The sequence below is a fragment of the Labrus bergylta genome, chromosome 14 (assembly GCF_963930695.1).
Source record: "Labrus bergylta chromosome 14, fLabBer1.1, whole genome shotgun sequence".
Classification (NCBI taxonomy): domain Eukaryota; kingdom Metazoa; phylum Chordata; class Actinopteri; order Labriformes; family Labridae; genus Labrus; species Labrus bergylta.
In genome coordinates, this window is record NC_089208.1 from 17,783,449 (window position 1) to 17,927,627 (window position 144,179).

At 38.4% G+C, this 144,179-nt stretch overlaps 5 protein-coding genes across 18 annotated transcripts in view; 2 read left to right on the forward strand and 3 right to left on the reverse strand.

The window, feature by feature from the left end:
* Nucleotides 1-5,662: 5,662 nt before the first annotated feature.
* On the reverse strand, nucleotides 5,663-10,814 carry LOC109996140 (UDP-glucuronosyltransferase 1A5-like). Its single transcript, XM_020650114.2, has 4 exons — nucleotides 10,682-10,814; nucleotides 9,223-9,522; nucleotides 8,417-9,130; nucleotides 5,663-7,851 (listed from the first exon to the last, which is right to left on the reverse strand). The coding sequence occupies exons 2-4, from the start codon at nucleotides 9,514-9,516 to the stop codon at nucleotides 7,267-7,269; spliced, it is 1,593 nt and encodes a 530-aa protein (XP_020505770.2). The 5' UTR covers nucleotides 9,517-9,522; nucleotides 10,682-10,814; the 3' UTR covers nucleotides 5,663-7,266.
* A 20,732-nt stretch (nucleotides 10,815-31,546) lies between these two features.
* Nucleotides 31,547-34,436, forward strand: ugt5d1 (UDP glucuronosyltransferase 5 family, polypeptide D1). 3 transcript variants are annotated; one of them, XM_020650126.3, is made up of 5 exons: nucleotides 31,547-31,649; nucleotides 31,777-31,871; nucleotides 32,067-32,365; nucleotides 32,448-33,161; nucleotides 33,625-34,436. In XM_020650126.3, exons 2-5 carry the CDS (start codon nucleotides 31,868-31,870, stop codon nucleotides 34,207-34,209), a joined length of 1,602 nt encoding a protein of 533 aa, XP_020505782.2. In that variant the 5' UTR covers nucleotides 31,547-31,649; nucleotides 31,777-31,867; the 3' UTR covers nucleotides 34,210-34,436. The 3 variants fall into 3 exon arrangements, with proteins under 3 accessions (XP_020505782.2, XP_029136287.2, XP_065819310.1); XM_029280454.2 differs by having other exon boundaries at nucleotides 31,554-31,649; nucleotides 31,731-31,871; XM_065963238.1 differs by lacking the exon at nucleotides 31,547-31,649 and having other exon boundaries at nucleotides 31,658-31,871.
* Nucleotides 34,437-44,882: 10,446 nt separating this feature from the next.
* Nucleotides 44,883-69,212, reverse strand: postna (periostin, osteoblast specific factor a). Of its 12 annotated transcripts, XM_020650127.3 has the most exons (32): nucleotides 68,962-69,212; nucleotides 68,116-68,214; nucleotides 63,587-63,651; nucleotides 63,296-63,453; nucleotides 63,034-63,198; nucleotides 62,795-62,941; nucleotides 62,503-62,644; nucleotides 61,606-61,818; nucleotides 61,362-61,496; nucleotides 60,742-60,890; nucleotides 60,199-60,335; nucleotides 58,632-58,762; nucleotides 58,409-58,539; nucleotides 57,240-57,342; nucleotides 57,058-57,125; nucleotides 56,896-56,941; nucleotides 55,328-55,396; nucleotides 54,550-54,585; nucleotides 53,800-53,976; nucleotides 52,998-53,033; nucleotides 52,452-52,628; nucleotides 51,717-51,752; nucleotides 50,967-51,143; nucleotides 50,188-50,223; nucleotides 49,642-49,818; nucleotides 48,915-48,950; nucleotides 48,165-48,341; nucleotides 47,387-47,422; nucleotides 46,217-46,261; nucleotides 45,921-46,007; nucleotides 45,805-45,840; nucleotides 44,883-45,582 (listed from the first exon to the last, which is right to left on the reverse strand). In XM_020650127.3, the coding sequence occupies exons 1-32, from the start codon at nucleotides 69,078-69,080 to the stop codon at nucleotides 45,527-45,529; spliced, it is 3,402 nt and encodes a 1,133-aa protein (XP_020505783.2). In that variant the 5' UTR covers nucleotides 69,081-69,212; the 3' UTR covers nucleotides 44,883-45,526. The 12 variants fall into 12 exon arrangements, with proteins under 12 accessions (XP_020505783.2, XP_065819009.1, XP_020505785.1 ...); XM_065962937.1 differs by lacking the exon at nucleotides 53,800-53,976; XM_020650129.3 differs by lacking the exon at nucleotides 52,452-52,628.
* Nucleotides 69,213-73,330: 4,118 nt separating this feature from the next.
* LOC109996155 (short transient receptor potential channel 4) lies at nucleotides 73,331-96,056 on the reverse strand. The gene is made up of 15 exons (XM_020650158.2): nucleotides 95,436-96,056; nucleotides 92,292-92,519; nucleotides 91,063-91,281; nucleotides 87,046-87,186; nucleotides 86,260-86,436; nucleotides 85,369-85,569; nucleotides 78,017-78,353; nucleotides 76,904-77,043; nucleotides 76,618-76,818; nucleotides 76,402-76,523; nucleotides 76,059-76,254; nucleotides 75,776-75,970; nucleotides 75,211-75,252; nucleotides 75,002-75,091; nucleotides 73,331-74,072 (listed from the first exon to the last, which is right to left on the reverse strand). The coding sequence occupies exons 2-15, from the start codon at nucleotides 92,448-92,450 to the stop codon at nucleotides 73,407-73,409; spliced, it is 2,886 nt and encodes a 961-aa protein (XP_020505814.1). The 5' UTR covers nucleotides 92,451-92,519; nucleotides 95,436-96,056; the 3' UTR covers nucleotides 73,331-73,406.
* A 42,160-nt stretch (nucleotides 96,057-138,216) lies between these two features.
* ufm1 (ubiquitin-fold modifier 1) overlaps nucleotides 138,217-144,179 on the forward strand; it is a 9,830-nt gene continuing 3,867 nt past the window's right edge. Inside the window, exons 1-4 of the mRNA XM_020650100.3 lie at nucleotides 138,217-138,385; nucleotides 138,486-138,542; nucleotides 141,526-141,583; nucleotides 143,639-143,678. Of these exons, the coding sequence (XP_020505756.1) occupies nucleotides 138,384-138,385; nucleotides 138,486-138,542; nucleotides 141,526-141,583; nucleotides 143,639-143,678 (157 nt within the window). The 5' untranslated portion in view covers nucleotides 138,217-138,383. The remainder of the gene's footprint in view (nucleotides 138,386-138,485; nucleotides 138,543-141,525; nucleotides 141,584-143,638; nucleotides 143,679-144,179) is intronic.

Sequence of the window (144,179 nt, forward strand, 5' to 3'; positions counted from 1 at the left end):
TCTTTTTGGACGCACAAATGCCATGAGTCATTCAGCAGACCAAACTGTCCTGTGCAACCACACTGAGCTAATGTGCTTTCTGTATTTCCACGTGAGCAACATGAATGGAACAGTGTATCAACAAAGAGACACCGATGTTTAAAGAGGGTGTGGGAGAATAAAATCTCAAATAAGTCACGTACGTCAAAGATGTGCAAGTAAATTGAAAGTCTTTGAAATTGAAGTGCCCCGACTGCTGTGTTTTGCTAGTTTCGAAAAAAAAATATACTATGGCCTCCTGTGCCCTGCTGTAGTATAAACTGTGAGGGTGCAGATTATTGTTAAGAGAAATACATTGTAAGTGGACATTTATTGCATCGTGTGTAGGTGTGAAAGACTGTTATGCACACGCGTCATTTAGTAGACCCAGCCATGCTGAGCTGATATGATTATGTTTCTTTTTTTTTTTCAGAGAAGGAATAAAAGTTATTATAGAACTCAGTCTCACCAAGAAACATTGACATACTTCTTCTCTGTACCCCAAATCATTGACTGCAAGATAGACGTCAAATCTCAATCACCCCCCCCCCCCCCCCGGGGTACAAAATTGAGTCCAAAATATTCCCCTGATCGACACTGGCATAGTGGGCTGATGACGTCATTTGGAGACAGAGTCTGTTCATTTGTCAACTGAACTGTCAATCATGGCGTCCTTCTCCTTTAGCGTCAAATAACGCAAATGTGAAAGTGAAAAGTAAACACTCGAAACAACTTCCAAAGGACACACAAAAGGGTGATCTTTTACTTTTGCTTTAGTCAAACAGAGGGTGTGACAAAGCATAGGGATTTGACTAAGTGAGGTTTGAAGGATTTGAAATGAGCTTGTGCGAGCTTGTTGGCTTAACTGAAGTTTCTTATGACACTGTGTCCCCATGTCTTATTTAACTTTGGGGACTATATGGCGTTTTAGAAACCCAGACACTTCAAAAGTAAGCTTCAAGTTGTGATAAACCTGCTTGTCCTTTAACAAAGTTATGTTAATGTTGTTTTTTGCCTGTGTTTTAAGGAGGGGCTCTCAGTCCTGTACAGCAGGAGCTTAAGGCTTCCAACCAGATTTTTGGGAATGATAGGAGCACTGGGAAATGAAAAGCAGAACAAGAAGAAAACTTGAATTAAATGTAAGCTCTGCCTGCTGCCTCTGTTTCCTTATAATCGCTTGCTAGCAGACTGTGTCTACATTTCAATAATGTGACCTTTTGTGCACTCGTTGGCCCTACTGTAATCTATGTCAACCTCATAGATCGGGTTCCAGAAGGTCCTTGGCCAAGATGTGTTAACTCCCTCTCAGAGAATAGAAAAAAAAACGGTTGCTGGAGGGATGAGAGTGAACGTCAATGTTGGACCTAATCCTGAAACAGCAGGAAGGATAAGGAGGGTGAAGGGATGGGGGAATGCGGGGTTAGCAATGCATAGCGCTGTCCAAACCAACAAGCACTGTTTCGTTTCATCCGGTTTATTGTGATTATTAATCTTGGATGTCGCTCCCCTGTGGAAATGAAATAAACAACAGACTTAATTGATTTACTGCCTAATGAGCTCTTTATTGTCTGAATGAACAGCCATTTGTTTTATCCATGTTTATTTTACGGTCTGTGTTTTCTTGTAGTGGAAATAAATGGTCTTTTGTTTTTACTGCACCATACATCATCTCAATGGATTTCAAAAGAGTTTAAAGACTTCTTTATCTGTTACTGAGAGAAATACAAATACTGACTGTTTAAAAACATGGTTTAATATGAAGCAAGAGAGAAGGAACAGGAAAAAATGTTGCTGAAAATTTCTAACCTGGCACCTCTGACGGCACTTTTACCCACGTCTTCTCTTCATGCCAATTATCACATCAACAAGTTTGAATGGCTCTGTGCAAAGTATGCCACGCCACTCCCGCGGTCTAAATGTGAGCCTGCTGGAAGTAAGAAATCCTCCACAGGGAACAAACTGCCCCCAAAGAAATTTTCAAAATGATTCAAATCATTTTTCTTCTCTTGTTTCTGCTATCACAAAACGTAGGCCTTCACTATCTATGCCAAAACCTGACACTTGCATGAACTAAATTGAACAGCTGCAAGCCTGCTCCTCACATGAGCTCCTGTTCATTGATTTATGAATGCACATACAACTGCATATATTTATTCCAGCAATTCACAATTAACTGTCTTTTTTTTTTGGCTCCTGCTTCTGCTGTCTGTTAAAGCTCCTGCAAGGTATTTTATAACTGGTTATGATAAGAAATAAATTAATATTGATGATTATATGAGCTATAAAAGCAAACTAGAATGTCGGCATAAAGGTTGACTTCTTCTATGTTGTTAATTTAAATGGCTGTAATTGCTGCTGCAGGGTAGGTGTCAAATTAATTGTTTAAGAGCACACTGTGGGAATAGCCTTTGTCTACATTTTCAACAGCAAATATTCTCAATTAATCAAAAATGTGTCTTTTAAAAGTCAGCAGAATAAGTTTGGTAAAAAGCAAAAATCACTATTTACAGGATCACATCAGCAAAGCAATAACAGACACTGTTTGTCCACAGGGGATTGTTTAATCTACAGTTCTCAACAATCATTTATTTAAATCTCCATTATTAGAATACTGTGACAGTCAATGACAAAATCATGATCTTGTGAATATGAGCATGCAGTGGCGATTCTAGAGTCTGGTGGGGCCCTATAGGCAAAAACATTCATCACCATTTTGTCTGCCAGTGTCCTGACGTTTGCTCCTCTTCCTCTCTTTCCTGCTTCTTTTTTCTCTCCTATAGACGGATAATTTCTCTTCATTTTGTCAGATGAGCCCCCCTTAAGGAAGATTTCCTATACTGTAATTGAATAATTTGCACATTTTGAGCCACTGCTTTGGTTTAAAGTTTGTGAGCACTCAGGGGGCCCCCTACTGGTCTGGGGCCCCAAGCAGTTGCCAGCCTTGCCTGTCGACAAGCAACACCTCAGTGATCATGCAAGCGAACAAGCAGCAAACTGCTTTGAAACCTTCTGTTGACTAAGAAATAAGAATTTAAGCAATATGCTCATGTTTTATTTTCACAACCTTCCATGCAGGGAACTATTTGCATCGGTGTCATGGACACAAAAATAACACAGCCAGTTCAAGTAATTAATTGAATTAAAGTGTTGAGCCTGCCAGAGAGGAGCAATAACAATAATAACTCATCACATTTTTCATGAAGGGCTTAAGGATGTTCTCATTGAAACACATGGGAAAAAAAGTGTCTGAAGAGCCAGTCAGTGGGGATTTCCTCTGGTTTAATGAGATTAGTAAGTGTGGGATTAAAGAGTATTACAAATTATTTTAATTTGACGACCATGGGAAACAATTTAAGTAAATTATTAATCATTGTTATTAAAGCTTTTGACCTTATCACGTGTCAAGGTCCAACACTGACTTTAAAAAAGAGATTAAAGACAAAGTAAAGTTCTCCCAATAAATAAAACCTGGAGTATTTCGTAAAAAAAATGACACCTAATTGACTAAGAAAGATAAAAGCTATAAATACAAGTCCTGGCAAACTATGCTGTCCTTCGTATTAAGGGAGGCGAATTAATAAGATCTTCGATAAAAGTCTGAGCTTCAAAACCTATGAAAGAACAAAGTGTTTGAAACGGGCCTTCAAGGTTTCAGGCAGTGATCAGTCGAATCATTATCATGGATTGCAGTTAAAAAGGTGTGCAAGGCTAAATCCTTGAGGATACATCTGGGAATGTCAGACTTGGCAAGCTATCTGTGAGTCAAAGATGACTCAGGTTTGTTTCCCTCGGGTTGATGTTTTGCAAAGTTTTTCATCTCTTTAATTTAAACTTTATGTATGTCTATAATGTGGTGGTTTTAATTAATATTTCACCATAACTGATTATATCTATGTGTGGGCAAACCTGTGACTTTGTGTCAACACATTGCAACATTTCATAAGCTGGAAACAGAGCCAGTGTTGTATGTTCGTTTGTGTGGTGTGTGTGTGTACGTGTGTGTGTGTGTGTGTGTGTGTGTGTGTGTGTGTGTGTGTGAGAGAGAGAGAGATATGTATATATAGGGAGAGACAGGGAGAGACAGGGAGAGAAAGCCAGAATTAATTTCAGACAGCAATGGCCTGATGGGACAACACAGCATGAGGTCCAAGCCAAGGGAAACACGCAACGAGCCAGCGAGTGAGCACATGTCCTCTGTTTTCCAACATGGTGACAAGTTTACTCCATTACCGCTCTGCCTGCTTCCCTGCTACGATTGTCTGAACCGATTAACTTCAGGAAACAACCGGCTGGATTTCACGTGTGGAAAGTGCTGCCATGTAACTAAAAAGGAAAATTAGTTGCTGGACTTTTAAACTCACATAAGGTCCTGTAAGAAGAAAGCTCAGATCACCATAAGTAATGTAAAAGGCCAGTGGAAGTAATCAGTTCCATAACTGTCAATGGAAGCTCTGATGTCATATGTTCGATTTTGACAGTATTAAATAGAGGAAGGACACAGCATAGCTCCTTCTGCAAAACAAGGGCTTTCATTTCTTTGAGACGCCATCTTGGCACACATTTTTGGAGTGTGTTTTTCTCAAAGTCATCCCTAACTAAATCCCCACTGCCAAATATATTACAGGGTTGGCTTACACACAGAGACAATGGCTCCATGGAGACTTGGGTTAGCTTCCTGACTTCAGAGACATGTTTAAGTTAATGATTCAACATTTAGCAAGATAAATTTGTTGAGATTATTTCATTTAGATGCTTTAAGGTGAAGGGTTGATGATTTAAATAGCCATAATTTAAAGCTAATGCAGATGAATTTGAATTGTTACATGATTCAAGCTTAGGAAACATTAGGAAAATACACTAGGTGAACCCTTTGTTCAAGTTTTCTTTTTGGAAAGAAAAAAAGTTGAATGTGTTAATTAAAATACCTAAAACATTGGCAAAGTCATTCTTTATTCATCTTTTATCCATGAGAAGCAATTACTCACCTTAAAGCTTTGTCAAAGACGTTATCTCCTTTTTGTTTTAAGTCACTGTGCTCATTGAGGGCTTCCAAATTTGTTTGAACAATTTTGGATTTGATCCTTAAAGACCTGCCCTTTTTCCATGAACAAAATATCCAGTGAATTTGACACAGTCTTACAGTAAGAGGCTCACACCCACTGTCGGACAGAACTCCTGAAAATTTCGAGAGAATTTATGAAGAACCTTTCCCTGAAATCCCAAAATCTCCCTGCTGCAATATCTGGAATGATGCAGGGTAAGATATGGGCTGAGTCAGATGGACATGTACAGACGTGTTTGGATGTCATGACCAGGTCATGACACAAACAGCACCGCCTGCTTGATAAGCGCAGGAAGTACAAATATGAACCTATTCTTTTGGGAGTGTCTTTTTGAGTGCAAAAAGTACAATTATAAAGACTTTCAGGAGTTTTGTTTAAGTGTGAAAGCAGTAATTGATACTTCAGCATGCTGGATACCAATTGAAACTCAAATTTCACTCTCTATTTGCTGGATGTGTAAATTAGCAAATGTTCGCTAATGAGTGTATGATTATGTATCAATGTATCAACAGAGTGAAAGGTGATGGATTCTCAGTGTTGTGTCCAAAGCTTGTTTTGCTGTCCCTAAAAATCACCCCAAATAAAAACATAAAATTAAATCAGTTTAACTTGTCATTGTTCATTTTTATTTTAAGTATTCGTCTTGGTAGGTATCACAAGCATGTGTCAGAAGACTAAGTTACTAGTTTTATTTGCACCATGCTGTAGAACTGCCTTTGGAAAAGTTACAAGTAAAAGCATTTTCACCACATCAGCCTTTCATAATAGTCATGGAGTCATACACTCATCAACACATTGGGACTGTATAGCTGGTTTAATGGAATGCAACAGTCCACTCATTTATGGGCAAAACCAAAGAAAAACAATCGATTAGCACAACATTTAAATGCATAAAGTAATGTAAATCCTGCTTAATTCCCAAAATGATATACTCAAACCTCAGGAGGGAAAAAGTCAATGATTGAGAAACTCTGACGCATGAAACCTACAGTGGACCATTTCAATGTCTTATGGCTTAATGTTTGTGAACCAGTTAAAGCTTGAAGATTACCTGAGGACAACCCCTCAATCATAAAGCTTGAACTTTGACACCTTATATCCAGTCTTAGTGTTTCCTCCTCTGTCTGTCAGTCTGCCTCTGACATCTCAGTCGTATCTGGTTTTAAGGCTGATCTACAGCTGCCTGCGAGCGCTGGAGGCTGACTTCCCCCCCACCCAAACTACATAACTCTCTCTTTTTGTTAAATCACTGCTTTGACCCCAAAGACATACAACTGTTGCTTCCATGTACTGTCAAAGACATCGATTGCTCTGTTATGGAGTGTTTTCAATTACAGTAATTAAGCTATCTTGTTACCAAATATCACAAAACTATTTAGAGGGAAAAACTTGCTTAAAGCTATTAGGATCATGCCAAATGTAATCAGTCTTCATTTGAGAGAAGATTTTCTTTTTCAAAACCAAAGTGAATCCTAATTTTCTGTTTTGTATATGCCTTTGGCTTTGGCTATTTTATACAAACATTTACCCTAATACCCCTAATCAATTCTAGGCCAAAATCACACTATAAATACCCTGTGACTTTTATGAGCAGCCAATCATGAAACCACAATGTCAAAACCAGACTTAGCCAAGTCTTTAGTTTCCACAAGTCAATGATACTTTCTATTTGTTTCATGGTTTGATATTGTTTTTCTTCTTTTGACAGCCTTGGCTGTGTGTTGCCCTCCTGTAGGTGATGGCAGTGATGAAGCCAAACCACTGGTGTGGAATTTAAATGCCCTTGGCATTAGAATCAGATTTCTCTCTACTTTCATGACATACGAGTAACCCCTCAGAGAAAAGTGCGTACATGATTGGATGACACTCATGCATGAACAAATGCCCCAATTAAACACACTGACAAAGTTATTGATTGTCTGCCACCCTGTATGGAAAGAGTGTTCTATTATTTGGATACTGTAGGACTTAACTGAAATAGACTATGAATAATTTTTTACCCGAAAACAGTTGAACACTGACTTAAGTGGGACTTTTTAGCTCATTATCGTGATCAGCAGCTGAGCAATGATTCAAAAGCAAGAAAAAGCAAAATCACTTTTACTGATTTAACAACATTGCTTAATCACTTGAATGTCAATTAACTTCATGAACAATACTTTATATGCATAATTGCTGACGTGAATCAGTGTTGTTTGGTTTTGGACTTTCTTCTTTGTCTGCAGCATAGGAACCTGAAAACTGCAAAAGTAGAGAGCAGCAGCACAGTTGCTGCCGTCATCAATACCAGCAGTACATCTAAAGAGTAGTATGAGTACCAGGGCATCTTATAGGCCTCTGTACGAAGGTGAGGAGCCCCTTTATGGCGTATCACATACTCCACCCAGAACACGGCCTGATCCATGGGTGCTATCGGCTGATCTCTGTGCAGACGCGACATCCTTTGAATGTTCTGTCTGTAGCTGTCCTGATGGAGCACTTCATTGATGGCTTGCTCAAAACTGCGTCTGTTGGCATGAGCTAGCTCAAGGATCTTTCCAGCTCCTCTCTCCTGCAGGCGTAGCAGATTGTCAAACTGGTCAAAGAACAGCGGTATGCCGAGCACAGGGACCCCGTGGTAAATGGCCTCCTGGACTCCGTTGGTACCTCCGTGAGCTACAAAGGCTTTGGTCTGTGGGTGTCCCAGGAGGTCCTTCTGGGGCATCCAGTCCACTATTAGGGTGTTGTTCCCCAAAGTAGAGGGTCGTTTCCCTTTGTGCTTCCATATCACCTGACCAGAAAAGAATTATACATTTATTTTCCATCTTTACGCGACAAAATTAATTATAATGTTGCTGCAGCTCTTTCGACTGTATTGAATAAAGGAAATAACCCATGACACCAGTTAGAAAACTAAACAAACGTTTTCAAATAATTAGAAAAATTCAAAATGAACACCTTTGATGATGCTCAAAGATTTGAACAATATATAAAAGAAGCAAGAAAAATAACAAAAGACAGAGTATGAGGTTAGGTTTCAGGAAGTTATTGAGTCCTTGATTCACAGCATCCATTTTTTTGGTAAAATTGAAGTTGAATTCTGACTCTTAGCAACTCACTAGACTTTTGCCAGTCTATCATTAGGCTATTAATCTCTTTTTGTGTTTGAAGAATTTATTTTGGGACTGATTTGTTCAGTTTTAGACATAACTTATTTCTGAATTTGAAAATAAGCATTGCTTTTACTTTTGCTTCTTGTTTACTTTTACTACGGGTCAAACTATTTTGGATTACATACTGAAGTAATTTATTTTTTTATCTCTTGACTTTGTAGTGAATCACTGTTCATGTCTTACCTTCTGGGACATCTTGGCAAAGACGCTAGCGATTTCATCAGCAAGGTCTTCAGGCAAAGCATTAACCAAAGTTCCCAAAGTCATGATGATCACTCCGTGCTCCCCGGCACTCTGAACAAACTCCTCCAGGTCTGCTGGCAGAGGCTGAGCTGGTTTTCCCTGGAACCCTCCTATGTAGACCACGTTTGGCATCGTGGGTCGAGGAAAGTCAAACACAAAATCTGACCTGAACAGCCAAATGTCTGCTTCCTGGAGAAGTGACATGATATTGCATTCCCCCTCAATGTATTTATCACAGAGGGTATTATATGCTGGCCCCAACACAAATCTTTGCTGGTATTCAATAACACTCTGGAACAGTATGTTCTTGACCCTCTGGATGAAGTTCATTTTGTCTGTTAAGCCTGATCCTGGCGCTGGGATGTAGGAGAGGGGTGAGGGGGCAATCGCAAAGTGGCCCTCCCCTGAAGTGATCCAGCGAACATTGAGCACCAAGGGCAGTTTCAGATACTTGGCTAAAAAGACTCCCGTCCCCACACCTGGGTCAGTTAGAACAAGATCATATTTGGCATCATGTAAGCTTTTGACCAATTTTTCATCATCAAAGAGTTTAGCAGTCATATTAACCCACAATTTATGCACTTCCAGAACCATGGAATTGAAATTCTTGATGAGTTTGAAGACAGTAAGTGACGATGCCCCCTCTCTCTGCACCTGAAAGAAACAGTCAGAAATGAGAAAGAGAAACAGTGAAAAACTAAATTCAAGTGGATACACAAATAACTAAATGATTCATCATGATTTACCTTTATATTCTCCTTTACAAAATCATCAAAATAATTCTCCATGCTCTCTTCCATTGTGAGGCTAATGGATGTATAGAGGGGAGACTTTTCTTCAATGTACCAGCTGTTTGAGGCTCTGATCACTGTCAGGTTGTGTCCCCAGGCATGGAGCTCTACCAGCAGGACCTTCATGTTGATCCAGTGGCTCCCATCTAAAGGAAACACAAGAATGTTTCCTCCATCACAGGGTGGCGTGAATGACATCAGACATGCGCTGAGGATTACCAATACTCCACAGACACGCTGAAATGGCATGGTCACCTAATGTAAGAGTGAGGAATCAAAGCATAAGAAATGGCTTCACATTAGCATTTCAAGCAGCAGAAAAGTGCTGTACTAGTTTATATTTAGGTACAATCTTTATAAAGTCACAGTTTCTGTGGTAAAAGAAACATGCATGAATAAGTATTTTGTCAAACTGATAAGAAAATCAGTTGAGACACTTTATAAACAGACCTTAAAAACGTTGGATAAAAAGTCAAACTCATATCATCATTGTAAAATCCTAACTAAATATAATTTATTAAACTGGGAAAACATGATTAAATTAGCCGACATTTTACTTGTATATAACATTTTTCATCGTATGGCTCCCCCTCCACTCAATGAATTCATTAAACAAAATCTAAACACATCTACCAGAGCATCTGCAAGAGGGGATTGTAAAATTCCATGTATAAAAAGCATTTTTGTGCATTCAGTCTTTTCTTATCGAGCAGCACATACTTGGAATACTATACCCACAGAACTAAGGAACATCACATCTCTGAAATCCTTTTCTAAATCTATGAAACAATGGCTATTCAAAAATCAGACATGCTGCCATAATCTGGATTAATGTACTTTGTCTTTACTTGTAGTCTGTGCTTATATATGCTCCTTGTCTGTGCTTATATATGCTCCTTGTCTGTGCTTATACTGTATATGCTCCTTGTCTGTGCTTATATATGCTCCTTGTCTGTGCTTATATATGCTCCTTGTCTGTGCTTATACTGTATATGCTCCTTGTCTGTGCATGGTGCTTTTGTCTGTGTTTAAATGCTCATGTATTTAAATGTGCTATATGTTACACATTTTTATTTTATGTCTGTGTGCTGCTTTATCAATCGCTTCCATGTGTATGTGTTATGTTTTAACTAACACTTGTGTTGTTTTATTTGTTATGCTTATGTGTTCTTGTGTCTATGTTTTTGTGCTGCGTTTTCCTGTATGCTTTTTCATGTTTCCTTAAATGTCAACCTGCTAGGGACTGCAGATGAAAATTAGCCTGCATGGCTAAATCTGGCACACTTACATGTGTGACTTTGTTGCTTTTGTTAATTCATGTGCATTATCCCTTTTAAATAAAGAAATAATAATAATAATAAAAAAAAGATACAGCATGAAACCACAAAAAAAAGCATAATAATGTTCCACTTACCGTTTATCCAGAGATGTAGATTAGCAGTATAGCCTTCTCACCCGGAGTCTGACGGTTCAGTCAGTCTAAAGATTCGCTATTCATATTTGAGGACAAACTCCAATCCAAAGAGCATCAGTCCATTCAGGTAAATGAGTAACAAAAGGGACATTTTAAATTTAGCATTTACTGTACATTGAACATTCTAGAAATCACTAACAAATTGATAAGTTTTTCTCTGTCATCGTAGTTTTGTTTCTATAATTAGTGCAGTTGCCAATCTGCTGGTAGTAATTTGTAGTCTGATTTGATGGATGTGTTTCTTCCTGGAAAAGAACAATGTTGCCCTCAGAAGAACCTGTGACCCATACATAAGATTTAAAGAGGGCGTAATTTAATGATAACCTACACACTGTTAAACCTGGAGATAATATGACTGGTTTTGACTACAGCCCACGTAGGTATTTGCTATGTCATGCAGTTCTCTTATTCCAGGTATTTGACCAGGAGGTTTTTGCTTTTGCAGATATGCAAATTTTTACCAATGTTGAGTGGTTACAGATCTCTCAGTTGCTTTAAGGGCCAAATGTGCCTGCATGAAGGTTGCTATTTATCTGGGCATCTCAGCCATTTTTTTTTTTTTTGAGAAAGTCTCGGCTTTGTCCATTCAGGTAACTTATCTACTTCCAGTTTGCTTTGGGAACACACTGACGGCTATATGAAACATGTTTAAACTTTGATATTTTATCAGCCAAAGCAGTATCAGGCACAATCATTACCTTTCCCAAAATAAAAGAGATGTACTTTTCTATAGACACTGAACAGACTGCATTAACATCTTTGGGAATGTGGCACTGGTAGTTATGTTTGATGATTAAAATTAGGTGTGTCTTTGTTGTTTGTTAGCGTGTAGCTGCGTTTGCTCCTACATACGTTGTGTGAATTCCTACTACAAAAAAATCCTTCATTTTAGAATATAGACAATATAGTTTTTGTTGGTCTAAACCTGTTGGTGGACTCATTCAATTTCTGTGTCTCAAAAATAGCAACTCACCAGCAGTGCACCTCAGTTTGCGTCTCAGTATAATTCCAACACGCCTCCTGTGCGCTAACTTGGGCACAAGTTCAACTGCTTTTTACACAGCATGGGCGGGAAAACGGCTACTACAACTGTGTAAAATATCAATGACATTTGCTCTGTGCGTTTCTGTTCTTTGTGCTTGGTGAACATGGGACCCTTAATTAGTTACATCATTATTGATACCCATTGGGAGAAATACATTGTTGCATGCTTAGTAGAGACCACAGTGCACGAGAGCACTAACTTGAGTGGACTCTGGCCATGCAAACAACAGGAATGACTTATGGTTCCCTTTTCTCTATTTCACTCCAAGGAGTACCATGCCGTCTCAAAGAGTCTCAGATGGCCTCCTCTGCCCTGGCCTGGTTCTCACAGGCTGACATGTTTATATTGCTCTCATGTTTTTCATTATACTATTCAGTGGGATCCAGCAGAACTTCTGCCATAGGGAGGTAACAAATGACAGCAGGGATGTAGAAGCTCATTGTAACCTAGAGGAACAAGAACAAAAACATACAAAGCCTTTTCTTATTTAAATTTTAAAACAGGATGCTTTAGCTAAGTTTGTTGCCAGAGTTCAGTTTTGTGGTGTATTGCTAATCCCCCCAAAGGAGAGATTAATACATTTTTAAGACACAGATTAAGACTGGATATAGACCAGTGCTGGAAAGAACCATGATCTTGGTAAAGGACAGTTTGGCAGTATGGATGATTTCTGTCGCAAGTACTACATGTTAAAGAAAACCACATGCATATAAATTATCCTCATCTGAACAATATGAAAATGACGATAATTTAGCTGGAAAACCATTTCCTGCTTAGATATGGTATGTACTGATGCACTGTGTGTTATTTTCTCCAGATATCTGGGGTTGTAGCTTCACAAGATGAAGTCAGGGCTTTAAATGCTGCTATAATCAGCACCTCAGCTAAATGAAGTTTGACACTTTATTTATTATCATCTGGTATGGTTTACAGAATACACATCATTCTGCACACTGCAAAGTGCAAAACTTGATCTTGTTGCGTGCTAAATTGAATTAAAAGGAGCGATGATGAGTCTTCTTATTTTTATTGCAATTCAAATAATAATACACAGCTTTCATATATTAGAAATTCATTGGAAAACTAGCATATATCTCCATGCTGACACACAACACACGCACACAAAAGATCTGATGGGGAAAGTCCCGACTGTCTCAGAGATGATGGAAACTCTAAGGTTCCCATTACTGTCTTTCACTTGGTCATTTGAACTCTGTGACACTCCATTAGCATTCCAGCACTGTCTCTCACTGTCTTTGCCAAACATAAATCCTCCCAGCTTTGTGATTGAGAGGTGGGCTGGCTCAGACATGAATGTAACCTGCAGGCGTGTGTTTGTGTGTTCAGGTTATACAGCAACAAGCCGATCGTTCTGTTTTAAAGTCATGCTTGGATAGCTTTGGTTGGCCGGTGTGAGGACTCCAGCTTACTTTACAAAGAGAGAATATATGACACATGTGTTATGTAACACGTTTCATAACAGTGGTGCAGAATTGATAAAATGAAATAATTCATGGGCACAGTAAGAAAAGAGAGAGAGAAAAAAAATCAGCTCCAAGCAATTAACAACCAAACAAAAACAAATTAAGGTCCTGAATAAAGCAATAAATGTAAAACAGTGAGCAATAAAGTAAAAACAGAAGTGTGTTTGTGTGTGTGCTTGTGTTCCTTGCACATGTGTTTAGTTGGTTGTGGCACAGTACTACATCAAACAGTGAAAGCATAGTGTAGTAATGAGAACGCTTGTTTGCACTGTAAACAACTCTTGAACCCCTCACTTACACTTCACCTCTGCTGTTCATGACCTCACGGGCCAAACATGTCATGACCGTAGCCACACGACCTGCAACAAAAACTACAACACGACATGGAGGGGGTACGACTCCAGGCGTATTGTCAAGCTGATAAATAGGCTCAGTGTTATGTGAGTAATGGAAACAGGGATAATATCATTTTCTTTTAAACTCGTTAGAGGTTACAAGTTGTTAAAGAAGACAAATATAAAGAATTGTGGTCAACCAATATATGATCAATTATTACCAGGATAGTAGAAAAACTCACCTAATTACCTTAAGTCATTCATTCTCCTTCTCCTCCTAATGATATTCATCTTGCCTGCGTGCTTTGAAAAACAGCTTTGCAAAAATAAACAGGCAAGTGGCTTTCCAAAAACAATGTCATCATTATTTTGGATACTCTCCAGACCTCGTGCTGACAGCGGTTAGCGGTAGAAAGTAAGTCAAACACTAAAATGTCTATATAAGGCCAGGTCCAGACCTCAGTCACAACAGGGATGTTGTTTCTGGTTTTGGTAAGTAATTGAGAAGTATTTTTGTAATGGTATGAGCACCTCAAAGAAACTGCCATTGCTTTACTGAGTTTGCAGCAGAAATCTATAAACCTTTTACCAGACAAACTATTGCTACACATCAGCTGGGTTAAGTGTGAAAATATTCTGTGCTTTTCTATGTTCTCAGAGTGAAATAACTAAAATTTTTAATACCCTTGCTTAATTTGGCAGATTTGCAAATTAGGCGATGCCAGCCAGCTTTAGGTCAGGCAGTCAACTTCAGCTTGTGTACGGATTTCACACTTGACATGCCTCAGTCTCAACAATCACCTGACAACACCTCCTTCCAATTAGCTGGCTTTTTAAGATGCAATATATTTCCGGGCCTCTCCCTCTGCTCTTTCATTGCCAGCTCTGACCGGCACCAGTATACTACACTCTCGCTCAGCCCCACCACTACTCAAGCATCCAGCTGTAGGCTTGGACTGGGGGGGTGAAGATATCATCCAATCCATCTTCAAATTTCTGCATGTCAATTAAATCAGTGAGGAGTGATTAGTCTGGAGCCTAGACACCAAACACAAACTATGTTCTGCTGCAATAAATATTTAAATGATACAAATGTGTGTTGTCTCACTGAACTATTTTATATAACCCAAGCTCTCTAGATGTAGACTTAAGGTTCTCCTTTATGCCTCATCATCCAGAGTCTGAAAAATGATACTGAGTGTTCTCAATAGTTGCAGTCCAGTCTGGGCCAGTCTGTTCAGGCCTTTTTTCTTTGGCTTCCCTGTCTCACATAACTGCCAATGACTGGATCCATAGTGGGCTTAAAAAAAACTAGCAACCACAACTATATAATCAAATTGTTACTGACAAAAAGAAACAGCATGTGAAAGACAGTATGAAATTGCACAACAGACTGAAAAGGAAGCCACCACACAGGAGAGTTTTTCTTTTTAAATAAAACTTGATGCTTGGATGCTGCTCAGTCTGTCAGGAAAACGGGAAAGTGGGACACAGGTGCCGACCCAGGGGTGTCTTAAAGTTATCCAAGGATAACCACAAAAATCGCAAGCGATAGATTGGAGGGGGGTTAGGGAACAATGAAAATAGTGTAGCCAAAACACCCTTCTAACTAATGCACCGAAAATTATTAACTAAACCACTGCTGCCAAGCAGCTGACTCAAAACTAAATTGTCCGGGAGATCCAGCAACAATTCACGAAAGTAAAGGCTGCCAAGGAGGCCTTAACAAGCAACAGAAAAGGCTGGGGTATATCAACTACCCAGAACCCCCCAAAAAAGACACCAATACACAGAAAGTTATATGTTTGTGTTTATGAACACACAGACAACACAGAGAGAACCTCTCACTGCCTCTGAAGGAGAGATAATGAGTCAGCACAGAGCACTGAATTCCAGGAGTATATGTAAGCTCCCCACACCTGGCTTTAATCAAGGCCAATCAGCCACAAACACACCTGACTCTGCACTTAGGTGATTCATTCACCAACCCCAGTGAGAAGCCAGAGAGTGTGTCCTTATACAGTCTTAGAGTTTCTTCAGTGGAGAGACCCTGTCACCCCCTGACCACAATTGAAACCACAAGCTTTGTCAAATGTTGAAATATTACTCATTGTAGCTTTAATTTCATCCTTATTGTGTAATGATTTATTAGCTGAGTTTGATCCCTAAGACTGTTTCAACATTCATCTGCTCAGAGTGGAAAGTGTCGATACTAAATCTCATTTCTAATCTCACACAGAGTTTTCAACTAGCTTCCTCAACTGTCAATGACGTTTGCCGGTATGGAGATTCAGTTTTTCCGCTATAGATAAATAGAGACACAACATATTAATGTTGTTTTAGGGTGACACTAATATGTTACCATTCTAACTCTAACACTGGCTTTGTTTGGGTTATGAGAGTAATTTTTTTGTAACCCAGTTTTACAAAAAAATTAAACGTTGTTTGATTTTGACAACTCAAGCTGTGTATGTAACATAATCCATTATTGACAAGACAACAGCATAAGTCCCTCACAGTAATCATTGGATAGATATTTTTTTCAAAGGAGCATCAATTCACAATGCTGGAGGAGTCAGGCAACTCATCAAGATGGATGATTCAAATGTCTGGAAAACATACCAGCATGATTTATTAACTTTCAAAAAACTAGCTCATCCAATATAAACCTTACACAAGTGTGATATAGAAACTTGAAGCCAGCATGGAACCTTATAATAGACCTTTAAAGGTCCCATAATATACTCCTTTTCAAAAAGTTTAAATGAGTCTCAGAGGTCCCCAAAACATGTATATGACGTTTCTCGTTCTAAATCCACTCTGATCCTGTATTTTGATCATGCCTAAAAAACCCCTCTATTACAGACCTGCTCAGAAGAGGCTTTTTCTGTGTCTGTAGCTTTAAATGCAAATGAGCTGTGTCTGCCCATGCCCCTCTATGGAAGATGATGTTGCTTCTTTCTGGCACTGCTGAAGGTGTGAAGCCCAAAAGTTATCATGTCTTGTTATGTTCCAGGTTTGAATGTTAACCGTGCAGCTCTCCCTGTCTCCAGTTTTTTTTACATTACCCTATAATTCATGCAGTGCATAAAATGTTAGTTTCTTTTCAATGTTTGCACAAGCAATCTGATAATTTGATAAGCTAAATACAGGTAATAAATAACAAGTTTTACCTCAAGCTTAAATAATGCTGCTCTAAATGACTGTGAATATCTAGATTTAATGAATGCCTTTCATATCATATCAGTGATTCTCAAATGTAACTGGAGGTGGCTGAATGCTAATGCTAGCGGTAGCTAACAGGTTGTAAAATGTGTTAATATGGTCTGTTGTCTCTCCGGGTTTTAAGTATCCATTGTCTGTGTACTTTATCATCAATCAGGAAGCTTTGAAATGAAAACAGTTGCTCAGATCTGCAACGTTAACATGACTTCAGTCACTTAGACACAACTACAAGATTTGGGTTTTCCACCCAAAAGTTTTTCTTCCGTCTATAAACAATTATCACTACTCATTTAACTTTTTTTTTTGCTGCACTAGATTCATGTGCACGGATATAAGTGCTCTAATGTCTGCAAAAGGTAAGTCTGAATAACTCAAAACAGAGGTGGAACAGAGGCATCAGCTGAAATACACTGTACCTACAAAGATGTATTTCAAGTGCACTGGTTGTTACGACAGGCACAAGAGATGCAGTGTGAAAACTAAAAAGCATGTAGCCTGTCAGTTGGTCCGATGGAATCTGTGACTCAACCCAAACTTCACAGCACGTTGTGTTTACAGTCTGCAGGAGAGAGAGACGTCATCTGTCAATCAGTCTATCAACACAAACTCTGCAACTCCTTATTAAAACACCTCAAGATACACCTTTTTTTTTAAAGCACTGCTCATGTGTTACCTGAATTCAATTCTACCATGTAGTGTCTTCATTTCTTCACATAAATGTTTGAGTGTGGTACATTCTCAGCATCATAGTCCCTTACTGTATTACGAGGAAGCTGATTGGCTCATTTAATGCAGGTAACCACAGTCCAGGCTAATCCTGTGAGTAGATGGAGTATAATCTTCTGAACCAGTCTCTTTATTTACAGTCAGGAGACATTTACACGCTCTACTGGAGGATCAACTAATAAACTTCCCATAGCATTCAATAACCATCAGCCCCTCAGGCAACTTAAAGGGACAGACTCAGGCCGGTCACACAAGTTGGATTTTTACTTCAGAATAACTTTCTTGAAATTATTGTTAGCACTTCTAATATGAACTACAAATGACCAGACGCTTCAGGGAAACACTTTATTTTCTTTTGCTCTAGTGTCAAAGCTAATGAACAACTCTCCCTTCAAGAAAACCAGCGACAGTTGATGACGGAGGTAGGGCGGCACCAGATTATTATAATAAGGATGCTAATAGCTAATGTAGTGGTGCCCAAATGACCGGTGATGAGTAAAGGGGGCCGGGTTAGCAATGGAGCCCATTAAGCACTGCAGCTTGCTGCATGCATCCGACAGAGCTGCCCTGACAGAGCCGCCACTCAGCTGCCTCCCCCGTTGTGCAAGTCTAGGCCTGACTCACTTTAAATGTCCTAGTTGTAGTCATTTTAAATTTACCCATTTCCATCACACTATGCAGCTTTCCCTTTTAAAGAATACTTTGAGTGCCTTGTCTCTCTCACTCTCCTGTCAATAACAAACTGTTCCACTGAGCGCCCCCTTCAGGCCAGGCAAACTTACATTGAAGACTTATTATTAGGGTTTTTGAAAAGATGATTTCTGGATAAGTTTCTTTTTAATCTTGTATCATTTATGTGTTTGCATTACGTTTAATGTTAATGCAGTTCTTTCCGCTTTTTGCAGCACAACTCTTTCATTTGCAGCGCTTGTCAGTCGTTGAATTTGTTTTGGACTCTTGCATTTGCTTCTGAAAAATGCCTAAGAATGGAAACGACAATTCAAACACATCTGTCATTTGATGCTCTTCGTGTCTGCAACAATATTTTTTGACTCACGCTGCGTCACAGCCATCCATCCACCCTTCACAGGAAAAAAAAAAAAAAAAGGTCTGTCAGGGCTTCTTCAAACATAGTCCTTGATTTGCATGTGTCTGTCAACACAGCAGCAGGATCCGGGGGTTTGTAGTGTGTTGGCTAGTGGCCAGCTGGCACCTGATCAGAATTAGAGTGACAGTTTGAAGATGTAGTGAAGAAAAGATTAAAGATGGTATGTACAGTATGCATGCATAATGCTGCTGTATCCCTACATCTGAGCCAAAGGGTGCCATTGCATTTGGATGAAGCAAAAATACAAACTTGAACTAGCTTATGATTCAGTTGCATTTTAATATAAAGTAAAGGAAAATCACTTATTTTCTCTTGTTGCTTTATGGATTATCACAGAGGATGGCCCTGAGTCTGGGTGTGGTTGATATATTGAAGCTGCTCATCAGATTTTTTGGAGTGGTTTGGAAGTTCAGCATGTGTCAAGACATTTCAAAGCAGCCCCCTGGAGAAACCTCCAGAACTGTCAATTCATCCTTTCTATCACAACCCCAGCAATGATGAGGGAGATTAATGATGAATTCCTTACCTTTATACCACTCAACAAAACTGTCAGCGAGATCAGATGCTGGAAAAACTGAGAAAGAGGATAGGTCACACGGGAGAGAACAAGGGAAAGGTTTGTGTGTGTGCATCTGTTCAATGACATCACTGGCAGAGCCTGTTCGAATGGAGAGTCTCTGTCTGATTGTTCTGTCTGCAGATGGAATTATAATCCAGAAACATCAGGGTGATTTCATGCAATTTGCAGACCGTTGGCTGAAAGTTCAGCCTGATCGACCACATAAACCTGCCTCGGAAATGTTCAGTTCATGTACTGATGGGTGCCATTGTATTAGAACAATGGGTCTGTCTACTGGCTCCCATTCTAAAGAGGATATGAGAATATATTGACATTTCGGTGATGAGACAGAGTCAGACATTCATGCAGCCTCAGGGACATTCTCAGTTTTTTGAGTGTGTGTGTGTTTCCACTTAGAGACGTATTTGTGTTGAGTTAAGGAGCATTAATAGGAAACAAACAGAGAACAGTACTGCTAAAAGAGGAAAATATTTTCTTCCCTATTAGCAACGTTGATGCAAGTTATTTTCAAGTTGAGTAAGAGTTGCTGAACTTGCTGTGGATAAGATAAGCAGACAGTTCCTCTGGTCTCTGTCAAGGCAAAAGTGCATTTCTGAGAAAGCAAGTCCGATCTGAAAACAAGAGTCAACAGACTTTTATGTCTGTTATATTGAGTTAGTAACTCAACCTCAGTGCAGGGTTCTTATACACAACTTTTCTAGAGCTACACCACTTTAATAATGTTTCCTGTGTTTTGAGTCTTCTTAAACAAAACTCGGTAACAAAGAGGACAAAAATAGAAATTAGAGCTTTTTGTTAGAAATATAAAATGAAGTGTGTATGTGTGAACGGAAATCTACAGAGTCTAACCTTATACCTTTTTGTTCTTTCCACTGGCACATCTCTATGCTGCTGACTTGCAGCGAAAATGAGCCATGTGCTTCAGATAAACAGTGGGGTGAATGAATGCACTAGTGCCTACACAGACACACAAAGAATGTCAGGAAGGTGTAGAAAAGTTGTAACAAGCTCTTCTTACATTTAAAGAAAACTGAAACTGGCTGAAAAACGAAGTATGAAGGTCAACCAGAGGAATCTCTTTACTGTTTGATTTAAAGACTGACCAACATGAACTGAGGCTTTGATGTAGTAACCTGTTGAAGAATCACAGAATCACAGAAGAATCACATAGCACTGAAGCTTGCAATTTCAAGGCAGGCTTGAACAATCAGGAGGAAATTACCAGACTTGTCCTGACAACCACATGCTCTAAAATGACCATGCTTTCATTCTTAGACTCTACTTAAGATAACAAAGCTGTGAAAGTCATGACTGACTGATTGGCTGTAAAATACAGAATCCTACCCCTCCACCCACACTCACATACACACACAAAGGATAAAATAAAAAATAAAACCCCCCTCTGGATTCTGTTTTGTGAATATGTAGCGTAGGAGGTTGGTTTAACTGTCTGAAAAGTTATTTGAGAACATCAATAGCTTTGAGCAGAGTCTATGTGACGTATTGAGTCTGTGATTACAGGTGTGAGGAAGGAGTTGAGACTCTTTATGAGTCGGGGGGACACATGTTAGGCCTGTTGCTGTGAAGTTAAAAGGTGTGTTTGACTGATGTCCAGGCTATGATACAATACAGTCCACAATGACGGTGGGAGGCTTAAGTCTGAGTCTAGGGCCTGGGGATGTGATTACAGCTTATAATGATCCTGAGTGGGGTTTTAGGTGGGTGTTTTCAAAGCACAAGTAGTGTCAGATTGTGTTTCTCTGACTGTGTTAAACTACTCAGCAGCTTTTTGGTTTAGGATTTAAAGAGTCTTTGCCGATAGGGGCATACTGTATGAGTGCATTATGAAATGTACCAACATCAGAGTAACAGAGAGCCTATAGGTACAACTTGTACAATACAAAAAAAAGAAATGTGTAATTCAAAAGGACAAATGACATCTGTGAGACTTTGCTTTGAGCTAAATGCTAACATCAGCATGCCTCTATGCCAAAAATGACATGTCTAAAAACGCTGACTGTCTTGCAGTCTTTCAGGGAAACCAAAGTTTTTTGATGTATTAAGTTTAAATATGATGATGGTGGATTGATATTAGTCTTTACACCGAATCTACATTTGACTGAACACCATACATTTCAGACTTCTGTGGTGCTAAAAGAAAATTCAGATGATCACCAAAGTCAGTGGTATTCAAAGTTTATTGAAATTACTTTTTCTACCAAACAGAGCTTTCATAATAAAAGGTGTTAACTTGCTGGTGTTGTATAAAGAAACAACCTCTGTACTTTGATTTAAAGATATTAGTCTGGACCAAAGACCTGTACATATGTTGTACCCCTACAGCCTTGATGCCAGAATGAACAACTTTATTATATCATTAGGTGACATCGGTACTAGAAGGAGTTTCCCTGTGTCACTGATTGAAGGGCATTACATTTACTTTATGTAAATCTAATTTGACAGTTAGGTCCCAGCTTGTTGACTCTGTGAACACATCAGCCTCTCATGGATGGGGATGATTTAAAACATTACTTAGCATGATGGCTATTTTCAACCGAAGGATAGGTGCAAATATGGCAAAAAATGTCAACATATGGCATAACTGATGTGTTACATCAAAGTTAAATTGTAGCATTTAGTTTGCAGCTAAAAATATATTGATGTGTGTGGTGCTGGTTTAAATTACCGGGTTAAAGTTAAGGAAATCTACTGTGGTCATGGTGAAATTCTTTCTCTGATCTTCACTTCTTCACTTCTGTCACTTTTTACATATCGGAATAAATTGTTTGTTTTATTTCACTTTTTGAGTCACCACAATTAATTATATGCCTTTGCTTCCTCGTGTGGAGTGGTGTTGGTGGTTTTGTTGGTGTGTGGTTCTAGTTGAGCCATCATGAGTTCATTTCTCCACTGCTTACATCATGCTGTGGCTTTAACCTTTCCACTGTTTATGGATGTTTACAAAAGGCTCACCGGTATAAACGTTGAGCTTTAGTTACTCCCAGAGGTCTTTGAACATGCTGGGACTTTACTATTCTTTTTTTCTCCACAACGTCCTCATGCCTAAACACAGGTCTGTTTCATTCGGGCTATAACTTTTTTTTTTGTAAACAGACCTGACCTTTTGGTGCCTTAACACACAGTCATTTACAACACACCATTTTTCACACATGCTCAGTTAATGTGTTGGATCGATTCCCATGAGACAAAGTCTTTACTGGGTGCCATGATTGTTTAGTTTGGATCATGACTGTGCGTTTATGAGGCTATAAATCTCTCTGCGATCTTTCAATCTGTAAATAAAAAAACAATCAAACTCTCTTAAAGCTATAAGGACAGTGAAGGATATCAGATAACCCTGCTTAGAGTTCATTCGATAAGAGTGCATGACCTCACACACACTCTCTGTCAAACTCTCAACAGTCCATAGTCCCTCATATAAAAAAACACATCCAGAAAGTTTCCACAGTATATCACATTTGTACATTAATACTGACAGTATATTGTAATTAAAAAAGATTAAACTCAAGATTAACGTCACAAACATATCAAGAAACAGCTGAATGCAAAGAAATAAGGAGAGGTAAAAAAAATACACAGCTTACTTGTGACTCTATTGCATAAGGCAAAATGTATGCTTTGATTAGGTGTGACACCTGGAGCACTGCAGAGTTTCAAATGATGGCTCCAGTTTCCTGCGAACTGATACACTAAAAGTTCTAAATGTTCAGCAGAGTTAAGTTATTCCCTCCTTCCAGCATTTGTTAGCCAGCAAGGGTTGTCCAAAAGGTTCAATGATTTCTGTGAAGATTGTGGTGCAAAATAAAAACCTGCACAGATTGCTTTCATATGTGGGCCTTCTGTCTATTGTCAATGTCTAACTTTCGTCTAATGGTTAGCTTCTTGGCTTTTTAGAATTGTATTTTTCACTCAGAACGTTTTGTTTGGGCATGTTGATTAAGGATGAAGAGACAGCTCTATCACAAATATTTTAAGCTACCTTTAAGGCCACTGCAAATCGAAATCCATAACAGATGTAAACTTTGTTATTAAGGGTCTGGTGTAATGTAAGCATGTAAAAGAATAGAAAAAAAGATATGAAAAACGATATAATGTCATATCACCTCTTAACCTTTCTGATATATGGCTTGGGCGAGGGTAGATTCTGTTTTTGTCATGAAAGGTACAAAATAAATTTCAAGATTTTCACAGGAATAGTCACACAGCACTTATTTGGCTGTTAGCTTAATCTATGAGTGATCATTCATTATTTCAGCTGTGTGAGTTCAGTGTGTGGCATTGACCATTCATTCCCTGAAAAGTATTGGCCGATTAAGTTTAGTCTGAAAACAATATTGTGATAGGGGCATCTTAGCATGTTGCATGTGTATGTCAGCTGCTAAAATATTAATCCTTCTGTAAGTCACCAGTCAATGACCAGTTGAATAAATAATTCTCATAGCTTATGCTTTCTTCGGATTCTGAATAAGAGCTTCAGAGCTGGCAGTTTTTTTCCCCCAGCCGTGTTCTCAAGTTCTTTCTTGGAGATCATAAAATGTTTTTTGGCAACATAGAATATTAAATCCCACAAATTGTGTTCTGGGCCTGTCCTATGATATTTGGACACTTAGTTGAAATGCCAACACTTGTTAAAACAGGACTGTGTTAAGAGCAACAACTTTAATTTGAATCTGCAGAAAAGAAGAACATTCAGATATCAGTAATAGGAAATCATTTAAATAACTTCCAATTCACAAACTGATCACCCTTAATGATGTAGAGTGCATTTTATGGAGTATTCATGCATGTGTGATTTAAATGGACCTCTGCAGAGAGCTGTCAGTGCCACAGTGACGTTTGCCATGTTCAGAATGGAAGACAGATTGAGCCTTGTGGATGAAAAAACTTTGCATTTGTGCACATGTGTAAGGGGTTTATATAAGGGGTGATGGAGATCCATGATCTCTGCTTTCATCCAGTTTATTGTACTGATTTATCCAAAATGTAAAGCAAAGGTAAGGTAAGACCTTTGTTGATATGAAGTGCTATATAGCTATACTGTTGCAGATTTCCTGTTGAAGATTGTTTTTTTTTTGTGGTTATTTGTGAAATAGATTTAACTATCAGTCAGCCAGAAAGCCAAACAACAACACAGAATTCACTTTGTAATTGATGAAGCTGTCTCCAGCACTGTGTGCGGTCTCCGTATAAACAGCCCAAACTGTTGCTTATGTAAAATACTTTTTGGTGGATCGCTGGATGGTGGATTCAGCTGTTTACTGTGAAAGAAGGTTTTCCACATGTTCTATATATCTGCTAATGAGAGAGAAAGGGAATCTGAATTCTGCTGGAATCAATTAACTGTTTCTTTGGTAAATACGTCATGCGGTGTGGATCACTTTTTGGAATCCACAACTTAAGCACATTTTCTGTTGAAGATAGGAAAAAAAGGTTAAGCATAATGTCAACGTTCTCTTGCAAGATCTGGAATGGAGACTGGAAGAAACATTGTTTACCTTTATGACATTAATGTTAAGATAAGATACTTGCCTGGCATAAGAAATCAGATCAAGGTAGATTCTTGTATATAATATTTTGAAACTTATTTTCATGCAAAAAAAATGACAAAGTGCTTCTAAATGGCTGACTGAGGTGTAATCATTTATCCAATTCAATGTATTTTCTTTTCTAATTTTTTAATTTTCACCAGCCATAACTTTGCAAAAAATAGAAATGTATTTCATCATTAGCTTTCATTTTTTTGTATGATAGCTCTAACAGTCTGCAGAATGTATTTGAAAAAGCAAATAAACTAAAAAGAGATGGAGCCTGTAATCAGCATTTGTCTTTGAGAATATATCTGTCCTTTAATTTTGCTGTGTGTGTGTGTGTGTGTGTGTGTGTGTGTGTGTGTGTGTGTGTGTCACATAAGATAAACTTAGCCCTCTTTTATAAGTAACCAAACAAAAGTCCACGACCGTTAGTGTTTACTCCTAAAGAGAGTTTTTGTTCACAAAGGACAGAGAATTTGACTTTTTTCCTGACATACTATCCATCACTGAAACACGGAGAATGCCTTTCTTCTTTTCTTAGAGCAGGTTGGCACATGAGAGGAACTCCATCATGGTGTATCTTGGAGTTGTGTTTGTTTTTTAAAGTTTTCATCTGTCAGCTGCAGGATCCTGCTCTAAGACACTGAGATCATCATCATCTGTAGTCCAAGGAAACTTGAACAGCCTGACACAAATGCAGAGTCATTTGGCAAGTGTATACCTGCTCTCACTCTCTCTCTCTCTCTCTGCATCAGAAAATGGAAAAAAAGTAAAGAGGAATGTGTGAGAGCTTGTTCAGAGGTGACATTGATTGAGGTTTTGCTTGTCTGCACACATTGATGTGTCAATATCGGGCATTTTAAAGACACTTAGTCATTTTTTGACAAATGATGTCAGTGATGAATTATAGGCTCATGCACTTCCTTTTAAACGCATAATAAATAACTTACAACCATGAACTTTGCCCGTCTTTAAAGCCTTACATATACTGCAGCTAGTGACCTCTATTTGACCTTTAAGGGACCCATTGGCTATTTATTCACAACAGTATGTGCCTTTATTCGCCTGAACGATAGCCAACTTCTTGGTAATTCTGGTGTAGCCAGTTGCTTTTAATAAAGACTTCAGCCAAGACTTCATTTCTGTATGCGGCCTCATTTAAAGTCCAGTTAGTAACTTCAGAAGCAACCGTGCGCTCCAATGAAAAGCAAAATGAAATCCATCCCTCCCCAAAATAAAGTCTGCAAAAAACCAAACCGCTATTATTTGTTTGCTCCCCGGAGGTGCCCTTGTTCATCTCACCCCCAAGTCACACATAGTCCGTGCACGCCGTGCACTTCGTTGTACTTAGCTGCCACTCTAGTCAATCACTGTGTTCACACAGGGCACGCTGCGGTCCGTCTCTGGCGCGTGCCACCGACGGCACTGCGCTCTGCTCCGTTTCAAATACGCAGCGAGTCTATTTTCGCCAGAGTATGCTGCAGGCACGCGTCAAGCTGGACAGAATATGACAGCCCGGACAGGAAGTCAGACAAGGAAACGCACAGAGCATCCAGTCAATTTCTAAATAAAACACAATATACGGACTCGCGGTTGTATTTTTCATCACTTTGTCAATATTAAGTCAAAACAGGAACCGAATTAACAACAATGCATCCTCAGAAAGACAAAGCAACATGTTGTTTGCATGTTTTTCTCTTTATTCCTGCGGGATCTTGTAGTTCTCGTGTGATGTGTCATGGGTGCGCTCCATTGTGCTGACGTCCCAGAAACGGATCCAGTGTGAATGGGCGCGAGCCGTCAGATGGAGCAAAACCGCGGCGCTGACGGACCGCAGCGCACACAGAGTTTGTGTGAATTGGGGGTCAGTCTTGCGAGTCTCATTTAAACTGTGTTTAGTAATTTCAATATGAACCTGAAAATGAAACACATTTTCTTGTGATTTACTTGCAATTAACAGGGTCTCAGTTTGCCCAAAGAACATCATGATGCAGTCGTGCAAAATTTAAAAAGCAAGATTTGTCAAGTCTGGTCTCAAGAGAGGAAGAAAAAACGTATAAAATGCTTGTTTGGTCAGATGAGTTGGACAATCTAAGTGCTTATTGGTTTGTCGGCTGCTCTTGCATGCAGATATCTGTTTACAGTGATAACATTTTGCTGAACATTACTGCTGAAGGGAGCCAGGTCGTCATTACAGTGGATTGTGCTCTGTTGCCTTCGCGCTCCATATTTAGACTACAGACATACAACCAAAGGAAAACAAAACACGTCCCATTATGCTGACATTTTTTGGGAGACTTGTGAATACTCTATTTGTGCGTATTAATCTTGTGCCTTTAGCGATGCCATTTATCAAACAGGCAGGTTAAACTGATTGCTTAAAGAGCCCGGCTTAACATTTGCTGAAGTTGCACATCTTTTCCACTTGTCTTTGCCAGAGAGTTTCAACCCTTCCAGGCCTTTGGAATCAGATAAACCTCTTGGCACTTTTATTTTCAGGTGTGGTTTCAGGTAAAAAAACAAAGTTACTTAATTCTTTAAGTTTACCATTCCCTAGTGAAATGTGATTTTGTGCAACTCTGTGTCACAGTTCTGAATATTTAAATATGGAAAAGGACCAAATTACAGAACTCAAGAACGGTTTAATGACCAACAGGGAAAACAAAACTCATTTGATCAAGATTCCAGGAAAATCGATATAGAGTCCAACAAAACTCTAATGTAAAACCAAGAAAAACCCCGAAGAGAAGCCACAGGAACAACAGCACAAATAACTAGAACCAAAGACTTCAAAACAGGAATGTATGACACATGACAAACTGACAAGGAAGAGCAAGCACACTGACACTAAACAGACTTTTAGTGATTGGACACAGGTGTGACAAACCAGACACAGGTGAAACAGGTGAAGGCAATCAAAAAGGGAGGGAAACACACAAAGGGAGGAAGTAACACTAGACATGATGCACAGGGGGAAGAACTACAACACCCAACAGGAATCACGGAAAACTTGATGAACAGAAAAATACACACAGGGATAAAGCAACACGAGGGAGGGACATGAGAAAATAAAACAGGAAAATATAAAAAAAAACTAAACTTGGAAATAATGCAATAATGAATCACACAAGGGAAACAAGCTACAACAGGGTAAATGACCAAATAAGACAGGAAAAGACAACTAAGGAAACAAGAAAGAAACTAACCAAACAATGGTAAACCATGACACTTTGTTGTTATGACAATACTACAACCAAATGTATTTTTGTATTTTTAGATTCAGTTGACTTCAAATTTCATGAGATTTTACTAAAAATATAAAGTTCAGTATAGCTGTCAATTTGGCATTTCTGAATACATTTTTCACAGTATTTCTTTATTTATCAGTCCCAGTGCAGACTGATTCATTGGTGCAGAGTAAACAAGGTAGATGTATCCATATAGTGTATTTTACTCAAAAGTCTCTGGGGATTAAGATTTTAGAAGTGAATTTAAATGTTATGTATTCACAACAATGGTTTGCCAATGCTATCTAAAATTACAAAGCAAAACTAGAGTAAAACAGGAGAATTAATGGATGTAGATAACACTGTCACAGGACAAACAAACTACAGGTTACAGACTCACTCTTATTCTCTTGTCCATCTGCTCTTACAATCTGTGCTCTCCGTGCTTCCAGCCATTGTCTCATTCTTCACGTGTGGGGATGCAGAGACCCCTCTGTGATGCATGAGTCAGACATCCCGGGGTTTCCACATGGCCATTATCCTGTCCAGAGCCCTGCTGACAAATGAGAATGGCTTGTGCACACTGTAACTAAAAAAATAACTCTTGATACTGTAGTGGCAACTTTTATTTATTCAGAGTTGAGCTGCTGCAGAAGATATATGACACATCAGACTTCTGCACGGCTGAGCAGGTTTGAGCTTTAATGCCTTTTCTGATCGTGTACATTTGGCTGTTGATCCTTTATTTGAAGTTTTTTCTAATGTATTGTATGACAGCTGATGATGAACAGAGTCTTTTACACCTACTGTGTGACAGATTATTGTCTGCTGTAGTGGGTGTGTTTTCCTTCCTTGATATAGTTTGGGGGAGAAGACTACCAAAATAAAGGAAACAGCTGGAAAAACAAAGAACACGCATATAAAAGCTGATGGGGAGCAGTTTCCTGTAATGTTTGAACAATGCTGCAGGGGACTAGTTAAACACCAGTGTGCACTAAGTGATTATGAGTTATCATTTAAATCCTGTAAAGCATGTCTTTAGTAATGGCAAGGGTGTTTATGGTATCATTTTGAATAGCCCCTTCACGCCTGAAACCCTGACATTTTCTCAATAATGTGCAGGTCACGGAGACCCTGATATTTTCTGGAACTTCAATTTCACACATACGCCTTAGAGTGGGAGATATTCTGCCGGGTGTGCTCTCAATTGGTTAGTTGAAGTGGTGAACACGACGGTGGTGGTGGGGATCAATTAGTATAAGTTAGTGGAAAACAAAATTCTGCTTTAAGTGAACAGTAAATGTTCCAGGATATTACCTACTGCGTTCTCACATCGGAGACGCAGACATGTTATGCAATATTTAACCAAGTACTTGACCCATTGAGATTTAGATCTCTTTCACAAGAGTGACGTGGCCATGAGGGCAGCAGCGACATATATGTAACTGGGGGGCAAGCAAGAAAAAAATCAGCTTAAAGTGTGTGCACCACCTAGACAAATTAGGGCAATTTTCAGGAGTGAATTGCATGTGTGAGAGGGGTATGATGTTTAACTACCCCTAAAGGTAATTATTTATTTCACCCGCTTTTATTTCAGCCCCTACATCCTTACCAACTTTTACTCTTGGTGTCTTGGAGAAGAAGAGGATTTTCTGGCACAAACTTCATCAACTAACAAGGTGCATGAAGAGTGAAAGGCTTAGAAGAGGTCAAAATGCTCCAGCAACACTTTTAGTCAGAAGATCAACTTTATTAACAATTTAGACCTAAATTGTTAATAAAGTGCTTTTCTTGAGACAGTGTTTTACACTCTTTTCACAAACTACTACATTATGGAATATATGATTAAAGAAATGATAGATGTGTCCTTTCATCACTTTTATTAGCTAATAACTTTCTTCACTTGAGGTTGGAAAATTAGTTATGCCATACTCCATGTGTGCCATCTTTATTTCTCTCTCTGGCTATTAGAAACTTAATTGCTATGTTCTTGTCAACTTTGTGTTTTTCACTTGTTGAGTTATGAAGGAGAAAAGTAATATTAAACTATTCCCATTCTTACTCTGGCAGTGAACTGCCCGTTCCCTGCCTAAGTTTGGATATTTAGGTTTGTCAGTTTCCAGACAAAAATAATAATCCCCATATGGACACCTGCTCCACCTCATCTGGTGATTTATTGTTAAAATTTGTTTCCATCATCCAATTTGCCACAGACTAAACACTGGCCTGCTGCTCTGATGTTACATCTTCAGAGTGATGTATTTAAAATCAGGCAGACTGCGAACTTCCTTTCAAAATACAACTCACTATCTAACTAACCTCTTGGTCACTGACGCCCCACAATCTTATAACATATGGCAGCACAACGCAAGACATGATTTAATTTACAGATGCTTTACAACAAATTGAGAGATGGTACAAAAGAACAGCTTTTTGCAGTTCTTCTAAAATAAGATGAAGACTGGACATAATATTGTAAAAATATTGTCAAACAGTTAATCTTTTTCAACCCCCTTGTCTTCTGCAAAAGTTGTAGACTACATACAGCATAGCAGTCTAAATCGACTTCTTAGTCCACATAAATGAAAACAGAACAGCAAAAGCTGCAGGACTCATTTGGCAGTCGAGCAATAGTTATATTAATGCATATTCATTCACAATACATTCATTACATTCATTCATAAAATATTTGTGACGTTCATTCCCAATGTATTCATGCATAATTTCTTCAAAATCTATCTTCATTAAAGGCTTTATATGCGATTTTTCACACTTAAATATAATAGAAATCAAATATATCCTCTGAAAATAACTCTGTGAGTAATGACTGTCTACAATGGGTGTAACACCCGAGTCCCACTGTCTGTGACACTTTCCGAGTTTTCCGAGTCATATTTTTTGTTTGTTGACATAGCCGGGACGGCGGCTGACTCCTCCCCTCGCGAATGAAAGTTGTTTAATTGAGGGACTAGAGAAAAGAAGAATAACATACTGTACTCACTACTTAACTGCGTTTCTAGATCACGGCCATTTCAGGTAAATTTACATGCAGTGTGAAGTTACGAGCATAATAAAGATCGCTAGCATTAGCATGCTAACACAACAATGCACAGCAAGTTGTTTTGGTTTCATGCTGGTGCTCAAGGGCGACATCTGCTGGATCAAAAAATCACATATAAAGCCTTTAAGTAATCACAAGATCATTATATCATTCATCCGTAAAGCAATTATTGTGGCTATTTTTTTTTGCACTGGTTTCATTTACTTAAGGGTCTCAACAATTCCCCCTTCACTGACATAAGAGTACATGCCCTTGAACAGTTGGGTTCATTCCTGATGTGTATAACCAGCTTCAACTGGAAGCTATAAACCTAGTGGTCAGAAACCTGGAGAAACTACATAACTGCATTTAACTGCACTGCTTGTTACATACATTGCAGCTCATACATGTGCTGTGCACAGGAAAACTTTTTTATTCTCCCCAGGTCTAACACGTGAGAGATATCATTACATAACGCTGTCTAATAATCTTATGAAATAGGTCACAGGTTCTTCTGAGGCCAGCATTGTTCTCGCCTGACAGAAAGGAACACATTCAGCAAACCTCACTTTGCAGATTACTACCGGTGAGTTAACACACTACATTTACGAACAAAACTATGATGAGATTGAAACTTCTCTTTGTTATTCGTAAACATTTATTATAGTGCCAAAGCTGCATGTGACACACGGCACATGTTACTCATTTACCAGGCTGATCTCTGAGACTGAAGTTTGACCCCAAAAATGTCAGGAATCCATTGATAGACCCTCTGACTGTGGGGGAGAGGGCTGCTTCTCTATCATGGGTAAGTGAATTGCAGTAACATTATTATTTTTGGTTATGTTTTTACCAGTAATCTAACAAAAAACCTGCTAATACATGTCTGTTCCACACTTTTTTGTAACCTTATGAAATAAACAAATATAGCATATTTCTGCTACATGAAATGTTGAAGTTGGAGCCATCTCTTATGCTATAATAATCTGTCTGTTTTATTTAGGGACCATGCCATTTCAGCGTGTGTGTGGCATATTTGTAATCCTTGGTGCTTGTCTGATGTCCTTCACACCACCTTGTGATGGAGGAAACATTCTAGTGTTTCCTTTAGATGGGAGCCACTGGATCAACATGAAGGTCCTGCTGGTAGAGCTCCATGCCAGGGGACACAACCTGACAGTGATCAGAGCCTCAAACAGCTGGTACATTGAAGAAAAGTCTCCCCTCTATACATCCATTAGCCTCACAATGGAAGTGGGCATGGAGGACTTTTTTGATGTGTTTGTAATGGAGAATATAAGGGTATGTCTTGATGAAACGTTTAGTCATTTATGTATCATAGTGACATTTTTTTTACTGTCTTTTTTCTAATCATTTCTTTTAGGCGCAGAGGGAGGGGGCATCATCACTCACTATCTTCAAACTCATCAATGATTTCTTTTCTATGATAACGGAAGCCCATAGATTGTGGGCTGATGCTCTTGCTCGAATCTTTGATGATGAAAATATGGTAAAACGCTTACATGATGCCAAATATGATCTTGTTCTCACTGATCCAGCCTTTGCAACAGGAGTCTTTTTAGCGAAGTATCTGAAACTGCCCTTGGTGCTCAATGTTCGCTGGATCACTTCAGGGGAGGGCCACTTTGCGATTGCCCCCTCACCCCTCTCCTACATCCCAGCGCCAGGATCAGGCTTAACAGACAAAATGAACTTCATCCAGAGGGTCAAGAACATACTTTTCCAGAGTGTTGTTGAATACCAGCAAAGAGTATTGGTGGGGCCAAAGTATAATACCCTCTGTGATAAATACATTGAGGGGGAATGCAATGTCATGTCACTTCTCCAGGAAGCAGACATTTGGCTGTTCAGGTCAGATTTTGTGTTTGACTTTCCTCGACCCACGATGCCAAACGTGGTCTACATTGGAGGGTTTCAGTGCAAACCAGCTCAGCCTCTGCCAGCAGACCTGGAGGAGTTTGTTCAGAGTGCCGGGGAGCACGGAGTGATCATCATGACTTTGGGAACTTTGGTTAATGCTTTGCCTGAAGACCTTGCTGATGAAATCGCCAGCGTCTTCGCCAAGATGCCCCAGAAGGTAAGACATGAACAGTGATTCACTACAAAGTCAGAAGAGGTCAAAAAGACTACCTGGGATGTCTAATGAGATGGAATGAACGAGATCAAAAAGTATATTGATTGCATAGAAGAGGAGGGAAACTTATTTACTTTGCCGTAATTGTGGATGCTGTAAATCAAGGACTTAACAGTTGCTAAAACCCCACCTTTATCGACCTTTCTTCTGCTGCTGTTACTTTTATGTTTGTTCTTTTAACGGTATATGTCATGTAGAGCATTTTTGATTATTGTCAAAGGTGTTTCAAATAAATGTTTCTAATTGTTTTAAATCCCTTGTTATATTGTGTATACAGGCATCATAATTAATTCTTAATGCCAGAATCTACAGATGGATGCAGGCCACAGCAGTGTCAACGCCATTAAATTGTGTGGTGTACAGATAGATAGTAAACTCATTATATTCATTTTCATTTTCTGGTCAGGTGATATGGAAGCACAAAGGTAAACAACCCTCTACTTTGGGGAACAACACCCTAATAGTGGACTGGATGCCCCAGAAGGACCTCCTGGGCCACCCACAGACCAAAGCCTTTGTAGCTCACGGAGGTACCAACGGAGTCCAGGAGGCCATTTACCACGGGGTCCCTGTGCTCGGCATACCGCTGTTCTTTGACCAGTTTGACAATCTGCTACGCCTGCAGGAGAGAGGAGCTGGAAAGATCCTTGAGCTAGCTCATACCAACAGACGCAGTTTTGAGCAAGCCATCAATGAAGTGCTCCATCAGGACAGCTACAGACAGAACATTCAAAGGATGTCGCGTCTGCACAGAGATCAGCCGATAGCACCCATGGATCAGGCCGTGTTCTGGGTGGAGTATGTGATACGCCATAAAGGGGCTCCTCACCTTCGTACAGAGGCCTATAAGATGCCCTGGTACTCATACTACTCTCTAGATGTACTGCTGGTATTGATGACGGCAGCAACTGTGCTGCTGCTCTCTACTTTTGCAGTTTTCAGGTTCCTATGCTGCAGACAAAGAAGAAAGTCCAAAACCAAACAACACTGATTCACATCAAATCTGTCGAGAAATATAGTATGCTGCTATGAATTTTGTTAAGTTTTGAATCCAAAGCAATTCATTTATTTCTCCTTTTTATTTATGAAGTAAAATGATAGTCAATTGATTTTGCAAATATATGAATTTAGCAACAGTAAAAACATTGTTGGTCTAATTATTAGTAAACATGATTTTGTATTTTCTTGTAATAATAAAGTATTTAGTATTTGACTCTCCAGCGGCTGGTAATTATCCAAATCTACGGTATAAAGTCCCATTCCAGCTGTTTTTCAGTTAACGTCCTTTTAAACAAAGAGAATACAGTCTATTAATCGTCAAACCTTACTGCAACCTTACTGCCAACCAAGTTGCCATTCTCTTTTTTAGGAACATCAAGGTGGTTTTATTACCGGGTTTGTCTCATAGTACACTTTGACCAAACATGCCACCTTATCATCCAAGGAATTAGTCTGATTGTTTCAGTTGCTGAAAATTACCTGGATACTGTATTCTCCTGTACTCACAAGGAGGCTGCTAAATTTGGTTCCATTGTGTGTTTGCCTGGCTCTGGGGCTTTAATCTTTCTTTCCTGATGGTCCAACTCTGTGAGTGTTAACATTAAGATAAGCTAATGATCTTACTTACCAATTACTTAGCTTGTTAGCTTATAAAAATTGAATAACCTGCATATCAGGGAACTTCAAGGTCACAGAAATTTCAGCCAGAGCAGCTGGAGGTAAACAGAATCCATCAAATAGGATATAGATGTAATCAATCGTAAAAATTTGCAAACTCAACATTATGAGGAAATGACTTGAAAATATGTTGAAAGCAGAGGTGGGACAAAGTAATTGTTTTGCAAGTCCCAAGTAGGACTCAAGTCTTTGGTCTCAAGTCCCGAGTCAAGTCCCAAATGGGCAAGTCCAGAGTCAAGTCCAAAGTCCTAAACTTTGACTTTCCAGTCCTGAATAAGTCATTAGCACTTTTCACCAAATTAAATCCAGGACATGTAAAAATGCGCTCACACTAAAGTATATTCTTGACAGCTTCTATTTATGTCCAGACTAGGGCCAATTCTCCACTGGACCAGGGGGCAAACCGTATTGCAGTTTATTGTTCCCTGTTTGTACTTAGCCAAACATCAGATTTTGATTTTAGCTTTGTGAATATTAACAATGTTAATAACTTGTGAACGAAAAAAACGCCGAGAACCAGATGCAGCTGCTTTCAAACAATAGCTTGTTGCTGTGTGTGTTACAAAATAAAATTCAGCATTTTCTTTGAGAGGTATATGCCAGAAGTTAAGACCCAAAACGGAAAAGATAATCTCAATATTAAAAACATATCTAGCCTTTGTATCAGGTCTACAACCTGGCTCTCTGTATTTTGAAATGGATAGATCCACGTTGTTATTATTTGTCCTTTTACCAAGCATTATAACTTAGATCATATTTTGAACCTTATTCAATGCCAATGAGAAGAAGAAAAAATAATTGTGGAAAATCCTATCATATCAGAAAATGGAGCGTTTTCAAACCTTTTGCCTTCCTAAAACAGTCCCAAAACAGATGCCTCATTGGCTGGAAAGGCTTGCTATCTTTGATAAAGCATGAGCTCGCATGGTTTTGATTTATAAATTGAGTGAGGTTGTCTTGGTAAATCCCACTACAAACTGAATTACATTTCACTCACTACCCCTGTGGACACACTGCTTAAAACATCACAGTTTACTGATGTAGGAAGCCAATGTGTGAAAATGTTCCAAGGCAGTGAGTTGATTTATGAGGCCTGGAACCGCATTAAGTTAAACAGAAGAAACAGATGATGAAAGACACAGGGGAGATGAATCGTTAGAGTGTGTGTGCAGGTTTGCAGACATCTAAGTAGCATGTTTCTCCAGTCAACTGCAATTTTAAAGTCTTATCCAAAAAAGGAAATATTAAAACCAAACTTATGTAAATTGCATAAAAAGAGAAAACTGACATTTAACTCGTTATCAACTCACACTTCAAGTGCTTTATAAAACCCATAACTTAATGTTTCCATAAGATATCATATAAGAAATCGTTCTATTTCTGTTACCTGCTGCAAAGAACACATTATAAGGTATTGATGTGATCAGAAAGTTTGCACACATACACCACTGTATTTGGCACAAACTGAGCATAAAGATTAGTAAAGAGAAGGATTAAGTTGGAGTCATGATGTAACAAGTTTCATATTTCTATTCCTCTCTGGGATTATCCTAATCACCATTCTAATTCATTGTAACCAACATGAATTCAGTCTGAACACAGCCTCTATTCTCTGAGGAAAATGTATCTATCGCCCCTTCAACTCCAAAGGGGAGTTTGTGTTTGTTACTCAGAATATTGTGAAACACATTTCTTTAAAGGAAGAATGTATGACTTTTTACACGTAAATACAGCCGAAATCAAGGATATCCTCCGTATATGTCTACAAATCCCGCTGTTGCATCCAACAAAGTGTTCTGTGGATGGAAAGTATAGCTCCAACTTGAGTTACGAGAATATCAAATTGACTGAAGAGAGAGCACAGAATGTGTACAAGTCTGTTAGCAGTGTCTCAGAGCTGTGTTTACATCATGTTAACATGGACGGGACGGCCTCGCATATAAAGCTGTTTAAGTCATCAAGAAAAATATCACAGCCTATTTGGATGTCACATACATTTCTTTAGATCCAGGCCATTCCATGTCAATTTATGTGCAATATGAAGCTATGAGTTAACCAAAGTGCTAACATTAGCCTGCTAACACAACAATGCAGGACACAGGCAAGTGCAGCTCCAGCAAAGCACAATTTTGCCTGACGATTGCGCTTAATGGTGCCTAATCATGGTTTGTCTCATTCATTACTCCTTCGTGCGAACCCGAGTGGAGAGGGGTTGGAGGTGTGCCACTGGAGGAGAGCGGAGGCTTCAGAATAGCGGAGGTGTCGCAAAACAGCAGTTTGTTTTGGTTTAATGCTGGTGCTCAAGGGCGACATCTACTGGATCAATAAAGTTGCACATTCTTTCTTTAAAAGACTATGAAAGTGACAAAAAACAGAGCACTGACTATGTTAAAAGTACAAGTGAATGAGAAAATGAAATGGAAGAACTGATGTGATGGTTTCTTGAATCTTAAGCACATTTTAATGTCATGGTGAAACAATCCAACCCGGTGAATGTAAATCTGTTTTATTTAAACAAATACAAATCTGATTTGAGTTTGTACAACTTAATATTTAAACAGAACTCAGCAGGTTTATTTTGGCTAAATATTAGAATTTATTGACACAACCAAAGTTTAAAGCCAACATTTATTGTTTTATCATCCTTCCATCTGAGGTGACGCTCACTGCCTATTGTTTCAATGGGCTCTACAGAATATTTTTTCTCAAAGGGATGCCACGACAAGTCCAGATGTATAGGGTCAGACACCTCAACATCTGCTTTTTAAAAAGTGCATACAATAAACAGGTGCCGTGCATGTCTTTGGCCTGTCAGTCCTATCAGTAAATGTGACAGTGAGCACTTGGCCTTCCTGCCTTTGTGTCCTCATATCCCTCCCTGGATCTGTTTTCAGATCTGGCTCTTTTCTTCTCCCTCTCCCTCCCCTGCTCTCTTCCCTGATTTTGCAACCCCTGTTTCCTTGGAAAATCCTTTCTGTGATCACGGTTGGTACTGGATGATGTCACTGTGCCTGTTCTGTGTTAGAGACAAGTTAAGGCCAAGCTGTTAGTACAGGCAAAACAGATCCACTCATATGATTTATTGCTACATGTAAGAATGGCTAAACCTTTTGGAATTACAAAATATCAAAATAAAAGCTGGACAGTTGCCAAGAAAATGAAAAAAATGGACAGAAACCAAAGGAATGACAAAAAACCGCAGCAGTGACCGAAACTAAATAAATGCCAGAAAGCAATGGCCAAAATGAAAGTATTACTAAAAAACAATGACCTCATCCAAAGCAATGGCTAAAGCAAAGCAAAGACCAAATTAACGCCAGAACAATGAAATGTAAAATACTTAATTTAAAAAAATAGATTAAACTCATTGACTGCACTGTTACTGCAACACAAACACCATTTAGATCCTGTGCCTGTGGATGTCCTGAAACTAGAGAGAAATAAATACAGTCAAGCTTTACCTTCATTGACCATGTTCAAGAGTGGCTGTGGATTAGTAGAAGATTGAGTCATCTCTCAATCATAAAGTTGGCTTGATCTCCAAAGCGCTTTGAGTGGTCAGATGACTATAAAAGCAGTCCATGACAGTGAAATCCATCTACCATTACATTTACTCTAAAACCTGCAATTTTTCTTAGCTCAATTGACACATTTATTTATTGAGCCTGCTATAATGAGCTGCTCTACAAAATACATTCTGACTTGGATGTTAAGAGGCCACATTAGACAGCCTGCTTTCTATAAAGTTAGAGATTGATTGCACATTAAATTCTCTGTGGCAAATGAGTTGAAAAAGAGACATAAGATAACAAACAAACTCAAAATAAAATACCACAAAATCAAGGAAGTGTTTAATCTCAAGATCTAACATTTTATTGTGTGTGTACTATTGTTAGAACAAAGCCATATTGCTCCATAACTCTTAATGCAACAAGTAAGTACTTGCTGTTAAATTACCCATCTCTCATTACACTTACACAAACACACACACACACACATATACACAAACACACAAATTCAACCTATTCGACTCTTGCTCTGAAAGGGCATTTGCAAGGCGTGACATCAGTGTCTCCACAGACACATTTATCACATCATTTAGTCTGTCTAGTTGCTGCTGGCAAGAAGCACACATTTATGCCCTTATCTGCAGAGTTACATTCTGCTCTGCTTTGGGTCGGGTGTTTGCACATGTTGCTGTCTGTTGAGTCTCAAAAATCATAGTACTACTTCAGAAATGTGAAATTCTTCCAGACAGAAGCATCTGTTGGATCAAATGGATAAAAAAAAACAGGTTTAGGTTTTTGTGACTCTGCATGAGTCTTCATCTTTGTACCTCTCACTTTGTTGGCCTCTTGTTGTATAGTTCTGCAGTATCTTTATTTTCAGCAGCTTACTTGTATCAGATACATTTTCAGTCAAAATTTGTGTTATATTATAAGGAAGAAAGAAGAGACATCAGAGAAAAGTGTTTGAAAGCACAACAAGAGAAACTTTTAAATTCTAAGTTATTTTTGAGGTGAGTGGGGCCAAATTAAAGCATGGTGTATTTCCTGTTAGTGGTGTTTCAATAAATGCACAAAAAGGCTAGATTCATTTGATGGAAGCAAATAGCAGAAGTCATAACTTCTGGAAAGTTGTTGAGGTTAAAAATGCATAATTTATTGGATTACTGCAAATGTATTCATAAGAAAAAAAAACAATGTAACTGTCTGAGTAACTCTCTGAAGTACACTTCTTGCAGTTATAAACTCTTTCAACCAGTTAAATGATTGACAAAAAAGCATATAAACAACACCTGTAAACACTATTACACTACAGTTAATCCTTCTGCTTAATCCACAATAACACACATCCTTACACACTCAGACATCAGCAGAAGTGACACATTTGCAGTGGTTTAGAAACCTTCTGTCACAGTCCATCTATCATTAAGCGAATCCTTCATGGCACCACTCTTGTCTCTGCCAATTATACCCGTAAGCTCTCCATGTTTCAGGTCCATAACTATGGTCAGCTGTCGTTGATTTAGAGTTGGAGGACAGACAACAGAGCTGTCTGGCTATGAGCCCGGAGGAGAAGAATGTGGTAAGCCTTTGGGTCAAACCCAGAAAGTGGTTACAGTAAAACACCAGTAAAGTTTCTCCAAATGTCTTTTTATCTGAGGTTTTGTTGGAAGTACAGGAAGTACTTTTACTCCATTATTGTAAAAGTCCATAGGCCTAAGACTAATTGTAGTAAGTGTATTGTTTATTTATCAAACACTTAATAAAAACCTTTATATATATCTATATAGATATATGTATATGTATCAAAAGAAGACCTCTGTGAGTTCTAGGGGGACTTATAACTGATCAGGAATTGTCTCATTATTTGAACAGAACAACACTTCAGTTATTAAGATAGGGAAATCCTTAATTAGGAATCTGAAAATGTTCCAACTACAAACAACTAATTACAAGCACAGCAGTTCTGAGCTTTTATATTCTGCTCACAAGGCATGTCAAATAAAAGTTTAATTAGGTGGTGAACTGTTAAAACAACATAAACAGAGAAGAGAACTGACATTTGCATCACTTTTGTTAAGAATTAAAGCTGTACTGAAGTTTAGCACAACATTTCAGTATGCTGACAGCTACCATAACCAATACGATCTAAAATTAACTGACAGTTTAGTTCTCATTTCATTCTTTTTTTGAGTACTTCTAGTTCTCCTTGATTATTGCGTAAATCTGTGGAGGACTGTGATTTCATACTCGGCGGACTGCAATTCCTGGAATAAGATGATGTTATCTAATTGTCGTAAAGTAAGGCATGCATTTCAACACCTCGCCTCCTGAAGTGAAAATTTGTAGACCTTTCCTGTGATGTTTGTCATACTTGAAATATAATTTGTTGTATTAATTAGTGGATTCTGGGAAAAGAAGGAGCATTATACTGCAAATATTTCTATTTTCACAATTTATAAACTGTTTAATTTAAAAAATGTCTTCGTATTTCATAATCAGAGGTTAAGAGATAAAGACTTAAGGTCAAATACCATAGATTCCATTTAAGACATGTCATCCATGGTAGCTGCAGACGAGACATTAAACGCGTTCAGTTTGACACCTGGTCAGTCCATTGATTTAAGAGGGCTCACGTCCAGGTAGTGCCGAGGTAGTTGTAGGTAGTTTTGTTGTTGTTATAATAATTTATACGACAATATGTATGAATATTAAAAACAGATGAATGGAGTTGCTTGCCTTTTGACATTATATAATAATAAGAGTCCTTGTGAAATATGAACAACAGAAAAAGACAAGTGAGTTTCTAGTTTAATGTTAGACTTATTTTGTTGTTCTGAGTATTTGCTTGGCAACCTGTAATTTCAAAGGGCATTCATCGCATTCAAAATTAAACTTTTACTGCAAACTGAATTCCTGTCGTGCTAGTCCTTTATGTAGTTCTAAAAAAATGTTATAGGAAACTGAAGACTGGACTGAAACAGATTCATATCGAGTTTAGTGACATAGCTGGCTGTTTATGGATTAAATGATCAACACAGAGCAATGTGAATTGCGCCTTTAGCACCTTTTGTGCTTTTCTGTCAGCTTTAATTTGCCATTACCATTCGAGACTCAAAAACAGTTAAAATACCATGTCCAATTTTACTTAAACAATAAAGGTTTGTGTACCCATTCTAAATAACACTGAATAGCATCAATTTATGTTCCAGTATTTCTGTAACTGTGCACATTATAAAATTAACATCTGCCATCACGATATTCTACATTTATATATGTATTTATTCTTTGCACAAGAGTGTTTTCTACCTCGACTCTAGATATTTAAAACTTCTGAAGAATCAAGCTTAAATAGTCACTTTGTAGCTCATGCCAAGAAGTCTGGAATAGATGTGATTATCTTATCATGTTAGGTCATGATCACGATCATATTATATAATAAACCCAAAGTCGGATCCAAGCGTAATTAGACGCAGTAGTAACCCTCACATCTGATGACTGTTGGGCAAAATTGTTGGATGGTTTGCTCTTGCTTTACAACATGCAGCTAGGTCATTGTCAAAACTAATTATCCATATTTGAAACAGTGTTGGCCCTTCACCATCATAGCAGGTGTGTGCAATTGGCATCTGCAACCATCTTTAAACTGCTAGTTGCTTTAAAATGGTGCATAAACTGTGACTGCAGTCAGAAGTCATTGCCCAACGTCCTTATGGGATTTTTTTTAATGATGTTGCAAGATAGAGCTACACTGCAGAAAGAGAACTATTTCATAATCTCCTGCATAGGACCCCATGTTCTTGTCTTTTCAGAAGGAAAATAGGATATACTGTAGGAAAATATGTTTCCAATATATTAGTTGTTGTGTAATGTAGTGGCAGGCCTCTGTGCTACACTGAAAAAAGGGCATAGTGCGACTATTATGCAGTATCACATACTGGCAAGCTTGTTGTGTAATGCTGATGTATATATTATGACCATGGAGACACCTGTTGGTGGGGACAATTTAAATAAAGTAACAAAGCAGAGGATGATAAGATATGACAGATGAGGCAAGTCTGTTATGCAGGTGACAGGTGAAGATGCTATACTCAAGACTTGTGCTGCTTGATACACCTTTGTCTGGAAAATAATATATTGTACTTAATATATTGTGGAGAATCAGGGAGAAAGATAGAATCAGTGATGAAGAAAGGAAGTACACTGGGTACATACAGGTTATTTCAAAATATGCTTTATTAAGTTGCGCTAACAGACTTTTTGTTGTCTTGGAATAACTTTTAGTGTAGATTTGCCAATTTTATTTGACATATCCATTAGTATCTGGTCAGAAAATACACAAAATTACCACAAAGTGTGGCTGGTACGCTCTTCAGTTCAAATTCCCTTTGAAAATGGAGGACAATGATGTTAACCAAGAGACAGAGAATGTCATATAAAATGTGAAAAATGTTTTTCAAAGTTATCAAACAATAATAATTACTTATCTTTATACGGAGCGTAAGGAAATTGCAGGCTTATTGTCTGTATTAAGCTATCAAAACTTTGGTTCCATTAGGGCATAAATCTTTGTTGTTCACAACATGTGGGTAACGGTGGGACTTTGAAGCTTTGATCTTGGCTACTGGATTTTGGTTAGATCTTACAAACACTTGCAGAAACATCCCACACAACCTTGAAAGAAGCAACAATAACAAGATATCATGTTCCAGGGAACTTCTGGAACCTCATCTTATTCTTAAAGCAATTTCAGGCAAAAGTGGGCCATTAAGTTCTGCTTGGCATCGGTACTTGAATAATCATCAAGTAATCATCTCTAAAATGTCCAATTTTTTCACTGACCATGATGATGATGATGGTCAAGTCAGTGGAGGTGGCGTGCAGAGAACCCTTGTCAAAAAGTGGTCATCAATACCCATAAGAGCTTTTGATGACCTGATGCAGACTGTTCCATCTGTCCCTGGCTGTAGGTGGCTCCACCAAGGGTCATCCCCTGGGCAGTTTCTGTCTCAGGCCTCTCTCTTAAAAAAGGGATCGCTGGTTTACCAGGAAGGAACCACCGCCTGTTACAGACAAACTCATTAAGAGCCAAGGTAAGATCTTTGACAGCTTTTTGAAGGACACAGTCACTCTCCAAAAGACCAGGAGCAACTTGACAACCATATTGCCAAGTCAAGATTCAAAAGGATATTTAAATCCTGAGGCACTAGAGCCAGTATGGGCATACCACTGCTGCAACTAACCCTAAGCTGTGTGTCAGATACAATCAAATTCTAACTGGGCCAGGGAGGTGCTGAAATGCTATGATTCCTCAGATGTTGAAGTGTGTTTGGCAGGTAACCTTTGGCTAACCAGAAACAAAGGGGAAGGACGGTGCAGGTTACTGTGGACAGAAAGAAGGTTCATCTGTGACACAGTATCTTGGTGAGTTATGTGGAAGTGGGGCAGGATTAGGCAGTATTCATGATCAACAAAAATATTAAAAGATCGCCCTGACAGTGCTCTGAAGAGTTTAACATATGCACATTAATTTCTTCAACCAACCAGTTTATGATGTCATCCCAAGCCAAGCCAAGCCAACCTGCCCATCAATCACAGTGCAGACATGCAAACTATGGAAGAAAAAGTCCACCCTGGAGCATATCCCCAGCTTCTGTCCTAGTGCCATAGAGGAAAGGTGGTACCATTGGCTTCATTCATTGGCTAGACAAAGTTAGTAAAGCAATCCAAACAGTCCATCAACTTTGTCAGAGCTGGAAAGGAGTAGGTGAGGCCCTCTGCATGGGCTTCTTGCTGCCTGTGACTGGCAGCTACAAATAAACCAAGGAAGGAAGCTCAAGTTCCTTGAAAACATCTCAATCACTCTGGTCTGCTAGAACATGGCGTAAACATCAGAGGCTTCAATGCAAGTGGCAGTGGTGGAACATAAAATGTCCTGGGAAGATTGAAGAGGCCAATTAGAGGAAAGGGTAAAATATGAAAATCTTGTCTCAGAGTACCAGAGAAAAGGCTGTAGAGCATGATGTGTGCCAATGGCAGTTCTGTGCCAGGGAACTCACCAGCAAGCGTTTACATTTTTTGAAATGAAAGGAATGCTGAGAAGCAGACACAATCTGAAGGCTGCAGAAAATATCTCTGTGGCTATGATTTTTGAGGGAGGAATCAAGTATGACTTCGACATAAGTCGGGAGCTGATTATACCGGATTTGGTCGCCTTGGTGATGTGAGGGTGTCTGATGAATACAACTTAAAATCCCCCCAATGGCTCTGGGTCATCACTGAAGACTTTTCCAAGTAACGTAGGCCAATGTACTACGCAAACAAAAGCAGTGATACAGCTTATTTTCAATATGGTCTCTTCACCTCAATGATGAAAAATCAATTAAAGTATAAACATGAAAGGCTGGCATAACCAAACACAGATTAGCCATATTAGGACTTTGAAACCAACTGAAAGGAAATCTGTATGCTTAGATCACCATTGTATTCACACATTTATTTTTGAGGTAAAAAAAATACAAGTCAAGCTCACCTTCAACAGCGTAAAACCTTTTTGTTTAATGGAGTCAGTAAATAAACTTGAAAGAATAACTGAAATTTTATAAAAATGTACTGTATCTTTAATGATCATGAGATAATTTACAGAGGTACAGCACAGTATCTAATGGTTGTAAAACACTGACACTGTATCATTTGTCGTAATCATTAGAATTCATCAATCGCACAGAATGCGAGCACAATAGAAATCATACAAAAATCATCCAAAGTAATCTGTTAACAAAGTAACATTTCTAAAGAAAAAAAAAACTTTACAAAAAAGTTGGTAGAATACATCTCACACCATCTACCCCATGAAAATGTTCATATTTCCCTTGCACACTTAGGTTATGTACTTGAAGTTTTTCTTATATTGCATTGTTATTACACACCATGCCTATCACATACAGAGTATTCCAGATGGAATAATAAACAATCATTCCAATTGTTTGGTTTGGGCAAAGAAATGCAGATGGATCTTGTCTCTCTCTATTGGTCCACAGTTTTTCTATCCTCCTGGGCTCGACCAGGAGCACAGGAGATGCATTCAGTCTTTGCGGTGAGCCCAAAGGTGTTTTCTCTCTGGATTTACTGCTTTGTCTTGTGGTGACGCCTGACCAGCCTTGCTCTCCTTCTCATTCCAGCTGTAAACAGAGAAATGGAGGGGATTATGTGAATGAATGCAAGAGAATATAATTCATGATGTCTAGATTTTTACCATATTAATAATCAAAATGTCTATTATGCCTTTAAGGTTACTTTTGCTTAAAAACATTTCCAGCATTTATTATACTGCAATAAGACAACTTTTATTCCTATCCAACAAAATGTATTAGTTCATGAAGGATCATCCAATTTACTGTTACCTGGACCTTTCCTGGCAGCAGCGAATTTTCCTCCCTCTGGAAAATAAAGAAATGACAAAGTCAGTTGCTGAGTTTGCAGGTCTGTGTCTTTGCAGATCTGCAGGAGGAGAATTCACCTTGAATGATTTTGGTAATCCTCTCTGATTCCTCATCAATCAGATTAGGATTGCCATGGATAGTGGTGATTCTTGTGAGGTCCGGGACTGAAAATTCAAAACAAGACAATTAGATCAGAAAGTCACATCAGTGTGTAAAATCAAGTATGTGAAAATCTGTGTCCACCTTGAAGTTAAATCTCTTCTTGCACCCAAGTGGACATAGATTTTTTTAAATGATTTTTTAGATACAGAAAGGATACATTAATTTGAACAAAATCTGTTTTGACGTGAGAGGTTGTGTGAACAGACCCTACCCTCAATGATATAAGGTTCGCTTCCTGCAGTGAATCTGGCTCCACCTTTGGACGGGCAGCGGAGAAGGGTGTTGAAAGTCATTTAACGACTAAACAACTGTACTGACTGACAGACAGACAGACTGACAGGTGCATTAACCCAGTGAAACACCTCCTCCGCCACCGCCAACATCAACAGCAACAGCAACACAGAGACAAGCACAGATGTGCAGTATTTATGAACATATACACTTATGCACAGTTTGTGAAGTACAGGTGTGCAGGTGCCACTCAAGCTCAGAAAAAGAGACACAATTCTGCCTCTTGGCCCATAAACCAAGCTGCCGACTCAGGTGCAACAGTTGTAGTTTAAAAAAGTTCAAAGCTCAGTAGCTCCTCAACCAAAGTAGCCAAAGTGCAGCGTATGGCATTCTGAAACTCGTTTTAATTTGCACACTGCTCACTCTTACACTTCACAGCAGCATTGGACAGAGAAAAAGAAACCCGACATAGGCATGGTTTAGTGGTGAGGTGGACATATTTCCAAATCATGATGCACCATGGGTTGGAGAGCAATATGTACAAAAACTTGGCTTTCTACGTGTGTTCTTTTTGCCTAACAGGGAGATTGACTGTCAGAATAAATCTCCTTTCTCCATAGCATCATGATTAAACCTATAAAAACCTTATAAACCAGAATGGACTGGTGCTGTTTTGAATGGTGGCTAGCCAAAGCTTATCATAATATGCAGTACAATCCTAATGGACAGGGTGTTAAAAAGAATGTTTGATCATATCTAGCTGTATATTATTGCAATATCTTATTAAATAAAAGATGTATTTTTTACACGACTTCACAGCAGCCAGAAAGCTAAATGACTGATCCAACATTCAGTGGCACTGTTATTTCCTTTGCTAGCCCTTTTATGAGTTTGAATCATGATATTAAATTTAATGGAAGACTTTAGAAAAATAAGATAGAGCAGTAAGTGTTATCTTAATGACCTGTATTAAGTGCCCTGAAAAATAATAATTATATCATTAATAAACATGTCCAAATTAAAGGCATTGTGATAAAACTGTTGTCAACAAAACAGGGGATGCATTTGTTAGAAGAGCTGTTAGAAGATGAAGGAAAATCTCAGCGCAATTGTGCTATATATGGAAATTACAGTGTTAAAAGAAACGTACCTGCTATTCTCTTTCCATCAACATTAAGATCTCCACCTGTGTAAAATCAAATGCATGTCATCAATTCCATCCTCATTTTGCCATCTTTAACCCCTTTTCGACCAAAGGTCCCCAGAACTTTTAGTCGCAGGGACTTCTCTTCAAGAAACTGAATGGTTCTTGTGGCCCATGTTGTCAGCATTTCCACCATGGTCTGAAGTCCTACGAAGATTATGCAAAAAGGCCAATGATGTACAGAGACGCCATAAAAGTAACTGCACTACACCGCCAGTCGAATAGGTGGAGGTAAGAAGAAGATGAAGGCCATAAAATTAAGATGACGACATACTGTATAAGTGACGGACAGGCCAGCATCATCATTTGTGCGACACTACAGTTAGCATGGAGGAGGTTTAGCTTGTGCTGTTTTGCAAATCGATTCACTGATTCAACACTGGAAAGGAGATGAGCGCCAGTCGCAAAGTGAGACACAATCAAAATATGAACAGTGGGCATACATCTGCAGTTTTAAAAATGGCAGGTGACCTTAAATGCTACGAGTGCCGGACCAATCAGGGACGTTCCCAAAATCTTTGGAATGTTCTAGCCCCAGAGCAGGGTCTTTTTTAGGAGTAGATCAATTACCCAGAACTACTATCAGACCCTGGTTCCTGAAGTAGAAATGAACATAGACAGCATCCTTAGTTCCAGGGGAAAGTTCCTGCGGTTGAAAAGGGGCTAAAGTCACCATTTAAAAAAAGAAAAAGATTTCAACCTTATAAAATGTCCAAGAACTGACCTTCAATGACTCTTGTGACTTTGGTAGAAGACTGTCCATCAATCACCCTGGTTACTGTAGGTTGTGAAGGCTTACCCTTGATGACCCTGGTAACCTTTTTAAAGGAAGGGTCACCCTGGATGACCCTGGTTACCTCTGTTTTGGAGGGGTCGCCCTGGACAACCCTGGTAATCTCATCTGGATAGGGTGTTCAAAAGAATGTTTGAACATATCTGGCTGTCTATTATTGCAATATCGTATTACATATAATTTGTTGTTTTTTTCATACCACTTTACAGCAGCCATGCAGGAAGGAAACAGCAAATTACTGTTCCAACATTCAGTGGCACTGTTATTTCTTTTGCTAGACCTTTTATGAGTTTGAATCATAATCTAAAATTTAATGGAAGAGTTTAGAATAACAAGATAGAGCAGTAAGTGTTATATTAATAACCTATATAAAGTGATCTGGAAAATAATGATTATATCATTAATAAACATGTCCAAAATGGCTTTAATTTTTCAACACATTCGATAATCTACCAACAGGAAATGTACCACGAAGACTAATATGGTGTGCACCATGAAAATGACATGTCTGTCCATTTAAATTGGATCACCAAGCAAACAAAGTAAAAGTCATTGTGTTAAATCTGTTCTCAACAAGACGGTGGATGCATGTGTTAGAAGAGCTGTTAGAAGATGAAGGAACACCTTAGATCAAGAGCTATTGTCCTATATAGGGAAGTGACAGTGTTGAAAGAAACTTACCTGCTATTCTCTCTGCATCTATATTAAGATCTCCACCTGTGTAAAATCAAATGTCATGTCATAAATTCAGCCCACATTTTTGCCATCTTTAACCCCTTTTCGACCAAAGGTCCCCAGAACTTTTAGTCGCAGGAACTTCTCTTCAAGAAACTAAACTTCCTGTCGCCCATGTTGTCAGCATTTCCACCATGGTCTGAAGTCCTACGAAGATTTTGCAAAGAGGCCAATGATGTACAGAGAAGCCATAAAAGTAACTGCACTACACCACCAGTCGAATAGGTAGAGGTGACTACAGTTAACCAGTTAGCAAGGAGGAGGTTCAGCTTGTGCTGTTTTTGATCATGCTTTTTGCATTGCAAATTGAATCAACACTGGAAAGGAGATGAATGCCGGTAGCAAACTGAAACACAATCAAAATATGAACAGTGGGTTTACAGCTGCTGTCTTTAAAATGGCAGGTGACCTTAAAAGTGCCCGACCAATCAAGGACGTTCAGCGTTGCAGGCCCTGCCCTAAAACCTTTGGAATGTTCTAGCCCCAGAGCAGGGTCTTTTTTAGGAGTAGATCAAATACCCCGGAACTACTATCAGACCCTGGTTCCTGCGGTAGAAATGCACATCGAAAACGTCCTTAGTTCCAGGGGAAAGTTCCTGCGGTTGAAAAGGGGCTAAAGTCACCATTTAAAAAAAAAAAAGACTTCAACCTTATAAAATGTCCAAGAACTGACCTTCAATGACTCTCGTGAATATGGTTGGAGACTGTCCATCAATCACCCTGGTTACTGTAGATTGTGAAGGATTGCCCTGGATGACCCTGGTAACCTTTTTAAAGGAAGGGTCACCCTGGATGACCCTGGTTACCTCCGTTTTAGAGGGGTCGCCCTGGACAATCCTGGTTATCTCATCTGGATAGGGTGTTCAAAAGAATGTTTGAACATATCTGGCTGTCTATTATTGCAATATCGTATTACATATAATTTGTTGTTTTTTTCATACAACTTTACAGCAGCCATGCAGGAAGGAAACAGCAAATTACTGTTCCAACATTAAGTGGCACTGTTATTTCTTTTGCCAGCCCTTTTATGAGTTTGAATGACATGTCTGTCCACTTAAATTGGATCACCAAGCAAACAAAGTAAAAGTCATTGTGTTAAATCTGTTCTCAACAAGACGGTGGATGCATGTGTTAGAAGAGCTGTTAGAAGATGAAGGAACATCTTAGATCAAGAGCTATTGTCCTATATAGGGAAATGACAGTGTTGAAAGAAACTTACCTGCTATTCTCTCTGCATCTACATTGAGATCTCCACCTGTGTAAAATCAAATGTCATGTCATCAATTCCATCCTCATTTTGCCATCTTTAACCCCTTTTCGACCAAAGGTCCCCAGAACTTTTAGTCGCAGGGACTTCTCTTCAAGAAACTGAATGGTTCTTGTGGCCCATGTTGTCAGCATTTCCACCATGGTCTGAAGTCCTACGAAGATTATGCAAAAAGGCCAATGATGTACAGAGACGCCATAAAAGTAACTGCACTACACCGCCAGTCGAATAGGTGGAGGTAAGAAGAAGATGAAGGCCATAAAATTAAGATGACGACATACTGTATAAGCGACGGACCGGCCAGCATCATCATTTGTGCGACACTACAGTTAGCATGGAGGAGGTTTAGCTTGTGCTGTTTTGCAAATCAATTCACTGATTCAACACTGGAAAGGAGACGAGCGCCAGTCGCAAAGTGAGACACAATCAAAATATAAACATTGGGCTTACATCTGCAGTTTTAAAAATGGCAGGTGACCTTAAATGCTACGAGTGCCGGACCAATCAGGGACGTTCCCAAAATCTTTGGAATGTTCTAGCCCCAGAGCAGGGTCTTTTTTAGGAGTAGATCAATTACCCAGAACTACTATCAGACCCTGGTTCCTGAAGTAGAAATGAACATAGACAGCATCCTTAGTTCCAGGGGAAAGTTCCTGCGGTTGAAAAGGGGCTAAAGTCACCATTTAAAAAAAGAAAAAGATTTCAACCTTATAAAATGTCCAAGAACTGACCTTCAGTGACTCTCATGACTTTGGTAGAAGACTGTCCATCAATCACCCTGGTTACTGTAGGTTGTGAAGGCTTGCCCTTGATGACCCTGGTAACCTTTTTAAAGGAAGGGTCACCCTGGATGACCCTGGTTACCTCTGTTTTGGAGGGGTCGCCCTGGACAACCCTGGTAATCTCATCTGGATAGGGTGTTCAAAAGAATGTTTGAACATATCTGGCTGTCTATTATTGCAATATCGTATTACATATAATTTGTTGTTTTTTTCATACCACTTTACAGCAGCCATGCAGGAAGGAAACAGCAAATTACTGTTCCAACATTCAGTGGCACTGTTATTTCCTTTGCTAGACCTTTCATGAGTTTGAATCATAATCTAAAATTTAATGGAAGAGTTTAGAATAACAAGATAGAGCAGTAAGTGTTATATTAATAACCTATATAAAGTGATCTGGAAAATAATGATTATATCATTAATAAACATGTCCAAAATGGCTTTAATTTTTCAACACATTCGATAATCTACCAACAGGAAATGTACCACGAAGACTAATATGGTGTGCACCATGAAAATGACATGTCTGTCCACTTAATCTGGATCACCAAGCAAAAAAAGTAAAAGTCATTGTGTTAAATCTGTTCTCAACAAGACGGTGGGTGCATGTGTTAGAAGAGCTGTTAGAAGATGAAGGAACATCTTAGATCAAGAGCTATTGTCCTATATAGGGAAATGACAGTGTTGAAAGAAACTTACCCGCGATTCTCTCTGCATCTACATTAAGATCTCCACCTGTGTAAAATCAAATGTCATGTCATAAATTCAGCCCACATTTTTGCCATCTTTAACCCCTTTTCGACCAAAGGTCCCCAGAACTTTTAGTCGCAGGGACTTCTCTTCAAGAAACTAAACTTCCTGTCGCCCATGTTGTCAGCATTTCCACCATGGTCTGAAGTCCTACGAAGATTTTGCAAAGAGGTCAATGATGTACAGAGAAGCCATAAAAGTAACTGCACTACACCACCAGTCGAATAGGTAGAGGTGACTACAGTTGACCAGTTAGCAAGGAGGAGGTTCAGCTTGTGCTGTTTTTGATCATGCTTATTGCATTGCAAATTGATTCACTGAATCAACACTGGAAAGGAGATGAATGCCGTTAGCAAACTGAAACACAATCAAAATATGAACAGTGGGTTTACAGCTGCTGTCTTTAAAATGGCAGGTGACCTTAAAAGTGCCCGACCAATCAAGGACGTTCAGCGTTGCAGGCCCTGCCCTAAAACCTTTGGAATGTTCTAGCCCCAGAGCAGGGTCTTTTTTAGGAGTAGATCAAATACCCCGGAACTACTATCAGACCCTGGTTCCTGCGGTAGAAATGCACATCGAAAACGTCCTTAGTTCCAGGGGAAAGTTCCTGCGGTTGAAAAGGGGCTAAAGTCACCATTTAAAAAAAAAAAAGACTTCAACCTTATAAAATGTCCAAGAACTGACCTTCAATGACTCTCGTGAATATGGTTGGAGACTGTCCATCAATCACCCTGGTTACTGTAGATTGTGAAGGATTGCCCTGGATGACCCTGGTAACCTTTTTAAAGGAAGGGTCACCCTGGATGACCCTGGTTACCTCCGTTTTAGAGGGGTCGCCCTGGACAACCCTGGTTATCTCATCTGGATAGGGTGTTCAAAAGAATGTTTGAACATATCTGGCTGTCTATTATTGCAATATCGTATTACATATAATTTGTTGTTTTTTTCATACAACTTTACAGCAGCCATGCAGGAAGGAAACAGCAAATTACTGTTCCAACATTCAGTGGCACTGTTATTTCTTTTGCCAGCCCTTTTATGAGTTTGAATGACATTGTTTTCCACTTAAATTGGATCACCGAGCAAACAAAGTAAAAGTCATTGTGTTAAATCTGTTCTCAACAAGACGGTGGATGCATGTGTTAGAAGAGCTGTTAGAAGATGAAGGAACATCTTAGATCAAGAGCTATTGTCCTATTTAGGGAAATGACAGTGTTGAAAGAAACTTACCTGCTATTCTCTCTGCATCTACATTGAGATCTCCACCTGTGTAAAATCAAATGTCATGTCATCAATTCCATCCTCATTTTGCCATCTTTAACCCCTTTTCGACCAAAGGTCCCCAGAACTTTTAGTCGCAGGGACTTCTCTTCAAGAAACTGAATGGTTCTTGTGGCCCATGTTGTCAGCATTTCCACCATGGTCTGAAGTCCTACGAAGATTATGCAAAAAGGCCAATGATGTACAGAGAAGCCATAAAAGTAACTGTACTACACCGCCAGTCGAATAGGTGGAGGTAAGAAGAAGATGAAGGCCATACAATAAAGATGACGACATACTGTATAAGCGACGGACAGGCCAAAATCATAATTTGTGCGACACTACAGTAAGCAAATTTGCACAGATGAGGTTCAGCTCGTGCTGTTTTGCAAATGGATTCACTGATTCAACACTGGAAAGGAGATGAATGCCGGTAGTAAACTGAAACACAATCAAAATATAAACAGTGGGCTTACAGCTGCTGTCTTTAAAATGGCAGGTGACCTTAAAAGTGCCCGACCAATCAAGGACGTTTAGCGTTGCAGGCCCTGCCCCCAAAACCTTTGGAATGTTCTAGCCCCAGAGCAGGGTCTTTTTTAGGAGTAGATCAAATACCCTGGAACTACTATCAGACCCTGGTTCCTGCGGTAGAAATGCACATCGAAATCGTCCTTAGTCCCAGGGGAAAGTTCCTGCGGTCGAAAAGGGGCTAAAGTCACCATTTAAAAAAAAAAAAAAAGATTTCAACCTTATAAAATGTCCAAGAACTGACCTTCAATGACTCTCGTGACTATGGCAGGAGACTGTCCATCAATCACCCTGGTTACTGTAGATTGTGAAGGATTGCCTTGGATGACCCTGGTAACCTTTTTAAAGGAAGGGTCACCCTGGATGACCCTGGTTACCTCCGTTTTGGAGGGGTCGCCCTGGACAACCCTGGTAATCTCATCTGGATAGGGTGTTCAAAAGAATGTTTGAACATATCTGGCTGTCTATTATTGCAATATCGTATTACATATAATTTGTTGTTTTTTTCATACCACTTTACAGCAGCCATGCAGGAAGGAAACAGCAAATTACTGTTCCAACATTCAGTGGCACTGTTATTTCTTTTGCTAGACCTTTTATGAGTTTGAATCATAATCTAAAATTTAATGGAAGAGTTTAGAATAACAAGATATAGCAGTAAGTGTTATATTAATAACCTATATAAAGTGATCTGGAAAATAATGATTATATCATTAATAAACATGTCCAAAATGGCTTTAATTTTTCAACACATTCGATAATCTACCAACAGGAAATGTACCACGAAGACTAATATGGTGTGCACCATGAAAATGACATGTCTGTCCACTCAAATTGGATCACCAAGCAAACAAAGTAAAAGTCATTGTGTTAAATCTGTTCTCAACAAGACGGTGGATGCATGTGTTAGAAGAGCTGTTAGAAGATGAAGGAACACCTTAGATCAAGAGCTATTGTCCTATATAGGGAAATGACAGTGTTGAAAGAAACTTACCTGCTATTCTCTCTGCATCTACATTGAGATCTCCACCTGTGTAAAATCAAATGTCATGTCATCAATTCCATCCTCATTTTGCCATCTTTAACCCCTTTTCGACCAAAGGTCCCCAGAACTTTTAGCCGCAGGGACTTCTCTTCAAGAAACTGAATGGTTCTTGTGGCCCATGTTGTCAGCATTTCCACCATGGTCTGAAGTCCTACGAAGATTATGCAAAAAGGCCAATGATGTACAGAGAAGCCATAAAAGTAACTGCACTACACTGCCAGTCGAATAGGTGGAGGTAAGAAGAAGATGAAGGCCATACAATAAAGATGACGACATACTGTATAAGCGACGGACCGGCCAAAATCATCATTTGTGCGACACTACAGTTAACAAATTTGCACAGATGAGGTTTAGCTAGTGCTGTTTTGCAAATGGATTTACTGATTCAACACTGGAAAGGAGACGAGCGCCAGTAGCAAAGTGAGACACAATCAAAATATGAACAGTGGGCATACATCTGCAGTTTTCAAAATGGCAGGTGACCTTAAATGCTACGAGTGCCGGACCAATCAGGGACGTTCCCAAAAGCTTTGGAATGTTCTAGCCCCAGAGCAGGGTCTTTTTTAGGAGTAGATCAATTACCCAGAACTACTATCAGACCCTGGTTCCTGAAGTAGAAATGAACATAGACAGCATCCTTAGTTCCAGGGGAAAGTTCCTGCGGTCGAAAAGTCACTATTTTAAAAAACAACATTATTTCAACCTTATAAAATGTCCAAGAACTGACCTTCAATGACTCTCGTGGTGATGGACGGTTCTCCTTCAATCACTCTGATCACCTTTATTGGATCGGAGCCTACAGAGAAGGAGAGGAAACATCGGCATCACATGAGTGATAGAGATTGAGAATTTTGTGCGACATTTACATGTTTGATACTAAAAGAATGTTGTGAACTGATTTGAAAATGCAACAACGAAAAAAATGTGACATGTTACATAATCCTTTAACACATTTTCCTCCTGTCAGTGAAATCCCATTAGGGACCAGATATCTCTTTGAAACACCACAGCTGCTGCAGGAACTGCAGCCAGGGACATACTTTCACTTCTTTTATTTTCTTCTGATTCAGAGAGATGAATTTTTAATGTTACAGTATTTTTTACGAGCTACAAAGACATGAAAGCAGACATGTGTTGGTATTAAAGAGCTTCTTAGGCCTGACATCTCCTGGTATGAGCCCCAGTTGTGTTGCAAGACCTCGATTCATGACTGCTTTCAAACAATGCCATGTGGGAAATTTTAGCTAATTCATAATTATAATCATAATCTGTAGTCTATCTTCATTTACAGGCTTTCTTTCTATTTCAATTCCTTCAGATCAAAACTCCCACTTTTGGAATTTATCGTGATGACTTATTCATACAATACTCTTCAGATATTGTGTATTGATAGAGGGAAATGTTACAAAGAAAGCAAAGCCTCAAGAAGTTTAATTTATCAATCGCATTCTTTAAAACCATTTTGCAATGTGATGTTATACCTTTTCTGCACCCATTGAAATTCTACTGTAGCCAATTTTTTGAAAAAATGATAAATTATTCACTGACACCAGAAGCTGCCATCTGCATCATTGTTCTCCCTCTTTCTGCTTCTCTATTTAATGTAAACAGAGAGTCTTGTGCAGTTGTGAACCGTCTAGACCCATAAATGTCAGTGATGTCAATTTGTATATACTGTAAAAGCGTTTTTTTGTTTCTTAAATCATTGACAAAGAAAAGTGGAAAAAATAAAAATAATGAAGTATAATGTATATTTTTATGTTACACTTAAGCATCAAATCCTCATAATGTAATATAGTCTGTTTAATTTGACGTATTTCCTTTGAAGAAACCGACTTCAACGCTAACCCAAAACTTAAAGGAATACTTGTATCTGTTTGTCAGTACACTGGACTGAGTCCAGCAGGCCTTCATCTCTGAGCCTTTTATGCTGCGACAGCCTGACTCTGTTATCCCCTAAGGGGCTGATTGAAGATGTCAAAAGGTTCAAGTGGACATAAAAATCGCAATTCGATAAGTGAACAAAGAAAAAAAACAAATGAAGCGTTGCAATAAATGAAAGCGGATGCTCATTTTTGAACAAATGACAATTATTCATTCAAGTAGAACATGTGATGTATAATCATGACAGCTTCATAAAAATGGTTTTAGTCAAGTAAATAGTCATGGTGGTCTTTCCATTTTTTATATAAGTTGTGATGGTCCTCTCTGTGAAGTAGCAAAAGATGTGTTACGTTGTTGCAGATATAATTATATTTAGATGACATACTGTGACTTTGTATAGTTGAAACTTACTGATGAAGGTGAGTGGGATCTCAGAATAAGAAAATCCAGAAACAAACTAAAAAAAACAAAAATAAAATCAGAATGTAGGCTTGAAGAAAAAACTGATTGTTTAATGAAACAATTGTTTGTGATCTTTTTATATTCATGCATGTGTATTTTCTCATCCTCCACCTTAATCTGGATGTACTTAATCAGCTTCTTCAGGAGAACCAGGAGGTCCTGGCGGCCCACAGGAAGGTCTGTAAGTAATATGCATAATCAGAAAAAAGAAAGAAAGAAAGAAGAAAAGACTTAATGCGTCCAAGCACAGAGTTCACATTGCATGCATGTATAAAAATGAGTGCTGTTCTCACCAGCAGGATAGAGAACATTCTTCACCACATGGATCACACCATTTGTTGCCATCAGGTCACTGTCTGGAACCCCCACGGAGTTGACAAGAATAGAGTTATTAACCTGGCAAAAAGAAAAAAAAGATATATATTTCTATCTATTTCTAGTTTTTCTAGTCTAATGTTTATTCTCCCTAAAGACAATAAAATCACACTTTTTTGAAACATTTTTCTTTGCTGTCAGGTGAGTCTCAATAGAAAACCCAGACGATGTTCCCAGAGCGAGATCTGGGAATCCACTCGTGAATAATGTCCTGCAATTTATTGTCTCTATGGAGGTGTAGCAGAAGGTGGATATGCCGAATAAGCAAGGGATAAGTTTCCCTCTCACCCTCTGGAATAAAAATCACAACTTTCACCCACAGTCTAGTCTTTAAATGTAAGAAGAACATGTGTCCTTGAATTAATCTCCCCTCTTTTCCTTTTTTGCTTGAGGCCTGGATCGCCCACTTTCCTGACGGTGACTTATCTCAAACAAGCTCTCCTGTATCTACAGTATAAAGGAAGTCCTGTAGGCTTGATATTTGACCTTGGCTGATAACCTGATATACAGAACACAATAAGAGAAAGGGGGAGAGCGGTAATGGGTGAATGATGATAGAGGTGCCATGCAGACTGATAAAAAAAAAAGAAAGAGCAAAGCTGACGGAAACAAATGAGAGCGTCAGAGGGGAAGATGGAGACAGGCGGGAAAACAGCATAGTGGGCGTTGATGGAAATGACAGGAAGCCAGGTTTTATTACTTTTGGCCTTTCTCCAGAGATAACAAGCTTCAAAGTAACGGATTAGCATTAGCTCTTTGATGCTATTGTTGAAATGAGAATGTGGGGAAAGATTGGGTTCAAGGGATGATATTACATAACACCAATATGCTCTTAAAGGAAGAAGCGACCCTTGGATATTGGCTACTTTGCTTATTCCTCAACTTTAAATATCTTACATTTCCCAGAAATCCTTTTATTGTAATATTTAACTTGCATTTTTTTTTGTCTAGTAGACTAATCATGGCAGAACATTAAAGTCAAAATGCACATTCTTGATATCTTGAAATTCATGAACTGTAGATATTGTCGTTGTCATTTAATGATTCTGTAGACAGAAATACTCAAAAACTGACTGGTTGTACATACAGACGTGACTTGCAGGTTGTTGCCCTGGATGGTTTTAAGCAGATTGGTGACTCCCCCTTCTAATCCTCCATTGATGAAGACGCCATTACTGAAGTGGTACAGCAGAATGACCCTCAGAGCATTCAGATCACCTGCCAATGACATCACAAGACATCAAATTCCTGATGTTGTTTTATTTTTTAATTTTTGCAGTTTGTATCAGACTAGCTTAAGCAATCCTCACTTTTGAGCAGAGTGAAGTCTTCTCTAGAGAGGCCCTCAAAGGCATCGTCAGTGGGTGCAAAGATGGTGTAGGAGCCCTCCTGCTTGAGCAGATCAGTCAGACCTGCTGTCTCCATCAGTGACAGGAAAATCCTATATGTGTTCAAATTAACAAAAGATAAGACAGTAAAAAGTTACCAATTTACACTTACAACATATTTGTTCACTGAAATAAAGCCCAAGCTAATTTGGGTGCACAGAAGTGATTATCCTGATTATGTTTTACAACCCACAAAGACAAATACAATTATTTTTAAAATGCAAAGCAGAAAGAAATGTTGAACTGCAAGTGAAAGCAAAAGGACAAATAATTGCCAGCACAGATGGTAATTTTGAGGATATAATGGATTGTTAGTCTGAATGTCATTTGTTCTTTGTCTCATCTATCTCCTCCGACTAGCTGGTGTTTACCTCAGGAGAATCTTGTGTATATGGAAGACGACTGTCATCAGTTCAGACTCCCCCCTCTCTGCATGTAAAAAGTCTATTCAGGCTTTCTTATGGTGCCTACTTGACTTACTTGAGTAGAAACTCATTTGTTGTCAGTTTCTGTTTGTCATCACACTAAACTGCTTTTCTTTTAACTGAATAAGCTTGTACAGTTTGGACTGAAACCAAGTCCTTATTTCTTTTTTCCTAATGAAAGAAAAACTCTGCAAGCGAGGGCAAACATTTTTTTTGTTGCTTTTATGAGACCGGATTGCACTTTACATCATCATTTGGACCACAAACCAGCAGTGTGTTGCTCATTATAAACAGGGGGATTATTGTTATGGCAGTGTAAAATGAGGAGGATCAGGTTGGGGGATTTGTGTGAGATTTGTGTGCTTGAGAGGTCCCATTAAACAAACATCTGCTCCTTCAGTTATTTAGCATCTGCATCTACCAGTGCCAATAATGTCACACAAGCAGAAAATCCCAAATGGTTGTGGTTGGACATCGCCTCTTATGTTTGTGAAATGTATTTCTGAGGATAGTAATGTTTTCCTTATGCTACAAATCAATTTATCAGCTGTCCTTTCCTGTTACAATTTCCCAAGGTTACGACATATGTTCAACTTTATGTGTTATTAAGTTAACAATGAGTTAAAAGGGACCCCAATCATAAAACAGAAGTACAGTATGTATTTCTCCTGGTTCCCTATTTCATGTTTTTTTACAGAACCACTGAAAAATTATTTTTAATGTGATACATTTTAAATTTGGTGATTCAGTAGCAAAGGTAATGAATGAAAGAAACTGCAGAGAAACCTTCACAGTTACATATTCATACTTGAAGTTGATACAGGCACACACATGCTATTAATCACGCTTCAGTAAGTATAAAGCTACAAAAAAAAGCAATTCTGATTCAAATGAAGTTTTGATATGTCTTAACAATTCAGTTGAAAAAATAAAAAAATGTTATTTCCTAAAATTATACAAATTGTTGGGAACTCAGGAATGCAAATATATCTCAAACAACAACAGTTCAGTCCTCATGATAGCACTAATTGAAATGAATAATAACTGGTAGATCTAGTTCTTACTTGAAGCGTCCGTCAATGACCAGAAGCTGGTAGATGGTTTTCTCAGCGGGTGTGATGAGTGACTTCATCACATGGAGCGCTCCGTTACTTCCCTCTTTACCTCCACGCATCATACAGGCATTTTCTATGCACACAGCCTGACAAAGGAAGAACAATCAAAGGGCCGGGTTACATATTTATAAGTGACTAGACGGTCTGGTTCCTATTAAGATTAGGGGAGAGAAACTGTCAAACAGTCCTGTTAGACCGCAATCAATCAAAAACCAACAATACAAATGTTTCTGTGATGAAATGAAACAGCTGTTTCTCTCTGAACCATCAAAGCAGAATCACACTTCATCTTCCAAGAGCTTGACTAATTACCTTTAAAAAAAAAAATCATGGTAACACTTTGTGACTTGTCTGAAATGGATCGCAGATTTCCAATGAGCAATCCAATCATCTCCATTTCCTTTCTATCACTTATTTTTCCTTTATTTTTCATTGCCCTGCCTGAATCTTTTCAATCTTCAATGTGAAAATTAACCAAACACATTCACTGACCGTGCGGTAAATGAAGACTCTGAGCAGTTTGCCGGCCAGTGTTTCCAGCAGCTGTCCGTTGTAGAGTTCATTCAGTGTGATTTTCAACTTGAGGATGTGGTTTTCCAAAATGTATTTCAAAAAACTTTGATCTGTGGACATCACCTCCTCTGACAAACCAAAAGAATATTACAAATTATCATGAGAAGCATATCATAATGAAACACTTTTTTCCAGTGTGTACAATGAAAAAGACAAGTATGAAAAAGATTAAATATTGAAGTATAGTTTTGATCTGTGATACACAAAGTATGCATTTTCTTTAACATTCTTAACTACCTTTACCCTATAGAATTTCTTACTTTTTGTGACAAACATTTTGTTATTTTTGACGAGGATCGCAGTTTTAGTCACAATGCATATATAATTTTTACTATAGCATTTAAGAAAACAAATTGACAAATTTTAATAAACCAAAGAATATATACTTTAAGAACCCCAAACCTACCCCACCCCCATTGGTCTTTCTCTGAAATCCACAATGAAGGGAGGATTTGTCTTAACAGTACTTTTCAAATTAGATACAATGAATTAAACAAGGATATAAAAAAGCAAAAGGAGCTCCTTGGATTTCTCCTCACTTGTGAATGCAGTGTTGACAGGAGCCAGTAGTGTGTACTCTCTCTTCGGACCCAATGCGGCGGCTAATCCCAACTCAGACACCATGTCGCTGAAGGTGCTCTGGGTTTCTCCCACCAACTCCATGACCTCCTTGGCTGATATGAATCACATTAGATGTACATGTTGGTAAAGCCAACACTGTGAACAGAAATAATGGTTGCACATAGGGTTAGTTTTAGACTCCTAATATAAAATGTTATTTACCTGAGTCGGGGATGAGCACTTTATCGATGAGGTGGATAACACCGTTGGATGTGACGATGTCCTTCTTCAGCACCATCTTGATACCGTTGACCGTCAGACTGTTGCCATCACAGCCGATCTCTATGGTGCTGCCTTCTGCCGTCTCATATGTGGACCCACTCATGATTGCCTCAGAGCATTGCACACTGTTGAGCAGGTGGTAGTTCACCAAAGCTGAGGAGATGGGTCAAAGTTCGAAGGAGATAGAAGAAGAAAACTCTTTTATAGGCTTTTTGGATTAATTCTGTTTGTTCTGAGAGTTCTTGCAACTCTTTAAGTAGTATAGGCACATTAAGGTATATGATTACATCTCTAACTTTATCCTACTGTCAAACTTAGCAAGCAGAACTAGCGAAAGCAATGCAATAACACAATGAAAAAACCTCCCCAAACCCAAACAAACTCATGTACAATCATTATCCAACTGTGAGCCAAATTGCTCTCTGACTGAAACATGCCTGGTCCAAACAAGGCATAAGGCTCCATTTCAACCCTTACTGTCGAGGCTGTTCTAATATTAATATTATATAAAACATGGACAAAGTCTCTGTGACGTCATCCATTGGTTTCTGAGGAGGCTTTATGAGGCCCAAAAAGTAAGGCCACCATTTGTGAAATGCTGACTCCACTAGTCTCAAGTGGACATTCAAGGAACAGCAGTTTTTTTTTTGCATTTTTCAGACCCTTGGATTTTAGCTTGGTTCTGAAGTTGTTTGCACAGTGTCTGAAAAATATATCTGAAGCTAAACTGAGTTAGAAACTTGTGGAGGACACTGCAGTACTCATGCTTATATACCTTCCTGTGAGGCCAGTGACTCAGCCAATCTAATCATCATCAGTATCATATTTACTATATACCTGCAATTACATCCTTGTCTCCCATGATGCGCTCAAGGTGACCCGGGGCAAGTTTGTCAAAGGCCTCATTAGTTGGGGCAAACAAAGTGTAGTGTCCTGGCTGGTCAAGTTTGTCCATCATACCAGACGCCAACGCTGCAGCCTGGTTAACAAGACAGGGTCTCACATGTAACATTCTGTCAAACCTAAAGGTACTAAAGTGCATCAAACATTTTTTAGAAGCATTATTAAAAAGTGTAACATGTTGTAAATAGTTAATTTCAGAGATGAGCTTAGCATTTTTTAAGCTTACACTGAAGGAGGTGAGGTCATCGTTGACATCCAGGACGCCCTTGATGGTGTTGCTCACAAAGCCGATGACCCGATCAATAACATGCACCACACCGTTGGTTGCAACTTGGTTACCATGAATGATCCTGGCACAGTTCACTGTTACGATCTTCACAGAGGAAATGAATGCTTAAGTAATCAAACATTCAGGTCAAAAGAACAACTCAATTATATGTTCAGCAATCTTTGGCTTTTACTGACCCCATTTGAGTAGTGGTTGATGTAGAGCCCCAGGTCGTTGTACATGGAGGTGACAGTGATGTCGTTCTTCAGGTCTTTGGTTAGAAATCGACGGTTCACCATGTGGAAGTGAAGAGCGTTGTACAGCTCGATGTTTACATTGCTCTCCAGTGCAGACCGCATTTCCTGGGAAAGAAAACACAACATAATTGAAAAAGCATTAATGTGTGTGTGAGTGATAGAGTTATTTATATTAGCAAGCTTACACTATTAGTCTACTTACAGGTGCCAGCTGATCCCAGGCTTCATTGCTGGGTGCAAACATGGTGAAAGAACCTTTGCCTTCAATTTCTTCTCTCAGCTTGGACATGTCAGTGTATTGCTGTGTTGTTGTAGCCTTTACGAGCCCGAGAGTACCATACACATGGTCGATGGGAGCCACTAATCGGAAAAAAGTTCATGATCAGAAAAATACCTGTCTAAAGTTACAAACTAGTGACAATTTGAATCAATGCCTATACATAGAATAATAATTTCACAAGACTAAAATGGTGATGTGGAAAGATTTAACAACCTGCAGGGCATCCTTTCATGCCTTCCAGATTCATGTACCCAGGACAGCACTCATAAAGGACCACACTTTAAACAAAAAGACAAAGATGTTAGACATGTGAGTGACTTGGAAAAAATAAATTATCCACATTAAAGTTAAAAATGTACAAATAAATGATTTATTCAGCACACTAGAGTTGTACATTATGATGATAAGCTGTTTCCAGGAGCAGCAGGAAGACAAATATTCCATAACAAGATTCAATGTGAATGTAATTAGGTTGAGAACACAAGAGAAGAAGAACAAACTACATCTGTAGTTGTAACAGGAGAAAATTACAAGTGCTTGGATCGAGAACTGTGCAGATATTTGAGACAGGAGAAGAAAAGGCTGCATAAAGAAAGGACTCCCTTAAAAAAAAAAAAAAAATCCATTACTGGGCATAGCGCTTTTTGAAAGTGCAAGCAGAAGAAGCAATTATGTGAGAAAACATCCCAAAAAAAGTGATCAAGTCAAGTAAAGGGTAATTAAAAACGACAAGAAAAACAGAATTTAACAAGAAAGTGGTTCCTTCAATGCTTTCTTGGCAGAAATGGAAAGACTCCCAGCCGGCCAATCACTGAGAAACGCTGGACTGGACTCAGAAAGAAAGGCTAGATGAGGCACTTGCCTCAACAGAGCTGGCCAACATCACTTCCAATATCTCATGCCATAGATTAGAAGAAAAAAAACTCAGCAGACAGAAAAAAAAGGCTTTAGGTCAACAGGATCAATGTTCTTTGCTCTCCCTTTTTAAAACGATTCTTGGATAAAATATGTCCTGGTTTCTTTTACAGCCTTCCCATTATTCAATCCAACCACACGAGAGAAACATAATGGAAACACAGGGCTCACACATTCGTAAGGAAATAAGAGCGCAACAGTTTGTATATTTATACTGAAAATAAAGGAACCTGAAAACCAGACTAAGGTGTCCACTGACCTCCTACACTTTCTCTTGGCCATTAATCTTCATGTATGGTCCACTTTATGTGCTGGTACGTAAAGACTAGCTCATGAATATTTGACACAAAGCTAAAAGAAGAAGAAACATCCTGAAAAGGGAGATGAGAAGCCCTGTTATCATGAGGAAGCTGCACATCTGATCCATGTTCCTCATCAGTCGTATGTTTGAAACAACTGGAGTTGTACTTTATTGCAGTGTTATAAATGACAGAAAGAGTTGTGTCAGACAGTGTGAGCCACTAGTTAATGGTCTGTAAAATTACAGTTTTCAAAGGGATTAATTACTTTTTTCATGTGGAGTTTAACTAAAACATGAGCATTAAATGGAAATCAAAAAAGACATTTTAATTGGACTTAGTCGAGCTACCAAGTCTTCCAAAATGCAAACAAGTGAGTCAACATTGGACACTCCATCAGAGAAAGAGTCAGAGAAATGTCTGGACGCTGGAGGAGATTTGATTGGGATTCAACCCAAAGCCAATTACGGGTTCCAGTTGGACTTTTACAGTGTTTGCTAAGGAGTTTTGCTTGGAGAGGAGTGTATTACACATTCACTGCATGTGGGGCCAGGTTTTAAGATTTCCAGCTTCAAAAAAAAAAAAGAAAAGAAACCATTGCCTTTTTTTGTTCAAACTCTGTATTTTCTCTGCAAAACAAGTTAGTGTCTGCTTTCCTTTCGGAGTCAACCATCTTGATATATGTTAGTACAAATCACTCCCTTTGTAGCCCACTTCAAGCATGCATGCACAAACCACAAAGCTCTCACTTTCTCCCTGCTACTCCCTCTAATGACTCACGTCTTTTGGCAAACATCTCATCTTAATCTGTATTGGTGTATTAACGGAAATGTGTGTGATGGTTCTAAATTTTGTGAATTTTCTATTTTTGTGCACACAGCCATGCCCTTTATGACGCCCTGCAATCATTCCTTAATTTGACAGTAATAGTTGTAATGTAAAATACATAAATATCCATGCACAGCTGCTGTCAGGATGGTATGATGTCATTGCTCCCAGGCCGAGCCCTGACAGGATAATGGATGCAGAATGGACCAGAGACCAAACTAACCAATGTAAACTGCAGCCAGGCCTCTGGAGCTGTCACCGTAGGGAACCAGAGCAATGTGGCATCCAGATGAGCACATGTGCAACACACATACGTAAACACACAAAGACTTAGACTGACATGGGGGGGTTGTCTGGCATTGGAATAAAACATCACAGTTCTTTCTTGTTTGTGTGTATTAATCCATCAAATGTCTCTTGAGTCTTTTTTGTCTGAAGTTCATTTTTTTCTTTATTTTTAAACACTCTTTTTGTCTGTAAATTAAGTACCTAAAGCTCTGACATAATTCTGGTTTAACCACAAAGGATTTTAAGCACTTGTCCTCTGCTCTGTATGTTGTGTTCGTCACTGACAGCATGTCCTTTTGAAGTAAATTGCTTCCACCTGAACATCCAAGAGTTCTTTGTGCAAACAGAGACATTAAGAGAAAAATCACAATGACCTCCTGAGAGGATAATTAAGAAGAAAATACCGTGCAGATTAGAATCATATCAACACCATTTGTTCCATGATGTTGTGGTTTCTAAAAGATTCAGTCCCTGTATGACTTCAGCTGCTGCACCCTCAGAGCGTGTCAAGACACCAGCCAGTAGTGAAAACAAAATTTTATAATGTGGGCTCAAACAGCCTTTCCTAATCTCTCATCAACACCTAATCCCACCGAGACATAACCACAGCTGGCTGGATTTCCTTCGCTTTAGCTGAACAATGCCCAGATTGTGACCACAGACAACAAGGGAGATCATATCATTTGATGGCCTGACTCACTTCTTACCTCCGTATCAGTGGCGGTTCTAGACCACTTTTACTGAGGGGGCCAAATTGGGGCCAGTTGTTTTGACAGAGGGGAACATTAAACCCAGGTAAAAAATAGACAAAGATGATCGCTTTAAAATATATATATATTGTGCCAAATAATAGCACACATCATTAAATACCACAACATTAAATACCATGATTTATATTTGTTTCAGTAATAGAATTTAATACTAGATTGTGAGTTCGGTTGTTGACTCAAATACTGTGTATGTGTTATGAGGGAGTTCCCTGAGAACTATACACCATGGGGACCTCTTTTCTGTCTGTGCCGCCATGGTACCTACTCTGAAGCAGGAGCTGAAAAGGTTCCTTTAAACAGATAGGAACTAAAATAGTTCATAGTTCGGTGCAGAATCAATAAAAAAGGGGGAAGGTTCCAACAGTTCCTAGAACTATGAAAATGTTCCTCCTGTCCGAAAAAGCCTATTGTCCTGTCTCAATATCAGTCACTGTCGTCTTTTTGTAATTTATTTTCAACTCCAAGTTTCTTTTTAAAATGGGATTTTTCAGCTGTATACATGCATGTGTGTTGATGGATTTAGGTTTATGATATAGAGTACAGTATATGAGATACAAAGTATAAGTTTTTTTTTTTGAATCCTTCTTCAGCTACTCTTTAGTCATAGACTTGGCAGAACAGCTCCAGCCGAGCCCTACACTCCATCAACATATCTGCAGCTGTGACTCACATTTTCTCAAATCTACTCGTTCTGCATATCATGCCACAATAATTATGACCTCAGTGTATTAGAAACACATCTCTAATACTTTATAGTTAGTCCAAAAGTCTTGTATCATTCATCCGCTCCACTGTTTGATTTGCAACCATACTTTTCTGCTTAGAACTTATTTCAAGTTTTGCACAAAACAATTTCTCACTATAAGAATGATCCTATAGTAGTTTTTACAGCTGTACAATAACAAATAACTAATTTAACACAGTCACACAAATTAATTCTCCACTGCTCACCAAGAACCTAAATCTGGTGAAACTAGAGGGGCTTGTTCACATGCAAACATGGACTCTGAGAGCATATAGAATGAATATTTCCTTTGCATCTAAAACCTGTCAGTGTGGAAGTGGAGCAGTGTTCAGAAGAGTTTACAAGATCAACAGGCTCATAATGGAGTGAACCCCCAGCCCTGCAGGCTGCACAGCATGCCCAGACATAAGAGGAGGAGGGGGGGGGGATGATGAGGACAAAGAAGGACAGTATTACTGCATTTATATGTATTCCATGTTTAGGAAACAAGTTGTGAAACACAGCAGTAAAGTCAGAACATATTTTTGTATGCTGAGCTAAAGCACTGGGAAAAACAAGAATCATAAGCTGTAGCTTGGATTTTTTTTTCTTTACGAGCATGTCTGAGGAACTCCCAAAACTTAAAAAGACATTTTTATAATCTGTGTAATGTATATGTTCACTCATCATCACCTGTTTTATGGAACTACAAAGGAGAAAGTGAGATTATTGAATGCTCAGCTAGGACAGAGGGCCTTAGGGTGCAAAAAGGCACTGAAAGTTGATCTGACTCATAAAATCTGGAATATTGCTGTCTTTCTGCAGGGTGTGTGAAAAGCTGGGAGCAGTTTGCACTTTGAGTTTGTGCAAATACAATAAAAAGAATAAAACAAATCAATCACTTGGTAAAAAACTTACGCCTTCTTTCCACAGATGGTGCCTTTGTACCAGTTCCTACATGTGCTGAAGTACTTCTTGTTAGTCCCCAGGACCTGCTGCAGAGCGCACACATTGGGTCTGTAAAGAGGAGGGGGGGGGGGGGGGGGGGGATAAGGTAACAAAATAAGAAAAAAATCATACAAAAAGAAAAAAGGAGAAAGGAGAAGGGTTGGGAGGATGGGCAAGTGAGGCAGGATGTGGAAGAGGGGGGAGACAAGTGAGGAAGGAAGAACGATGAGGTGATAACAGAAGAAGTGATGGATGATGAGTGAAACAGGGAGTGGTGCATACAGGTGAAGAAACACATCGTTTACACACTAAAGCTTATTCATAAGACCCCCAACTTTCACTTTGTTTGAAAAACCAACAGCTTGCATCTAGTTCTTAAAATAACTAATGGATTTCCTCAAACTTCAATTTTGGATCCCACAAACATTTCAAACACCAAATTTGGCACACTGTTAACAGCAGGAAATGGAATGAATGTGACAGACATTATTGAACTTTCCATTATTGTTAAAGATCAATATTTTCATCGATGTTGCTGACCTGTTTTCTCAGATTAGAAAACAGTTCTCTTTTTTTTCATAGAGCATGCGAAACAAATATTATTCAAACGTAGCGCTTCACATATTTTTATGCTTGTTACTTATAACACAATTTATGTTGAGAAATGCAAACAAGAAAATCAGGAATGCGAAATTAATTACACACAAAAAAGCCAAAACTTTTACTCCAATTGTGAAACTCTATGAATGCCATCACTCCTCTCACACACCCTCTCATCCCTCTATCCCCCCCCCCCCTTGTCTCCCCTCTCCTTACCCTTCCTTCCTGGCCCGTATGCGGCTGTGTGTGACTATCTTGTCGTATGCTGAAGAATCCACGCTCCTTAAAGAGCAGAGAGCCACCAGCACCAAGGTCAACACTGTCAGCTGATGCATCCTGGAGAGTTATCAGTCCTCTGTCCTGCAAGGGCCACAAACACGCACTGCTCCTGTCCTTAAAAAAACACTCACAGAAACACACACACACATACACACACGCAACCCCCCAAACAAAAAAATTACACAAGAGAAATGGGAGTGCGATGGAGAGAGGGAGCTTTTATACCAGCACACACCCGTACCCACCCACTCTCCCCCTCTTTTTTTTGACTCCCTCACAGTCTTTTCCATACCATTACATCCTTCTCTCACACACACACACACACACACACACACACACACACACACACACACACACACACACACACACACACACACACACACACACCCTCTCTTTTAGCCAAAATCCTCCCTCCAGCTCTGACTTCTCTCTCTCCTTCACTTTTGTTTCACACGACTTTCTTTACCACCATCCCATCCCAGAGCACCGAGGACACCCTGTTACTCAAACTTTACAATGTTCTTTACCATGTAATGACAGATTTACTATCAACTATGCATTGTCCTTATAAAGTTTATAGTCATCCTGAGAGAGGTGATAGACACTTGATAATCCCATCACAGCTGCAGGATGCACAAAAAGTAAGTCAATTCACATAACAGAGTCGATCAATATACTCTTTTTAAATGAACCCCTCCATTGAGTGAATAGGGGAGTACATAAACAATGGACGGACATAGAAAAATTCAGTGAGGAGATGAAACTGGAGAATTTCCAACAAAACCGTAAGAAATAATAATAATAGAAAGGAAAAACATGAAAAAACAAGCGTATATTCACACTTCTAACCAGCAAAAAGACAAACAAGCACAGAAGTAGGTACTTGATTTGTTTAGAGCTTGTCTGTGTGTCTGTGTGTGTGTGTGTGTGTGTGTGTGTGTGTGTGTGTGTGTGCTTACGTGTATATCTGTCATATCCCCCCGTGAACACAAACACCAGGCTGTAAGTGTTCTTCTAAATTGTGCACTTTTGGCAATAACAAATATGACATGCATTGTGGTGAAAGGCATGAAAATTAGATTGTAAAATAAACCCCAAAAAGACAAATGGTGATGAATGTGTTGTGGATGATCCGTTTACACTTTCCTTGACTGAATCCTGACTGTATTTTTATCACCACTCGTCTCCTTATTACATTTACGAAGGAGATTTTTCATTCCCCACCAAGCTTTCCTCCCCTGAACTCCTGCTTTTACTCGGTCTCCTCTTTTCCCCTTCATCATCCCTGCTGTCATGTTCACCGTTCATCAGCTCCACTTTTCGTCAGTCCCGGCTCCTTTCCCTTCAGCACTCTTTGTGTTTCAAGTTGAAGCCTGATCTGATACAGCTTCAAAGAGAGAATCCAACTTTGGTAACAAGCTCCCTGGGTGTCGTCATGTGCAGTCTTGACTTGTGAGCAGTTATGTTTCTGAGCTTGAGACAAAGATGTAAGCCAGCATTCCCTTAATGTTGAATCTGACTGAAGAGCTCAACCCTACGATTTACTTCATCAATGTGAATACAGACAGGATAACCCTGAATGTTTTCTTTCTAAATGCTAATGGTAGTGTTAAGAAAAAAATCTTAGACATTCTTGTTTGACATTCTTGCTAAAAAAGATAGATAGAGCGTTTTCAGCAGTAAAAAAAAAAGTAATGTATCTGAAACCATTTGTAAAACCACTACATAGATTATCTCACTCTTTATGAACTCACATGACCTCTTTGATCACAGCGGGGACAGCAGCATGCAGCAGCCTGAAAAATCTCCAAAAGGCCTCCTCCCTTTGGAGACAACGTCCTGTCTCTGTTGCTATCTCCTGTTAAAAAAAAAACACACTAACATTTTTAAGGACTTAGGAAATACTTATTCAGTTTAGCCAGCAATTTTACATAATTTAAACCATACCAGCAAATTATTTATTCCCTTCCATGCACACACACACACACACACACACACACACACACACACACACACCCACACACACCCACCCACCCACACACACACACACACGCACACACGCACACGCACGCGCACGCACACGCACTCACACACAGGCTGCAGAGCCACGTTTAACCTGTTGCAATCAACAGGAAGGTGCCACAGTCCTCCCCAGGTAAACAGGTGGTTGTTTTGGACCAGAGATGAGGGGAGAGAGCAGGAACTCCATCCTATCATAACATCTCCCCCCAGTGGACAAAAATTAACAATGCAGTCATGTGTCAGTGTCTTACGAAGCTTTTTGAATATTGACAATGACACTCCCTTGCCTGCCCCTAGCTTTTACAGAATACTGACACTGATTTTATTTGGATTCAAGTTCCTCACATAAAAGCTCTAAGGTGTTACCAAGAGTTAACCCCTGCACACAGAAGTCCTTCTTTCATGTTTATATTCTTTTAAGTGTTGAATAACACAGGTCATAAATGACAGTACACCTCAGGCAAAACACAGATCTGAAAAAAAAATATCAGAACAATTAACAAAAGGTATTATAACAATGATCATACTGTGTCAGCAAACCCGTCTCTTGTTTGTAAGATCTTGTCTTATAAATAGAATTTGAATACTGTATAATGTGACATGTATATTCATTAAACAAAGTACACATTTTAGTCTGACCATTTTAAATCAATCACTTTCATTGTCTAATCTAAAATAGATATCTAGGTCAAGAAACTATCAGTCACTTAAAATATATTTAACTGAAACCAAAAAAAATCATAGTGAGTAAATCTGTTATATGTTTGATTGTGCGGCTGTGACAGTCGGGTTCAGTGCAGTTGAAAGACCCATTTCAAAGCCAGGAGAATTCCAGCTCGGCCTTTTGATCACACTTGGAGCTTGTTTGCATCATCTGTTGAATATTTCATCTCTTCTGCACTTGCTTTGTCACTCGTCGCTGATAGAATTCACAGGCCATTGAGCAGTGCAAATAGAAAAAAAAACAGACAGTAAACAGCTATGTAAATCGGGTGGAAACAGTCAGCTCAGCAGGCGGTGGACTGGTTATTTCAGATGTTGGTTTTCAAACAGGGTTTCTTACGACTGTTTAAACAGTAAAGAACAAAAGACTTGACTTTCTTCTTCTTCTAAATGTTCTGACTGCATCTTCACCATTGAACATTTTCAAGGTCGAAAAAGTAGTGCATGAAAGGATAAGGAAGCAACCCTCACATTGTGAAAACAATGTTGAAGAACTCATGTCTGTTGTTGACCAGTATTGAACAAAAGCAAGAAAAGCCAAATAAGTATTTCATTTATTGTAGATTTACTGTTTTTACCTCTAAAACATTAGTCATTCAAACTAACATGACATCTAATGATAACAATTTCAAACAGCAAATTTCTTCAAAATAAAATATAATTCTTTCGTAGAATTGATAAAACATGAATAATATGTTGCCTTTAAAGGTTGTTGGGTTGAACTTCCTACTTTGTATCTCAGCATTGTCTTTCACAGTCGGCTCAATGCAAACAACATACGAGAATGTTTATCATGAATTAGTTGCCTGTTAAATGTACCATAATCCCCTTCAGAATAATAGGGACCACAATCCCAGGTTTTTGCATAGAAAAACATTGAGAGAGAGTTGTTGTTTTGTAGCTGCATGATTAGAGAAGACACACTTTGAGATACTGTAAAGCGAGTAAAGTGCAGAAACAGACAAGAGTAAGGCAGAGAGTCAGGTCTAAAACTGAACACATCTATTGCTGTATAGAGATACAAATGCAGAGAGATAAGCAGTGTAAAGATAAACAGAGGAGGAAAAGAGGTAGAGAGAGAGAGACTGATGTAGTTCAGTGAATGATGGATAACAAGGGCACATGTAGAAAAAGGAATGTATGGTGGCTGACAAGGGGCAAACATGCTGCAATGTCTGAAAAGATTCACATTAGAAACTTCTAAATCTAATGTTAACTCAATTCTGAATTTGCAGCATGTTTCTCCAAATGGAAAGATCTGTACCACTTTGCCCCTATAGGCTACCGTGGGACTGGGAGAAATAGACGATTTAAGAAGAGTAAAATGATCAGATTAGGAAAATAATGATTTTCTACCCATCTGTAAGGGTTGAGAGACGATGAAAAGACTTTATCATACAATCAAATCCTCACAATGCTAATACAGAGCTCTGATTCGCTTCACTGCATCTCCGCTGCTAATATATCAGTATTTTAAAAACACTTGAACCAAAGTCCTCCCTGAGTCTCCACAGATCAGAGCTGATCATCAGTTAGTAATAACTGGAAAAGTTAAGACTCCACACTTTAAGCTCACATTGATTGTCAGTCTGTCTTTCTTTAATCCACATAAAGGCCTATTCATCCATCATCATGTATTAATCTTCCCCTCTGGATGTCTCCGACAAACATCCCTCAGCTACTGAGTCACTGCTGGGCAAACTTTCTGTGTCCTTTTCTTCTGTTTCTCTTGCCTCACCTTTATCCTCGTTATTTTCAGTACTGGCCTCATCTGCAGCATCCTTTTCTTCTTTTTCTGTCCCCAGGAGTTCCTTTTCATCTTTACCTGTTTCTTTCCTTTCAGCTTCTGAGTCCCCTGCTTCCTCTGACAAAGAGTACATGTTCCTAGGAATCTCTCCTGCACCACATTCGTCTTTACTACCACCCCCGTGGCGTTTTTGGAACAAACCAAAGTCAGTAATATCTTTGGGAAAGTTTCTCCTCTGGCTAGCCTTTTCACTGGGGCTCTCGTCTGATGCTACCGATAGGAGTCCATTGGGCAGGCCGTTGAAGGCTTCAGGGGGCCTCGGTGACGCTACAGAGCTGCAGTGTTTGAGGATGGACGCGGTCATCTTGAATCGGTTGAGTTTGCTTTTGGTCTGGCTGCTCTGAGGACTTACAGAAACCTTGAGGGAGGAGTTGGGATAAGCGAGGGCAGACTCCGCCGAGCTTCCACTCGCCTTTGCTCCCTGTAGAGCCGGCGTCCCTGTTTTCACCATGCCCATCACCTCATAACGGAAACTGGAGATATCCTGTTTCAGCTCCTGTGTGATTGAAGCAAAATGTGAACTTGACTGGTAAAATAATATCAAATAACTAATGCTGAACACTCCGCAGAGAAATTATTCATGTTTAAGTGATGCCATACTAAGAGGATATAATGTAATTCATGAAATAATAATGCAGCACTCTCTTTTTCACACATCACTTGCCAGATTAGTCTTCTTGGATATTCTGAGAAGATCCAAATCACAGTTAGCAAGTATCTGACAATCTACTTTAACATGCCATTAGGTATTTTATCTTACACACGGTCATTGAAATTGCTGATATGACTCAGCCTGTCACGGGTTGAGAAAACAAAAGCACAATACTTTCCCAGGACTCCTGAGGGAAACATCTAGCTCTGTAGCAGCTCAGTGTTTTGCTATGTTCAGCAGATTGTTGCTACCTTTTAATTATTTGCCTTTTTGTTGTTGCTCAGGTATCTCTAACAGTGAGTTTCTTAGGTTGTTCTTTTTTTTGACACTGATGCATTGGTTCCCAACCTGGTGTCCGGGCCCCCCTAGGGGTCGCCTGAGATCTCAGGGAGGGACGCAAGGCCCTGTCATCTCTGAGGTTGTCAAAATTAGATTAGCACATATTAAATAAAAGTAATGTTAAAACATTACCGGTCAATTTAAAGAAAGGTATTTTGGTGAGAACAAGTGTGTAGGCATATTTGGATAGGATTGTATCAATGAAACTTATTTTAAAAAACAATGTATCAAAGGTTTGTGTGTGTCCAGGGAACCAATGCACTAATATAAACTAAGATGAAGGTTAACCAAAATAGTTACGGCCCATAAAGACAAGAGAATGAGGTCTTACTACAGAGTCTTAGTGATAATTCTCTGTCACATGTTTTTTTTTTTTTTTTTTACATACATACAGTATATTGTTTATACATGCGTCATGTTGTATTCTCTCTTACCTTGAAGTTCTCTTCGGTCAGGCCTTCCTCAGTCTTGGCATCTCTGATCATTGCGGCCACGTAACGTTTCACCAAATTTCTCAGGACCTCCTGCATCAGTAGAAAAAATAACTGCCTTTGAACAAAAATGTCATCATCCTCTCACAATGATTGAACGGGTTCCTTTTACAAAAAACTCATAATCAACCTGCCAGATATACTGCATTTACCTGATACTGGTGGTTAATCCTCAAGTTCTCTGCTGCTCGCCTCTGTGCACATATCACATGTCAGAGAGGTTGAGATAAAAAAAAGAGAAAGAGAAAGAGATGCATATTTAGTTTCACTTCACGGTATCGAACGTTTGTATTAAACTTAGGCGTCTGTGGCTCTCAATGTCGGTGGCTGTAGAGTGTTCCAGCACAAAATAATTCATCAGATTTCTACTATATTAAAAATAAACATTCAAATCAACCTGTCAATCTTTAGAGCTGCAAAAAAAATGAACAATCTTTTCAGTTTTCAGCAGCAAATCCTGATTTTTGACATGTAGAGAATGCTTGGAAGGTTGCTCCAAATTGTAAAAACTCAAATATTTGACACATTTTTTTTGTGTTTCTAATAATTTCAGGTCTACTCTTCCTCTAAAAAACTGGCAGCCAAATCAATAGCAAATAATGTCAGTTGTAGAATTGAAACTGGATTCTGTACAGTGTCTTCAAACATAACAAACCCTCTTTTATCAATCTCTGTAAAACATATTTAAACATGTTTAAGGGTTTGAAGCCGACTTACTCCAAGAGTTCCAAAGGTTTCAGGCCGCTTGGATCTGGCCCTTTTGCACACTTGTCTCTTGATCCAGCACACGAGGTACCAGAATGATTTGGGACTGGGGATGATGTTGAACGGGGCCGGCAGTGTGGCTCCTTCTTCAAAGTAACTCATCCACAGCTTCGTCCTGGCAAACTTCCACTCGATGTCTGCATGATCCTGAAACAGAGTGAAGAGAACTTGAAAAGCACTGCCAACACAAACACCAGTTTGTGCTGCATCATTTATTCCTCTGATGTTTGCTCACTGCGATGTGCTGGTAGGAGTTGTTCATCATGGCTATGAGCATGTTGAGAAGCACCACCAGGGAGATGATGTTGTAGGTGCCAAACATGGTGGCCCCAACAAACTCAGTGAACTGATGGTCTGCGTCCACGTTGGTCACATAGAGACTGATGAGACCAAAGATTGACCAGAAGAGGGACTGCAGTGTCTCAAATAATCTGCAAGACAAGTTTTCCTTAGTTTTTGGACTATTTGAGAGTTTTCATTCAATGTTTCAGCCAGTAACAGTAATATTCCAAGACTATCTTTGCCAACACATTTCTCAAAATCTAAAATCTGTTCTGTACACACACGTTTAGACTTACGTGGAGAAAGCATTATTCTGCTCCACACAGCGGATACCTTTGCATTTTCCTCTCTCATCTGAAGCTTTCGTCTCATAGTAAAAATACAGCTGGTTCAGCCCGTTAGCAAAGGCCAGCAGGACCTGGAGAAAGGATTATTTAGTTAGTTTTTCTTTCACATATCTACTGTAACTTTCGTAGAAGTGTGTTTGCTTGTTAGTATTCCTGTTTGTTTACCAGACAGTAAATGAAGAGGAACTTCAGGATGTCCAGTAGCATTCTCCCCAGAGAAATCTGCAGCGGCCCCAGATGAGAGTTGGCAGTGAAGAGCGAGATGAGGCGCAGGGAACTGAAAATGTTGGCAATTGCAAACACGGCCTCTGCCACTAATGTTGGGTGCCACATCTCCCACTGGTTCCTGGGTTTACTACCACTGTACTGAAGAGGAAAAACAGGAATAAAAGACAATGAGAGCATGTCAAAGTTACACCCCACCTGCTGCTATTTATGGAAAAATTATTACCTTGGTGTAGGCTACAATCTTCAGGGAGATGGTTGCCAGGTACAGAGAATTCATGACAAAATCCATGAGGTTCCACCAATCATGGACATAGTCTTGAAATCCGCCATCCCACATCTGTTTGATTTCTGCCCAGATGAATCCTTGGGGGAAAAAAAACATTGAATTATCACCTATAATCCCCAAACCATGGACATAGAAGAAAGTTTCCCTTGAAGAACTAGAGTTATTCTAGACATCCACAGTGGTCCGAAAATAGTCTCGTATATTGTATCACAATATCAGGTGAGTAGGAGTTGGAGCACTTCTAGCTTGGATAGACATGAAACTCCCCTGACTTAGTCATCAGGACAAAAGATAAGAGATTTCTTTAGAAAAAAAAAAGGTTTTTCATTGAACAGATAAAGGCTCTTCAGCTCTTGAAGTTATATGTAGGCACCGTGGTGCTATGTTAACATGCTAACAGAGGCAATGCTAACCTTCTTATTTGAAAGTTTACCATTGTAACAGTTGTGCTATTTACTGCAGAACAGTGTTAGAACTGAATATTACATGTTCCTGCAGGTATTTGGTTATTAACCAGCTGATTTTGAGCAGTATTGAAAACTCTGTGAATTACCGAAGTTATAATTATTTATTCTGATGTGTAAATGTTGTTTTTATCCTTTCACAATATTCATGAGAGGCCAATTTCCCAAACTTCATGCATAGTGTGGGAAGCTCAAATTCTCGACCAAACCTGGTTGTCTGACTGACTAAACGATAAACTGATAATATCTCTAAAATCCCTTTGCTAGTATGCATAAACATGAGCAGAGTAACCAACAAGAAAAAACTCTTGAGTACTTTCACAACCTTAAATTAGATTAATCTCGAATCAATTTAGACTAAATTCAGCAACTATGACCAGAGAGATCTACAGTGACAAAATAATTGAACAAACATGATTTTTCAGGAATTAAGTAACTGACTACTCAGAACCTTAAAACATGATTATGTTACGAATTTCAACATCTATTCCCATTTCACCCATGTTTTATTGCCATGTGGTAATTTGGTTACATTTGGATAACTATCCTGAACTACAAACCCTCAGTCTTCACTCATTTTACTCACCCAGCACCCAGGGCAGGATCATCCACTCCACTGTTGTGGGTGCAGGGCCCTGCCTGTCCTGCTCTGTGGTGACGATGTGCTGGGAGGCGAGGAGCAGCAGGAACAGAAAAGTCAGGTAAGATGACGTGTGGCAGATGAATTTGATGAAGGGCTTGCCGATGAAGAGGCCGTAGCGACTCTTGGGAGCGATGAGGTAGCAGATAGCAAACATGGGGTACAGAAGACCGATGAAGACGCAGGTGAGGAACTTTCCTGCCCAGTGGCGGCGTCTCCAGCCGGGGAACTCGTCATACCAACGGGACGCCAATAGCTGCTGGCAGTTTGGCTGAGCAACAAACTTTAAAGAAAAAAAAGATAGAATAGAATTATAATTAGAACAAGTTATATTTGTCATATTTTCTGACCTACAGCGATAAAATGGCTTTAAAAAAAATGATATCATATAGAATCATGACCTTAAGAATCAAAATCAAATTGAATTGTGAGCTTCTTTCCAATACCCAGCCCTAGTCCAGACCATGCAAACTTCAGAGTACAGGTGTTGCGGGTGTTTGGGTAACCATCAGTGGATATTTTAAAAGGAGATCAATCAATAATAGTATAGAACTATAGCAACAATGCATAAAATAATGGTTAAAATCCATCCATCCATTTCCATTCCCCCTGATTAGGGTTGCAAGGGGGGGACTGGAGCCAATCCTAGCAGTCATTAGGTGAGAGTCAGGGTACACTCCTGACAGGTCAACAGTATACCACTGGGCTGACAAGAAGAAATTGATACTCAGGCAATTTTTAGAGCCAACTGACAAACCCGATGAGCATATCTTTGCATCTTTGGACTGTTCGTGAGAACCCACACAGACATGGATGGTGCCTGAAAACTCAACACAGAAATGCCAACACCAGGAATTGAAGCTTCTTGCTGTGAGGTGACAGTGCTGTCTGTCATGCCAACCTAATAATAGTGATAATAACTATAAAGATCATATGAGCAATAGTAGTAAATGACGCAGTTAGAGTCAAGCAGGTCCCCCAGCAGTCTAAACCAATAGCAGCACAACTAGGGGTGGCTCCCAGCCTCAGTCCGGACTATAAGCTTCTATCAAATTAGAAAGTTTTAAACCTAAAGTCTAAAACTAGAGATAGTGTCTGAAGAGAGGGGCCTGATAACTGAAGGCTCTACCTCCCAGATTACTTTTAGAGTCCTTTGGTACCACAAAAAAGGCTGCATCCTGCAGGCATAGTGTTGAAGAGGGGTGACATGGCACTATGAGCTCTTTGTGAATTGATGGTGCTTGACTATTGAGAGCTTCATAAGTGAGGAGAGTGATTTTAAGGTTTTATGTTGCAAAAGGAGGTCATGAGAAGTCTCCCTTGACTCAGCAGGTCAAGATTGTGACTTAAAATGACTGAATAACATGTTTTTTGATTTTCCAAGAATAATAAAGAAGTCCATCCATAGATGTCAGGACTAATTTAACTTAATCTAAAGCAGACATTATTTTATGTCTCTCCCCACAACACTAATTACTGAAAATGTTTTGAAGATGAATCATCATGTGGGAAATGTATTGTCTTCTTTTCTGTTGTACGGCAGGTTTGATGTTTTGTGTTTCTGTCAGATTATTGCCTTATGTGATTGCAAAATGTTAAAGAACAACAAAGGAAATTTTGACTAAGCTATTGTCATGCTCCTCTGGGTAACTGAGTGCAGGTTTACCATCAGTGAGGCCAAAAGTCACTGTTTCAAAACGACAGATGTGCTTTGGTCTGCCTCAGCCAAATAGACTGAAGCATCAGCAGCATCTGGGGAAAATCTGCAGATATCTGGGAAACAAACTCATGTTGTATTATTGTTGTATGAGTCAGCAGCATGCACAAAATTCAATGAAAAAACACACAAGCGCACACAATGTTGTGAAATATGTTACAGTAAGCTTATACATCACAGTCAAATCTTGGACCAGTAATGTTAGGTGCCAATTCACCAACTCTGCAGCCTTGTTACTATGGGAACTAGAGAAACCTATCTGTGTTGGGGTCTGGAGTTGAATGCCTCATATTTCCATTCTATAACTACAGCATTGCAACAAAACTTCAGAGCAAATGCAAAGAGGGAATAAAGGAGGAAATTAAGTTCATGGATGATTGGAAAAAAGAGCAATCCTTTTTTTTGAATGAGGCAAAGAAAGAGAGAAAGAGAGAGAGAGAGAGAGACAGAGAGATACAAAGAGATACAGAGAGAAATACAGTGAGAGTGAGAGAGCGCATTAAGATAATGATAAATTATCACTTAAACAGCTTCCACTATTGTGTACCAAAGCAAAAAAAAACATGCATATGTTCTTTTTTAATGACTCATTTGAGAATTAACATCATTACAGCAAATAAATCCTGAGTCTTAAAGCAACCCATGGCTGCAGGCTACGTATTGTCTAAGAACAGCATAGGGGGAAAAAATAGCCATTTTTTATTATCATTGTGCAACACCATATAAATGTATGAAGCCTTTGAGCACTTGCAGGTATCTGTACTTTTAGATGAGGGATCCATCATTAACACATTTTAGCTTGCATCATTGCAACACATGATTTATTATAGCAAACAAAAAAAATTTAAGCTGCCTTAATCCGCATGGAATATTAAGCACTGACGGCGATGACAATGAGTTTATTAATATTATAATTAGGCGATTCACAAGAGCTATAATAGTAATTGAATAACCCTAATAACATAAGGTACTTTATAAGGAGCATTTTAAACAATAATGAAAAGATTAAGCTGTTTAAACAAGATTTTTAGTGGATGAAAACAAACAAAGTCAGTCTACCGGGTTAGGCACCCTTCAACCGTCTGTCACAGTATGTCCAAAACTTAACTTCAATAAAGTGTCATATTTAAATTTCCCTAGTCTGAAGTACAGTTTGGAAACTTTTTCCTTCATCTCGCCGCATTAAACTGTCAAAAAATACCAACACAGAGCTTCTCAGTATGTGTGAGGACCAGTGTGGCAGCTTTCTCGCTCTGATAAAACAGGTTTCCCTGCAGCATTGACAACATGAAAGCTCCACTCCACTCAAACTCACACAGACTGACAAGGGCACAACGTACAGCTGGTGACGTTTGAAACAACTTCTGCATTCTTTTTAACAGTATATTTGGTTGCTTTGAAGTCCATTGTTTTTTTTAAACCAAACATTGGTTATTTCAGATATTTTTCAGTGGAGGATAAAACCCATTTTCACAAAGTTGAAAGTAATCCTGCTACTTAATGTTATTTTATCCAATGTAATTACCGTTTAAATAAAGAAAAGCTGTATGCTAGTTTTCTTCAAGTGTATGAATATTGTGATTGATGGTGGAATTGGTTGCAATGCAAGGGGCACCAGAAATCTTGCCTAGTGCACCAAGTGAGCTAAGCCAATAAGGATACATGCAGCATCGCTGAAGTCTATAGTTGCAATCTTCCAACTCTTTATAGTGTACAGGAAAAAAAATAGTTTTCTCTCCAATAATAACAGAGCTTTGATGGACTCTACATAACACTGCTAAAATACCACAAAAATGAATAAATGAACTGAAAATTGGCGCTTTCAGAACATTTTATAGTGATATAAAATACTATACTATACTTTTACACCTGTGACATAAACTGAGCACTACAATAACTTTTCGAAAACAAAACAACATCCTTTTGACAACACTGTGATAGAATGAATGCATTTAGATTACAAGAGAAAAAAAAGAGAAAAAAAAAGAGAATATTTCACCTGTACTGAGTGTCACTGTTTTAGGAACGAACAGTTACAAGCCTGAATGTGTATAGCTTCTCTGCGCTAATGGGCCTTTACCACATAGCAGCTATTCCTGTTGCAATTTTACAACCATTCAATGGAGACACTATAAAACATTTTGAAACATTGAATTGCAGTTTTTATGGGACATCACAAGGGGGCAACATCTAACTACAGCAGAAAAAAAAGCGATACCTTTTCTCAGGCGCCTGCGAGAATTTCCAATGTTTAAGAATCTGTTTTAGTTCACACTGATCTAAAATGAGCGCAGCTAACCTACCCTTTTTAAAAGTATTTCAATGTGAATGAGACTAATCTAGAGTGAAAACCCTCAGGGAGATAACGGGGTAATCTGCTTTTTAATGCACATGTGTTACTGATCATATTTATCTGATTGGGCCTCCTGCTGCATCAAAGCGCAGCCTGTTCTGTTAGCGCCGCTCTCCAGACAGAAAGCCTGTGGAGATTTCTCTTCAGACCATTATAAATTGGCTTTCTAAACCCCGGGAGCACATCAGCAGCACAGCTGAAAAACACACAAAGATGCAAGGATAAATACAAAAATGTACACAACACAACAAATATAGGGGGCTAAGAGGAGAACTATCATTCTGTGTGTTGAGTTGAAGGTCAAAACATGCTCGTCATGACTCACTGCATCTCTCATAAACAGCCAGAACTATAAAAGCGAAAAAAAAGAAAAGAAAATCACACATTCAGGTTGAATGTCATGCCAATTATAAGAGCCTGAGTGTTTGTCTGCTAAATTGCTGAAAAAAGACAAGTGGTGATCACACCACAGACAAAATGCTCTGAAATAATAGCAGCTTCCTATACAGGAACATCAAACAATCCTTTCCAGTCCAGCTGAGGGTCCACTTGACCCCCGATGCCTCGTAGGGAGCGAAGCCCTGTCTGGCTTAAAGATCTTCTGTCACAAGCACAAAGCAATCACAGTAAATGCCCCTGTATATGTGTGTACTTTCAAAGTGTGTGCGTACATTTGTTCCGTACAGATATCATTTTTCCAGCAGTAGGAATCTTTATGGCAGGTTCTGCCGGGAGTTGAGTAATTTCTACTTCTACTCTTGTTAAAGAAGCAATTCTATGTTCAAAAACGTGTAATGCTTTAATGCGTCACACACTTTAAGTGCCCTCTCTCAAAAGGATCAAATAGTTTACAAAAGAATGTCCGACAAATCTCAGAAAAAGCCAATGCTTTTTGGCAGAGTACTCCTCGACAAAGGAAAGGAATATTGGTTAAAGTGGATGAATTTATGTAAAAAAAAAAAACAATGTTTTGGATAGCTTGTTTCCTAGATGTATTCTCTTTGTATGCTTTCAGGGCATTGTAGCAGCATCAAATTGTACAACAAGAAAATGGTAAATGGGCTTGAGCTTGTAAAGCGCTTTTCTAGTCTTCTGACTACTAAAAGCACTTTGACACCGCACACCTACCTATTCAGACCCATTCACACACTGAAGGCATAAGTTTCTATGTAAAGTGACCATCAGAAGTAACTAATCCCATTCATAGCCAAGTGTTATGAATTCAATGAGCCACAGCTGTAAGGAAAAGTTATACCTGTCTAACAGAAAATCTGACAGAATATCTCCCAATGCAGAAATGTATCATTTCGGAACAGAAAACAATTTACTTTAGGATTGAAACAAGACTGAATCAGGAGAATTAAGGTGAATTCAGCTCAATTTGTAGAAGACTGCATTTGGAAAAACATTATTCTACCATCTGAAATACTTATCTAACTAAACAGACAACATTTCTCATTCATAGGAGGGTTTCTTTTTTTAACATCAAATTAATTCTGTACTCTATCATAGTTTCTCACAGCGGACCCATACACCCTTGCTTTATTACAAACCATCAGAGAATGAGCGTTTGCAGCAGAATAATTTTAACCTGAGATCAATGCAAAACTGTCTGGGTAGCAGGAACATTTATCATTTGAAAAGGGCAGCTGGGTGGATTGTTAACCACATCATAAGACATCGTCCTCCATCAAACCTGCAGTGCAATCGAAGGCTGTCATTGATAATGTGCAGAGGACGGCCATACTGGAACATAACTGTGTAATTAAAACACTCCTGGGAGAGGAGATGCATGGTGGAGCCGTCAGGTCAGAAACCAGGAGAAGATTTTGGTGTACACTGTGTGGGATGACAGATCTACTGCCAGAGACAGAGGAGACAGGGGAATGCCCATCATCATGTCCAGCTGTATACTTGCACTACTCCCAATTGCCCTTTTTGTGACTCAACATGTTTGTCTGCCAACCTGCGCCTTGATTACTAAACAACTGAATGGATGATGTAGGGAACAACGGCTCTCAAAGTGCACCTGCTTTGACAACTGTGAAGAGCCCCCAGCAGAGACAGATGATTTAATTATGAGACTCTCCATGGATTAATGTGTCTGCTTCCACATCAATTTGCCTCACCTTTATACTCAACAGAACAACTATGTTGTGTAATACCAATAAATCCCGTTACATGTAGCCTAAGAAAGCCTTCAGGGCTAAACTTAACAACGATAAACCAAGCCTCCTGTTTCTCCCATTACATCCAGACGGTCAAAACGCAGGCATCAGTCCTAACTGTTTTGTCTTCATTAAAACAACACGCTTTAAACATTCTCGAAGCATTCCGTTAAATAATTGTCAAGTGAATTTGACTTTAAGTAATACCAAAAGAGAATGTCAAATAATTATCTTAAGCCCCAATCACATTTCTCAGTTCTTAAACAAGATATAAGAGGGCTGTATCAATCTTTGTTTGTCAACTAAATTATAATGCCAGATATTTAAAGGATGCCTTCATTACCAACCTTTTTTTAAATCATTGAATAATATACACATTCTACATGATATTGAAGACAAATAGAGAGCAGGTGTGTTTCTATGATGAAATTGTCTCTTTTGGGAAGTAATCATTGTGACAGCAACAGTTACGTCTAAGATGGAATCACGTTGCAGCTGCGAGCCTTTAGTTATAGAATTCAAGCTCGCCTATCCATCATCTGAGTGAGATTCCCAAAAGGGCCAACAGATAAAACCGTGCCAAAATAAGCATCTGGAGCCATCAAAGAAGAACCTGAGGCTAATCTTACATCATTACACCAGTTTATTCTGACTGGCAGCTACATCTGCGAGATGAATTGGCATTGTGTAGCAAAAACTCATCGGATTGGAAGCCCTCCAAAAAAACATACACAGTGAATGTTTGCCTGTGGTATATGGGAATAAAATCTAACAATTTGAAACACACTACAGTATGAATAAAAGTAAACAGGAGGATAAAATACAAATGCAACAGACACAATGTGATTTCTGACTATTTAAAAGGCCAATACTCTGACTTCTTTCTCTATCTTGGTTTGTCCTTCAAATACAGTTGTTTCTTATTGTGATACATTTGTGAGTATCAAACTAACTACAGATATTAAACTACTGCCGTATGTCAGCCCCACTGACTTAATTTTACTCAATTTTACCATGTAATCCTCGTCTTAAGCTATGGATGACAGAACATGATGCTCACCTCTTTCTGGTGGTACTTAATAGCCAGTTTGAGTCTTGCCAGGTCATTGTTGCCCTCCTCCTCCAATAAGTTGATGTCATCCCTGTAGTTGAGGATCATCTCCAGCTCTCTGGAGCTTCTCGTCTGGTCCAGAAGGTCCTTGGCAAACTGTTTACACTGCTGGGATAGCTCCTCGTACTCGGATTTGAACTCGTTCTCCACCTGAAAAAGAACACAGATATCACTTAGCATCTCAAGTCTGACAAGAGGAGTGCAGATAAGATCTAAAGTAACCATTTGAAGTAAAATATTAAAGTACAGGTGTGCAAAGTGGTGATTCAAAACCAAACCTTACCTCTAAGTATTTTGTGTCATGAAGCTGTTTCAAATGCTTTCCATTTTATATTCTGTGGTTGTTTTAAGTTTACAGATGATTAAATAAGTATAAAATGCTTTAAAAAACTGCATTTAATGAGTAACAATAAACATCAAAATCACAGAGATGTACAGTTTGCAAAGTAAGTGCAAACATGAGTTCTGAAATATTCATATTACATTTGAGAGGATCTGACATGATCTCATTTAAACTTTGCTTTAGAGCTTTACTAAAACATTTGAAGGTAATCGCAGACCACAGCATGCATGGATTCTGTTCTCATAATTATTCTGTGAATTTTCTATATGTATTTTTCTCTATAATATCAACTGACATTTACCTTGACCAATTATTTTTCCACTCGGCTAATCAATTGACAGGGGATTCAATGTAACAGGACTGTATCATGAAAGGGCACATACAGGTTAATCAATGCAGAATACAGCCAAAGTTTCACTTTTTTTCTAAAAATCCTATGAAATGATGTTTCTGCTTTACTGGTTGCTGTCTCTCTCTCTCTCTCTCTCTTTCCTCACCTTGCTGAGCTCCTGCAGCTCCCAGCTGAGCCTGAACGCGGTAAGGAAAGGGTCCTCACTGGAGAGCGCGATCAGTGAGGGACTCGACAGCGCTTTGTAGATATTGAGGCGTGAGCGAGAGTGCCGCAGGCTGTCCACATCTGAACTGGACACACACTCCACACAGTTACAGCGCACCTGCAGCATCAAACAGAGCACGGGCATATTTTCATGAGCCTTTATTATGTGATCATGTTGTGATCCAGCAACAGAAGTAAATAATCTTATATGTGAAGCTGTTAAAGGGACAATAAATACTTTGTTGACCTCATACAGTATGAAAAATATTTATATTCTTTATGAAAATGTTCAATCTGCAGAAAAAAAGAGCTGTTCCTCAGCTAATCCTAACCTTAAAAAACACGCATCCTACAAATGTTGCTCATATTAAAAACCCTTTCACATTAACAGAAAACTTCATTAACTTAGATTTAACTGCTTTTTCTCCTGACTGAATCTTTTAATAAGAATATGTCAAATTCTGTGATATTTACTGTGTTCTGAGTAAATACCGTCATCAAAATACATGTATTTGCTGAATTAAAAAGTTGCCTTCAGTATCATCTGAATGTATTCTCTTGACTTATTTATCAATTTCATATCCATTAAAAAAGACTTCAACCAAGCTGCAATACAGACTTTTGTTTTTTGACATTTAGGAGAAAAAAGGGTTTGGGTTTCTTCTAATAGCTGATATCAACTGCAATACAGTTCACACCACAACAGAAATACGTAATGTGTTCTCACCTCATGTGGCTGTGGCATAGACACGCCTTTCTGCACCAGGAGCTTGATGATTTCATAGTTGTTGGTATGTGCGGCGAGGATGATGGGAGTGATGTCAGGGGTAAAGTCGGAAAACTGCTTGTCCAATAAGATGGGAGGAACCTTTGACGGGAGAGTAGAGGGGAAAAAAACGCTTGAATGACACATATTTTATTTTATAAGCTCTCCAAGCAACACATTAGGCATTTGACTTTATGTGATCGATTAATTATTTGGCCTTAGGGTCCTTATTCTCTGTGAAGTTTAAAAGACAGGCTCAGTGTTCAAAATAATTTATTGGTGTGATTAAACACAGCGCAAAGATTGACAGATTACATTTAAACTCAGTGTCCTGTTCCATTGAATGATGTAAGATTGAGAAAAACAAGAAATCAACTTTTGAATCCATTTTCAGCTGCAAAGAAAACTCTTCAAATACCAGCGAGGAACTTTGTCCTTGGTCCGAGTTGCAAACATCACGCCATACATATCGATCCTTCTGGACAAGGTCAAGCAATTTAAAAGAATCAGTATTTCACAGGTGTCAGGGAGAATCTTTATGCTCTGAATAATTCTCATTCCACCTATCCCTCTTATCACCCACTCCGGCTACGCCCTATGCTGTTCCCTGTCCATTCAGTGGAAATACATGGCTGCAGGCTGCAGAGGAAAGAGGCAGCCCCTTTTTTGCTTCTTCTTAATTGAAGGCCTGTTATCTGATTATGTAGTGGAGTGAGGAAAGTAGAGTCAGAAAATAACTCAGAAAAAAGCACGTGATGAGTTTGAACCTATTTAGAAACATGCAGCAGAAAGAGCAAAGGTTGGAGGCCACTTTAGTTTTAGAAAGAGGGCTGTACAAAGTCTAAAAGAGATAGGAGCGTAAAAAAAAAGACTCAGCCCTCTCTCTTTTACTGTCACTGGACGAATGGAAGGAAAAGAGATTTGAGGTGGAACAGATGTATGCCAAGTGTATGCGATCTTGTCAGATTGTCCAAATTTGAACATAAAATGACATTAATAGTCTCATGAATTGGACTTGAGCCTATACGTGCACTGCTAAGCTACAAGGCTAAGCGAGGCAAATACCATACTTTGTTGTTTTGTTTTTGCTATATCAAATTCTGTTAGTAAAATGCTACAGATGAAAGAGGGGGTTTATTTCTATTGATGTAATGCTACTTGGGTCTATCTCAATAAAGGAATGCACAGCTGTTTAGTTTTCTGTATCTCTTCAGTCTTTTGCATTTTTAATTTCACTTCACAAAACAAACGTGAGTTTATGACTGTCTTTCAGGAGAAATACAAATTGCTTAATTGCTTCTGAAAACCCTTTCTACACACAGCAGGGGAATGTGAGAAACTTGTGCCTGCTCTTCTTTTCAAATTGGATTCAATATATTTATATGCACACTTTTCCAGGTAAATAGGATATTAGTCATTTGTAATGTATTTATAAATAGGTATTCCATTCAAATATGCATTGTTAAAATGTACAGGGATGCTAAAAATGCTGATGTGTAGCAGGTATCATGCTGTTCACCTTCTATGTTTAGTCAAGGGAAAGTCAGGGAATAACCAAAGTCATTGATATTCAACTTCTGGGTACCATAAATATCTGAACAATAGCCTCAATAACCTGACCTATTCATGTCCCATTCTGGTATGTAAATGTTGAGGAGTTTCACTGTGATGGAAAGGCTGATCAACCAATCAGTGTGGATTACATTCCAATCCACACTGGTTTGGAGGTGTCTGCAATGTTTCAGCAATGTTTAAAACTTACATAGTCATCCATGTTGATTTCAGAAAAATGACTTAAAGATAAAAGATAAAAGATGTGAACGCAAGAAGCACAAATTGTGTACTGTGCTGCGTATGAGGGAACACAAAAGCAATATCAGTTAAACTCTGTTATATCACTCCTTTATACGAAAAAAATGGGACCATTTTTTTTTCTGAAATATTGCATCATCCATATTACGCTATAAAGTAATTTTGCCATGTAGTTACTGACTACTCAGAAGGCAGCGTGCAGCGAAAACTCCAAAAGTGGCACAGAGCAATGTGTGAGAGTCATCATATTTTACAGAGTGGGATGATCTAATAAGCTCTATACTCTGTTCCCCACGTGGGTGGGGGAGGGACATGAAATAATCTACAACAAACAAGCTTGGTCTATGCCCAAGCACGGAGCAGTGTTTCTGCCCCACTTGTCTGTGTAATACATGTTTGCGACCACGATAGGAGTGAAGTACTCACCGTCACAATTCTTAATAAAAGTGTAACATCATTACAATGTGCTGTGGTTTTTAATTTACTTTTTAAGCCCTCTTGTTGGTTTCCACCTTGGATTCCACAACATCACAAATGAGTGACCATTGGGCCACTTTATTCTTAATGAGAGTGTGGAAAATAAGCGTGATTTTCTGTGGTTATGCTCTCTTTGCATCCTGCTTAATGTTAAATTTAGGAAATAGAGTGATTCCTTCGATTGCTGTCCTTGTGTACTCATAAGCAGATATGCGGCTGGCACTGAAGCCATAAAGCCACGACAAAAAAAATGGATAATGAAAAAAAAGAATAAAAAATACAAAAGGAAAACAAAAACGAGAGGTGCCCGAAGGCCCTTTTAATTAAGAAACACTATGAGCTCCAGTGTTTGTGCCTCTGACAGAGGCGTATCTGTACTGAGAGGATAAATCACAAAGCTGTTTGAAACAGATGTGTGCCTCAGCAGGAAAACAAATAAAATAACACTTGAAAGAGTATTACAAACACATCATTCATAAAGCTGGCAAAGTAAGAAGACAAATGCAAACAGTTCCCATAAACCATTAAAATGAACCTCCTTATTAATACATTGCATATAAGACAGGCAACAAATAGGATGCTCTTTGTTATCGTAAAGCCTTTTAATATAATCAATGAGCCCCTCTTGGGGAAATTTGGAAGTGCTAGAGTGATCTGTTTTCATAAACTACTGATGTGAGGAAAAGAAGCACTATCTTATAAAGGAGTAAAAAAATGACAAAATTTGGCAGCTTCTAGGTGTCACAGCTGAGGGGAAGTTTGCCCTCGGTTTCATGGCCCTTTATTGATTGAAAAAAAACATGCTTAAATAACAAGTCTTGTGTCCTCCCTCTCCCTTCTTTACTGTGTTCTTACTTTACTTTTTTGAATACCCCCTTTTTATTGATCTACTTAACACTGATTTATTAAAGCCAATTGAACAGACTCCAATAGGACATGACAGGAATGGAACGGACTAGAGCATGTGAGCATGTGAAGAATATATTTGTGTGTTCTGGGTAAATTCAGTATACTGTATGTGTGTGTGGAACAAGTAAAATAAAATGTTCCTTGAGTGCAGAAGCATGCCAGTCTGACCATAATTACACAGTATTTGTTTTGATTGCAGCGAATAAACAAGAGGTTCTTATCACCGAAAACAAGAAGATTGTTTAGGAACGGCAGGTTGGAGTTCTCATGCTCATCTGAATCCCCAAGCTAACACACACACACACACACACACACACACACAAACAAAACATCTGATATGAATACATTCTAAATTTGGACAAATCTTCTTCATATTTCCCCTCAAAGAGCTTACTCAGTCAATCTTTCTGTAAAACCTGTTTCTTTTCCAAAATACAGGGAAGCGGCTTATGAAGACAGCTTTTTGAAGTGTCAGCTTTTGCAGTTGCCAACAATACATGGTCAATTATTTTAGACAGAATAAAAGCCTCCAGGCAGCTGTATAAACCTTTGAAGCTACACATGAATAACAGTATTCAAATGGCTGACACGGCACTGTAGCACTTATAGTATAGTGATATAGATATAGTAATATCCAAAATCCCTACTGTGATCTGACATGTGGGCCACTTTGCTATCTTGTTTTTTAGAGACAATTTGGCCATATTGATCAGCAATCTTTGGTTTAAGACAGCGCTGGAATGTGAGGAATCATTGTCAGTCATTAAGTCTCCTGCTCACCTGCATGCCCCCACTGGGCTTCTTGTGATTTAGCAGCAGCTCCACAGCTCCCACCACTTCTTTGCGGATTGCGTGCAGCAGAGCATCACCAACATAGACATTGAAGCTCAGTAAGAGTTCAATAATTTCCAGGTTCTCGTTCTCGATGGCAATGAGCAAAGCTGTGCGGCCGAGGGGGTCGATGCAGTTGATGTTGATCTTGAAATAGATCTCTGCCTCCTGAAAAATTGTGATCGAAAAGTCAGCGTTTGTTTCAAGTGCGACTGCGTGACTTGGTTTAAAATAAAATTGATTGGACAGGGAAAATACATAGTGAAACAGGCTACATAGTCAGTTCTAAGAGGAAATGAAAACTTCACTTCTGACAGCACTGAAAGTCAATGCTAAATTGTAGTAGTACTCTGTAGTAGTTTATTTTGAAATACATTGCCAAACATTTGACAACAAAAACTCTGGAAGCCGTGGGCAACTTTTTTTGGTGCTTTTTGATGGGTTGAGAGGCAACATCTAAGAGCAGATGTTACCACTTGGATGCAGATACAAATTCATGTAATAAAGCTTAATGGTCTTAACATGACCACCAATCCTTCCAGGATATTATTAAAGCTGAGTATGCTCTCTTTTATTCTTTTTACAGACTGCTGTCACGCGTACGGCCAATGCTAAAACAAAACTTTAAGGAAGGATAATACTCTTACTTTTTAATCAGAATCTATAGAATTTGTGGAAGAGTAGCTTTGGTAGACATGTTTGACATTATTTGTCAGGCAGCAACAATTGCTGTCATGAAAATGTGCAGCAAAATACAACAGTAGGGCTTAAAGAGTGAGATTTGTTCTCGGTTCAATAATTCACAAGAGTCCTTCTTGCTTTCCTGCACTGTACTGTTTACGGCGTAGCTATGTGATAAGCCCTATGTTTGTGTGTGTGTTATTTCATGCTTGGCATCCGAGATACTATGAAACTACAGAGCAGCTGGTCCATAGCAATATTTTGTGTCTACTCGAGGTCTGACACTATGTCAGGTTGAAATAAGGCCACAGATGTCATTGGAAAGAAGACAGCCATCACAGCTGCAGATGTTACTCATAAATCTTCTGATCATTTTTAATTCATGTAATTACAGAGTATAGAGTTTTATTATCCACCCTATAGTTTCAGTGGCTGTATTCACTAATCTGTTTACCGAACCCATCGATCCATAATGCCATGCATTTACAAAGACACACCTCCAAAGCCTGTTTGACACTAGCATAGTCCCCCTTCTCCACAGCTCCGAGATAAGCTTTTTCCAAAGGCGACAGCTCCGATTCAGCTCGCACAATTCTCAGCGGGATGCGGTCCCGGTAAGAGGAGCTGTCAGTCCGCCGGTAGTAGAGTTGTGACATCTCCCCGGGCTTCAGCTTACCAGCACCCTTAACACGGCTACAACTGCTGCCAGGCTGAGGGAGTTCACACTAGAAGGGACAGGGATAAAGGTGTGATAGAAAGAAGACACTTGACATTGACATTTTCACAAGTAAGAAAACTGGAAAGAGAGGAAGGACAAGGACAGAGGTGAGATAATAATGCAGAAAGAGAGGAAAGAAACAGGTCGATAACCCTTGTCCATTCAAAAATGAACTTTCTATCCAAGCTCTACCTAAAGTTAAGTAATTCAGTGTCAAATAAATAAACAGGAGGGAAGAGAGTCTGCATTAACAAAGACTCTCAAACATGTTCAAAGACATTAGTCTACTAAAACTGTAATGTAGACATTTATTTGGCTCTTTTTTCAGTGAGTGGATTCTAGTGATTTTGGAGAGACATACTCTTTTCCAACGGCCTCACATAATTGTTGCATAGTTTTACGCTGACCTATCAGGTAAATCTGACATGAATGAGAATCAGAGACAAATAGCTGACAGTGGCAGCTCTACCTGTTTCACAACACATCATTTTATACACATACTGTACATATCCGGCTCCGGCTATTGAGTGAAGGATGATACAATTATGAGTTACTATTAGCTTGAAATAGTCATGAACCATATTTGCTAAATGACAGGCAGCAGATGGCTAATAAGGTTGCTCTGTGACAGTAAAGTGACACCTCCAGCTCTTTTGGATGTGATGCTTCCCAGAAACAAAACTTCACAAGGGCACAGTGACTCTGCAGAGTAATTCTCTCTCTGATAAGGGGATGTTCTAGATCTCTTGTTTCACTTGAACCTGCTAGTGGTGAGGTCTACCAACTCCTTGCCATACCGAATTACTAAGCACAAGTAGAACAAGAATAACAAGTGTTCCCCATCACAGAAAACGTAACCTTGTAATTTCTGTCACTTTCTTCAAGGACTTCCTCAGACTGTAACCACATTCATGCCAGTATAAGCACTATTGATAAATTAAAGACATTCACAAAAAGTGAATGTAAACACAAGGGATTGGCTGACTGGCAGTTCTCTAATGATCTTCTGAAGCTTTTCATCCACAGCGCCCTGTGAAAAAGGGTGCAGCACAATCCTTGACACACTCTACAAAGGAGAAAATGTTAATAAAAGAAACCAACAAGTAGCTTGTGTTATGCCCTCTCTCTAAATGACAACTGAACATCTCTATTCAATATTAATGACTGGATTAACAGTAACACAGTAGCCTTATTGTTCTAAGACCAAAAATAAAAACAGCTTATCCTTTTATTTAAAAAACTGTAGTGTTGTTGTAGTGCTGCAGTGTGTTAGCTACTTAACACAAATTTTTGCCCTATCCAACGGAAAGAAGCTCCACCTCAAACAAACTATTTGACATATACTGATGTTTAAGATTTAATAAATTCATCTGAAAACTGCAAAAATAGTATGTGTGCTTTGCTCTTTCTTGGCATTAACAGTGACACCCTGTTACCACTGGTAGCCTAGTAACCTCACAGCGACTACAAATGTGCAATCAATAATTTAATTTTCAGGTTTTAATGTCCTAACAACTTGACGTGCCCTAGAGGCAGTAATTTGAGAAGGCTGACTGGCAAATCTACAACAGAAAGTGGTCAAAATTAAAGCTACACTGTTGGCTGCTGTTCCTAAGCAACATTTCTGTTACATTTTGTCATCTTTCATTTGCGCTTACAGCAAAGTTGCCACTTGCTGCTCTCTAATGACATATTATTTCCCCCCATGAAAGAAAAGAACTTCAGAAAACGGTAAAAAGAAAGATTTTGCTCCACTGAGAACTCTGTGAACTCCAGGGCTCCTCTGGCAGCACATTTTCACACCTCATTTGAGACCCTGCGGTGTTAGTTTGATATTGCTATGGTCTTTTGCTGAACAGCTTCAATTTGAAACAAAATGCTTATGAACTGGCCACATGGGCACCCTGCAGTCACTGCTGCTGAATAACTCCAGCCTCAGAGTAAAACTCAGATACTGTGCAGAGAAAGTGTTACTACAGTACGACAGATCATGGTGCCAAAAGAGGAGCTAATTTCAACACTTGTTATAAAGAAATATTGATTTATAGTAAATATTAAATTCTCCTCAAAGTTGGTCTGACAACAACTATTCCACTGAGGAGTATAAAAGCTTTGGGTTATGTTCTTGTCTCTGATATAAGGTGAGCTCGCATAGGCTATACTCAACTACTTCACTCTATATCAACGATCGTGTTTTTTACTATATTTTGCTTGAATGCTGCCTTCTGTTGATGTGTTTTTGTCATTAAAAAAGACACTTGACGAATCAATTTGGAAATTTCAGTAGCCACAACATTTTTGTGGAAGGTCTGCTGACTTCTGTGAACTGATTTGAAACACAGACACACTTCTGTTCAGAGAGGGAGTAATTACAGTTTACTGGACTCCGTATATGATCACATTTGAGCTCTTACAAAAAGGTTAGCACCATGGTGCAGGGGTAAGACATATGTTGAGCCAAACGTTTTTATATTCTGAGAGTTTAATTGATCAGACAGCACACTCGGCATAGAGGTGCTCTCCAGCAGACCACGCAGCCCATTTAGAGAATCCTGTGTTTGCAATGACAATAACACATTAATTAAAATGTCAGCGCACACTAATTCACGACAACAGCTCTGCATGTGGCATTTGGTTTAAATGGCGCATGTAAACACTCACAGGTGAGATTTTGACATTTTTATTTCTGTTTGTGTGCGGGAAATGTTCCACGGAACAGCTAATAAATGGTTGCGTAAATGAGAAATGACTCCTCTGTCAGGGCTTCTGCTTCCTGCTGGGGTCCTCCACTTGCAAGCAGAGTGGCTCTAGAGGCGCCAAGTTAAATTTTTCTTCCCTACAGTCTATTCCTGTGTAGCATGAAAACCTTTTAAACCAGAAAAAAAAAGGCTTTTGACATTTTTAGTATGAGCAACAAACTTACCTTTTAATTGTTGGGCATTGGTGCGTCGCTCATGGAGAGTAGTTTTACTCCTTTGGAAGATATCCTGGGGACACATGAGGACATACAGCAGATGTTCTTCACCGAGAAAAAAAAAAGCCTCAATAAACTTGAATCAAGCATCCCCCGAGGTGGAACTGCAGTGCGAGTCTGCAGACTGCGCGTTTATAGCCTATGTTGGTTCCTCAATGAGAGTCCGTCTTTTTCTTGCTTTTCAGTCTAGTCTGCATTTTTCCCTCTTATTTCTGCAGACTTAACGGTCTTCCGATTGCTCATCCAGATTCGGTCAGTCTTGATCACGACTTCCATTTGGTCTAATTTGAGAGACAAACACAGTCCCTGGCGCACACCGCGCTTCAAATCCTGGAGACGAAAATAACAGCAGAGGAAGTTTCCTCGGAGAATTACAGCTGGTTCAGCAGCGCGCCCAGTTTGCCTCTAGGGTGTTTTTTAACCGATGTTCCTGCCCAGTCGACTTATCCACCTGTTGGGGGTGATTGTGCGAAAAGCAGCGCCTCCAGAAATAAACGCAGAGCAGCCAGATGCCTGGCAGGCGGTCTGCGGCGCTCTGCTGCTGCAGACTGTTCGTGCGCACTTGGAGACGCATTGAACACTCTCGCAGTAAGAGGGGAGAAAAAAAAGGAATTTAAACAAGCATCTCATCCAGACAGTTCCCCTTTCAAAGACATGGAAATCACGCTAAAATAATTACATAATTCCAGTTTCCCATTCCGGTTAAATCCTCTAAATAATACACTCAAGATAAGTAAGAGAGGCCAATAATACTGCAAATTATTCTAATAACGACGAGATTTGCATTGTAACCCAGTAATACTCTCTCCATGCTTTTATTGTACAATTTTAATACATGGCGTTTGAAACTGATAGCCAGACACAATTTTACATGTAACTGTGTATTTAATAAAAAAATTTTTTTGAAGATCCTCATTAAGCACTTATAAACCATATAACACCAAGAAAAGGAAAACAAACTAATGCACTTGAGAATTTGCTTCCATAACCATTGAGGCTATTTGAACATCAAAGATAAAGATAGCAGAATACCTGAATCAACAGGTACAATTATCTGCAGCTCTCCTTCCATCAGCCCAATTATCTGGGATGATGGATGCTGATAGTGACAGGAAGCAGAAGATCCTGTTCTTTAATGAAGTAGATAAAGAGTGTAGAAAAGCATTTTATGTAACAAAACCTTTATATTTTAAATGCTATCATTGTTTCATTGCATTACAAATTGCAGAAAGTTGTGTGAATCCTGCATAATGTCTGATTCAGAATGAAGTTTAGGCCAAATGTTATCATTCAAAAAGTGATAGGCTTAATCAATGATGTTGCAACTGATAAAGAACAAAAAGGCTATGACTATACCTTAATGCCTATTAGTTTAATACAACACTATAAAAAATGTGTCAGAAGAATTATTTTGATAGGTTATTGTAAAGTTGTAGGCTACTTCAACGTTCCCAGTTAGCAAGTATAAACTTAGGGAATTTGACATTTTATCTTTTTACTGCTTCCCTACTTACCTTAGTGCAAATGTTACACCTTTACTGTGGTACTATGTAAAAAAATAAAAGGGGTAAATATAAGTAGAAAGTGTTTTAATGCTAACTTTAGCTAATTGGGTACCTACAGGATACTTAGTCACAACAAGAGTTTAACTGATTGCTTTGGGCTAGTTAACATAATCTTAACTTATACATCTTTCATATCATTGTGTATAAAATACATTGTTAACTTGGTAGTTTTTGACTATTGTTCAGCTTAACTCAGACTTTGCACTATTCTTAGCTGAAACACCACTCTGTCTATCTCGCTCTCCATCTCAATAGCTCACTGTTGATGTTGTAAATTCTTGCTAATAGTGCATTGCTGTTGAATGTCATCTGACATGTTTATTGAATCTCCTTGTCATTTGTATGTGTTTCCTGTGTAGGCTATATGTTTACGTGTAAATTTATGTTGGTAGACTTTGCATGTGTTGCAGGACGCGTCCCTGCAAAGTGTCGCAAAGGGACACATTTTTGGATGTGTGGAGCCTTTGATTACTCATAGCTTGTTTCTGTCAGGATGGATTTACTTGGGCATTTGTTATTGTGGATTAACTTAATGTTGTTCTCTCTCATTTACCAACGAACAAAGGCCTATAGCAGGCCTATCAGGAAAGTATGAGCTTTACTCTTATCAGCATTTGTGAGTACTTTCACCAATGGTAATGGCTATGTTCCATTTTTGACAGTGATGAATACAGGGGAATTTGTAACATACATAATTATGTCTCTCCGGGCAGTTTCTTATTAAATGTAATTCAACTTGTCATGTCCCTGGTGCTGCTACTTTCTTTGATGTACTCCATGGTGGCAAATTAAATGTTTGTACCCTTGGGATAACAGGGTTCTCCATATGGAGGAATCTCCTGGGAACCACAACTCTCCCTGTGTCTTCATTCTTTTTTATCTGCTTCATTCAGTTATTATAAGCATACATCATTATACCAATGAACCTTTTTGGGGTCAATAACCACATTAGTTATTCCAATTCATTTAGCACACTTGCTCACAGACAGGCAAATGAGAAATGAATTGATCATGGCAGGAATATAGATTAGACTAAAATACATGTGTCATATTAGTGACACATTTTCTCTAACCATGCTGCAATGAATCAAAGTCCAGATAATCCATAGTCAATTAAGGTAAGATACCACATTTATTACAACCATGCTGTCGCTTTTCCCTGAGGATAATGTTGATTCAGGGGAATGTAGAGCATATTCAGATAACATCCTTTACACTGCAGAACAGATTCTGCCTGGCTGACAGGTAAGAAATAAGAACATATTATTGAGTCTAAAAATAGTCCTGAAGCCAATTCTTTTCCCATAAAAGGACCTTTAAAGTGGATTGGTTGTAACAGACATTAATAACATCTGATACAATCTGGTGGGAGCAAGGCAAAACAGTAGACTCCCCTTACCGCACATACACTGCTGTCATAAGGCAGCTTTAAAAGGAGAATAAATCATAGACTCTGTCTTGTGTGTGTGTCACATTTCTTGCAATGGTTTAAGAAGTTTTGCATCAGTGTAAGTACAGTACAACCTTTACTGCAGTAAAACACAGAAGCTGTTTTTACTTAAATTTTGCTTAATTAGCTGCATGGTGTTGAATTCCACTTATAAGTAATTCACTGTTCAGTTCAAGTAAAGAATACTTTATTTGTTCTCAATGGGCAATTCAAAGGTATTCAACAGTGTTCCTACACTTGTTAGCAGGAATGCTAGAGCAAGTTACTGATTCAATTTAAGAACTGTTTCTAAGATTTTATTCACTCTGCTGCTGCAGCACATTTTGAGGCTCTGGGGTTGTTGCTTTACTCCCCTTATTAGTGCTTCTTTGAAGTGCAGGACCTATTGACTCTAAAGGAGTATCTTTGCAAATACCCATTTATAAACAAATAGAGAGGGGCTCTAAAGTTGAGTTAGTTTTAACAGATGGTACTGTTCCCATCAAGGTAAAAGAAGACTCAAGAGAATGTGCATGAAGCTGTTTTCTGCAGCGACAAAGCAAACAGGAACCCTCTCTGTCTGAAATGTAACATGCCCAATATTCCAATATGAACATCCAGTTGGCAGTGAAATCCTCCTTTGCTGCCTCCCCTCCCTCTGTGTTCCCCCTTTTTCTCATCCCTATCTCTTCCTCACACACAGCTGCAGGTTAAACCGGCTTTTGTTAAAACCTTGATCAAGTGTTGGACTGATCTCTGTTGCAAAGGTATTTTGCGGTGTGTGTGTGTGTGTGTGTGTGTGTGTGTGTGTGTTTCCTGTAACTTGTGCTCTAACCATACACTGTAAGGCTCTAACCAGAGTTTTAAAAAATATATATTTTATCTCCATGGAAACGCAGTACTGTCCCCATCCTGTCCTTTGCGTCTGAGGATAACCAGTCACCCTTTCATGGAGTCTACCACGCCATGTTTTGAAAAGGCAGTGACACCGTCGACATCATGTTTGTCAACGTTACAAAAATCCTATTTTTCCCTTCGTGTATATGTGGGAGTCGTTTTTATCTGTTGCTCTCAGTGTTCCCTGAGGTGAGTGTGGCCATCTCAGCTGTTTAAATCTCCATTACTCCTGTGCTCTGTGAGTGGCTACTGGATAATTAAAATTGATTTGTCTCTGTCCTCCATGGACATGCACCAAGACTGAGACTGCCCCCTGACTCTCCTGCACACAGTTCATATTTTTTTTACAATAAGCAAAAAGAGGAACCTCAGCAATTTACACTGATGGGAAACATTGTGATTTGTATTTCTTCATGTTTTTGAGGGATCTCGTCAATGCTTGAAAAGTGCACTATATTTTAGATCTGACAAATTACTTTTTGCAAAGATTATGTTTTGTTTAAAATCCATAAGATATGACAAATTTATATTGCGCTAAACATTGGTCCCATTTGTCAAAACCATGTACTTCCACTGCAGTTCTAAACCACATGGTGTATACAAAAGCGACCAGTGTTTAGTGCCTGATATTTGGAAAAGACAACAATACAAAAGTATGTCAGTATTGACTGCAGAACAGCTGTATTGAAATGAAGTGGGGTCATTTTGCAATAACTTAATGAAATTGTTTTATCACAGATTAGTTTAGTGCGAGAGAAGACCTTGTTCAAGCGTAGCTCATCCAGATACATACTCTGTTTGATTACTGGACATTTGTTTATGTGTAGCAATTCCAGTGAATTTTCAAATGTCCTTGTAACACTGAAATTATGGGATCAGTACTACATGACTTGATCCAAGGACAAGTTAACAACTCTTCCTAAGAAACCGCAGCATGCAGCAGCAGCGGAAATGAGTGCTTGACTATTACTCTCCTGACCTGAGAGAATAAACAGATTGTCTTAAAATACACACATGTCCCCTGTAAGTACACCCTGAAGCTCTGTGCTAGTGCTCCGATCCTTGTGAAACAGCAGCTCCACTGCAGCGATATGTCAAGGATATGTCATCATCTGAATTTAGTTTTTACATTATGTAACATTAAATGCAATGCTACAGTGAGCACCACTGCAGATTTTTATTCAGGTGATTAAATGACGATAGCGAAGGGGCATTAAGACAGTCTGATTGTTAAATGTCACCCACTCAAAGAAACGCTTTATGACCAAATCCTTTCATGGCAAAGTACTCCTGCTATTACCAGGACTAAAATGAAATGATGCATGTCTTTGAACTTTCACTATCTTTCAAACATCATAATTAATCTTAGCGTTCCCCTTTATCCGTCACTCTCCGCTTTGACAGAGTGGACTTGCTTGCTGCTAAATTGAATATCTAAATGGATTGCTTTTAAAGCTACTTTGCAAAAGAAAATCGGGCTGTCTGTCAAGACTACTTGCATCTGCATTAGAGGATCTGTTTTTAAGTGTTTCCCAGTTGACTAGAAAATAATCTCAGGGTTGTGAATAACAAAAAGAGCAGCCTTTACCCTGAGGAGATGCTTTGGCATACCTTTAAAGTTCAACTGAGTTCAACTCTCTTCAGAGTAGAGCTAAGACAAAACTTTCTGTTTATTAATTTCATCCCTACCTGTAGATTCTAGTCTAATTCCATTGTTGCACACTTATTTGTCAAAGACCAAGTATAAGGAAGGGTTTATTGACTTCTTATGTAAATCTTTATGCTTATCTTATTTTTAAGTGAAGTTCAGGTTTGAAGCAAAGAGTTGAACATCGTATTTCTTTGTACGAATAGAGAACAGAAAAACTACAACCAGCCATAGTGAGTAACTATGCTGACTCATCAATGCCTGGCTCACATCAAATGTCAGCTGGTAAGCTTGGTAAGCCAAACATTTCAACAGGTGTTTAGTTGCTTTACAATACCCACATTTTCAGTATTTGCATTTTGCACAATTTGGTTTGCTGCACAAATTGGTCTACATTACACATGTCTTTACTTCTACTGTATGCCTTATGTGACAAAAAAGATAACAGTTTACCTTCAATTTACAAAGACTACTCACAGCATTAGTAATCAAGATTATGATGATGGTGTTGATCTTTACTAATATCAGGTGACATTAAAACAGAACAACAAAGATAAAACGAGACGTGCGGAGACCCAATCTACTTCATGAGCTGACTGCAGAGTAACAGAACAGCTGGCTCCATCACTTGCTCGCTGTCTGTCTAAATGACTGAGTGGATCAGTCAGGCAGTTGTAAAGAGCTGTGTGAAGAACTTTAAAAGTATGACTCTGTAATTTTCATTTCAGTAATCATCATATCACTGATTACATATCATACAAGAATACAACACCTTACAAGACTATGAAATCTCTAAGCCCAAGCTGTGATAACTTGGCTGATATAAGCTCATTTTGTCTCATTATTCTACTCTCTTCAAAAACATTACACAACTGTTTTCATTCTCCATCAAATCACTTTCTCCACACTCATTCCCAACCTCAGAAACAGTGTCATAAATAATGTGTACAGCATGTAGTGGTTTCTGAGTGCATACTTAAGCATTCCATTGGCACAGTCCAGCACTGTAAAAACCTTTCAGATGATGCCAATGTTTGGGTTATTGTTAAAAATAAAGACAGGACATTTATTCCTCTGGTGGCACAAATCTAAGCTCACGCTGCAGCTTCTGTGTGGGTTGCTTTCATATCCGCGCTGCAGCATTTGACCGATTCAGCATGGCAGGCTGTGTGACCACAAGGGAAATGTTATCATCCTAAATACATGAAAGGTAAAGGTCAAACTTTGTACTTTTATTAGCCCTTTCCAGATGTTATGATATTTGTTCAGCTTCCATAGTGATATTTCAAACTATCACTGCAGTCTTAAGTTAACAACATTATATATTTTTCTTGTTAAGTCTTTGCAAACTCTTCCCTGCCTCATTTATATTCGTAAGTTTTGGGTTTTTGTCTGATTCAGTAATCGATAGCTGTTCATACAAAGTGAACTGCCCCTGCAGAGGATACTTTGAACACATAAACCTCTGTTCGTAAACCCAGATTAGACCTAATTTATGGAGCTTTCTTATCCTGTCTCTTTTATCCTTAATTTCTAGAGTTGGCTCTTTCTTGCATTATCCACAAGGGAACACGTTTGAGGAACAACTACACCAAACACCACAAAGAAATCACTGAGGTTCTAATGAGGCTACATGTGTAAGGAATCAATATTTATATGCCTGAATGAAGCCTTGACAATTCTTGGAATTTAGAGTTTTTTGAGAAACCTTATAGGCATGAAAATCATGCATTCATTGACTTTATAATGATAAAAAAAAAATCTATTTGCATCATGTATGGCAAAATGCAGCATACTGTCCAGATATTAAGTAGAGACTTCATAATAACCACTGGAGTTATGTTTGTGCAGCTTTACTGTACATCATATTTTTAATGGTGTTTTGATGAAGAAATAACACTACAGCTGTGCTTTCTATTTTCACTCTCTGTACATTTCTTCCCAAGTCCTACATGAATGCAAATGAGCAGGTCTGGACAACTTAAAAACACCCATCTGTAATTATCTGTCACCTCATGTTATTCATTTGACTGACAAGCAAATGGTCCAAAGTCTTTAGTGAAACAAAGATTCAAGGACAAAACCTAAGAAAAATAAAGTGGACTATTAAAAAAAAAAATCTGTGAACCACTTAGGGATTAAAACATCTCTTAAAGTGGCCATTACTCTGACAAAACATTGTCTTTGAATGCTCAAAGGCTTCCCAGAGAAACAGTTTGACACTGAATTTCAAGATGGAATTTACTAGTATTAGGAAGTTCAATTTATAAATTAGGCTGAAAGCACCATGCGGAGTAACTGGCAGACTGTAAAAGTGAGCCATATATAACTCTGACAACATTTTTCTGTCTATTGTTTTGAAAATGATTCATAAGCATTTGTTTGGAGACAAGGGGAGGAATCGCTGGCACATTTCCTGTTGCTAAGGCTACTGTTGTCCCTCGAGATGCAGCTTTATGTGTGTATAGCTGGGATGCGCTGCCCGTATGTATGCTTTAAGCGTCAGCGTGCGTGTGCCTTTGATACTGTGACAGATAATCGCACTTCAGTGAATTAATGTGTGATCCGCCGAGCCTCAAGGGAGCTGGTGGAGAGCCAGGTGTTGCCCCCTGTGTGACCCTCCCCCCCTTCTATCAGGGCAGTGAGAGACCACATGAGGAGTCTAAAGACCTGGTTTTGGAAGCAACAATCCTGAATGATATCCTAAAGACATTTAGTTACCTAGACAGAGATTTAAAAAAGACTTAGAGTGTTGACATGTCAAAGAAAGAGACAGAGCGGAGGTTGAGATTGAATGATTTGTGTATTTTTTGCTCTCTTCTAAATCTATTTATATAGCTATATACGCTCCTTTTCACAAGCCATTTCAAGACCTGTTTTTTTCAATTCCTTGTCTGATAGACATGCATTGTGCAACTTGCCTGGTCTGAAACTGCTCTTATTGATTTCTGTGATTACCCCCTTCCCGCCTTACTTTCCGCTTGTCGACTCAGATCCTTGGAGAACATACGCTTCTGTTTTAAATATCCATTAATTCACAATGGCTAGAAACAGATTTGCTCCAATTATACACCCTGAAATCAAATAAAGCAACGATTTTTAACCCTAAAAGAAGGTGATTTGAGTGATTTTGCTTAATTATCTGGGTTGGCTGTCTGCCAGGCTGACTAACACATTGTCTGTAGGCACAGAATAAATAAAGAAATAAGTACGGATAGAGCAGAGAAGAGAAGTGTAGAGACAAGATTAATTCATGACAAATATACCAGCATCAGGGTGGAATACTTTCATAAATGTAATTTTTTTATATGATATAATAATCTCACTGTAAAAAGATAGAGGTGGTCACAAACTGAGAAACATAAATATAACATTACTAAAAGTGTTGTCTTGGACAGCATATCACTCACCCACCGTCTCACCTCATTAGTTGTTCACCAGCACATGTTTATTTTGCAGTCAACCACTTACACACTTAGTTTGAATTGTTATTAGTTTATTTTTGCATTTAGTCTTGCATCGTTTAAATGTAGTGCTCACATTTTATACATTGTAAGATTAAACAATCATTTCAGTTGTAGTAATCATTATTTCTTTCTTTTTAGTTACCTGTGTGTTGGGGGAGGGGTTTTTCACGTACACTCACGAAAATTGGTACGCATATTAAGCTTATCGGGACAGACTAAAAATCCTCTTGCAGCGTTTCAAAAAACCCGACAGGAAGTCTACAAATTAAAGTTGAATTTCACGATAACGGCCCAAAATCGCTCAAAATCACTGATTTCAGCCTTCCTATTTGAACGCACTTGCCCGAGGGCGCTCATCCGATCGACGCAATCTCAGTGTCCGTGTGTTCTAGAAAGGCTCAGCATATGTCGCTGTGCTCTGCTCATTTTTTGATTAGTCACAGCGCCTCCTGTTGACAACAGGAACTTCCTGCTTCTCAATTAGCATTAGCCATTGCTACACGGTAGCCGATTTTCCCCTTAAAATTGGTGTGGACCATGCTAACACCTTGGCCATACAACACTTTCAAACTCAAACGCCTACGTCCAACGCTGTTGCCATATGGACGCGTCGCTGGCCATCAAACAGGAAGTAATTTTTCGTACTGTCCCGAAACTTCATAAATATAATCCTGGTAGTAAAGTCAAACATGTTATACCGTTTAAGTGAGTGGGCGTGGCTTAATGGCTCAGTGGTGCCCCCTACAAAAGCCAAAGGAAGTGGCTCTAACTCTTATATACTTTGTCTGATCTTCTTGAAATTACATAGGTATGATCAGGGTTGGCCTCTGAACACAGTGACACAAAACAATAATAAAGTTTAACCATAGCGCCCCCTACTGCAAGGACTAAGTACTACACCATACATACTTTCTCAGATCTGCATAAAATTTCACAAGTATGATCAGTGTTGGCCTCTGAATACTTTAACATAACAATAGTCATCTTCAACCATAGTGCCCCCTACTGCAAGGATTAAGTACTACATCCTATATACTTTGTCTGATCTGATTGAAATTTCACTTGTATGATCAGGGTTGGCCTCTGAACACAATGACATAGCAATAACACATTTTAACCATAGCGCCCCCGACTGCAAGGAGTAAGTACTACATCCTATATACAATGCTCAATTTCCTCCAAATTTCATAGCTATCACTGCACGGCCTGCTGCTTAGCCACATTCCGCTGCTGTTGCACTCCCGCGGTCGCGACACACCCCGACATGCATAGGGGTGCAAGGGCCCTTCATCACCGCTTGTGGTTTTAATTTCTCATCGTGTTAGGTCTGTTTTTTGAGTCCATATCTTATTTTGGCCTTTTTGATTTAAAGTTATATGAAGATGACCTCTTTTTGGGTAAAATAAAAATCCACATTTTATTTAAAATTACTGCTTGGTCCCTAACAAACCCCATTAGCTATTATCTGATTTTGATACTGCCTCTAGGAGCGACAGCTTACTCTTTGAGGCTTCCAGTGAAATCAGCAGTTAGCAATAGTTCTGGCCAAGACTTCCTTTTCTAAACTCAATGGTTGTTAGATGACCATCTATGGATTCCAGGATTGCATTAGGGCATATTGGGTTCAGCCCATTTTGCTCTCCACACAGACATTTCTCCCGCATACAGCCTAAGCTCAATGAAATGTAAATAAACCAAAACTAGAACTGCAACTAAATATATAGTAAAATACTTTGATACGTTTAAAAACGTGTTGTAATCCAAATGACATAGGAAACAAATAACATCCATTCTTTTAAAAGAAAAAAGACTTACAGAAGCTCTGAAGACTCCAAACCTTTGCCAAATTGGTAATGGTATTACTTTTAAAAAGGCTCTTATTTTTTATATTTTGTTTGCATCACTACCCCCGAAGTGTTGTTCCTGCAGCTGCTTTGCTAACAAACTTAAAAACGTCAAGAAAAAATCCCAATTAATGATGTTTACACAAAATGTTAAGCTGCCCTTGCCAAAGTGCTTTCACGGATCTTGATCTTTTTGAAAGACTCCCAATGCAAACATTCATACGGCATGTAGTTTGCTGTTGGGATATTCTTTGGACTATCCCTGCCAATGTTTGTGTGTATGTGTGTGTGTGCGTGTGTGTGTGTGTGTGTGTGTGTGTGTGTGTGTGCGTGTGCGAGGCTTAAGAACAACTGACGGACTAACAAGGTAACTGTGAGTTTTGATGTCTTTTTGAGATGCATGTTTGTTTGTTTTTGCAAACACCGTGTTCATACAGTTTCTGGCAAAATGTTCCCATACTGTAATTGATGTTGCAGAGAGTTCCTGCTGCAACATGCTGCTGTGAAAAAGAAAGCTCTATTCAAGACGCAGAGACAGTGCCCTAGTTGCCATCGCACAGAGATGATACTTTGAATTCTAGTCCCTCTGATGTTAGGTTCCCTTCTTTCAAAACTTTTAAGTCAAGGAGGTAATTGGACAATTGTGAAATATTTATTTCTGATACATTCAAAGTTAGAAAAATGATGGATTTTCATGAAAGCTGAGCTCTGGTGGAATGATTTTCAAATACACAAACCCTCAAATGAAGTAGTATACTAATTCTAAAGTTAGTTAACTGCTACTGAGTTAACAGAATCAGGGTTTCAGTGACTCTATACGTTTTACATAAGCCCTTTTTACATACAGTATGCACAAAACCACTGAAAATTTCCCAAAATATTCAGAGTGAGCTGCAAGTGAATACAAACAGTAACATTTTTCACCCCAATCAATCCATACTTTTTCCCATCAGCCCCTTGGTAAATTTAGGCAAGAAGTAAGGGGAAGTTATATTGTTTGAATGCAGCATACTCTTACCTGCTCGCAAGCTTGTTCTTTTCTACTCTTTCTTCAAACTGTGAATTTATCCAATTACATGTTGCACTGACTTAAAGGCAAAAGCTGTCATTATAGCATCAGACTCTGTTGTTGTAAACATCATCTTGGAAATGTTGTAAACATTACACTGAGATAACAACATTAGGCCTCAAGTCCTGCCTCTTCAGAAGCCCCCCCCCAACTCCTGTCCATCAGTAGCTATATCTCCCGCTGAGGGACATGTGTGAAAGATCAACTCAGAAGAGTACAGGAGAGGGCTGTCCTCAAGAATGTTTCAATTTTCTATTTTTTTTTGTCTAGGTGGATAAAATATTTCTCCACATACTGCTTGCTTTTCATGCTCTCCTGCTCCTTCACCTCAAACATAAATGTGAACACTCTAACATACTGAGGTTGAGTTATACGTTCTTGAAGCATATTGATTATACAATTGGGTGCCAAAACTATGTTAGGATGATATTTGCATGTGACTATGATTCCTTTAAACCTTGCTTAGAAAGGCTACTAACTGTGTTTTAATGTAAAGCCCTTTGTGATGTTAATCTGTGAAAGCTACAAATTAACTTACTTACTAACTTACTTACTTATGAATTGGGCATATATATTCCGATCCTATTGTAATTTTGCAAATAAGGCTTAAAATAGGATTCATGATTAAAACACAACATTTTTCTATGTAGCAGGTTCAGCAGGCACACCATGTTGATGACTGAATTTCTCCACAGGGAGAATACACTAAAGAGCTGACCTAATAGATCAAATAATTATTGAGTTGGGGGTCAGATAAGGTTAATAAATCAACTTGCAGTCAGCTTTAATATTTTTTTGTAAGATAAGGTATCATTTTTAGACAGCCGTATGAGAAAGGCATGAGCTGCATGTTTTTTTTTCTGTTTGTGTGTCCATCCATTCACAATGTTGCACATGGCAAAGTTTAGATTTCCCCTCCTGTGTTCCAAATTTAAGTTTCTCTCTCTTTTTACATGCATGTACTTTCAAATTTCAAATTTTTGTCGCTGTGTGTCAAAAACCTGAGATATTGCTGGCTGCGTAGGATGGCTGTCAACTGATTGATACCAGAATCTTATCTTGTCATATCAAAGTTATTGAGGGAATAGAAAAAAATCTGCAACATAGACAAGCAGAAGAGTAGATGTGTCTAGATTTTTGGGCCCCATATCCAAACTCTACCCTCAAGCCTAAGTACTGAACCCTCATGTACATTAATGATGGAAAGTCTATAGTGGGAGAATCATCAGTCCATGAGAGGTTGAGATTGTATAAATCAAAAAGGGGACACACTATTTATTATGACATCAAACCCATCCATATCTCTGCTTGTCCCATTAGGGGTTCAGGGGGGTAGGATTCAATCCCAACTATCATTGGGCGAGAAGGAGGCAGGGTAGACCCTAGACTGGTTGCCAGTGAATCAAAGTGCTGACAAAGATTCATGCTCACACTCACACCTACGGGCAATTTAAAGTCACCAATAATCCAACAAGCATGTCTCGAGACCAAAGTACAGAGAGAGAACAAACACATGGTATTCAAACAAAGCTAACCACTGCACCAACCTATGACATCACACATTGCCTGACAATAAGATGACCTAATAAATAAATAACTCAAGTATTTTAATTTGGTTTATTAAACAGTGTTTGCATATTTTTTGTAAATAATCAAAATTCAGAAACACATTAAATCGTAATCATTTACTAATTTAAATAAAATGTCTTAAAAAACAAGACAAAAAAAAAAAAAAAAACAACACAATCATGCTAAAAATAATCAGAACAAAGATAAACTGCATGTTATCTTCAGCAGCGTATTTTCCATCAACTTCCTTTTTTAAGTTAATTGAACAATATTTTCTAAAACATTTGTTTACATTTAGTTGGGGGGTATTTTTTTTATTTTTATTCACATGACCCAAGTTTGCAATGAAGACTGGATAAGTCTCAAAGAGAAGTCTGCAGAAATGTTGACTTGCTGACAAAGTGCAACTTGATGATGAAAGTCTGCAAAAGAGTCCTCAAGCTCTTATTATTTGATGGGGAGGTAGCACTAAGCACACACTGAAGGACATGCCTCAGAGCCTGCGAGTGTAGATATCGGGATTCATACTGGGACAGAAACTACTGTTGTATTTTATAGACTTTTACCTCTTTTACTGCACCTGCCCATGCAGATTAAAACCAACTTCAGTGATGTCACCCATCACTTATCAGTGTTGGCTAAGCCTTTAACATCAGAACATGCTGTTCTGGTGCTCTAGAGTAATTGGATTGTGGATCTGATTGTGATCTGTGCACAAACACCCCCACAGACACATTTAAAAGATCTCCTGTCATGCTTGTACTAATGCCTTGGGAGCCTCATGGTAATTACCCTTATCGACCTCTACACAGGTTTAGAGTCATGAGTTATAAGACAAGGGATCCAATCACAATGCAAATAAAGGTATGTTGAGCAGACAGATGGAAGTCATGTTTCATGTTTTATTCCATCTCCTTCTTGCCCCGGGTGAAAAGTACCCAGTGAAATCCAATTATTAGCTCAAACTGCATTGATTGTGTCCTTCCCTAATAGGGCATTAGGCAAAGCCACATGGGAAACGAAGGCAGTTTCTATACATCTTCAAATAATAGCCTGTACTGAGGATGCGGTGAACACTTCTGTGCAACAACACATAACCAGCATACAGCATGTATTTAAACAGACAATGTGTTTCTGCATCTTTGATCATCATTCCACATTTGAACCAGTAAAACCTACACATGTGACAAGTCACATCACGGGTGCAGATTAAATCAAAAAGTATATGCCACAATAAAGCAACAAAAAGCAACAAACACCTTAAATGAGCCGAACACCCTCATTAAACACACAACCCACGTAAAAATAAATGTAAATGAATGAGAAACCCATGCCACATCTGTGCTGCATGTGAAGCAGGTCATCAGAACAGCCTGCTATGTATGCATCCTAGTGAGTGTGGACAGAGGGTAAAAGAGAGAAATCCAGTTAACGACTGAAGGGGAGATGCAATGAATGGAAGATAAGCATGTACACATAATAGGAATAGGTTTAAATGAGGTGATGGAATATAAATGAAATAAAAATCACATGTTTGAGGGCACCTATAGGCTACAAGAGACATGGACTGCCATCACAATGGGTTTTAATATAAGTGCACATTCTTCTCATATAGGTATAAAGGAAAACATCCAAATTGTGAATTTACATCGGCATAATCTCTAAATCTCTTGGTTTTAATATAGTATGTGTTCTGGTTTCTGTTTGTAGTATGTTTGTAGTTCTAGTAGTATTGACCTTCTGATGTCCTGCATACATCAGAAGGATTTGATGTATGCAGGAGAACAAAAACAAGCGGAACACAAACTGCAGTATACTGAAGTGACATGATATCAGAGTGAGGCCTCTGTGTGACATCTTTGTGTGACATCTAATAAACTAAGTGATCAACAACAAATGTAAACAATTGAATTTCCATTTGGCTTTTAAACACATGGACATGGGTTTCTCGTGTTGGTTTGGACTGTAAACAACTCACGGAATAAAGAAACGTTTTTTGCTGAAAGTTGTTGAACGCTTACCGCTGGCTACATCAAAAATTACTGAGAGGTTGTCCATCGTTCCCTGAGGCATAGATCGTCGCCAGGTGAAAGCAAATGGGTTCCAAGATTGAAATATGAAGTAATTATTTAAAATTGACTGAAAATTACAGAGGTTGAGACTGTGGATTTGTTGTACTGACAGACAAGCATTTACAGTCAATTTTGTCTGTCCTATTTTAACGTATTATGCGATTGAAACTAGAGCCCCAGACAAACTGAGTGGGAAAAGACAGCATGAAAAAATAAAGCAACATTGGATTGACAGGTCTGCACCTTAGCTCTGGGTCTGACAGCATATGTAACAAAACACTTAAAATCAATCACTGAACAATTTGTCTTTGTGTCTGGACTTTCACCACTTGTCACCTGTCAACTGTCTGTCACCTCCATATTCTCACCTATGGACAGCTTTGATGTGTCTTTAAATAAAGTGGTAACAAGTAACTAAATGTACATTTAGCCTTTTTACTTTCTGCTATTTTATAGTTCCATAGATGTATCATTATTCAGAGGCCATTATTCAAACTTTTAATTACACTATTTGTTTTGAGGATTGACTTTATGAAACATAATTAATTCATGCATTCTAATCTATATTTACATTAATTTATTTGGATTAAGATAACATTTATTGAGAGTATCAAATAATGTAGAAAATCAGTCATTATTCCACCAAACACTGTCCTCAATTTCTATACCATTTAAGCCCACCGGCAACAATAGTTGCTAAAGTGCATGATTGTAATTATCCACTTATCAAAATAAATGTAAGTATTATACATGTTTAATATATTGATATGTAAGGAGACACCTAAGAAAACAGTTTTGAGAAGAAAAGAAATGTGTTTCCAAGTACTTCCTTTCACATGATGTCGTTGAGTTCCTGATCTACTTTACAAAGGGCATGGAGACGACAAACCCTGCCAAGAAAAGGTCATTTTCATATTATAATTATGTAATTTTTGTTCACATATATATATCTACTTAATCATGAAAAAGTGTCAACACTGTAAAAAAAAACAACCTAGTCGTTATAACTTTAAAAAGTTAGTGTCCGGGTTGGCCTTAAAATGTTAAGTTGGCTGAACTTAAAAGATAAGTTGAGATAAATTTGTGATTATTCCAGAAATACAATTTTCTAGTCAAATAAACTTGACATCAAGTCAGTTGTACCTACATTTTCAAGTTAACAAAACTTTAAATCGCAATTCAGTTCCTGTGACATTATCTAGTAAAGGCAAAATGGTCTTTCAATTTCTTTTGACTTAAAATCAAAAATACTTTATCAAAAGTTGAATTCAAAATATTGAGTGATATGAATTCATCAATTTAAATTAAATCTATATATATTAGTCAACTTAAATAGTTTAGTAAATTTAGTTTATACATTTTTAGTGATTCTCTTTGCTTTTGTGGAAACTTTCAACTTCCTTTCAAAAAAAAAAAAAAGAATAAGCAGAAAAAAAGTTGTCTTTCTTTTGCTGGATTTACCATTCATCGGTCACTTTTCTCAGCATTTTCAGATGCAATAAACTTGTAAAATCAATAACTTACATATTTAATGAGGTGATCTTACTATGGTAAAACAAACACTTCGGAAAAGATCTGAGACAATGTCCAAATATTTCTTGGCAGCTTTCAGAAAACTCCCGACCTCAGTGTATGCCTACACAGCTTTACGAAGAAGTATTTTTCTCAGTCCATGGACCCTTGCAGGGGACAGTGGTCACTATCGATATTCATTAGGTACTTCTGTATGACTGTAATTGTATACTGCACTTCCTTTTGGTAGTCAATTTAATTGCACACAGCAGACCCATAATCATAGTTACCATATGCAAATAGTCCTTTATGCCATGCTGAATGATCTTATCCTCCAGGACGACCTCATCTTCTATTACCAGGAGGATGTCGACGTTTGTATCCTTTGTTATGCCGTCCTCAGTGTCTGTAGATTTACAAAGGAGAGAAAAAATAGATGTAGCTGTGAAATGTTTGTAATACTCTCTGAGAAACAACATTTTTAGCCAGCAGAGCCAAGTTGGTGTGATGTATGATAATGATGAAACACTAGGGCACTCTAGAGGATGTGCTGGGTCTGAAATGTATTATCAAAAAATAACAAAACAAAAACATGACACAAGTTTGTTTGATTTGTTGTGAATTGTGAGTGAACTGAGCACAGACACAAAATATGGTAGCGCCCAGTAAGACCACAGGGTTTCTTTCTTCCTGAACACTATGTAATAAAAACACTATGAAATCTCCACACTTTCAGACTACTAGCACACGAGAGCTAGCAGATTATCACTTTGAGCTAATGCTAACAATCAGGAGCTAACAACATGTAAACACACAGCTACAGAGTTGAATTAACTCACGACTAAATACTTTAACAATCTTCAGTAGAATCCGTTTTAAATGTATCTCCTAGTTTTCTCCCGTTTTTCTATCGTTTAATTAACTTTTTATTAACTCAGCTCCGACGTAATGCTCTCTGTCTAACATCACCCACATAACGGCCACGCAACGCAACTCTGCTAGCCACAAACCTGAACAGGTGGGCAGGACAGTCTATGGCCAGGACTAATTGCCGTTAGTGGCTTCTGATTGGCTGAAATAACATTGTCACCCTGTTCTCAAACGTTTCTATTGGGTGAAAGAACAACAACAACGAATGTCTGATAAGAACCAAGGGGCAACCTCCGGTCTCAGAAAATGAAGCCAATGCGGAAGTACAAAAAACTGCAGTTCCTCGAGGTTCCGCTTGAGGCTGGCTGCAGAAGCGCCGGAAGTGCCATAAACCCACAGCCAAAAAAGCCCGTTTTTACCACAGGAATTAACATGTTTACAGCCTGGTTCAAAAAACGAAATACATCTGATTAGTTAGTGACCTCATGTGCTCCCACTCATCAGATTTTATTTTATTAAGGAAAACGGTTATGCCCATATAAGGCTTGGGTCAGATTTGATTGACAGCTCTGCGCGCTGCATCTGTCTGTCAGGTCAGCAGGTCAGGAGGCTAACAGCTTGACCCGTCTGATTTCTCGTCTTTTTTACTTCGTTTGGAGAGTTTGTTTAACACATATCTGACAACATACATGGCTTGCAGTGCGGTTAACAGACCATCCAAGAAGTTGATGCTTCAGTTTTTTGTAACTGGTTAAGAGTGGATGGGAAGAAAACTGCCAACAAGTAATAAATCAAAGGGAAGAAGTGAATAGAGAGGGGAAATCAGGAGTGTTTGAATGACAGATTTTTTAATAGAAAACCTTTTTGGTCGTCTGAAGCTTATTTTCATGAACCATTGGAGCATGAATACAGCATACAACACTTAACAATATGACATCGACAACACTGAGTTCTATGGAAAACCTCAAGTAAGAGCCTATTATTGAAACTCACTTTATCTCATATCACAGTTAGACAGGGAAGTTGGTACAAAATGACAGCAAACTGTTCAAAAAGTGTAATCTAGTGTCTAGGAAGAAAATATTTCTAAAGCCTCTCAAAGGATACCATCTCCATGGAAATGACCGGTGTCTGAAAATAACAGAGATTATCAGTTCACTGTAATTATAGGTGTCGAAACATGCACTATATAATTTATTTGTCACTGTGTTTTCTCCGTTGAAAAGCTCTGCATGTATGAGTGGTGAGTCAAAGAAAACAGAATGTATTGTAAAAACGGTCATCTTTAAAGGATGAATCACAAATCATCCCTTTTTAAATCCAACATGGCAACTTGAAACTTGCTATTTAGTTCTTGGGTAGATGTCATATTTAACAATACATGTACATTTATCCCTATTTTACACTTGGTTTAGTTACCTTATAATTATTTTAAACTCCTGAATAGCCTGTGAATGGCCCAATATATTCTTATCTTAATGAAATATATTTCTTTTGTTATCATATTTACAGTCTACTACTAATCCACCATGATAATAACCAGAATGGTTTTCTTATTAAAGCACCATAGCTATATTAGTTTTCAGCAATATACATTCTGACACAAGCTGACTGAAGGTAAAGGCAAGGACCAGGACTGTGTATATTATTTACCAGATAATTCTAACCATAACCTGTAAATATCTTGCAAATTGTCGTGACCATTCAAAAAGATACACGTTTAACATGATGGCTGTAAAGTCCATGAAAATCATGTACATGGAAATTGGGTATTTAAGATGTGTCAGTAGCTGAACTTTATTATGCAGTGGTGTCACTCCGAACTGTTTTTAACATCAGGTTAATGGACTTGCCTGCAGGAAATGAGGGGAGTGGGTGAAGAGGGGACAAATGAAAGTAACTGTGAAAAGACAGCCACTGAGCGGGGTCAGACAAAATGTCTACAAGGCTTTTATTTCCTCGGCTTTAAGAGGGAAAGAGAACTCTTAAGCCTCTGGAGGCTTAGCAGGTAAATGTCATAGCATTTAGCGACACATCTACACACATACTGTTCAGTTGTGCACAATCCCATAATTTAAAAAATGTACTGTCTCTGAACAGTCTCTAAAGGGTAACTTAGAGTGCAGATTTCCCTCTCAGAAAAATTGTAAAAAGGAAACAAGAGAAGCGAGAGCAGAGCGTCAGCAAGATGCTTATTATATGTGTCTATGTGTTGCTGGGAATATCTTTTTTACAGTTCAATCTGTTCTGTCTTGTTAGTCGTGAAAGGTTTCCATTTCCCTTCATATGCATTCTTTAAGTTCATCTGCTACATTTAGCACGAGGTTTTCACATTTCTTGTCACCTCAGTGGACAGAAGGTGTTAAAGTGCTCTCTCTGCTTACTAAACCATATGGGATCTATAGTTGGACTACAGCAGATTAAGAGAGTAACATAATGGATATTTACAGATATAATATATTTAAACATATTATATTAATTGGCTTGTGTTAGAAAGACGTGCAGATTATTGTAATGAGATGGAGTACGTGTCCTCATTGTTTAAAGGACATTGTTATTACAACAGTCAGCTGTAATAGAGATACTGATAGAAGCAATCAGCTGTGAGAGGGTAAAGTGAAATTAAGTAGTTTGTTATCTCCTAATCAAAATGACCTGGGAAATGAAAGGGGTGAGTTGCTGTAGATATTGGATCAACGTGAAACGTCCTTTTAAAACACGTCTTATGTCTGATATGTTAAACAAACAAGACATAAAGAGAAAACTCTCCTTTTCAGTCGAAGGATTTCAATCAAAGGACTGAATAAAACACAACAAGGAATAGAGACAACAAATAACTTATACGGAGACTGAGAAAAACAACAACATCAGGACAGTTTAATTATCTCAAAATGTATATTTAATTCATTATTTGATGAGGCATTTACCCCTCTGAACAGCCTGGGTCTATTTTACCACAAATAGTGTATAAATCCAAGAAATAAGAAGCCAAATTATCTTGTTTAACTGTTTCCAGGAAACACAGTTCCTAGTCAGACACATTTCAAAAGCATTATAGTTTGACAATACAGAATGTGTGTAGCTCATTCAATCTTTGAATATTTCTTGTTAATATATGATGAATACCACACTTCAACTGTTATGCATAATGCTACCAGTTCTCATTATGTAAACAAGCATATAAGAGTCACTTTTCAGCTGTGTTTTGAAAATATGTAAAATGTGAAAGAGTTCAGGATAATCAAGACTCATTTCATACAATGGAGAATCTCATTGTATAATCTATCAGACACTTACCATTTGGTGTGTTTGACATGGCACATTTAATCACTGAATACAAACTAAGGGCAACATTTCACTGATGCTTTAAGCATTGTGTTAGTTGCATGGAGAGAGTGCTTCGCCTCACCCATTATCAGCAATCATTTGTCAATGAATATAGAAAATGTATAAATGTGAAAAAATAGCTGAAACAATATAGCTGAACCAGTTTCTCGAATAATTTTTGTCGAAGAATGAACAACATTTTACACATAAATACAGCAGACATCATCCTATTTAAATGTATCTTAGTCATGACTGTCCACAAAGAGTGAAAGCTTGAGTCCCCCCAGCTGTATGGTTGTCAGAGCCGTGTTTACATCATTCAAATGTGTCCCGTCCCATGTTAACATGGACGGAAGGGCCCTGCATATAAATCTGTTTTAGTCAAGGACTACAGAAAAAAAGATAAAATAGCCTATGCACTGCTTATTTGGATGTCACGTAAAGGTCTTTAGGTCCCGGTCATTCCGTGTCAATTTATGTGCAATATGAAGCCATGAGTTAACCAAAGTGTGCTAACATTTGCCTGCTAACACGACAATGCAGGACACAGGCAAGTGCAGCTCGAGCGAAGGACAATTTTGGTGCTTAATTATGGTACTTTCCAATTTTACAACTCCTTCATGCAAACCCGAGTGGAGAGGGGTTGGAGGTGTGCCACTGGAGGAGAGCGGAGGCTTCAGAATAGCGGAGGTTTGCGTCAAACTGCAAACGTTTTGGTTTAATGCTGGTGCTCAAGGGCAACATCTACTGGATCAAAAATTCACAAATTCTTCCTTCCTAAAGGTTTGTAATGCTGAAGAATGAATGAAATTATCTGGGTCAAAAGGTATGCCCTCATTTATTACAGAACCTTTCCGCAAAAGTTGTCCTATTCATTTAATAGGCCACATTTTCCTTCTTCTTGACCAAAAGTGTTTCTGTGATTATGAATACATGTTTCTTTCTAAGGTTAACAGTTCACTCTGGTGGCATCAATTAGTGCTAGATGTTATTAATGCCTGTTTATCGACGTTACACTTAGAGCAGCTTGATGCTCATTTGTCTCAGGCACTAAAATCTGTCTGTGGAGTTAATGACACAGCATCATTAGCTGGCTCTTTTACAGTAGTGTTTTCTTACTGTCAAGGCCAGGGGCCAAACTGCCTTTTAATCTAGAGTGACTCTCCAGTATGTCAAGGTCCAGTGAATCATTGTCAGTGCAGTACAGAAAAACAAGGTTTGGTTAGGTTGGAGGGGGGGGGGGGGGTAATACAGTACAGTAATAGATCAATAGTCAGGTGATGGGGATATAGTGGCCTAATGGCAGACTCTAAAGAGAATCTAGTGGCACCACAGAACTCTGACCTCTGCAAGGTTCAACCAGAGGGTGTAAGTGATTTAATAGTTTGGCCATGCTGTTTTTCTGACCTCTCCCCTTTTAAACTGCACAAACTGCTATGAATCCACACACTCACAGCAGAGTGTCATCCATCATATTGTGTGTGTTTAATTCTTTATTTCACTTCTACTAACATTTGATCAATACTTGAGACCCCTCATTTATCAAGCTCAGGCTCTGAGCAGACATTTTTGATGAAGCTGTTATTGTTTATTTCCAGTAGCTATAGCTGATGACTTGATTTGGACACAATGAAAAAGAAAATTATGAAGCAAACTTAATACACTGTGACCATCACACTGCTTTTTTTTTCTTGATTTTGTATGCTCAATCACTAAAAATTGGTGATTTTATCTGATGAGGGATATATTAGCTCTCAAAAATAACTTGTTAGACTCCATTACAGAACGAGCATTAAACAATTGGCATATCATAACAATATCAACTAGTCATGTTCAGCTTTCTTTTTTACACTCACATGAACAATATTGACTATTTTTGTCTGCCTGCACAGTTGTGATTCACAGCACACTTACTGTATGACTCATGCATTTGTTATCCAAACCACCAGGGTACAAAAATGTATGATACACTTCCATACAAAAACAAAAAGTACAGCCAAACTGTAAAGAGTTATGGTGTAGAAATATTGGAATTCCTGGTAGTATTTTAGACACCTGGAAGTTTTTAACTAATAGCTTGACTTAAAATAGCGTATAATGGCAGAACTGATGATACTGCAGTGCACTTCTATAGGAGCCATAATACCAGGATTCAGTGCGTCTTAAACTATGTGGGAACAAAGAGATGGCAATAGAGTGGAAGATAATCCCATGTGAAGCAAAGGCAGACTTTCTTTTAAATATTCAAAGTTAAGACCCATCTTTTCATGCACCAAAGACACCCACTGATGCTGAGTATGGTTGAACTGTAAAGCAAAGACTAAGGGGAAATGGAAGGAGATGAAGAGATTAAACTGCCGTGTAGGAAGATTTCTAAACCTGTTGGTTCATGGCTAAATGAGAATAGAAGCTTTTTGCTGGACACACTTGATCTCTCTTCCTGTGTTTCTAACATCATTATGGCGTAACAGATGATTGGCTTTGTGTAACTTGAGCCAAACCACTTGGGAAACCACTCGTCTTGGCCTGAAAAATAAAAAATCCTTCTGGGATAGAGGCTTTGAATTAGATTTGCTCCCCATCCGGCCACAGAGTCTTTTAACTCAACACCACCGAGACCTTTTGTACAAAACAGGAGGAAATCAATGGCACCATGACATTTTACTATAGGTCATTAGCGCTTTGTGTGTCATTGTGTGTTGTGTGTGACAGTGCAGTAGTAGTGAGCTAGCCACAAAAGCATCTCTCTACTTGCACTAATCAAATGGTGCTGCTTCGTCATCATTTCTCTTAATTAGATACATTTTAGCAGAAGCCTTTGACATTGCATTAAAAGAACAGTCTAGTCAGAAGATTCATATTCATAAGATAGGCTCCAGTCCTATTATAACACTTCCCTGAGCCCTAACACTTCCCCTATGGCTATAATTGCTTGAGATAGTATCCATAATTTTAGATATGCACTGGGGAGAAAACCCCTTGAAAAGGACACAGACAGCTGAGCCCCTCTGACAGAACAGAGAGTACTGTGTCAGGAGAAGTGTTGCGCTGTTGCTGGATTTAATTGGTTTACTCCCTGCAGAAGTGAAAATGACCCCATGCATTCTGTGGAAATAAACTCAGTCTAAGATAACAGTTTGGGGGCAAAACCCACTTGCGTTAGGAAAATATTCCTGACTTTCTATGTCAAAAATATTGATGGACAAACGGCTTTCTTTAAATTGAGATCTTTTTCTGTCTTATAAGCGTTGAAGAAACTAAAGAAGACATTCTGTGAGTCTAACATCACACAAGGCAAATAGTTCACAGGCATGCTAGTGACTCAGTAAAGCCCATACTTAAATGTGAAAACAATGCTTTTAGTATACCTTGGTTAAGGTGCAGGCCCTGTGCTGTGGTCTATAGTTATAGCTTGATGTGCAGATCATCAACAATGTTAGTTAAAAATGCAGCAACAGGAAACACAACAACTGTGCACCAAGCCTACAGAGGGCACAGCTTCATTGTTTATAGCTTCATATTGCTAGGGTTCATAGCCTGTTGGCTTGCACATAAAGTAAAATATAAAAAAGCATTATGGTGGAGTATGCAATGAACCACACAGACACACTAGTACAGGTATAAATGTAGATGTACAGTACATAAACAACATCATAAAGCTCAAATTCAACTCTAAGTGCTCATCAAACACAACCACTCAGCTAAACAAGTTTAACAACTAGGCCAAACATTTATTTGTTAGCAAGTTGAGGCTATCTGGATTGTAGTTTGATGAGCTGGGACTTGGTCAAGGACAGAAAAGACAAAATAGAACCTGACATCCCAAGTTACAAAATCTCAAGGCATCACCAATGTCATTGGGATTCATCCTTCTAAATTGATGAGTCTTGGCGGTGGACAGACCCTTCCAAAGCAAATTGTCACTAAGGTTTATAATGTATTTTTACTTCAAGATAGGATGCCCAAAAGAGGTCAAGTACATCTTTGCAGATGGCTTAGGAATTAGTATTTAAAAGATAAAAGGCCTTATTTGAACTACTAAAAGTCTATTTAAGGATAATATATTTTCTTGGAGGTTTTGTATGTATTTCATCCTCCCACATTTTGATCTTGTCTTTATATGTTGAAGGATTCTGTTCCATTAACAACTTTTTCACAAGGACACAAGGAAAAGGTGAAAGCTTTAAAAGATTAAGCGGGATGAAAAGAGTTATTTATTAATCATTAAATACATGGACATTAAGTATAATTTTAAACAACACATTCATAATGTAATGTACATATTTGTTTAGAACTGATGCTTTCCTTATGGCCTCTGAATAAAATGTCACTATGATGGCATGAGATCTTACTGATATCCCATTGGAAAGGTGACCTTTAATAAACTCTTTATATTAAACGTCAGCTGAGCTCAGTGGAAGACTGATGTTGTTTGTTGTTTCACTCGAGAGAGGGTAGTATTTTTTAAATGTCCTGAGCTAATAAATATGCTGTCACTGACATTTCAGAGCTGATGCCAGGGACCAAAAAAATGCATAATATTACAGGGCTGACTCCAAAACCATAAGGTTGAACAAATCATGGCACGGTGAAAAAATGAATTAATGTAGATGACCCAATATGGAGAATTCTGCAAATGACATCAACGTTTTCATATTACAGAGGAAATAATATCAGCCACAGAGGAAAGGTTGTGATTCATTTTATAAAATGGTCATATATTTGCTACTCTGAATGAGCTAAGTGGGCAGGTTTGAACTGTATATTATGTTTATTTATGAAGTACCTCAGGTGAAAAATGTCCCCCCTAAGTCAGAAAGTCAGTACCCCCTAATGTTTCTTTTTGTTGAGGACCACCACATGACCACATAAAGATAAATAAACTATACTGAATACACTGCTTAACTCTTTACTTAGCTTTGTTCTGCATACATTTTATACTGCTCTATCCCTATCTTATTGCTGCACACTAAAAAGCGTTTACAATATCCTTGTTGTCATTATTCATTTCTATGGGAAAAAGTCAGGCAACTGAAAAAGATTGTGATAATGGCCAGGTGCTGACATGCTCTAAGTCTCTTCTTTATAGGCAGAGTGAGAATGCTGAGAGATGAAAATTACACTCAAACACAGCCACTAAAGTCTGAACGAATAATTTGGACAAATGTAATGTGAGCAGTGCTGCATTGCAGCCTTTTCAGTTGAGATAGTTTATACCGGCATCGGGGTTGATGATGGATGTAATAATATTTTCTAGAGGAAAGAAAATCAAAGAAGCAATCACTGGGTTATTGTTTCTTTCACATCCTCTTTTATACATCAGAAGCTGAAAAAAGGTTAAAGGGAGAGACTTTTTAAATTATTAGATTGAGACTACAGCGGGAGGGGGGAATGGTTAAGTTAAGTGTTAGGACATGACATTTTGATTTAGTACATAAATGCAGTATTTTAATCCTTAACTGATGGGTGAACTTAAGTTATTTTGAGTTCAGATATTGTTATTCATGCACAGCACTCTGAAGCACCCTTCTCTTTGAGATTAGATGTCAAGATAGAGAGATAGGGAACCGTGAATGAAGCTTTAATTAATCAGTTAAATCATAAAATCAATTCTGAATCCAACAGGTAATTGGTGTGAGTGTGTAAAGACAGATTCATATGGTTTCTTAAGAGAGAGATAGAGCGATAGAGAGATAGATAGATAGATAGATAGATAGATAAAAAAGTGACGAAGAAGCATAAATTACCTTCTCTATATCAACAAGACAAAGACTTGATTTATGTAAAGAAGCAAGACTAACTTAGTTCTCTTATCGTCAAATATTTCGCTGCCAAAACATAGTAAATTTTCCTTTTGATAAACAACATTTATTTCTGAAACGTCCAATATTCAATGTCCTTGAGACAGTTGCTGAAAGATATGAAGCAGTTGGGATTATCTTTTGTACAAGGTTAGATATTGAGTCATCAGCTTTATGTTTTGAGATGATAAGCATCGGAGTAGAGACGTTGAGGGGGCCAATAATTGAGCTCTGGGGTATCTCACATAGCCACGGGTGATGCTTTAATCTACAAACATATGTCAATTTTGATTGGGGAAGTCCAATTGATAAATTGGATGGAAGAGAACTCAGTGCTAATTCAGAAATACATACAAACTTCATGTATCAATCAGTCCAATCAACTGGATTAGTTTGGCTCATAACACATTTTAGTAGATAAGAAGGTTTACATGCTGCCTGATCTGAACGGGGGAAAAAACCCATCTGCACTGCCTTCAATCTACACTTGTTGTTTACAAAGGTATTTACAGTAGTGATAATAATTGACTCGTGATTATAATAAAATATGATAACCACCAAAAGTTATTTCGTTCAACTTATCAATTCAGGATTTAATGCCACTAATTCTTTTCAAACAAATTGCAATACTAATTTATTTGAATCCAAATACCCTCTTCCAAATAAAAGGAAACACTCTTTATATTTAGATAATGATCCAAATTTGATGATTTGTCACGGTTTACTCTTGTTTAGTTAGTTTATTCCTTGTTTTGTAACTTAGTTAATTAGCTATAATAGTGTTGATTGTTTCCTACTTTAGTCTTCAGTGTTCCCTGTTGTGATGGTGTCATTTCTTATTCTTGTGTCTCTCTATTTTCTAGTGTGTTTTGTTCCATTCTTGAGTTCTCTGTGTCTTCAGTGTTTCATGATTTAGTTTGTAGTTGTCCTCAGTGTTTCTTGTATTTTATTCCTGCCTCTGTGTGTTTCCCTCCAGTGTTGATTGCCCTCATTGTCTTAACCTGTGTTATTAGTCTCACCTGTGTTTGATTACCCTATGTCTATATTACCCTTGTATATTTAGTCTCCGTGTTTCTCCCTTCTGTGTCAGATCACTGTTGCAATTTCCTCATGCTAGACCTGTATGCCTGTGTCCTGTGAGTTTCCTGATGGTTCCTTGTTTGTCTACTTGTCCATTATTTTTCAGTTTGTACTTTTCAAGAAATAAGCCTTGTTTTTTGACTTTTTGTTTAAAATAAATAGTTTCTTTAGTTCTGCACTTGGGTCCTCCTTTTAGTTTTTCCAGCTCGTGATATGATTAGTAGGTGGGCTGCAGATGATAAGAACAACTGTTTGGTGTCTTATCTTTAAACATTCTTGCATGACCCCTGTCTTATTTTCTTCCCTCTTTCTGTCTCTGATTCAGGCTACAGTGATTTAAGAGTCATTGTCTTAGATTACGGCTGATGTTGTCGTATCGACCAGGTCTCACCTCTCATATGTAACCATGCGTGGCGGTGGTTCAATTACTTATTGCTTCGTGGAGATACAGTGTCATAAAGGTAGTGTGCCATAAAGAGGATTATGGATATTCAATGAGCTTTGGTTGGAATCTATATGGCCCTCTGCCTCTCTATACCCCCATCTACAGCAATATCCATTAAATCTGCTGCAACTCTTATGCACACACACAAAAGCACACACACTCCTTGATCTAGGTTTTCTTTCAAGTGGTCATTAGTCAACCCCAGGGCACACGACACATAGAAGCACATTCAATTATGTTTGCATCATCACAGTTTTTGTGCAACAGGAAAGGGACACAAAAACTGAACTCAGGTACTGCAACAATGTGAACAAAACATGTTTGACAAAAGCAATGAAGCCTTAAGGCATTGGGATCTCTTAAGCTTTTGCAAGTTGTTGCTGAATCTGTATGTGGCTCCTCAAAGAGTTATAATACATTAAGACAGAATATGTTAAGCAGGCAGGAAGCGAGGCATTGCACAAGCAGAAGAGGGCATTGAAATAGACAGTTGCCTCAAATGAAAAACGGTTGAAAAGGACAAAGGGAGTAGTTGTCAACAAAATAAAACCATTTGTAAAACTGAATAATAAGAAAACATGTAAAAACATTGTAAATAAGCATTAGCCTTAAGCATCAAACACAACCATGCAGCTGAACATGGAGCAGAAAATAAATCAACGATCAACAATAGGACAGACAGACAGCTTGACTGACCAATAGACCTCACAGCCTCTTAGCCTGAAATTAAAAACTTGCACAAAAATATGACTGAATATCAGTAACAGAAGCACACAGATGGCTCTTTCTTCTTGTATGAACACAATGCTGTGACTCACTGCTCTAGACCTCGCAGCTAAAATTAGATCCCTACAGTTTCTCATTAAGAATAAAACACATCTGATTTTTACTGCATAATAATGTTAATAAGCATATCCACTGTATATTAGAAATAAGCACATCCTACCCGCAAATCCTGACTAAAATTTGTTACATTTCCTATTATTAAGGCAATATTAATGTAAAAACTAAATGTAGAGTTCTGATTTTTTTGTATTAAATTATAGCTTATTTGCACAAATCAAGGAGGAAATCTCTGTATTAGTTTTTCTGTGACAACCATTAAAACCCATGTTAAATTTGTTAGCTGCGTTTGTTTTTGTTTAGAACCACAAAATTCTAGCTTTTTGCTAAAGAAGTTAGAGAACAGTATTTCTAAATAAGAAATTGGGTAGACTGAATTCCCATTCTTTACGATCAGTTTTATCTGAATCAGTGTATATTGCTAAGTAGGGCTGTCAGAATGAACTATTTAATCATGATTATGGTCATGGAATTAAGGAAGGTCTGAAATGAAAACATTCATTTTTTAAATTGTGATTAATTGCACTCGACTTTCCCTTTCGGTGCCCCGTGGATAAGCCTCGGTGTCACACTGTAGTCATATTGATGGAAAAGAATGACACTGCTACCCCTTTTTTTTATCCGAAAGAAGTTAATTTTTCCATGGTTTAGTGGTTGTCTGTGTGCAATGTTGGATCTACCTATCTTTAGGCCTATCTTTATTTCAAAATAAAAGCAGGGTTGAATTCAAAACGCAAGCACAGAACTCATAGCTTAGAACAGCATAATTATTCAAAATAAAAGCCAAGCATTTTTTAATTTCTAAATGCAAAATAATGGAATTTCAAACGTGATTAAAAATGTGATTAATCACAATTAACTATTGTAATTTATCAATTAATAGTGATTTGATACAAAAATGTATCGTTTGACAGCACTACAGTTAGTACACAAGCAAGCAATTTGTTCTGGTGTTTTGTAAACAGATGTACCCCTATTGTAAAAGTTTACAAAGTAATCTTGTACAATATTGAATAATATATCTATTTGGTGCATGAAAAGAGCTTTAGTTTCTACAGGAGGAGGAAGGTATGGGATTTAATGCTGTCATGGCAGAGATGGGATCACTAGAAATGCACTCTCTGGTGTGTGAGAGTTTAACCAGCAAATTGCCTTCTATCCTTCACTAAATTGTGTTAAAGGAAATGATCCGACCACAAGAGCTCGTCAGAGGAGGAAACTGATATCAGTGTGCTGGATGAGGAGGAACACTGCAAACTAGTACAAGTCATCTACTGTAAAATGAAATAAATCAAGCTGGATGTAGGATAAGACATTAGTTTAATGCGTTCTTCTGCTTTTAGGAGAACAGTTGCCATAAGCAGGAAATGTTTTGTTTATATTAGCACTAAAGAGATGAAAGCGTGAACAGCAGTGACAACAAGAATAGCATTTATCCCACAAGTCTTTAACAACAACATAGCATTGTATCACATTCATGTATCCACAATTCTGTCTATAACTACCTTTAAGGTATCATTCTGTGTAATTATTTTGAATACATCTTAATTTAACAATACAACATACCAGATTGCCGACATATCTTCCATGTTTAATTCTTCAAGAACTTCAAAATAAATTGTTTCTCTACAATAACAATAAACATTAAATAAACATGATGTGTTTAGATGAAACAAAACAAGACCATGCATAGCCAATTATAGTTAATGGGATAGTATATGGGTGGCTATTTACATTCATGGTAGGTGGGGGCTCTGTGTTTCCCCAGACCGCCCCTGGAAACACCCTGACTTTTTCTTCTGGCAAATGCAATATGTGTAGCATGTTGCATAAAACCAGCCACTCCATTGATATTTTGTTGATATGGCAACATCTGGTCAGAGTTGATATATAATTGTTGTACTTGATTGGTTTTGTTTGGTTGTCAACCAATAGTTTCAGAAGTACAGCATTTTTCTCTGGGGACCAAAGGTGATTGACACGACATATTAAGTGTATCAGAGTGTACCACTTCCTGAGTCAGACCTTCATCACTTCAGTAAAGCCCTTGCAGTTTCCCAGCCCAGTCATCCATTTCGTCTCTGATTTCTGATGGAGGACTTTGGTTCATTCTGCTCTGACACACTGCAGCAGCAGCCTGACCTCCACCAGTTTCACAGCATACTGTTTTTCATTCCCCCTCTTTCTCTCTCTATTACCACAATAGCATGTTACACTTTTTATCTTTCATTTCGTGCAGTAGCTCATGTATTGGTTGCAGCCAGGGGACCCTCAACACTAGAGGAAAGTACAAAACCCCATGTTAAAGCTGTTGTACTAGCAATTACTCTGTCAAGCTGAACTAGATGCATGGCTTTTTAATTAAGGGTTAGAGGATCAGTATTGGAGATGCTGTTTTGTGGAATACATTTCAACTTGAATTTTTTACGAGGTTTGTAAAATAAGTGAAAATAAACTGTTTAACAAACGGCCACCTGGGGGAATGCACTGAAATCAGAGCTAGTAACTGAAGATGAGTAATGTTTCCATTGACCATTAAAAATATAAATTTAATCCCCTTGTGGTTGCAAATGGGCTTTCCTAAAATAATTAGTAAAGGGATCTTTTTTCTTATGCAATGTTATTTACTGAACTTAAGCTAAAACTAAACTCTCGTCTCTGTTGGCATAGACAACTGAAAGTCTGCACACCAGTAACATTAGTGCTGTTTTATTGCTATATTACAGGACCACTGTTAATGCAGCCAGGCTGAACTTTAGCTTCTCGTGAATTCAGAAAAAGTTCCCTCTATTCTGTATAGCTGACTTTCCCCTTGCTTTAATAAAGTATTTCTGATTCTGATATTCAACAGAAACATCTGTCTCATCTGAATCACACCTGAAAATCTAAAATCCTTCTTCTTTGCTTCTTATAATGATTATCTCCTTGTCATGATTTTTTTGGGGGGGGTGTTTTGAATAGATTTCCTCTCTTGTTTTGTCTTGTTCCTCCCTCGTGTTGCTTTTTTTGACTTAAAAAATGTAGAAAATTTTCATGAATACATTTTGACTTCAAAAATGTCCAAAATTTTCTTGAAAAAATGTCCAAAATGTTCATGCTAATTTCTTGACTTTAAAAAAGTCGAACATTTTCATGAAAATGTTATGACTTCAAAAAATGTTGAAAATTTTTTGACTTTAAAAAAGTTGAAAATATTCATGAAAAAACAATGACTTCAAAAATGTCAGAAGTTTTCAAGAAAATGTTTTGACTTCAAAAATGTCCAAAAATTTCTTGAAAAAATGTCCAAAGTGTGCATGAACAAAAATGCTCATGCACATTTTTTTACTTTAAAGAAGTCGAACATTTTCATGAAAATATTTTGACTTTAAAAAAGTCGAAAATGTTCATGAAAAAACGATGACTTCAAAAATGTCGAAAGTTTTCAAGAAAATGTTTTGACTTCAAAAATGTCAAAAATTTGCATGAAAGTTTTTTGACTTAAGAAAAGTCAAAAATGTTCATGAAAATATTTTGACTTCAAAAATATGCTGATGCAGCTTTAAAATCACTCCAATCAGTGCAGCCAAAGTAGGCCTGTAATTCCTGTTTCGACTCCTCTGTCCATTTCTTTCCAGTCCTTACTACAGGCTTAGCAGTTTTTAACTTCTGCCTGTAGGTCGGGATAAGGTGAATTAGACAGTGACCAGAGAGCCCAAAAGCTGCACGGGAAACAGAGCGATATGAGTCTTTTAAAACTGTGTAGCAGTGGTACAGTGTGTTAGACCCCCTCGGTGGGACACTTAATATGCTGACTGAAACTTTCAGGCTCAATAAGAACCGGTAAGAAAAATTCTGCAGAAGACAGTCCACTGATAAGTAGTTCGGAACAAAAAAACTACAAAAATAAAGAAAAACACAAGTAAGAGAGAGCACAGTACCGTGGCAACCATCTGTGGTGCCATCTTGGTACGAGAAACAGGTTAAACATCCATAAAATGAATCTTGAGCGAGACAGCAACATGGAAATACTTTAGCAATCTAATGACCAGTAGAAAAGCATGTGCCTATGAATGGATGTGATATATTTGGATTGTGTTCAACAAAACACTGGCCATCTGCAATGACTGGCAAGTGTCGGTATGACAGAAGGTTGTGAGATGTAAGTGCCAAACAGATTTGAGCTAGACACTACTACTCAGCCATACGATGTAGTCACCAGTTCATCACAACAAGGACTGGATTGAAATCTATCTGACAGTGAACACATGATCCCTTCTTAATTCTCTGCCAGAGATTTGTTATGTTGATGTTTCGGGCACAAGTACCTTGTGTGTGTTTAATACCAATTATTCAAAACATTTCACTCCTATTAATCAAATTAAAACAAATATAATTTTAACAGAACACATTTTATCACATGGCAAAGTTTTGTATACATATATGTATATATGTAGCATCCATTTGTACATCTGACGATGTGGCAATCGGTTATCATTTCATGCTTTTGTATTAATGGACAAGGTAACATACAGTATGTCCACATCCTGAGTATACTTATCATTTGTTTTTGTAGCTCTCTTTACTGTGTACCCAGTGGTTGGTCTTACACAACTTCCAGCCAATACTTCGATTTAGCAACTTACAAAGCGACTTTGCGTCCGAAATAAAATCAAAGCTAAATTCATCTCTGTCTCGATATGTCTGCAAATGGTTTATTACTTTCCAAGGAGAAGCACCTGTTCATTATGTTTCTGCTGGTTCTCAGTTTGTAGTAAGTTACACAGAGGCTTCACTCAAGCTTTCTTTAGACTATGTAACATTAAACATTATTGTTTACTAACAGTGGTCAAATCCATAATTCCTTATACATTTCAGGAACTCTGGAAATCTCATCACTGATTGTTGATTCATCTTCCCTAATTTATCAAGTCTCAGCCCATGACTATAGATGATCGTGTATTAAATATTTACAAGCTGCAATTTGATAAAGCTAATTGGTTTTCTTTACGTACCAAAACCAATTTTTTTCATGGGTTAGGAAATGTCCTTTCAATTTGAAAGAGGGAGTAATCCATTTTCTCGTTTGAATGCTGTTGTTATTCTGCAGAGTAGACTGTCCCTTTATAGTAAATCGTTTCACAAAAGTTATTTTGAGAGCATATTTGGCAGGGATTTTTTATTTCCAAATGGAACCAGTAAACTTTGAAGATCTAGTTCCTGCTGATTAGAAAGAATTGTCTCAAACAACAACTCCTCGAGGGAGAAGAAATAATATCTTCTATGTAGGTTAGTTTGATTCTGCAAAGCCACCTTTTGCGCCTAAGTAACCCTTCACTGGTTGTGGAAGAGAGTGGCTGAGCACCAGGTTTGAATAAGATTCTCCCTGAGATGCTGAAGGCTTGGACTTGGGCTCTTCAATTTTGCATGTAGTTCTGAGATCAGAATTTCTCATGGAGGTTGATGGTTCCCTTTTTATTTAAAAAGAAGAAAGGAGCTGGATGTTGTTTCCTCAGTTATCCTGGCATTACACTATACTCAGCCTCCCAAGGAAAGGTTGAAAGGTGCTGGAAAGTATCTCTGGTATAGCTTGTCATCACAGATTAGTGATTAACAATGCAGATTCCCACCTGGCTGTGGTACAGGAGACCAGCTCTTTACCCTTGCAGGGATGCTGATGGGGATCATGGGAATTTTAAGTGCTCATCCAGTCTACATGTATTTCCTGAATTTTGAGAAGGCCTACGATCATGACTTTGGGATCCTGTGGGGGGTACAGTGTAACTCAGCCTAAGAGTGATGGATGGATGGATGGATAGACAGATAGCCACTGTCTAATTTTTCTTAAATGGCGAGGTTGGTAAGGACAAAAATGTAAATTGATTGTCTCCAATGAAAATCATGTAAGTGATTGTCTGTATTTAGGAGAAGTCAATTCTTGTTTTTAAGGCTTCAAATACTGATATATTGTCAGAGACATTAACCACCTGTTAGACAAAACAGACACCATCTTTTGTGTCTATATAAGATACCAAAGGGTAGTGAGAGCATTGGTGTTTCTGATGACTTGGTAAACGAACACCTGTTGAACAAACACTTGAACAACAATCTTGTCCTTCAAAATCCTTATAAATAAGATGGACAATTGTACTGCTTTGGCATCATGATACCTAATTATCTTGTTCAAGATGCCAATCATGAATAACCTTGACTGATTTTGGTACAGTGTTTTCTGGCCGGAGAACTGATTTCCCTCCTCTTAATATAGCTGACTCTGATTCAAAGCATGAGTGTGTTTTGCATGTGCGATGGCAGGAGCAGGGGATTGGGTAATCCGAGATGCTTTAATTAGTGCTTTAAGCCGTCTCTTCTGTAGTGTAGGCGAATGAGGCAAAATAGCAGCATCGCTCTTGCCCACACACACAAACACTTTGGTGGGATATAACCAGTAGGGGTAGGCACCTGCACAAAAAAGTCTAGAAACGTTTACAGTGGTGGTGGTAGCTTGAGGAGAGGAAGCAGTTGACAGAAAGATGGCACATAGTATACTGGATGCAGAATTGTAAAGATGAACAGAGACAGGGAGAGGAGAGGGTGTGCTAAATTTAAAAAGTCATGGTTGCATGTAAAAAACAAAAATGGTAAAAGAGGAGCTAAAAAGGGATGAGGCTTTAGGAACAAGCAAGTAAAACAAAATTGAAGTCAAATGTAATAATCGTTGTATGCAAAAACAATAGTGCTTATCTAGCACGCCATATGAGGATTTGGACACTTTTTTCAGACTAAAAATTTTACAAAAAGTCCTCAATAAGAAAAGAGAAGGTGGAATGTTATATGTTATATGTATCATGCTAATTACACACAGAAACCAAGCTAAAAGATGACAATATAAACCAAGTGTAACAAAGTCATTATTAATATAAACTTTTTTTTCAAAGTTTAGGATTGTTGTACATTTTGTTGATAAAAAGTTTATTGGAATGAGCCAAAATAGGCACTGCTGCAAATTACCAGCAGTCAGCCAGCCTGATATGTTACCAGGACCACACACACACACACACACACACACACACACACACACACACACACACACACACACACACACACAAACACACAACCTTTCCACATTTTCAGCACCCTTCTTTCTGCCCGACTGCTCTCCTTCTGTTTCCTCCTCTCTTCAGTCTTCTCTCCCAACACTTATCATCACCACACTAGCACTGTTTCCATCAATCTTCCCATTACTTTTAGACATTCATGCATCCTTTTCACACCAGTCTACCGCTCTTCTACCTCCCCGGATCTGATCCATTCTGAATGAAGCATGTGATTAAATTGAATGTTCGTCTGCTCTCGGCCCTTTAATGTGCTTCTGTCTTGACATATCATTGCCAACCTCTTTACTCTGCTGCTACCTGAGCTACAGTCTGTCTGCAGAACTGATATGCTGCCGACTGCGAATTATGAATGAGGTCTGTGTGTGAGAAAAAGGGGACATGCTGGGAAATAAGACACGTTTTTTTTACAAGGAAGAATCATCTGCCAACATGGGGAAAGAAGTACATTAACTACAGTGTTTGAGCTGAAATATGAAATAAATACTATAAACTATGTTTTTTCATTTCCTAAACCCACAGAGCATTCACATAACTAAATTATTCTGTCATGCATCATTAGATTATGGTAAGTGTGTGTGTGTGTGTGTGTGTGTGTGTGTGTGTGTGTGTGTGTGTGTGTGTGTGTGTGTGTGTGTGTGTGTGTGTGTGTGTGTGTGTGTGTGTGTGCTGGAGAAAGAGAGAGAGAGCGTTTTAATGATATATGTATTTGCCTTCTCACTTGCATTCTTGATTCATTTGGTCTGGTCTCAGTGCACCGCTAGGATAATGACTTGTCTCCCGAAGAGCGTCGGGGGAATGCATTTACAACAGGAAGGTTAAACAGATCTATCAATAATATTAATAGCTCTAGGAGACCATGAAGCAGTGCGGTATATATGGGAGTTATTGACTGTATACATACAACATGCAATGAAACTTTGTAAGTGCACAATGTACCCCTGAGGATTTTAAACATATTTTGGAAAAGCTGCTATTCCTTATCATGCCTCCTCTGTATTTACATAGCCCAGGAACCTTTTTTAAAAGCTAAAAAGGAATTATAACCCACACTGGGGATTATGCAAAGTAATTAAACATTAAAATAGTGACACAAGACGTTTGTCACTTGAGGCTTTTTTTTCAATGTTTTCACAATTGATTATTCATCATCATGTTTTATCATTAATTGTTAATCCCTTAACAAACATGGTGAGCATTGATTAGCATTGTTTGAAAAGCTTTTGTTCCAAACTTTCAGTAAGCCATTCCATGATTTTGGATAATATACCAAACCTTGTGAGAAACATATTATTTGTCATCAGTCATAAAAGACCTCGCTTTAAATATGATCCATTCCATGCAAAAAAATGAAACTGCTTTTTATATATGAAGCTATAAATAGACCCATATATGACTAAAGATATGTTGGCAGTTTTAGACATGAACCTGCATGCACAAGTGGGTATTCTTTAAGAATCAGCTCATCTCACAGCTGGATTTGAAAATTGTTTTGACTCAGTGAGCAACAGGTTAAACTGTCTACATGGCCCAGCATTAGAGGGTAGGATGTTTTAAATGCTTATTCTGCCAGACATGTGGCTATTTGCTAAAAGTAATGAAGACCAGCATTATCAATCAATCAATCAATCAAACTTTATTTATATAGCACCTTTCAGACAAATTAAATTGCAGTTCAAAGTGCTTAACAAGAGTGCAGAAAAGTTATTGACGAAAAGTAGTTTATAAAATCATTGAGAGACCAATGCACACCAATAAGAATTAAAAATAAAATACAATGAAATACGACACATAAAAGCAACAAGATATTAAAATAAATACATAAGAGGAAAATATTTAAAATTGTCGTAGGATAAAAAGACAATACAGTAATGTTAAGATTTGAATTGATATACAACACTATATAAAAGCCAGACTGAATAAATTAGTTTTAAGACTGCGTTTAAAAATCTCGATATTCTGGGCTCCTCTCAGACCCTCAGGAAGGTTGTTCCACAGTCTCGGAGCGTAACAGCTGAAAGCAGCATCACCAAAGGTTTTTGTCCTGCTCTGTGGAACAACTAAGAGAGAGGAACTGGAGGAATCTGAGAGGGTCGTACTGGTTCATAAACTAAAATCATATCTGATAGGTAGTCTGGTGCAAGGCCATGTAATAAACTAAACTAATAAAATAATTTTAAAATCAACACGAAAACTAACAGGCAGCCAGTGTAAAGATTTTAAAACAGGTGTGATGTGTGCTCTCCTTCTGGTCTTTGTCAGTACTCGTGCGGCAGAGTTTTGTAGTAGCTGAAGCCGATTTGTTGTGTTTTTTGTCAGACCAGAAAGGAGAGCGTTACAATAGTACAGCCTGCTAGTAATAAAAGCGTGCATTAGTCTCTCTGTTTGGCTCAGAGAGAGAAATGGCCTCACTTTGGTGATGTTTTTCAGGTGGTAAAATGCTGTTTTTGTGACACCCTTTACATGGGCCTTAAAATTAAAATCTGAGTCAAAGATCACCCCAAAATTCCGTGCATTATAACAACTGTGAAAACATTATCCCTTTAAGTTAAAAGCAGGGTTAGGAATTTTCTCTGTATACACGTTTTAAGATTTTGGTTTGAATTTACTTTAGGTCCTGACAGAAAATTAAAAATGAATGTGCTCTGTAAAAGGAACTAACTTTGACCAAAGTCTGCAACGAGGTATCAATTTGATGAACCAATCATGCCACCGTTGCTCCCTGCTGGTTCTCTACCTACCCTGTCACCAATGACAGAGTTTATACTGTGAGTTTATCGTTGGCCATTGTGAGTAGTATAATAGTCTTTTAGTTGTTGTTTCTTTTTACATGTATTATGATCAAATTTAGTGTTTACTTACATCTAAATGAGACATGACACGACGTATTTTCTACACGATGAATTCGATGAGCTGAGGTTTGCTTCTGGGGCAACGGCACTCGTGCATGTAAGTTAAAGGTGTGGCATTTGAGGGAGCACAGAGGGTAGGGGCTGGGTGCAGACGTAGCACTGAGGGAATGCTACTTTCAAAATGATGCTAGTTTTCGAAAATTATAAACCCTGCCTTGAAGTTTATGTGAGCTTTTAAGACAGCAGCACAGAAATATGTGCTAAAAAATCTTTCATTATACACTATTTATTGACAGAAACTATTGGACATTTTTGAATCATGTAAAATTCTTTATTGCTATTGCCTAAAAATGACAGGGAGTGAGTTATTAATTAAATGCATGTATATTGTTCTGGATCTCTATTTTAGAGCCATGTTTTATAAACAGTAAGCATGTTTAATTAATGAATCCAATGTCTAGCTGCGGTTCATTTCATTGTTAAAACATAATAGAGTTTGTATATGCTTTATTTAAAGGTTAATTACCAGAAAACATCAATAATAATATTATTTTGTTTACACTGAGAAATGGTTTGTTACTTTATGGTGGATGGATAGATGCCAAGAAAGACATTACAAGCAGCAGCCCACTTGGCACACAGACACACTATTTGGATTTTCATCCTATAAAGCAGCTTTATTTTTATGAAGGTTTTCATATCTCTTGATTGGGTTTGCCCCCTGATAACCTTTTGCCCGAGCCGTCCAGGTGCTGTTTGATAAGCTAAGCTCCCGCTTATAATCAACTCTTAATTCCCGCTATTAAAAATAACATGGTGTCAAGAGGTTAAGAGCTCCGCATTGAGGTTTTAATTATGAACAGCCTCCATATAGCAGACGTAATCTGGACATATTTAAGTACTGGAACAGGAAGAAACCAAAAGTCTATAAAAACAATAACAGCTTTATACATGCAGCTTACAAAGCCGATCATCCCCTGATGTTCTGGCATTTAGAGATAGAGAGAGGGGAGGACAGGACACAAATGAAGGGAACATTTCTGATACATTTCTGAGACTTTTCTGGTATACTGTATATTGTAATGTGATATTGCTATACGACCTAAATATTGATCAGGTCAACTACACCGCTTTAAAGGATATGTATTCTTACTGATTTCTTTTAAAAACAGGAACAGAAAGCCCCTGAATCAAAAGCAGGACACAAAAAAATCAAACAACTTGGAACTCAGAGGGATTACTGAGGGGGTGTTGAAGAGTATTTGTAGCAACAAAATGTCCTACATATAAATAGAGATATGTGTTTGTAAGTCACAGAGTTCTCCAACTGTTGGTATAGACGTTGATATCATCTAAACACTGTGCACAATTTACCAATGTACTGCTTTGTTTTTTATTCTCACTGGATCAGTGGTGGTGTGGTGCGTATGCCCTTTACCAGAGGCTGTGTCAACATTTCTGTTAAGTCAGTGGAAAATAATACAGAAGGTTCCACAGTGACCTTTATTCAGCAGTAAAAAAATATAAAGGATTTCTGCATGCATAATGCTTAGACTGTAGACCCATATGTGCAGGTCTGTTTATCTGAGTGTGTGTGCACATGTGCCCATGCATACGTAAGCAGCAGGATCAGCATTGATTACTCTTATATACCTGCAGGTAATTGTAATTTTCTCTCTCTCTCTCTCTCTCTCTATGGGACTTGATGTGTTAATAAGGTCTTTCAGTGCAGGCGTCTCAATACACTGAATGCAGTGGCTGGATTTAGTATTTCAATGCATTCTCAACCAAGGCATCATCAAAGGGGGAAGATGGACAAGTGTCACATTTTGTCTACTCGTCCTGCTCCAAAGCAAATACTTCATCTTTACCACCACAACAGACTCAAACAGTCCATTAAAAAACTCTGTCCGTATGGTGCCAAGTTCCCTTTTTGATCATGAAGTATAAAATCAGACTGTCACTTCAGCTGACAATCTCATTAAAATGTTATGCAACCGATAATTTGCTGAATTGAGTCACTATTTTCAAGCCAAATTACATAAAGAATGAATATTTTGACGTTTTGAATGTCTAGACCTAATATGACACTTACAGTATATAGCCCTTCAAAATCTTCCTTTTTTATTTATTGATGCTGTAAAAGCTGTCTTCCTTTGTTCTTTTTCCAGCCTGAACACATCGTCCTCTGCATTTGTGCTCTTTTTTGGGGAACACCTACCACTGAAATCCCAGAGGTGTGAACCTGAGAGTCTGCACTGTAACACTTGAGTCATCATAATGAGTCTGCTTCTATTCTCTTTGCTGCGACTGTCATCCCCCTGCCTCTCGTTTCACTGCATCTCTCTCTTTTTCCTGTCTCTCTCCCTCTCTTTTGCTCTCCCTGTGCAGCAGCCAAGGCTCAACTCAGATAGTGTCACTGAAATGCAGACGTATAAACAATTAATCATAGTACTAGAACACTGGCATGTCCATGGGGCTGTATGGCCGAGGGGGGCATCACCCTCCCCAACTGTTAACCAACATGTTGCTCTGTAGGGGGGGCTGCTAGTTCTTTTTAAGGAATTTTAATGTGGCATATTTTTTTTGATGGGAATTATAAATGTTACATATTTGAACATCCACTTCTTTTTGAGTCCTTGGGTTAGGGTTAGGGATATTCAAATGTTACCACTTTGTTCTGTTATTTTTCATATTCAAAGCACAGTTTTATTACATGTGTGATATCTTTATGGAATTAAAAAAAAAGAAATGATTTATTGAGATGAACAATTATAAAAGCTGTACATCTGTACTGTAAGGGAGCTGATATCTCATATGATTTATAAGTGAGAGATTTGTTGTGCTACCCAAAGAAATAAACATTCAGTAATGTTATATGCCTGATTGCAGCGCAAACAAACTTTAGCATATTTCCAACTGGACTCTGACACTAGGAGGAAAAAATATATATTTTGTGGGGTGATAGAATATGCTAAGTACACTTATTTCCTTTATTTTCCTTTGTGTAAAAAAAAAAAAAACTGTTGGACACTTTTTGACTCAAGACATGAATCATGCAATTGACAAAGCCCTGCTAAAACATCCAAAAAGCTTTCTTTTTCTTCAGCAAATTATCAATAAAAACAACGTTTCTCTATGAGGAAGCTGGTTTAGGCTTCTTAAAGTGTTTAACAGAGGACAGCAATCTACTTTCCTCCTGTCGAATATGTGCCAAAGAAATTGTCAGTGCGCTTTTTGTTGTCATTTACGGCTAACGCTTAGTCACCTGACTTGAACGCCTGTCAATTATTAGCAACAAATCATACACGTAATTTATTACCATAACACACTATTCTGGTGAAATCAATCTGAATCCTGAAAAAATACTGAGAAAAACCCTGTAAAAACAGCAAATTTCCACACATAAGCGTGTTTGTAAAACAGTGCCGGAAGGATGACGTGTATGTAGGGGTCCTTCGGACTTCCGTGTGTGTATAAACAGACTGCAAAGGGAGTTAGCTCGCACTAAAGATGTAAGTTCCTCTTATTTTAGAGTAATTCTACCTGAATGTGTTTCATATTATTTAGTGTTCAGTATGGTTCTAATAACAGTCATGTCATTCTCTTGGTTAGGTCTAAAGTAACGTTTAAAATCACCCTGACGTCGGACCCCAAGCTGCCATACAAAGTGTGAGTACTTTATTCAGTTTTATTCACAACAGTTCAGTTCAGCTTCCACGTTTAATGAATGTACCCACGTAGATTTTGTTTTTCGATGCATGCGTGGATTGCCTTGTTGTTATATTTAAACAGAGTCATTTTAAATGTGGTCATTGAGAGAACATCTGTCAGCTGTGATTGACGGGCTGACACTGAATACACATGTGGACAACTTTGTGTTCAAGCCTACCAAAGTAATCTAAACTTAGTGTGAGTCTATTAGGTTTGAAATGGATGTGTGACAGAGTGATCTTAGCAGGCGTCATGATTTAAAATGATGTCACTTAAAGCGTCTGCTAAGTGAATTGTAACATTGCAACTTTCTCATTTAGCTTCTCTCTCTCTCTCTCTCTCTCTCTCTGAATGACAACATTGAGCTGTGAGAAGAAAATAAACATTAAAACTGTGCTCAAATCTCCTTAAACAGGGCAGAGATGACAGGCAGCAGAAGCAGTAACATGATATATTTTAAAATAAAAAGGCTAAATGTAAATGTAAACCTTGTACTTTTACTTTACCTAATTGTTTTTTTTGGGTTTTTTTTTTTACACTATTGCTTTGACGCTCATTTGACAAGGCAGGCTAGACAAGTAGGGGAAAACACAGACAGAAAGTAAACTTTGTCTGTTTACAGGAGCCATTATACGTGGCCGTGCTACTGTTTGTACAGCGCTTTCCATGTCTGCAGTGTTTTGTCACATTCAAGCACATGCATGTTTTCAGACTTGTGGAGCTCCTCTCAATAATAATTTGTGAATGAGAAGTAGAGTGAAGTACAATAGATAGAATATGTTTTCTGTGCATTAATCTTTAAAAAAAAAAAGTCCAGAATTTTCATTTAGATATTGCAATGATTCTTCAAATTAAAGTTGAACTGCTTGTCAAAGGGTCACTGTTGGATGTGCATATTGGATGTGAAATGACATTTTGAGTTGCAAATAATTTGAGTGATGTTGAAATCTGGATAACAATGACACGTAATAATCAAACTACAAATGTATACATGTTTTTGGGACCTGGTTCTTGGCTTTATTATTTTTTAAATTGCTGTACCTCATGTATCTCATTAGTGATGCACCGGTGCATAGGTTCAACATCGGTATCGGCTGATATTGGCCCTGCTGACAGACCTCGACACATGAGTGTATAATATGGCACGAATCAATGTCAGCAGCTGATGTTTATTTGTTGTGCCAAGTCAATTTAATGCTAGCATCTAGTACACCTAACTACTGATTCAGAGAAGAGCTTTTTTTATTGGGCAGATGAAGTCTCCTCTTTGACAAACTGACTTGTTTTCATTGTCAAACATGAGATGAATCCTGTACTTAAAGCAGCTGACATTTCCATCTGATATACAAAAACTGTAAAGAAGCAATCTTCTATTTTTATTGAGATGTGGCTTTTAAAAAAAATAAAAATAAGTTGAATCGATGTTTTCTGCTGTCGAAGGACTTTAAATTAAAAGCTTTTTCTGCAAGCAAAAAATCCTGACCCAGACTTTGAATTAAAATGTTTTTTTAAACAAAGGTACTTTAGAGGAGTATGATTTATTTAAGCCTTTTTTTTAAACACATACTGTCAATTACAGCAGTAGGCTAATTGAGAATACAATATTAAATATGATAATACCCTATAGATGCTAATGTTTGAGGGTTTACATGTTATCAAGCCTTTTAAAGTTTGGTTAAGCAATTCTGGAGAAATATATCTCGGAATTTTAAATTCACCAACCAGACGTAACACCCTTTACTGTTCTGTTCCTCCAAAAGCTCTGCCCCCACAATTCATTGCCACAGTGAATGAAAACAGAAAAGATGTGGAGTTGCAGGCGGATGTTGCAGAACACAAAACACCACCTGTTGTTATGTGGCTGCACACTGAGACACTTTTTGTTGTCCATTTACAGAGTCAAGGCTGTTTATAAAACAATGTTTGTATTTTTAATCACACAAGCATATCAAGCAGTTAACAGACTAATAATGAAATATTGATGTTGATTAAACCACCACTGCATACCTCACCTTTAATGTCAACCTTGGTCCTTTGAATGTTGTGTTGAATACAGTGCTGGAATTGGTTACAGCAGATCTACGAGGTAGCTTAAACAAATGTGGAAAAGAACGTCAAACTTCCAACACTAAATATCCATCCATTCATGTTTTGTGTGCCTTTTTACAACAGCTATATTTTAGGCTGTGTAATACAGAGTCAAATGTCCTAACACACCTTCACTCTGAATTTTGATTTGAGAAATTGCAGTTACATGTCTCTAAAAAAAAAAACAAAGTCCATGTAATAATTAAAGCCCTAAAGTGTTGTCAGAGAGCAGGCTCTCCCACGGGGTCAGACAAGGCCTCGCTGCAGCTGTTAATATTTTAGCATGAACAGAGGCGATAATAAAGATAGTTAATGAGGCATCATATGAATCCTGACAGAGGAGCTCACCATCAATCCATTTCTCTCATTTCTATAATCACCAGTCACTTAAGAAAGTTTGATGATCTTTATTATCAGAAAGTTTCTTTTTCATTATGAAAGTTTACTTTGTACCCTCTAGCTCCTCACCCTTTGAGGGTTTGGTGTTGGTTGGTTTCTGTTTGGTAAAATTGGTAGGGGGTTATTGACAGGAAGTCGGTTACTTATGGTCCCATATCCTTAGAATTGACTCTGACAAAAGTAATGTTACACTCGATTGACTTCTAGAAGGACATTTAGCTTCTGTTCTCTTTAAAGCAACAGTACATGGCCAGCTACTGAGCGGCTAAGTGTGATTGACTCTTTCTGCCCCATTCAATTGACCCAGGTAGCTGTCGATCAACCCTCAGGTCAACAGGTTCAAATATGATATTTTAGCACGTTGCATTGTTGCTTTAAAAGCGTCTTGTTTTTTCACGTAGGGGGTGATGTAACTTTCGATCTAATGGGAGGATTTTGAACTGTTTTCTTGCAGACTAAGTGTCCCTGAGAGCACGCCTTTCACAGCAGTGTTGAAGTTTGCAGCTGAGGAGGTAAGCTTACTGATTGTGCTTTAAAATATAAACATTTAGCCATCAACATGCTACTTTCACAATGAGACTAAAGATTTATCTCTTCATAGTTGGATTATTGGGAGGAAAAATCAATGTAATATTAAATACAAATAAGAAACCCATGGAAATGTAAACTGATGTGTCATATTTTCTGTGCAGGAGCCATGTAGAACGTGTCATTTAAATATCTTACATTCCTCAGTATATACATTAACATTTATTTGAAAACAAGTAAAATTGATCCATTCAGAGTTTGTTAACATGTTAATGTCAGAAAGTGAAAATCACTTGTTTACAATACAAATTATTTCTCCCAAAAAATCTTGTGTCCATTGGGCTGTGGTCTTACAAGTTTACAAATCCATAGTAGTCGTATAAATTACTCTGAAATAAATAAATGTTTCCCACATGCACATTTTCACTGAACTCAGGGTTCAGTTTACGAACATGTGCACTTCAGTTACCATGGTGACGCTTCACTCACATCAGCTAGCCTTTCCGAAATCGCCAACAAAGAGAATACTAAAATGAGAATATAGACTCATACAGTTTGAATGTACTTCCAACAACTGACTGGAAAACTCCAGACGCAAAAAAAAACTGATGGCAATCAACATTTATAATAAGACTGATGGTTCGTCATAGTTACTCTTCCTTTGGAATTTAAGGCCTTATTTAAAGTTTGAGCTTTTGAAATAACCTTCACTTCGTTTATTTTTACAAGCAAATTTATTCGCAACAAAATAGATATTTGGCTTCACTTATGTCCAGCTTGCATGTCCTCCATATTTTGATTACAGTCTGTGCAAAAAAAAAAATCTATTCAACGGAGTTTCAAATGAAAATTAGCATGCTGGCAAACACTGGCACATTTACAGACTTGTTATTAACCTCTGAGGTCCTTTATAATTAAATAGGCAGTTAAGACTTTATATTAACCCTAAGGGATGCATGCACAGGCCACACACATCTAACACCTAACCTTTTACCCAAAACCTCTCCAGTACTGTAACTTCATTGTGTTCTATTTTATGTACGTGTGATGACGGGGTGCTAATTTACCTTTATTATAAACCAGTTTGTGTGTAGAGCTAAATGTGTCACATCTGACTGGATGCACACAGTAAGGCTTTCTGCTTCAGCAGTGACAGCTTGACCATCAATATTCAGTCTGTATTTTGTACAGTGCTCACATGCCAGAGTGCTTTGTTGAACGAAGTCTGTCCTTTTTTACCTGTAATTATCAGAGGTCTATTTTTGGCACTTGTTTTCAGGGATTTTTATATCTATGATGAGTTGAAAGAGAAATTACAAGATTTAAAACAAAATGTACTGATTTGATGGTCCTGGGATCTTGACAGTAATCCTTTTAGATACTAGATTTTCTCAGCCAGTTTTATGCCACATGAAACAAAACATTAATTCCCGATCTAGACGGTTTCACATGCTGCTTGTGCTACCTGGCAGTAGTTGGTAGAGCAGCCCTTTGCTAACCTTATCTTCCCGGCAACAGACTCTTCCCTGCACCCTTCACTGCAAGTCTCACCAGCCCACATCCTCTTTGGTGCTAACCTAAAGTAGGGACTGTATTGCAACCATGCCGAGAGATTATCTTCCAGATATTCAATCGTTGCTATCTACCCCTCAAGCTTTTTCTTGACTGTTTGTATGAGTGTGTGTGTTTGTGTGTAAATACCTGGAGGTCTGACTAAAGACAAAAATCAATGAACGACGTTTTCTTTCTGCATTTTTCACGCATGTCTCTAAAGAGATGCAGCTCTTATTTTGAAAATGTCACACAGCAAGCTGTATGAAGCTCACTACGCTGACTCAATGGATGTAACTTTATTTCTTGAGGATGTATTCAAACTGTGACGTCACGCTGGGGGGGGAACTTGACTGCGTCATGTCTCTGGATATTAAAGCAAAGAACTTCAGTGCTGCTCAAAGCTCTGAAATTAAGCTTGTTGTTGTTTAAATTCACAAAAGGGGTTCGAGTGTGATCATTTTCCTGTGCTTTGTTTTCTTTCACAGTTCAAAGTGCCGTCAGCAACCAGTGCAATTATAACAAATGGTGAGTTGTTATACCGAAGATTTAATTTAAGTTAATTTCAGCAAAAGGCTCAAAGTGCATACATGGCTTGTTCCCTTGATTGATTGTTGACAAGAAGCACTTTACTGTAGAAGGAGAGTCTCATTCTTTTTTTAATGACATGGCTGTTTTAAGTACTTACTTTATGAAGGATACACAGCTAACTGTTGCCTTGACTCCGTTCTAACAGTAGACTCCACATTTCTATTTGTTTAGCAGAAGAAATACATTTTAAATCAAAACATAATTTCCAAATCAATATTTAGTTTCAAATGATTGATTACCTAAGAAAGAAGCTGTGTGATAAGCGGGATAATGTAAAGTGAGCAGGTTGCTCATCCAGTCAGGGTCACATTCCACCACAACAATCTGCTCACTATAAATTATCCCGCTCACACAATCTGTGCACTGGACTGAAGCGTTTGGGGAATCTGCAGAGTTTCACAGTCTCAACAAGAAGATCTGAATGACGAGAAATTCGTC

Coding starts and splice junctions, on each gene's coding strand:
- postna (XM_020650127.3), bottom strand. CDS start 69,080: ATGCATCAGCTGACAGTGTTGACCTTGGTGCTGGTGGCTCTCTGCTCT. Junction 61,497..61,605: donor AGTGCTCATCCCCGACTCAG/GTAAATAACATT, acceptor GATTCATATCAG/CCAAGGAGGTCATGGAGTTG. Junction 48,951..49,641: donor ATTCACGAGAGTCATTGAAG/GTCAGTTCTTGG, acceptor GATTTTACACAG/GTGGAGATCTTAATATAGAT.
- LOC109996155 (XM_020650158.2), bottom strand. CDS start 92,450: ATGTCACAACTCTACTACCGGCGGACTGACAGCTCCTCTTACCGGGAC. Junction 86,437..87,045: donor CTATGCCACAGCCACATGAG/GTGAGAACACAT, acceptor TTGATGCTGCAG/GTGCGCTGTAACTGTGTGGA. Junction 75,253..75,775: donor AAACCTTTGGAACTCTTGGA/GTAAGTCGGCTT, acceptor ATATGTGCACAG/AGGCGAGCAGCAGAGAACTT.
- LOC109996140 (XM_020650114.2), bottom strand. CDS start 9,516: ATGCCATTTCAGCGTGTCTGTGGAGTATTGGTAATCCTCAGCGCATGT. Junction 9,131..9,222: donor TTGTAAAGGAGAATATAAAG/GTAAATCATGAT, acceptor TGTTTCTTTCAG/GTGCAGAGAGAGGGGGCATC. Junction 7,852..8,416: donor TTGCCAAGATGTCCCAGAAG/GTAAGACATGAA, acceptor TTTTCTGGTCAG/GTGATATGGAAGCACAAAGG.
- ugt5d1 (XM_020650126.3), top strand. Junction 32,366..32,447: donor TTGTAATGGAGAATATAAGG/GTATGTCTTGAT, acceptor CATTTCTTTTAG/GCGCAGAGGGAGGGGGCATC. Junction 33,162..33,624: donor TCGCCAAGATGCCCCAGAAG/GTAAGACATGAA, acceptor TTTTCTGGTCAG/GTGATATGGAAGCACAAAGG.